This window comes from Papaver somniferum, chromosome 2 (genome assembly GCF_003573695.1).
Source record: "Papaver somniferum cultivar HN1 chromosome 2, ASM357369v1, whole genome shotgun sequence".
In the NCBI taxonomy this organism is placed as follows: domain Eukaryota; kingdom Viridiplantae; phylum Streptophyta; class Magnoliopsida; order Ranunculales; family Papaveraceae; genus Papaver; species Papaver somniferum.
The window spans coordinates 205,801,505-205,945,683 of NC_039359.1; the positions used below are offsets into that span (position 1 = coordinate 205,801,505).

Below are 144,179 nucleotides of genomic sequence, written 5' to 3' on the forward strand. Positions count from 1 at the left end.
GTTTCTCCTATTGCTTCATAATGTGATTAGTGGGATACATATTGTTGGAATTCTGTTGCGTGATTTGTCATATTGTTTTGGAGATTTCCTAGTTGTGGCCGGAGTTTGAGAAAAAGTTGGGATCAACTACTGTTATTGATCCTATTTATGAATCAACTCTTGTTGTTGACCCAATTTTTTAAGGGATCAACTACTGTTATTGATCCTATTATGGATCAACTCTTGTTGTTGACCCAATTTTTTATGGGATCAGCTACTGTTGTTGACCCAACTTTTTATGGGATCAACTACTGTTGTTGATCCGAACTCTTGAATTTGTGGTGCAATGGTAGCATGACTGACTACATGTCAGATGATGCGTGTTCGACTCACGCCAAGTTCACTCCATTTACATGGATCAACTTTTATTGGTGATCCAATTTAGTGGATCAACTACCATTGTTGATCCCCTAAATTGGATCAACTTCTACTGTTGATCCTTTTTTTTTGGATCAACTACCGTTGTTAATCCCCTAAATCAACTTCTATTGTTGGTTTTATTTTTATTTGTATCAACTACTGTTGTTGATACAAAAATATTTGAACCAGTGGCGACGGTGGCGGTGGTGGTGGCGGCGACGGACTAGTGGTGGTGGAGGACTATTGCTGGCGGTGAAGGAGTGGTGGTGGAATATTAGTGGTGGAGGCGGTTGGTAGGTGGTGGTTGTTGAATGTAGTGGTTGTTGAATATTAGTGGTGGTGGCGGTTGGCGGTTGTGGTGGAATGGTAGTTGAATGTTGGTGGTGGTGGTGAAGTCGTAGAGGAAGAAATTTGTTCCATTTTTGAAATAAAGAAAAATATTATATGGGTGAGGGTATTAAGGTAATCTAATTTTAAATGGATAAGGTTATTAAAAAGTATGGACATATTTATTGTTGTATAAGGATATATTTATTGGGTGTCAAAAGTAGGGACATATAAATAATGTACCCCCATCCCAAAACCTAAAGAAGAAGCGCTATGGTGAGTCTAGGCAAGACAAGATTTAGGGTTTCTAGCTGAGTTTGGAGTGGTGAAAGACCAACCACTGAGGGTTTGGCTATGTGGGGCCAAATATTAGGTTTCTGACTGTAGTTGAAACTTCGCACGAACGAGAGCATTTTCTGATACCAGAAGCAGAAGTGTATTTTCTTCTCCAACAGGTAAAAGTTAAGTTCATCTTGAAAGTATCAGTGACGAAATTTCTACTTTTAGTAACTTCTCAAAACATAGCCGAACACAAACAAAAAACAATAAGTTAGTTTGGATGTAAAATTTTAGGATGACTTTTAAAAGTAAAAAACCTTTTCCGAGATTTTTTTTTTTTTGCTTCTGAATTTCTACTTCTGGTGTCCAAACACGTTATAATAGTATGTTAGGATATACATCTAGCAGTAACTTTTCGATTTCTAAAATTCAAAAAACAAGAAGTTAGTTTGGGTATAAAATTTAGAACGACTTTGAAAAGAAAAAACAATTTTTATTAAGCATATGCTTCTGGAATCCAAATGGGCTCTAAAAATATTCCAACTTCAGCCAAAGGAAAACTGATTGTATGCGTAAAAATGGGCCCCATAAAATTATTTTGCGGAAACTTTTCTGTATCAGACGATTTCCGACAGCTTAGGCTTAGCTACATCATGATACATATATGTAGTATCCTAAAGCTTAAACAATGCTACCTAGAACAATGTAAACTAAGACCCATAAAGCACTTCTCAACATGGTTACCTCGTGATGATTTTACTAGCTATCAGGGCGAAGCCAAGGGTGAGTGACCCATAATAACACTTGCTTTTTAGGGTGAGTAACCCTAAAGATGAAGTTCTATGGTGAGTAGGCTAGACAAAATTTAGGGTTTCTAGCTGAGTTTTGACTTTGGAGCGAGGAAAAACCAACTTTATCTATCTGGGTTCAAACATTAGGTTCGGGACTGTAATTAAAAATCCTGACATTTTTAGGAGCGACCACGATAGAATTAGGTCGACTAATAAAACAAAATAGGATCACCCAAACTTAAAATGAAGCCATCTCTTATCTCCTATTTTTCATAATGTTAATTCTACCCTTAACAATCGGTAGTTTGGTTTATATAGAGGAAAATTGTTTTCGTTTTGTAGTCTAAAGGTTTTAGAGTAAATGAAAAAAAAGGAAGGAGAATACCATTTTTTATTAAATGCACAACAAACATGGATGGGTATGAAGAAGAAGAAGGTGAGAAACATCACGAAAAATATCAATATCAAGGTTCAATACTGATTAAAGAGACGATTGAATGCATTCAGCACCATTAACGTCTCAGAATCGGTAGATAATAGAGTACTTTATCTACCGATTATACCTTTATGTTCAAAACGATAAGCACAATCGGTAGTCTTGTGATGTCCATTATCTACCGATTGTTTAATCGGTAGTCTCGTGATGTTCATTATCTACCGATTGTGGTAGTAGCCCAAAATTTAAAATTTTCAAAAACCAGCGGAATTTTACATTTCTTTGTTTTCACAATTGGTAGTTTCGTAATGTTTATTATCTAACGATTGTGGTAGTAGCCATAAATTCAAAATTTTCAAAAACTAGTGGAATTTTGCATTTCTTTATTTTCACAATTGGTAGTTTATTGATGTTAATTGTTTACCGATTTTACAATCGGTAGTTTCATGATGTTCATTATCTATCGATCATGGTAGTTGCCCCATATTCAAAATTTTCAAAAACTAGTGGAATTTTACATCTTTATTTTCACAATCGGTAGTTTCTTGATGTTAATTGTCTACCGATTGTACAATCGGTAGTTTCATGATGTTCATTATCTACCGATTATTGTAGTAGCCTCAAATTCAAAAATTTTAAAAACTAGTGGAATTTTGCATTTCTTTGTTTTCACAATCGGTAGTTTTTTGACGTTAATTGCCTACCGATTGTTCAACCGGTAGTTTCGTGATGTTCATTATCTAACGATTATGGTAGTCGCTCCATATTCAAAATTTTCAAAAACCAATGGAATTCTGAATTTCTCTACTTTCACAACCGATAATTTCGTGATATTTATTATCTATCGATTATGATAGTAGCTCCAAATTTATTTATTTTTCAAAAAAAAAAACAAAGAAAAGAAGAACACAACCATAATCGGTTGAAAAAACTAATACTAAACTACCGCAATTATAAAAGGGCATATAGGTATTTTCTAACTAGTATGACATCCCATAACCACATCTATGGGATGGGAATAAAAAAGTCGTCCCTAATTCTTTGTGGGTCGCCCCTAAAAATGGACTTTTAAAAGTCCGCATGAAAGAGAGCATTTAATACTAGAAACAGAAATGCTTTTGCTTTTACGGAAGTTGGAAGTTAAGTTCATTTTGAAATTTGTGTCACGAAATTTTCGCCTTTTCTACTTTTACGAACTTTTCAAAATATGTCCGACCAAAAGCAAAAAATTAGTTTGGGTGTTATATTTCGGAATGATTTCTAAAAGCAAAATGTAAAATTTCAGAACGAAGTCAGTTTGGGTATAAATTTCGAAAAGAAAAAAAATCATTTGTTGTTTTAATTTTGACTTCTACTTCTGATATCTAAACCGACTCTAACAATATCACCGCTTCAACAAAAAGATCTGATGTGTGAAAGTGGGCCAAAAAAATTATTTGCGGAAACTGCCTTTCCTAAAGCTTAAGCTACGAAGTAAATAAGCCCCATAATAGTTGCTCTTCTCAATATTGGTTACATCCTGATGATTTCACTAGCCACAGAAGATTTCACTAGCATGATTAAGGAGACTAAACTAGAACACTGCTATCATGGTGGGAGTGTCGATCGAAGAAGAAAAACGAAACAGTGTTTCATAATGCATTATACATTCTTTTTTTTGTTAGGAATGTTATTTTTTAGGCATATACATCGTTTTAGTGGTTACATAACCAAATTAGTGGATGCATGAACCAAAATACGACGGTGTAAACTGTTATGCATCCTTTGTGGTGGCTCAATAATTCGTTATGCATCTTTTTTTTGTTAGAATGAAGCAAAAGTATCTCTTTTTCTGAAACGGAGTGAAAGTATCACTTTTCTGAAACAAAGCGAAAGTATCACTTTTCTAAAACAAGGTGAAAATATCACTTTTTCTGAAACGGAACAAAAGTTTTTTTGAAACGAAGTGAAGTGAAAGTATCACTTTTTCTGAAACGGAGCGAAAGTATCACTTTCCAGAAACGGGGAGAAATTTCCTGAAACGGAGTGAAAATAACATTTTTTCTGAAAAGCGTAAAAGTATCATTTTTCTGAAACGAAGGTGAAAGTATTACTTGTTCTGAAATGGAGCGAAAATATCACTTTTTCTGAATGGGGAGAAAGTATCACTTGAAACGGAGCGAAAGTATTACTTTGCGAAAATATCATTTTTCCTGAAACAGATGAAACTATTACTTTTCCTCGTTGCATAATGGTCATGCCCCTAAAAAGTATGATACTTGAAGAGTTATACAATCGGGGATGGACAAGAGTTATACAATCAGAGTAAGGGGGATGGACAATTTTGTCTAGTGAAAATAACACTGCCATTTTTTTATATTGTGCATTTATTTGTGTATTGCTCGAGTGATGCATTATTTATTGGTGACATGACTTGTTTATTCAGCAGACAGAAACGGCATGCAGCCGTGCCATGAGGACAAAGACTGTTGCACGTTATCAATTGAGCAAGGCAGTAAAATGGGATTAAAAAAAAAAAAGGGCAGTAAAATGGGCTTACACTATCTGAGCAATTGAGTGCCGCCAAAGTAGATTCCTGGACATTATGGGCGATAATGAAAATTTGGAAGAAGTTTTAATTGGCCTCAATAAAGCTGTGTCTTATTACAACGGAGGACACAACCGAACCAATTGACGATTATAACTGCAAAAAGAAAATTTTCAAAGAATTATGGTGACAGGTGAAAAGCCACAAATTCGAGGGCCTTGGTAAATATTTGAGTCTATCAATGTTTCTTCTTAGCCGGCTTCAACTGACTTGAGAAATAGAACTCCAGAAGAAGTTGCATATGCTGAAGAAAGTGCACTTACGAAATTGGTGTTTCGGGCAGAGAGCTATGTTTCAATCCTTACTCCAATCCAATATATAATGGCAGGTGCAGGTGCTTCTACCTGGCAAAGTCTTATAGCATTGCTTGAAAGGGGAGCGGAAGCATACTTACAGTACTGCCGTACCCTCCAAAACCTTCAAGCTAACAGTAACACTAACAAGGTTCCATTTCCACACAAGCAGAATTGCATTCCATATTGAGATTTTCCTAAGTCCCTTTTTTCAGCATGTTGCTAACTTTTCATCTCATTTAACAGGAAAAAATCAAATGCAAAGAAATGTTGTAGGCAGTAGATCGAACATTTGCATACAACATACTGCCGCGATAACAGAGGAACCTAAGGCTCCACATATATACTAAAAATGAGTCTCTAGCATATCACTGACCAAAGAAGAAACAAAAGTAAAATCCACATTTGTTCTGCTAATTCAACAATTCAATTCTTGAGTTACTAAAATGTAAAACAATGTAATCTTACACAACACTTCTTTCTCGTATTTCACTGTCAACTCGTAGCAGGCAACGAAATTCCTTCTGGAGATTCTTAACAGTCACAAGTCAGTAGTCACTGATCAGAACAACAAAGGAACTCCGCACCTTTCCTCCCGGCTTTCCCAGGCAGCTTCCTGCAATTGGATAGTTATGGATAGTGCATTTAGTGCAATTAAATTTCCTTGTGGTGGTGTGGTGGTGGTGAAAAGCTCAGTAAAGATAATGATGATCCTAAGATGAGGAAAAAGTAATGTGCTTGTTTCTTGTTGTAAGAATGTGCTTGATTAAGGAAACAGCTGCAAATCCTTAACTCACCAACTGAATTATCTTGGTGGATGCATATTGAGGTGGTGAGTTGAGGATTTGCAGTTGTTTCCTTCATCTTCTTAACAGCCAGCCGATCATCGTAAGGGATTTTCCAATTCCTACACTGACAGTTGCAGGCCGTTCAAGAAATTGGATACCATAAGTTGAACAAGCGATTCGATACCACTTGAATAGCTGTACATGTTCATGGTAAATCTGTTTCTGGAAAACTCAAAGGCATACATCTGAAAATGGAATATGAAAACGTTTTTCATGTAGACCTTCCAATTTCATGGAGTTCTTTAAATCAGTAGCAAACAGCTCACGAACCGTGTCTCTGCAGATCCAAAAGTCGTGATATTATAAATATATGCATCCAATAATTACAGAAACCAATTGAGAACAACCAAGCAGAAATTGAATTTGAAACTGAATCTAATTTTGGAATCAAAAAACTAATTAAGGGTTTGAGATTCAATGGCAAAAAAAAAACTCAACCAATAATTACAGAACCAATTAGACCGCTAAGCAGAACAATTTGAAACTGAATCTAATTTTGGAATGGAAATAATCGATCAGAAATTCAGAAATTTAAATCAGAAATAATCACAACAAAAAAAAACTAAGACTAGGACTAAGAAAATGAAATGGATGATGAGACTTACTTGTGAGAGTAAATACCATCATGCTCTGAGAAAGGTCATTGGTGAATGAATCCCATGGAGGTTCCCACACAAAACCAAGATTCAATTCAAACACCGTTTGATAACTTGCTTGTTTGCAGTAAATGAATTAAGAGAAAGAAAATGGATTACAGAATCAGAGAAGTTTAATGGTAGGCGAAACTGGAACTTGCGGAACAGAGATGGAAACTGCTGGGTTTAGCGGAGGAGACACTCCCTTGTTTCATTTTATAGTTAGGTCAATCATTCTAAACAGTGAACCCTAGTGCATAACCTATTCAAGCCCTCAGCCCTGTGTTTCAAGAGCCCGTTGAGGCCAATTTCTACAGATGGAACCAATTTGCCTTTAGTCAAGTGGACGGGTAAACGGGCTTGTCGGCTATGGGAAAAGTAGTTGAGTGGTTGAGTTTTTATCGAGCGATAGAGGCTGAGCCGGGTAAAAAAGTCTAATTCGCTGGTGAAAAAGACGGTTCCGCCAGCGGCCAAGATTATGTTGTTCGGGACGGTCTCTATCGCTAACCGCTAGTTTCCAAATTTTCTGAATATGTTCTCTTCCACTCTACATAAACTAGCTTTTTTTTTTAGTTTGTTCAGAAATTCTACACGGCTCCTTCTATAAAATAAGAAGGGAAACTTATTTAAAGAATCACGAAGATTTTTCAAAGGAAACAAAAAGTTGGCCAATCATCACGTAATCCTTCAAGAAAATGAATTGGATTCAGAATTGAGGGCAAAAATTCGCTAATATTAAACAAGTGGTTGGTAAATTTATACCATCTGATCATATATCTCAAATTAAAGTGCGAGATCACTACACCAAATTAAAAAATTGGCAGTCAAAAATGCACGAACTGTATGGGTACCTTCATGAAATTGTCAAATAACGGGTTTAAAAATATCCTTGTGGCAATTCTATTTCATACATTATAAAAATCATATGACTCGGTATTCAAATAATATTATAACATTGGTACAGATACATTCAAGTAATTTTACTGTAGATACGTTCTATTTCAAGGATTTCAAATGCGATAAGTTTGTTTCTTCGTTACTTCAATTTTTGGAGTTAATTTTATATTTGGTATGCATTTTAAAGCAAAATTTGAATTATGAATATGTTGTTTGCACGAGTTACATGGTTAAATTTGTACTTTAACTCTTATGGGAATATTATGTGAGGGAGATATGGCTCTACTTAACCAAGTGAAGTGGTTGTCAGGTTAAAGTTGGAAACAACGTCTTCAATTATACAATGATGAAAGTTTGTTACACCCCTCGACCATGGCCGACGATATTGCCCACCTTTTGGATATCCTCATGGGTAGGTGGATTTGTTCCTGGGGCTTTTTGAGGACTCCGAAAGGCCTCGTCAACATGGAGAATCCGAAGCATACCTTATTAGCCCAGGCTCTGGACGTTCCTAAGCAATATGGTACTTTTCACTCACTCCCCCAACAAAGCCACTCATGGTTCTGATACCAAGTTTGTAACATCCCATCGATCACGACCGACGATATTTCCCACCCTTTGGAGATCCACATGGGTAGGTGGGTTTTGTTCCTGAGGTTTCTTTAAGACCCCAAAAAGCCACGTCAACATGGAGAACCCCAAACATAACTTATTAGCCCAGGCTCTAAACGCTTCCTAAGCAATGTGGTACAGGTACTCCAACTTTATAGAAAAATTGAAACTCGGTGGACTATACGTGTCTGGATTTAATAATTTTTTACGATGTTATGCACTCCGAACGATAAAGAGCCGAAACTATTTATAACCAAATCATGTTAATAAGCTTAAAAGATTGTTTGTATTATGGGGACTCGACAAGATTTTTTGCCTTTCCAACCTTCTCCGAAAACCCTATCTGATACACTTATCTCAATCAAAAAAATTTATCCTCATCATTTATTCCACCATTCATTCACTGGAAAATATTGAGTATAATTTCACAGGGGAGGCTATTACAATCCATTAGCTTCTGAATGTCTCGATCGGATGTCCCATTTAAAGGGATATAAGTTATGCTGATGTGGAATGGCAGGTCATGTGCAACGATTATACATCCACTACACCATTTTAAGGGATTAGCAATGGACCTTGGCTGAAGTTTGACTTGGGCGAACAAACTTGTCAAGTGTTCCCGACCACACACGCACTTCGCACGCTTGGACACAGAGCAGTTGTTATTCGCAACCGATACATGATGTTACAAAATTAACAACCGAAATATGTCGTTACGGAAAATTACCAACCGAAATTAGCAACAGAAAATTAACAACGGCACTAGTGTTGTTGTTAATTTGAGTTGTTGATCCCTTAAAATGGTGCAGTGATCGTCGGCTTCGAGAGGTGTGCCCTGGTTACCATCTAGCTCAACAATTACAGTCTACCCACTTGGATACATCTCAAACAAATGGAGGATTAATATTATGTTGTTTGGATTCAGTCCAATCGTTCCCGCTTCTGCTCATGGAACTAGTCATTGTCACTCTTTCCAAGGATTTGTAAGGAAGACTTAAGTAGCACAAGAAGTTAACCTTAAATCAGCTCGACAACAAACTATATGATTGAAACCCCAACTCATGCATAGCATTTCAACCATATATATGATAATGTTTATTGTGCGTCGCCATCTCTAATTACACTTAATCAAGGTTATGAATATGGATAATGTACTTTTACTCATGCAGGTATCTATGAGTTATTAAAAAAAATTATTCATACGTTCAGGGATGGAACCATTTTGATCAACAAGCGTAGATTAGATTAGTTTTATTTTTCACCATCTGAACTATTATTTCCTTCCACATATTATATTCTAATTAATGAAAGCTTTTTAGAATTAAAGTTCAAATGCAGATCAATTATGTTTTATTTACATTTTCTATAGTTAGTCATTTACATTTAATTGAAGCAAACTGGGAAACTTGGAGTAATTGATTTTAGTATTTAGATCAAAGTAAAAGAAACAACTATTGTATTACATGGCATAATTTAGTTTATAACACAGCATTACATTGATTTACTTAATAAATATTGAATCTTGCAGTGTTTTCCTTGAAGATTTCATCGCATTCTTCCCGACTAAATTTTATGTCGTTGGCTTCAAAAATATTGAAAACAAGAAAATTATTGAATACGGATGAATAATAAGTTAGCATTGTTGGTGCAAAAATGATCACTCCAACAATCTTCGAGATGCGGGAAAGTTGATCCAATCGCTACCGTTGATGAAAAATCTCCAAAGAATTGATCAAAAGAGGTGGGGGTACCTGCAAAAACACTCCGATGCTAAAATCAGCGGATGTTCTATGCAAGTGTATTATGATGAAAAGAATAGAATTCTGTACCTTTTGATTTGAGATTTTGCCTCTATATATAGGCAGAAAATAGATGTAGCGTTAGGGTTTTGATAGTTATCCAAATAACCTCCCTCATCTGTATAAATCCAAAATAACAACCAGATTCATGATAAATTCTAATATTTATCATAATCTTCATATATCCCAAATAATTATTATGTTGAAAAATAATTATAACTACTTAAGATAAATATCCTCTTTTATCAGGATTTATCTTAAATAATATTTAATAATTATCTATAATAATTATTCCATGAAAATCTTAACCTCTTTTATCAAGATCTTTTAACCCATGGAGTTGTGGGTTTCCATAACAAACCCACCGGTTTCCATAATAAACCAAATTCAGGCTTCCATAATAAGCCTTGTGGGTTTCCATAAAAAACCCACCGGTTTCCATAATAAACCAAATCCAGGCTTCCATAATAAGCCTTGTAGGTTTCCATAACAGACCCACCGGTTTCCATAATAAACCAAATCCAGGCTTCTATAATAAGTCTTGTGGGTTTCCATAAAAAACCCACCGGTTTCCATAATAAACCAAAATCCCAGGCTTCCATAATAAGCGTTGTGGGTTTCCATAACAAACCCACCGGTTTCCATAATAAACCGGATTTAGGCTTCCATTATAAGCCTCATGTGATACGCACGTACGCTATTTTAATAGGGTACAAACATCGCCCCCTCTTAATTCTCAACTTGTTGATGGATTAAGAAAATCAAAAGGGGAACTAACCTTCGCGGCTCGCTTTATGTTATTTATCCGATAACCTTTCTTGGCCTTGGCCAGCTTGTTCTGCGGATTAAGAAAATCAAAAGAAGAACTAACCTTCGCGGCTTGTTCAAATTCGTCATATGATGTTTATTCAATAACCTTTCGTGGCCTTGGCCAGCTTGTTGTGTGGATTTTCCCCAAAGTTGGCTTAATAATTCGAAGCACCAAAAATGTACTCAATCTCATAAGCCATTGTTCTTTAATCACCAAACACGTTCAAAGTACCAACAACGTACTTAAAACTCCATATAGTATTATCCAAACGCCAAACAGATCAGCATGTTATGTTCTCTTGCTCTTCCATTAGCTAACATATGACCTAAGTGTTGGTCTTATAAATCTTCTCTAATCTCATTTCCCACCCTTATGGTGAATGAAGCATTTCCTTGGTTTTTCTCTTTGATAGAAAAACGCTCCAATTTATCTCTTTAATAGAAAAATTATCAGGATCAAATTAATAATTCAACTTCGACTTTGAGAACATACCTCACTTGAATGCAGGTTTCTCCCGTAATTTGCTAGGAACATTTTTTGCCCACTTGTTCCCATACTGGCATAGAACTTGCCGACTCAATGCTCGTGTGTCCGTGAATAATATACGACAATCTCTGGTCTACGGGTTGACTGTCTCTAGCTTTTCGTCGTACATTTCCTTTCTTTCGCTCCACCTCCTTTACTAAACGCTTTTCGTTTTGTTTTTCTCTTTATTAGAAAGACATTGCAGCTATTTCCTTGATAAGCAAAACACTTTGTTTTTCTCTTTATTAGAAAAACATTGCAAGCATTTCCTCCGCATGTGTTCTTCAACATTTTTCCTTTGCTCCTTTCGCTCCATTATAGCTTCAGCTTAATTATACTGTAATACTTTGTTTTCTCCTTTCTCTTTACTAGAAAGACATCGCAACAATTTCCTTCATAAGCAAAATACTTCGCCTTTGTCTTTCTCTTTTATAGAAAGACATTGCGTATATTTCCTTCATAATTAAAATACTTCTCCTTTGATAACTAAAATATCTCGCCCTTGTCTTCCTCTTTATTAGAAAAGCATTGCATGTATTTCTTTAATAAAAACATGCAAAAAGTTCTCATTTGTGATTATAAATTCGCTTTTATAATGTAACAACTAGTGAGGACATACCTCCTCGGGCGTTCGTTCCTTCCATCTTATTCGCCCCCAGTACTTGACATGATACTGAAAAAGATGTCTTCTATTATTCGACTTCTTTAAACAAGTTGGTTTTGATTGCATGCTAGGCATCACTTTAGCCGCCCCCAATATCTGAAGAGATATTCTCGAATAGAAAAGACTCCCCCTTGTGAAGCACGAACTAGATCTATTATATGCGCTCCTCACTTTCTAGATGGATCTGGGCTTATGGTATCTTTTCTGTTTCCATCTTATTTCGGGGTTCATCGTGATTTTTCCTTTTGAAATCGCCTCAAAATGTTATCTTGGTGTGGCGTGTCCCTCGGTTCCGGACACTTTCGCCGCACATGAAAAATTTGATTTGTTTGCTTATCTTCAATTGATTATGTTGCTGACGAACCTCGAGCAATAAATCTAAAGAACTTTGAATTCGATCATGTTTCTATGCACGAACCTCGAACTACGGTCATATTTCTGATTTTCATCTTTTTTCCTTAACTACTAGCTGGCACAGTTGGTTAAGGTCGCATGCATGGCAACTTCGCTGGATGATGACCTGGTAGGACTATGCGCCGACGCTGATGTGGCATCCATGCAAAAACCACAAGTTGCTGAAGTGGTAGTAGTCGATGATGTGGCACATAGATCAAACACCAAACACGCAGCGCTTAGCATGGCCTCATGCTGTACTTTTATCTCATTAAAGTCCCACATGCTAGTCTTGTAAACTTTTGAACATTACATTGTTACTTTAAGCTGGCACCATGCTTACGGCAGAGACGGACCCTTCTATGACGCATTGTTCGTCTTCCCTTGTATAATGCTTGGCTCAATATGTAGGCTGTAGCATTTGGATTTCTGCGACTGTTTGCTTCCATAAGTACGTTTCGTACTCTATTCAAAAGCGTCACCTCCATAATCTCCACGAATTTGAATTCGTATAAGATTTCAAAAACTCGGCATCTTGTCAAACTCCTGCAGTTTCCCAAGTTCATATTCGTCCATAGTTGGATTTATTCGGAATTCTAACAGTCATTTGGTGCTACAACCCCTCGTAATGAGTTCATAAACCCAAATTACATAGACCATCCAAAATATGCAGACCGTACACGTTGGTTCATGACCTTAATTAGTGTCTTCACCTTTCTTTGACGACCGGATTGAGATAGCACTTGCGCCTGGATTTTGAGGTCACGTGAAATGATGCCATCTCTTCGCTGTGAGCAACACCGTTCGACTCTTCTTCTCCATAGGAACCAAATTACCGTTCTTAGTCACTGACCATCGTAGCGTATTAAGAGTCCAACTCCGCGTAAAATTATGGAGTCGATTCCTTGTGAAATTAAGAAACTAGTTCCTATTGATATCAACTTTTGTTTTCCTATGATTACTCAAGAAGTTATTTTACGTCGTGTTCTCGAAGCTGGCAGAAGTTCGATCCCTGTAAGAGTTAAGAGTTTGCTTCTGCAATCGTCGTTTCAGCCTTGCTAACTTCGTACGGTGAGTGCTGCTTTGCTCCTTTTCACGCCTAGACTTCTTTGAGTGACAATCATTGTTGCGATCGACCCTCTGCCTATGCTTCACATGATTTGTTCCTTCATGTCTATCCCTCTCGGCTGCATAGTAGTGATCATTATTGATGTCATATCAACCATTATATACATCATCACGGTGATCTCGGCTCTGGTATTCGTCCCTGACGTCCTCTTTTCTTCTTTCGTTGCTTTGGCTATGTCGACGACGACGATCGTCATGAAGTTCACTCCATCTGTGTGCATTACCAAACTCTCGATGTCGGTATGATCTCTCGCTGCTTGAACGAGGGATAGCAGATTTTTCGATTTCCTTTCTTTTCTCTAACACAACCTTAAGTCGTTTGTTCTCTCTTTCAAGCTCTTGCAAACGCTCCCTTACTGTTAGGTCGATAGGTGTTACGTGAGGTCTGCTAACCTGTGTAACCCATGGGTCATCGACTCGAGCTGCTGGTGGTATATTAGCTTGCATAGCTGATGGTTTTTCAAATGATGTTGTAGTTGTGGTAAAAACTGGGTTCTTTTCAGACTTGTGAAGAAAACAATTTTTAGATTTAAATTAAACAAGCAAATAAAAAGAGTTGTTCAAAGTTATAGAGAAAAACACCAAGACTTGGATTCCACCATTGACCCATTATTTGATAAATTCTAATAATTAATATTCATGCAATTTTTCTTTTAGAGTGATTCTAATTTTATGCCTTTTGTAGATTTTTGAAGTAATAAATGTAAACACCAAGCATGAAACATCAAAAGTCTTAAACTAAGCATGCTCCATCAAAACGAATCACAATTATTCAATAAAAATCAATTATCCAATATAAATTCCATGCAAATAATCATGTAAAAATATTGCAAATAAATAATAAAGTTAGAATTATACCAATAAATATGAAACAATGGCTTCCTCCGTCGCCTTGGCTAAGGGATTTAGCTCCTCATATCAAAAACTTGATCAAAATGGCTTAATAGATGTTTTTATTGATGATATGGTGTTTAATAGAATTTTTGCAACGATGTATAAATGTTACAGCGTCACTGTTACAATGTTCGAATAAGACTGCCTGTAAACGATACTTCTGAACTGCAGCAAAATAACGACACAGTTGTTCTGTTGTAGGTACTATTGAAGAACGACGCTCCAGAAGCGTCTGTTCTTCGTTCTTCGTCTTCCTCCTTGAACAGCAGCAGCAACAACAACAACAATCAATGGTATCTTCCTCGTTTCGGCTCTGAACTCTCTCCTATTTCTCTCTAAACTTTTCTTTGATGTAAACCAACACTTATATAGCCCAACAGATTCATAAATCTCGACTAAATATGCGATTATTCTTTTTCTTCTTCTCATGCAGTTGAAACGATAATCGCTTTTGTTGAGCTTTTTCACGTGTTGTTAGCTATAAAATAGCTACCAAACTCTTCCATAATCTTGAATAGGACCATGTACATGTTAATCCAGCGTCAAAGTCCTCCAGAAATCTCTCAAAAATATTCTAAAAACCCAACAGAGAACACGTACTCTGTTTTCCCTTTCTTTGCTTCTCACGGGTATTCCAGCCCAATTTTCCGGGTCCAATTGATTGTACTGGGCTTGTAATGTCTTCTAGAGTTCATACAAACCAATTTCGGCCATTGAATCTCTTTGAAACTTCCCTAATTCACGTCCAAATTCAACAACGTGTTTGCCAAGTGTTCCGGCCATTTTTGATAATTTGAATTTTGAAGAGGGGGTGCCCCTATCCAGAGTGTGGGTGCCAAAATCGCTTCCTTTGGATGCCTTTATCAACTTTTAGAGACGATTTTTCCAAAAAAATTTATTGGCCAAAAATACCTACACACACATAAAACACCATAATAAGTACAAAAATGGGCACTGTCAATATATAGAATCGGGACAAATTAGACACAAAAATGTGTCTATCAAATACGCCCAAACTTATTATTTGCTAGTCCCGAGCAAATCAAAACTACAAAATAAAATCCTAACTCACTGTCGCAGGCATCGTCGATTGCATTTAGCGTATGCAATAAGCCTTTAAACCCCTAGGTGGCCCTAGTGGCCGAGTTATAGTCTCGGGAGGGCTTACCAGAGATATACCCACAAAATCTGTACTCCAGACCTTAGCTATCTACGCAGAACCTTGGAAGGCACTAAAGAATCTCCTTAGTTGGCATACTTATTGACTACAGGAAGAAGTACCCTGATGCGAAATTCCAATTGTTGTACACGAGTTTGCACTCAAGCATACTAAAATCCATATAAAGTGACAGAGCTCTACTCAGATAGTTGCACTATGGACATCATATTCGAAGTCAAAGATAATCACATGGATAGATCAAGAAGATGGATGTAGAAAAACATATATGGTTTTGATGTTTACTAAGTGAACGGCGTTTCCCATATCTGTCTGAAGGCCTCCGCCAAAATGAACCTATCCTAATGGATTGAGATACTAGTCTGACTAATATCAACACACTGGCATATACAAGGGTACCAGTGGTCGATAACCTAACTCTAGGTCAACACAACTGGCATATACAAGGGTACCAGTGGTCGACTTTATTGAATTTATTCCTTTTGGTCAAATGGTCTGGTCTCAGTTTCTTTCTTTCTTTCTTTTTTCAACTTTTTTTTTTCAACTTTTTTTTTTTGGATCTTTTTTTTTTTTTGGGTATCTCAATCACTCTAATTCACCCTAGCATTGGTAACAACTTGAATCGTGAGCCCCACCTAATCACTTAGAGTAACATAGTTTAAAAACAAAATAAAATAAAAATAGAAGTGAAAAGGACTCAACGAGATATGGTGAAACTATCATGTTATTTCTAACACCTGAGCTCTGTGCTTTTATGAATAGACTCTTCTAGATGTTTCCATCTAATCAGATTGGTTCCTCAACTCCTACAACCAAAATGCTTCCATCCACTTAGGTTGGTTAGTGCTATCCTTAATATGCATAAATTTCTAGGCTCTGGAGTTTATTTATTACAACTTAAAACTAACAAAAAGTTTCTTCCCCACCCCCAAACTTAAATCTAACATTGTCCTCAATGTTCTAAAGATGAAATTAAAAGCATGAACGAGGACAAACTATTACCACTGGAGGGAAAAGAAACAAGGAAGGATATTAACGTATCACATGAACGCGGGAGCCTCCCAGTAACTGCTAAATTTATAGTCATTAGCTAGACATCAAATACCTCTAAAAGAATTGTCACTTTACAAAGTCGTATACCAATAGTCGAAACAATTGTGGGTCCATAAGACCAAATAGAACTGCCATGAATAGGAGACAAATGCTCAAGATCAGAAAAATGAGCAGATAGATCACAACCTGATCTAAAGTTTCTCGCAAGACAACTGGATTTATCTGAGGTGCCCACTTGGGCTTCATATGAGTGTCTCGGCAAACATATTCATCCGAAAAACGGGTCTTTAACATATGGATTTTCTCCTGGACAGTATCAGGAGGATCGGGTTGTGGAGTCTGAATAGACTCGGGGAATACCTCACTAGGCTTGAGTCCCAAGTTAGGGACTTCCAATGGGGATACTTGACGATCACAAGAATCATTACTACCCCCAAACTTAGGGTTTACACTACTCTCAGACGAACCTTTAATTATTGCTTGGATTTCCGGATCTTCCCAATCCTTAAAATGCTCAAGAGATTCTTCTAGTTCTCTACCCCCAAACTTAGAATTTTGGGTGCCTCTACATAGACTAGTCACAATATTCCTAATTTCTAGACCATCGGGTTCTTGAAAAAGGTCAATTGCTTTCTCTAAGTTATAATCAGGTTGTTCATCCTCTACTTGCTTCATAGCTACTATGGTCCACTCTAAAACTTCCTTATTTTCTTGAAGCACGGTCTCTGGCCTATTCTCCTGATCACTATCCAAATCGGATGCTACAATCACAGGAAAAGACTTGGGTGGGCCTAAAAATGTATAATTAGGCTCCAACTCAAGAGGCTCTTTTAAACAAGGTATTAAGGTAGACTCGGAAGCTAGTAATGGTTCAAACCTATAATTCCATATATCAATATCTAACACAGGAATGGAATCTAACAGAGCATTTACTTGTTCAATGTTACTACCATCGTCGAAATCCAGGCTAAAATGGGATAGACAACTCTCTAACGGATCTTTCGATACGATGTTTGGTAATGACTCCTGAATTAAGGTTCCTATCATGTTTACCTCTTCTATGCTCGATTCATCTAGCTCGGAGGGTAGCTTACTAATATTAAAAATGTTCATCTCAATAGTCATATTACCAAAAGACAAATTCATTATACCATTTCGACAATTAATGATCGCATTGGATGTAGCTAAAAACGGGAGACCTAAAATCACTGGTATTTGGTTCTCTGGGTCAGGGACAGGTTGGGTATCTAGGATAACAAAATCCACCGGATATATAAACTTGTCGACCTCTATGAGAACATCCTCGATCACACCAGGAGGAATTTTAACGGACCTATCAGCTAACTGAAGTGTCATCTGGGTAGGTTTCATCTCACCAAGTCCTAGCTTAAGGTACACATGGTATGGCATTAAGTTCACACTGGCTCCTAAGTCAAGCAACGCTTTCTCAACACGGTACTTACCTATTGTACAAGCAATGGTAGGGGACCCTGGGTCTTTATACTTAGGAGTAGTGGTATTCTGAATAATAGAACTCACATGACTAGCTATGAAGGCTTTCTTCTGGACACTGAGCTTACGCTTTCGCGTACACAAGTCCTTAAGGAACTTGGCATAAGAGGGAATCTGCCTAATTGCATCTAATAATGGAAGGTTGATATTAACCTGCTTAAAAACCTCCAATATATCATTAAAGTTGGACTCCCTCTTAGTCGGAACTAGCAGCTGGGGAAACGGGGCTCTGGGAACAAAGCCGGGCTCAACAGGACCCTCATTGGTCTCTTTAGAGACTCTATCAGTCTCTTCATTCTCTGGCTCAGCAGGGTGAACTACATCATGTTCACTATCAGGCATGGCAACCTTGTTGTCAACCTTCTTTCCACTCCTCAGGGTTGTGACAGCATTCACATGATTGTACGATTTCTCTCCTTTGGGGTTAGGATCAGTATGACTAGGGAACCTTCCATTTTCTCTCTCACTTATAAACTTAGCTATTTGTCCTACTTGAAGTTCTAATTTGGCAAGACTCTGGGAATTATTCTTCAACTCTTGCCTAGTTTCTTGTTGAAATCTAAGGTGGTTCTTTGATAGCATGTCATGGTTATTACTAACATAGTGAGCTTCCTTAAGGTAGAGATCTTTTTCTCGAAGTGTTCTGAAACTGGGTTTGACCTGAAGAGTTCTTAAAAGCAAAACCTGGGGGAGGCTGAGAATTGCTAGACTGGCCTTGACTCTGGCCCTTAGACCAAGAGAAATTAGGATGGTTTCTCCAACCAGGGTTGTAGGTTTCTGAGTATGGGTCAAACTTCTGACGGTTCTCAAACCTAGCGTTGTTATAGACAGCATGGGCTTGTTCTTCACTAACCTGACCTTCCAAAAATGAATTATCGGGCTCTATTCCACAACTAGAGACTTGAGAGGCTCTATTAGGTTCAACAAGGGACCTATTTTTAGTCTGACCCATTTCCAAAGCTTCTAACCTTTTGGACAAAGCAGCAAACTTAGCATCTGACGCAAAACTCGTATCTACCATATTGGTGATACTTATATTGACCAAGAGTCTTTTAGGGGGTTCAACACAAGATTCCCACTGTTGGGATTTTTCAGCGATAGCTCCTAAGAAGGTAAAAGCATCATCAGCATTTTTACTAGTGAACTCACCAGCGCACATAGACTCAACCATGATTTTGGTCGAATAGTCTAAACCATCATAAATAATCTGTACGAGTTTCATATTATCAAATCCATGGTGAGGACACTGAGATAGGAGATCATTGAATCGCTCTAAAAACCTATAAAGAGACTCTCGCTCTTGTTGCACACTAGCACTAATTTTCTGCCTAACAGCTGCAGTTTTATGCTTAGGGTAGAACTTCATATAGAAGGCAGCGATAAGTTCCTGCCATGTTTCTATGGATTCAGATGGTAGGTTGTTCAGCCAGGTCTTGGCTTTGTCTCTCAAAGAAAAGGGAAACATCTTAAGTTTCTAGACTTCATCGGTAAGGTCCTTTATTCTAATTTTCCCGAAGATTTCCTCAAAGTCCCTAATATGGAAATAAGGGTTCTCATCATCTTTTTCTAAGAATATAGGAATCATCCGAAGAATACTAGGTTTTATCTCGAAATTAGCCGTAGTGGCTGGCAATTTAATGCACGAAGCTCGGTTGGTCCTAGTTGGGAACATTTAATCTTTCAAAGTTGTCATCGCTGGCACAACAGAAATATTACGGGTACTTTCCTCACGAAGAGACAGATTCTCTAAACTGAAGTTTCCAAAAACGGGGCTCTCAAAAGAAGAGTCTTCGATCTCCCCGCTTCCACAAGAAGATCTTTTAGGCTCGTCACTAATCAAACGGCCAAAATTATCTCTTTTCCAAGCACGCTCTGTAAAGGAATCGAGCGCTCTTGGCATACAAAAACAAAAATCCTAAGGAAGGGAGGTTCTAAGCAAACACACAGCAGGCCGACTCCACCAAATCAAACCTAAAAAATCTAGCAAACAACAAGCATGATGGATCCACTTAGATTGTTTCTAGACCAGCTTCTATCTCTCGAAGGGGAATTCGTTACAGTTTAAGCAAGCCCCTCTGGAATCAATCCGAATCAAAGTAAGTTGAATTGAGGCGAGGGAAGCTCAGTGGAGCTTTGATACCCAAGGCCTCACCGCTATCACAAGGCGGCGCAGTCACACATTCAACTCACAGAAACCATTATGAACTTCGAGATTGCTTAAAAGGTAACCAATATCCTTCGGAAAATTTTCCTAACAAGCTCGATACCCTATAGGTCTATTTCTAATCATATTTTAAAGCTTGGGTTCGCGTTAGGTTTCGTTTTCCTAAGGCGGGCAAGAAGGGAGCGGTGATGAAATCCGAACCCTTATCTTGTATTGGCCAGGCCTTGCCCTTTCTAATAATAATAAAACTAAATCCTAAAAAAAAAATTCTTCTTTTTGTCTTCTCTTTATGCTTTAAGCTTTTTTTTTTCTCCAAGTCCTTAGTGTTCACTTCAAACCTGTAAATCAAAGACAAAAAGAAACATAAAAAGGAACAAATAAAAATAAACAAAAAAATAAAAATAAATAATAAATCTAAAAAAAATGCTACCTAAACACAAATCCGCGTCGGCAGCGCCAAAAATTTGATGGTTTTTCAAATGATGTTGTAGTTGTGGTAAAAACTGGGTTCTTTTCAGACTTGTGAAGAAAACAATTTTTAGATTTAAATTAAACAAGCAAATAAAAAGAGTTGTTCAAAGTTATAGAGAAAAACACCAAGACTTGGATTCCACCATTGACCCATTAGTTGATAAATTCTAATAATTAATATTCATGCAATTTTTCTTTTAGAGTGATTCTAATTTTATGCCTTTTGTAGATTTTTGAAGTAATAAATGTAAACACCAAGCATGAAACATCAAAAAGTCTTAAACTAAGCATGCTCCATCAAAACGAATCACAATTATTCAATAAAAATCAATTATCCAATATAAATTCCATGCAAATAATCATGTAAAAATATTGCAAATAAATAATAAAGTTAGAATTATACCAATAAATATGAAACAATGGCTTCCTCCGTCGCCTTGGCTAAGGGGTTTAGCTCCTCATATCAAAAACTTGATCAAAATGGCTTAATAGATGTTTTTATTGATGATATGGTGTTTAACAGAATTTTTGCAACGCTGTATAAATGTTACAGCGTCACTGTTACAATGTTCGAATAAGACTGCCTGTAAACGATACTTCTGAACTGCAGAAAAATAACGACACAGTTGTTCTGCTGTAGGTACTATTGAAGAACGACGCTCCAGAAGCGTCTGTTCTTCGTTCTTCGTCTTCCTCCTTGAACAGCAGCAGCAACAACAAAAATCAATGGTATCTTCCTCGTTTCGGCTCTGAACTCTCTCCTATTTCTCTCTAAACTTTTCTTTGATGTAAACCAACACTTATATATCCCAACAGATTCATAAATCTCGACTAAATATGCGATTATTCTTTTTCTTCTTCTCATGCAGTTGAAACGATAATCGCTTCTGTTGAGCTTTTTCACATGCTGTTAGTTATAAAAGAGCTACCAAACTCTTTCATAATCTTGAATAGGACCATGTACATGTTAATCCAGCGTCAAAGTCCTCCAGAAATCTCTCAAAAATATTCTAAAAACCCAACAGAGAACACATACTCTGTTTTCCCTTTCTTTGCTTCTCACGGGTATTCCAGCCCAATTTTCCGGGTCCAATTGATTGTATTGGGCTTGTAATGTCTTCTAGAGTTCATACAAACCAATTTCGGCCATTGAATCTCTTTGAAACTACCCGAATTCACGTCCAAATTCAACAGCGTGTTTGCCAAGTTTTCCCGCCATTTTTGATAATTTGAATTTTGAAGAGGGGGTGCCCCTATCCAGAGTGTGGGTGCCAAAATCGCTTCCTTTGGATGCCTTTATCAACTTTTAGAGCCGATTTTTCCAAAAATGTTTATTGGCCAAAAATACCTACACACACATAAAACACCATAATAAGTACAAAAATGGGCACTGCCAATATATAGAATCGGGACAAATTAGACACAAAAATGTGTCTATCAATAGCTGGTGAGACATTAACTTGAGAAGCTGACCGAACGTTACCTGGTTCTGCCGACAGATCGTCAACTCGAGAGCGTACTCCTATGTTAACGAGGTCGGCCTGTCGTCGTTCATGGATAATGTTCTTGAAAACCTTCTCGATGATGGAAGCTTCAGCTGATGGTTGGAGATGGTGACCTGCGCATCGAAACGTTGTTCTCTCTGAACCTTGAAAGATCCCTCAAACCGAGATCGAGATGTTGTTGCCGATGACGACATCGAGGTTTCTCTTCCATCCAGTTCGTCGTAATCTCCTTGGACAACAGCACTTCTCAATGTTCGAGGGTTTGCTTGTTGATTCATCAAACTTCCGGTGGGTACATCTACATCCATCTCAGGTTGATTTATTCCTGATGCATCCATACGCCTCTCTTTTCTTTTAACAACTTTGGCAGAACTTTCTGCGACTTTTTTGGATCTTCCCACAACTTTCTAAAAACGTTCAGAATCCTTCAGTAACTTTCTGAAAGTGTTCAGAAGCTCCTGCAACTCTATGAACTGTGTTCTGCAACTTACTGCTACGTCATTGGAACTTCCTGTAACTTTCTGGTACGTCGTTAGTCTTCCTGTAACTTTCTGGAAATTCTGAAAAGGTTGTGAAACCTTCTGTGACCTCCGTAAAGGTTGTGAAACCTTCTGTAACATCTAAAAAGGTTGTGAAACCTTCTGTAACATCTAAAAAGGTTGTGAAACCTTCTGTAACTTTTTTTCACAATGATTTTGAAACCCTAGTTTCGAAAATCGTTTGAGAACGGCTTCTATCAAATGGGGAGCACGATCTTTTCTTCGTATCCCCTTGGTCGGCGCCAAAAGATGTTGGTGCAAAAATGATCACTCCAACAATCTTCGAGATGCGGGAAAGTTGATCCAATCGCTACCATTGATGAAAAATCTCCAAAGAATTGATCAAAAGAGGGGGGGTACCTGCAAAAACACTCTGATGCTAAAATCAGCGGATGTTCTATGCAAGTGTATTATGGTGAAAAGAATAGAATTTTGTACCTTTTGACTTGAGATTTTGTCTCTATATATAGGCAGAAAATAGATGTAGCTTTAGGATTTTGATAGTTATCCAAATAACCTCCCTCATCTGTATAAATCCCAAATAACAACCAGATTCATGATAAATTCTAATATTTATCATAATCTTCACTTATCCCAAATAATTATTATCTTGAATAATAATTATAACTACTTAAGATAAATATCCTCTTTTATCAGGATTTATCTTAAATAATATTTAATAATTATCTATAATAATTATTCCATGAAAATCTTAACCTCTTTTATTAAGATCTTTTAACCCATGGAGTTGTGGGTTTCCATAACAAACCCACCGGTTTCCATAATAAACCAAATTCAGGCTTCCTTAATAAGCCTTGTGGGTTTCCATAAAAAACACACCGGTTTCCATAATAAACCAAATCCAGGATTCCATAATAAGCCTTGTGAGTTTCCATAACAAACCCACCGGTTTCCATAATAAACCAAATCCAGGCTTCCATAATAAGCCTTGTGGGTTTCCATAACAAACCCACCAGTTTCCATAATAAACCAACCCCAGGCTTCCATAATAAGCGTTGTGGGTTTCCATAACAAACCCATCGGTTTCCATAGTAAACTGGATTTAGGCTTCCATTATAAGCCTCATGTGATACGCACGTACGCTATTTTAATAGGGGTACAAACAAGCATGATTAAGTAAAACTGGATTGTTTAGAATGATTAAAAAAAGTTATTAAGATACTTACTTGTTCTTCAATGGACAATCCAGAATGAGCTTAGTTAACCGTGTTGTTGCATTTTCATTATCGACTAAAGCCACAAAGCTTTGAAACACACTAGTTGTCCCAATAATTGCGATTTTTTTAATCGTTCCCTCCATCAATAGTGTTGAGAAAGATTATGTCGTTGGACACTCTCTCAAATCTTTTATTAATCTTTGAAATATTGATTTTCGATTACAGACTCACACACTCTCTCTGTGTTTGTTTATAGACATTTTAAACTCGACCTGCTATTGTCGGTTACAACGTACATATAACTTGCTACTGTCAGTTACAATTGGCAGGCCAGGAAATGTGTATAAAATTAAGCGCAATAAAATGGTGGCCTACAGTAATACCGCAAGTGCACGGTCGTCGGTTGTAGCTCGTGCAAGTACGGGTCGATCCACAGAGATCGGGTGTGTTTCGGAAGTGTTTTAGCTAATTGGGTTCCTAGATTTGCTTTGGGCTTAGAAGCCCTTTGGAAGTGTTGGGCTTAATGTACTATTGGGTTTGAATGCCCTTTGAATGGATTGGGCTTAGTGGGTTTGTTAAACATAAAATGAACTGAGCCTGGGCTCAGTTATATTTAAAGTGCAAATGGGCTTTGGTTCTTTGTTTAAGCTTTGGGCTCAATCTCACCTGAACAGTGAAATGGCCTTTTACAGTAATTGGGCTTGGTATTTGAGAGTTGGGCTTTGTTTCAGTGAGCTGATTTGAGCTTTGGGCTCAGCAGTTCAACTATGAGTTGGGCTTAACAGAGAACTAGGCTTTGGCCTTGACTATGAATTTGACTTGGGGCCTTACTGAACTGGGCTTTGATTTTGGTCTTACAGTTGGGCTCAGATTGTGCTCTGGGCTTTTGGAAGTGAGCTGTGGAGAGCAAAGCAATCAGCAGCAATGCAACAGCCCAGAAGTGGATTGGCAGCGGCAGCTGCAGAGAGGCAAGAAGCAGTGCAGCAGGCACCAGCAGCAGCAACCTGGTAGAGTAACAGGCACCAGCAGCAGCACACACAAGAAGAAGTGGCAGCAGCACAGAAAATGCACAGTAGTGCAGTAACAACAGAGCTGCAGCAGCAGCTGCAGCTGCTCAAGCAGTGAACAAAAAGCAAAGCAGGGGTGCAACAAGAGTTGCAGGGCAGGAAGGAACAATCAAGGCAAAAGCAAAACAAAGCAAGAACAAAGCTAAACTAAACAGTTGAAGAATGAATTGTGGTTGAGAATGAAGTAGATTATGGATGGGAACTAGGGGTTGAATTCACTCTAATTTTTACTGTGTATTCTCCTATAGAAAGTTAAACACAACTATGGTATTATTTCCAAAGCACTAATTGTCTTTCTACAGCACAACTAGTCAAGGGATTATGAATTCAGCTTGAGTTGCAGCTTATCAGCAGCTCATGAACCTAACTACAAAGCATACTTGGCATACATTGTGAAAGTGAGGTGATGATGAGCTAAGTTCAAGTTTTTCCTAAACTTGTTTAGCCTTCTAGAGCAATATATTCAGTGTACTACACAATAAGACATTAGAGATTCATCAAGTCCCTAGCATGGTGGTTTAGAACATGACAAACATCATAACAGTGAGTAACAATGAATAGAAAGTCTAACATGAACACACACAAACAAACATTGAACTGAAATTAACATGTGAACACAAACATCTAACACACTAACAGGATGCAAATACAATTATAACAAGAACACAAGCATTACAGGAATATCACACATTTAGACATTAACAGTGCAATTTGACATTGGAATTAACCTAACCCAAATTGGGTGGAAACTTGGCTAGTCCAAGAACAGTTTTCTCTCTACACATCAGTTCCTATTTATAGTTTACAACAAAAAATACAAACCCTAATTCGAAACCCTAAAATTTTGGGGAAAATCAAATTCTCTCACCAATTTTCTGAATTAAGCTCGACCCATGCCTCCTCTAGTCCTAGATGCTCTTCCTCTGCTCCTATTGTCCCCTAATTTCGAGTTATTTTACTCACCCCAAAACCTAGGGTTTCAGAGGTTGTGAGATGAAGAAAATAACTAGGCTAGGGATATGGGGGTGTTGTCGGTATGGAGATAGTAGTGGCAGTGATGGAACTGGTGGTGGTGACGGAAGTGACAGCGGCAGAGAGGGGAGGTGGTGGAGTTGCAGAGCTCTGCAATTTTTTTGGGAAGAAGGGGAAGAAGAGCTCGATGGGATTAGGATTAGGGGTTGTTTGGTTGGGAATAGGGTATGTGTTGCTATGGTGTGAGGCGAAGACCTCAAGTTTAGATGTTGGCGAATCTGAGATGTTGGATCATTGGTTCTGAGTGGAATCGAACGGATAGATGGAAGGATGTGTGAAGCGACCGTCGGATTCTGAGGTGCAACGAAGTTAACGGCACTAGATGGAGTTAGGTACTGTAGTGTAAGGCGGAATCATCAGATTTTGATGATTTATGAAGGAGCGACCGTCGGATGCTCCTGAGAACTGATCTGATGGCTGAGAACGGAGGCGCTTTTGTGTGTAGAAAATGAGGTTGTGCGCACCATTCTTCGCGGCTTCCTTGCTTAATTCCTCCCGGCTTTTCACTACTTTTCTGCTCTTTTTGCTCCGCACTTCATCCAGATTTTATTTGTTACCTAAGAATGCAAAATTAAGTAAGAAAAATATTTATTCTTGAAAACAATGAAAATACAGAATATGGGATAAAATGTAGAATTAATGCACAAAAGATGAGTTAAATGCCAACAAAAATATATATAAATATGCACTATTTAGCACTCATCAAATACCCCCAAACCTGAATTTTACTTGTCCTCAAGTAAAACAAGACTAAGGAAATCCTAACTATACCACTGTCGCTGGTCTCTCGAATGCATTTAGCGTATGCACTAAGCCTTTTAAACCACTAAGTGTCCCTAGTGGACGAGTTGAAGTCTCGTGAAGGTTTGCTTAGAACGTACCTACAAAGTTCTAGGTCAAAATATAAGCTCATATTCCATCAAACGTGACATGTGCAAAACAGTTTAGCTCACAGCAAAATGGAGATGTCAATCTAGCTATCGAAGGCACAATCCTAGCACTGATAACAAAAAAAGACATGTGATAAGAGTGTAAAGTGTATCTACACATGTGTAAAGAAAGATCTGAAGTCATGACTACTAATCACCAAGAGATAGTTTCTCAGGCTAAGAACTGAGGTCGAAATCTAGCTAGCTGTCCGGACTTTACGAGAATTGTGAATGAGTTGGAGGTATTTCACAATTACTCGCGTTGTACATCAATGGCATACACCCTCCTTGCTTATTACAAAGAAACAACAAAATGACTATTTACATGACTCTTATTTACATTGACTACTCTCTTTTTATTTTTGGAACAAGAGAGAATGGAATTGATAAATACTTGATTTTTTTTGTATTTTTCTGATATATATATATATTTTTTTTTTTATTTTTTTTTTTGCACAAGAACTTGAAATTGATTTTTACATATGGTAGCTCTTTTGATACATAACAAAAAGAAACAAAAAATTACATGACACTTTGCAAGAGGTAGCCCTTTTTGATGCACCCAGTTAAATTCGATGGTTGTCTTTCTTAATGTAACCTCCACCTTCTATCCCAACCAACCAAAGAACAAGCTAGTCAAGTTTCGTTCAGTATTCTAAAGTGATTGGCAATCGTGACTTCCTATCAAACACCTTGAAGATCGAGGCCATACATGTATTGGTAGATCGTGCGCGTGCAAATTTCTTATCACTATGTGAATTGTGCTAGAATCAGGGTGCCTAAATATCTAGACTAAGACTCCTAATAATTACATATTTGCACAAGAGTCAACATTTCAAGGTAAACGAGCTCCATTTTTATGTTTTTATCATTTTTCTAATTTTTTTTGGAATTTTTCAATTTTTTCAAAAAGATGGAGTTTTGTTTTCAATTATGGCATATTATCGTGGTATCTACTCTATCGTGTTTTCTATACCCCCAAACCTGAACTAAACATTGTCCTCAATGTTTAAAAATATGGAAAGAATTAGAATGCAACATATGGAAAGGGACATGCTGAGTAGAGTAAAAGGAGAGAATACCCGATTTCGGCGAAAGCAGAATTAAAACTCCGTTATTCAAGGCAAAAATCCAACATATTTCAGCCGAGATCATATTGGATTAGCAAAATATATACAAAAGGAACAAAAGGGTTTTTTTTTAAAAATTTTATCTACTGGATTATATACAAAAAATATTCACCATACACTAACAATCTAAAGAGTTGAGGATCAACCCAAAAGACAAAGTGTAAAGGTTTCAACAGCTTCACACAATAATAACAGGAAAGAAACACAAGTGAAACTGTGAAACAAAATGAGCTACCCCCAAACCTGGATTTTACAGAAGATATAGTTTTGAAAACAAAATCGCGCAGTTTCGGGGGTTCATCATGCACAAGGTCTAGCTCAAAATGAACTGTGCTAGGGACGGGCAAACATGCTAATTCCAACTGTGGTTCCTCAGATGTATTATACTTAGAAGCAAAATAGTCCAAGAGGACTTGGGAAGCACACAGTTCCAAACCTAGGTTGGGCATTCTCAGAGAAATTGGTTTTATAATATTGGTACAAACCAAATCTAGGTTGGGTGGAAGGCCATCAGATTGTGACTTAGGTAGAAGAATAGGCATATCATTATCAATCAAATCAAATCTTCTAACTCATCTCACATGTCACATCATGCTCACAATCATCACTCACATTGGCAAGTTCACACTTAGAATCATCAACATCATCAACAAATTTTTCTCATGCATCGGCAATCAGGAGAAATATCACAATGTGACCTAGGTAGAGAATCAGACACATCAAATATATTTCATGCATATTAGTGTCTACAGAAGATTCAACTATTCCATGTCATGCTCATCTTCACAGAATAATTGTACGAATCCCATGTCAATATCAAAATATGAATTACCATGAGTATCAGAAAAAACAACATTCATGAAGGTCGAGGGCGAGAAGCCATATGTTATTGAACCAACAGGTTCCACAATATTTTCATGTTCTTCTAACACATCATCATAATCATCATAATCATCATCATGGTAGCATGCATATTGGTCCTCATTAAAAGTGGTGGTGTCGTTAGTCGATTCATGTTCCTCTAAATTAGGTTCATATTCAACATCATTTACATGAAGGGACTAGACCTTCCTTAGGGCCAACTACATTTCCTCATGAATTTCCTCCTTTTGTAGGTGAAGCAAAATCTGATCTAAATATGCCTGAATTCGTGATGTAGATCTATCGAAGTTTTGCTCACTAAGTCTGAAAGCTTCTGTGGTGGAGTCTAAATTCATGGGAGTACAAAATTCTTCATGTTCAAATTGTGGTGATTGGTACATGTGTGCATGGTCATTAGGGTTTATAAAAGATTGATCGCAACCCTCAAAGGATTGATTATGGTCCCAATGACTACCATTCTCACAATTTATGGGCGTTTCATACATTGGATTTTCTCTAGATTGCCTAAAATTATGCAAAATATGACAATTCTCAACAGGGTGGTCTAAACTACCACATGCGGACATGCATAGATTTCAGGTTGCCTAAGAAAATTAGATGTGACAGATTCCTCATGTGATTGCATTTCTAAAGCTGCGATTCGAGCTTCTAATTGATCCATCAGAGATGATTGTGTGAGTGAGGCACTAGCAAAATGTTCATTTTCACGTTGCGATAAATGATGCATGTATGAATAGTCATTAGGGTTCATGTATTGCGGCTCGGGACTTTGAAAATGTCCATAATAATTCCTATAACTATTGACATCATGGTCTGTGGGAGGTTCATAACGTGAAGTTTGTCCATACGCAAGTTCTCTAAGGGATTCGTTGTATTCCCCAACAGTAGAAAAAGATCTATACATGATTGGGCTCTAAGCTCAAAATTTGGTTTTTAAGGGATTGGACTTTTTGGAAAAATTTGGTTTTGTTGGGAAAAATTTGGCTTTGGCGGGAGCCATTTGGTTTTAATGGGAAAAAGAAAAATTTTGGTTTTTAATGTGGAGCAGAATAAAATTTGGTTTTTAAAATCTGGGAGCAAGTAAATTTTTTTTTTTTTTTTTTTTTTTTTTTTTTTAAAGTAAAAGTAAAATTTGGTTTTTGAATGGGAGCAAGCCCACTGTGCAAGCCTCTAAGGAAATGGAAGGAAGGCTGCGGCCCACAATCGGTTATCAGCTCAGCTGGGTTTAAACCCAGAGTCCAAAATACAAGTCCAATGGAAAAATTTAAACAAGCCCACACAAAATAAATACAAGCCCACAAATTAAACAACAAGCCCACAAATAAATTATTACAAACCCAAAATAGAAAAATAAAAAGCCCAAAAAATTGGGTTAATTATTACAAGCCCACAAATAAAAAATTGGAAGCCCACAGGTTGGGTTCTCTCAATTGAATGGGTTTAGGCTTACCTTTTTAGCACAGCCCAGCTGTTCTGATATTGTTGCAAAAACCCAGTTGGGTTTTGGTTCTTTTCCTTAGTGGCGTCCCAGCAGAGGAAGAACAGGTTCAGAACAGCAGGTCCAACAGCAAATGAAGTGAAGCAGATGCAGATGCAAATGCTATGCAGTGAAATGCAAAATAGCTAAAAAACACAGATAAAACACAGCACCAATCCCCGGCAGCGGCGCCAAAAACTTGGCAGGCCAGGAAATGTGTATAAAATTAAGCGCAATAAAATGGTGGCCTACAGTAATACCGCAAGTGCACGGTCGTCGGTTGTAGCTCGTGCAAGTACGGGTCGATCCACAGAGATCGGGTGTGTTTCGGAAGTGTTTTAGCTAATTGGGTTCCTAGATTTGCTTTGGGCTTAGAAGCCCTTTGGAAGTGTTGGGCTTAATGTACTATTGGGTTTGAATGCCCTTTGAATGGATTGGGCTTAGTGGGTTTGTTAAACATAAAATGAACTGAGCCTGGGCTCAGTTATATTTAAAGTGCAAATGGGCTTTGGTTCTTTGTTTAAGCTTTGGGCTCAATCTCACCTGAACAGTGAAATGGCCTTTTACAGTAATTGGGCTTGGTATTTGAGAGTTGGGCTTTGTTTCAGTGAGCTGATTTGAGCTTTGGGCTCAGCAGTTCAACTATGAGTTGGGCTTAACAGAGAACTAGGCTTTGGCCTTGACTATGAATTTGACTTGGGGCCTTACTGAACTGGGCTTTGATTTTGGTCTTACAGTTGGGCTCAGATTGTGCTCTGGGCTTTTGGAAGTGAGCTGTGGAGAGCAAAGCAATCAGCAGCAATGCAACAGCCCAGAGAAGTGGATTGGCAGCGGCAGCTGCAGAGAGGCAAGAAGCAGTGCAGCAGGCACCAGCAGCAGCAACCTGGTAGAGTAACAGGCACCAGCAGCAGCACACCAGAAGAAGTGGCAGCAGCACAGAAAATGCACAGCAGTGCAGTAACAACAGAGCTGCAGCAGCAGCTGCAGCTGCTCAAGCAGTGAACAAAAAGCAAAGCAGGGGTGCAACAGAGTTGCAGGGCAGGGGGGAACAATCAAGGTAAAAGCAAAACAAAGCAAGAACAAAGCTAAACTAAACAGTTGAAGAATGAATTGTGGTTGAGAATGAAGTAGATTATGGATGGGAACTAGGGGTTGAATTCACTCTAATTTTTACTGTGTATTCTCCTATAGAAAGTTAAACACAACTATGGTATTATTTCCAAAGCACTAATTGTCTTTCTACAGCACAACTAGTCAAGGGATTATGAATTCAGCTTGAGTTGCAGCTTATCAGCAGCTCATGAACCTAACTACAAAGCATACTTGGCATACATTGTGAAAGTGAGGTGATGATGAGCTAAGTTCAAGTTTTTCCTAAACTTGTTTAGCCTTCTAGAGCAATATATTCAGTGTACTACACAATAAGACATTAGAGATTCATCAAGTCCCTAGCATGGTGGTTTAGAACATGACAAACATCATAACAGTGAGTAACAATGAATAGAAAGTCTAACATGAACACACACAAACAAACATTGAACTGAAATTAACATGTGAACACAAACATCTAACACACTAACAGGATGCAAATACAATTATAACAAGAACACAAGCATTACAGGAATATCACACATTTAGACATTAACAGTGCAATTTGACATTGGAATTAACCTAACCCAAATTGGGTGGAAACTTGGCTAGTCCAAGAACAGTTTTCTCTCTACACATCAGTTCCTATTTATAGTTTACAACAAAAAATACAAACCCTAATTCGAAACCCTAAAATTTTGGGGAAAATCAAATTCTCTCACCAATTTTCTGAATTAAGCTCGACCCATGCCTCCTCTAGTCCTAGATGCTCTTCCTCTGCTCCTATTGTCCCCTAATTTCGAGTTATTTTACTCACCCCAAAACCTAGGGTTTCAGAGGTTGTGAGATGAAGAAAATAACTAGGCTAGGGATATGGGGGTGTTGTCGGTATGGAGATAGTAGTGGCAGTGATGGAACTGGTGGTGGTGACGGAAGTGACAGCGGCAGAGAGGGGAGGTGGTGGAGTTGCAGAGCTCTGCAATTTTTTTGGGGGAAGAAGGGGAAGAAGAGCTCGATGGGATTAGGATTAGGGGTTGTTTGGTTGGGAATAGGGTATGTGTTGCTATGGTGTGAGGCGAAGACCTCAAGTTTAGATGTTGGCGAATCTGAGATGTTGGATCATTGGTTCTGAGTGGAATCGAACGGATAGATGGAAGGATGTGTGAAGCGACCGTCGGATTCTGAGGTGCAACGAAGTTAACGGCACTAGATGGAGTTAGGTACTGTAGTGTAAGGCGGAATCATCAGATTTTGATGATTTATGAAGGAGCGACCGTCGGATGCTCCTGAGAACTGATCTGATGGCTGAGAACGGAGGCGCTTTTGTGTGTAGAAAATGAGGTTGTGCGCACCATTCTTCGCGGCTTCCTTGCTTAATTCCTCCCGGCTTTTCACTACTTTTCTGCTCTTTTTGCTCCGCACTTCATCCAGATTTTATTTGTTACCTAAGAATGCAAAATTAAGTAAGAAAAATATTTATTCTTGAAAACAATGAAAATACAGAATATGGGATAAAATGTAGAATTAATGCACAAAAGATGAGTTAAATGCCAACAAAAATATATATAAATATGCACTATTTAGCACTCATCAACAATACAGTGTGCATTTCACATGCTTACACAACTCAAGACTCATAACACTCTGTGAAGATAATCTTCACAGGACTATATGCTAACACCCCCCCCCCCCCCCCCCCCCCGCAAGACCAGAGTCTATGCAGGTGCAGAGACACTGAGCTTGAACCTGAGAAGATAAAAACGCTTTGTAGGTAAACCCTTGGTGAGAATATCTGCAATTTGTTCTTTGGTGGATAAAAATCTGACCTCCAAGGACTTGGCTGCAACTAGTTCTCTGACATAGTGAAATTCTATTTCAATGTGCTTCATTCTGTTATGGAAAATGGGATTTGCTTTTAAGTAAGTAGCACCCATATTTCAATGTGCTCCATTCTGTTATCACGCCAAAGCACTGGCCTTGTGGTACACTGAAATTGGAGTTCAAAGAGGAGAGATTGAACCCAAACAATTTTTGAAGTGGCATCAGCTAGAGCCCTATATTCTGCCTCTGTACTAGATCTTCACACTGTTTTCTGCTTTCTAGAATACCGGGATATTAAGTTAGGTCCCAAAAATATGGCCATTCCACTGGTAGATCTTCCGTCATATGTATCTCCATCCCAATCAGCATCAGAGTATGCTTGGAGTTGTAGAGAAGAAGACTTTCTAAACTGCAGACCAAAAGACAAGGTACCTTGGAGATATCTGAGAATTCTCTTCACAGCACACCAATGAGCTTCTGTAGGAGCATGCATATACTGACAAGATTTTTTAACAGCAAAGGCTATGTCAGGTCTTGTAATTCTAGCATATTGAAGAGCTCCAACAGTGCTTCTATACAAAACGGCATCTTCAAATAAAGGAGAGTGCTCAGCTGGTTGAGGTTTTGAATAAGGTGTGTCACTAGGCTTGCAAACACTCATCTTAGTTTTAGAGAGTAAATTAGAGATGTACTGAGTTTGACTAAGATGAATACCATCTGAAGTATGAGTATGTTGAATGCCCAAGAAGAAATGAAGCTCCCCCAAATCCTTGATAGCAAATTCATTGTTCATGGATGTAATCAAAGAATGAATAGTAAAAGGACAATTGACAGTGATCAAGATATCATCCACATAGATAAGAATATAGATTGTGGTTGAAGCAGTGACTCTGTAAAATAATGAAGTGTCACTCTTTGAGGATTGAAAACCACTTTGAAGCAAGAATTTTCTTAGCCTTTCAAACCAAGCTCTAGGTGCTTGTTTGAGGACATAAAGAGCCTTTTGAAGTTTGCAGACATGATGAGGAAACACAGTGTCAGAGTAACCTGGAAGTTGTAACACGAAAACATCTTCAGATGAATGGACATGCAAAAAAGCATTCTTTACATCCAATTGTCTAACTTTCCATCTTTGATAAAGATCTATAGAAAGAATTGTTCTCACTGTAGTAGGCTTCACAACTGGACTAAAAGTATCCTAATAGTCAATGCCTTATACTTGATTGTAACCCTTAGCTACTAGTCTAGCTTTGTATCTCTCAATAGATCCATATGCATTTCTTTTGATTCTGAATATCCATTTACACCCAATAACATTGTATGCATCAGCTGAAGAAACTAACCTCCAAGTGTCATTTTGAATTAAGGAATTGATTTCTTCATCCATAGCTAGCAGCTCTCCATTTTGGATCTTTACAGGCTTTAGTATAGCAAGTAGGAACTGTGATATCCTTACATACAGATTGTACTTCATATGTATATACTTTAGGTTTAAAGATACCATGTTTACCTCTCATTTGCATAGGATGAGCATTAGCTGTAAATGAAGGAGGTGATGCAGTTAATGGAGGTAACTTTGTGAAGATATTCTTCTCAGAACTGACTGGAACAGTTACTTCATTAGAAATAGTTGGTGCTGAGGTAGTAACTTGTGAAGGTACAATGGACATACTAGATAAAGTTGCAGATGTAGAGTCTTGAGATTGAAACAGATTGGCATAAGGGAATGCAATCTCATCAAAGACAACATCTCTGAAAGTATGATCTTGTTTGTTTGTAGATTTAAGCATCTATATCCCTTGTGTAAACTACTATAACCTAGAAAAACACATTTCACAGATCTTGGTTGTAGTTTATGATTATTAAAGGGTCTTAGGCAGGGATAACATGCACACCCAAATGTTTTTAGGAACTTATAATCTGGTTTTAACTGAAACGAACATTCTAAAGGAGAGACATTGTGTAAGACTGAAGTGGGAAGTCTATTGATAAGAAAATTAGCAGTTCAAATGCATATGACCAGTAAGATAATGGCAATGAAGCATGAGATAAGAGTGTTAAACCAGTTTCCACTATGTGCCTATGTTTTCTATGTGTTGTACCATTTTGAGCATGAGCATGAGGACATGACACTCTGTGACCAATTCCACATGAATCCAAGTAGGTTGACACATTTCTATATTCTCTACCCCAGTCTGATTGAATAAATTTAATGCTTCTTGATAATAATTTCTCAATATGAGACTTAAATTTGATAAATGTAAAAAGAACTTCAGACTTGTATGCCAAAGATAGATCCATGTAAACCTACTAAAAGAGACTATGAATGACACATAATAATTGTAGCCATTTATTGAACATAAAGGAGATACCCATACATCAGTGTGAATAAGATCTAAAGGACCATAATCTTTGTCATTAGACATTTTTTGAGTAGGGCAGAGCATGACTCTTAGCTAACTGACAATCATGACATATAGTAGTAGACAGATGATCACTAATAACCTCATCAACAGAAGACAACACATGCTTCAAAGTTTGATATGCAGGATGTCCCAATTTGTTATGCCAACTGGAGAGAGTAGAAGTACTGGATGCAAAGGCTTGTTTAAGTTGAGCTGCTGTGAACTCCAGATGATAAAGTCCATCTTTAACAGGACCATGAAGGAGCACCTTGTGAGTAACCATATCCTTCACAAAGAATTCATCATGATAGAATTCAAAGAAACAGTTATTTTTTTTGGTAAATTGATGCACTAATATTAAATTCTTAGTTATTGAAGGTACATGAAGCACATTTGACATAACAAACTTTGTAGAGCCATTTTGAAAATTAGAAGAACCAATATGAGTTATGTGCAAACCTGAGCCATTTCCTACACGCACTTGATCAGTTCCCTGGTACTCAGAGTGTAAGTTGAGATTAGACAAATCAGAAGTAAGATGATGTGTAGCACCAGAGTCTGGAATCCAACTAGAATGAGAAGTAGAAGCACCAGAAAAGGATGTAGAAGCACCATAATGTGAAGTAGAAGGATCATCATTATAAAATGCAAAGGCTTCAGGTTATGGACACCAGAATTCCCCATAATCATCACCAAAGTAGTCATAAGAAGTATTGTAAGCTTGAGCCATATAATTGTCAGATGGTGCATATCTGTAGTGACAAGTTGGAGGCAAATGTCCAGGTTTCTTGCATATTTGACAATCAGTAGATGGATTGAATCTCATAGCAAGTGGATAAAAATTTGTTGGTGGAGGTGGCATTCTTCCTCTAAATCTACCACCTCTATTGCCTCTAAAATTACCAGATCTATTGGATGTGCCTCTAGAGGGATATGAGTTCCATTGAGGTGATGCAGGAGTATAATTGTGAGGGTAATCATATGACTGATTGTAGTGATTAACAGTAGAAGTATGAGAACTTTTGAAGTGATTGGCAAATGCAGAAGTAGAGTTAACCTGATGTTGTTGAGAGACATTAGCAGAAGCAGCAGTGAGATCAACATTAGATTCAACATTCATTCGTGATTCCTCTGAGAGTAGTAATCTGAGCAGCTCTGAAGAAGTGATTAGGTTCTCATTCTTGAGTTGTTGAGTGCAGATTGATGTTTTGAAGGAGTTAAACTCAGCAGGTAAGCCTTGGAGAATATGAAGAACAAGATCTTCATCAGTAATTGGTCGGTTAATCTGTGAAAGCTGATGAGCAATAGATCGTGCTCTGTTGAAGTATGTTAACATCGAATCAGTACTCTTCTTCAGAGTAATGAGATCATATTTCAATTGCATTAATCTCGATTTGATAGTAGAATTATAATTATGTTCTAATCGAGTCCAAACTTCATGAGAATAGGTGCAATCAACCACCTGAGAGTGAATTTCTTCAGTACAGGCTATGAATAACCAAGAGAGAATAGCTTGATGTTGATTCACCCAGTATGTATACACAGAATTACGAACAAAATCATTATTTGGATCTGAATCTTCGAAACCAGAAGCTTCAATGACTTTGAGATCTTCAGCAGATGTACGCCTGTAATACTTCGAAGGACAGACAAATGATCTATCAACAAATCTGAATAGATCATAGCTTCGAAGAAGTGGAACAATTTGAGATTTCCAGAGATTATAATTGGTGTTGGATAATTTTGATGGTGATTTAAAAGTTAGAGAAACATGTTTTGTTGATTCTGTCATGGTGATAATGAATGAAAGAAGAAGATAGATATTTTGAGAAAATTAGGGTTAATAACAGGTATCTAATCTTTCATTAATCTTTGAAATGTTGATTTTCGATTACAGACTCACACACACTCTATGTGTGTGTTTATAGACATTTTAAACTCGGCCTGCTACTGTCGGTTACAACGTACATATTACCTGCTACTGTCAGTTACAATATAGTGTGCATTTCACACGCTTACACAACTCAAGACTCATAACACTCTGTGAAGATATTCTTCTCAGAAATCTGTGAAGATAATCTTCCAGGACTATATGCTAACATATAGCAACTAACACCCAAACTTGTAAAAGACCAACATCTTCTTTTCGAGTGAAGCGAGACACCGTTTATTGATGTTAATGAAATACGACGATTAAAAATGAAATTATAATAAGAAATACTGGTTGGATGATGTTGCGAAAATTAAAGAAGTTGAAGTTGAAATTCCACATATATATATATATGATCAATTTTCAACAATTGGATGATAGAGTCATTGGGAGGCTTAGATAGAACCAAGCCACCTACTTTCAGCCGCTAGCAATAAAAAACGAACCGAGCTCGGTTCCGTCCATTTTTCCAATCAGGCCATTCCGCGGTGGCCTAAAATTGGCAAATTGGATTATTTGCCCCCACTTCCATGAGAATTTTCCCATTGGTATTAGTGGATGTAGTCGATCTTGACGAGTTTCACGGTCTTGGTCCGATCCGATATCCGAAGGCCTTTTGTCCCAGAACAAGTCCAGGGTAGGCCAGAGACGGAATGAAATCCATCTCATGAAAGTAAGGCAGATTTTACACCGGCTTTCCAGCCTCGACACAACCTGCACTAGGCAGGAACAAATTCTTGGCACTTTCGGCGCCACAATCTTATTGGTACAAAGGATGAAGTAAACGCAACTTCAATGGAATTACGTATTCATGACTATAAAAGCTGTATACTAACATCCCTGTTCAGGCTGTAGGAGGATTCCCGCCTTCACAATCCTGTTAATTGCAGAGCAGCAGCTAGGTCTACAAGGAAGTTGTGAGCATTACGTTCATGCATAACTTCCATACCAAGGTTTGCACGGTTGATAATATCGTCCCAAGAGTTCATTACACGACCTTGGCTGTCAACTACAGATTGGTTAAAATTGAAACCAGCCCCACCCTCTTCACAATCTGCTAGGACGATTTCACATGTTCGCTGGTTAAAGGGTGAATCCTCATTCCAAGTTTATAAATATTACTTCAGTCCAATTAAGTTCATAAACCTTACCTCTTTTACGTGGATCGCCGCTCTCCACTTTCGTCTATCCAACGCAAGTTCCTCCGATAGATTTCGCTTGCTCATGTCCCACTTCACCACCTCGTCCCATGTCAGTTTTGGTCGGCCTTTGCGCTTCATCCTTCCTTCAGCATGCATGATGCATCATGCGCGAATCGGTGCATCAGGCGGCCTTCGCTGGAGATAGCCAAACCAGCACAGTCAATGTAGGGTGAGCATCTCCTCGATTGGTGTTATCTCAAGTTTCTTGCATACATATTCATTCCTGATTCGATCGTGCCTCGTATACCCGCATGACCACCTCAGCATACAAATCTATGTTGCATGAAGCTCTCTGATGTGAGTTAATGACCACCTCAGCATACGCATGTCTGTCTCACTGTCTTGGTCGGTTATGGAGAAACTCGCTGAAACAACTTAGTGAGTCATAATAAAAATTGAATATCAAGCCTAGGAGGGACGAGTTCACGTTAGTCTAAAATCCTCCATATCTTCAACAGTTGCTTGATTAAGTGGTATAAAATATATAAAATTGGTCAATTAACCCAATAACGACAATTCTGGGTGAAAAAAACATGTAAAATTTGATACTTTTTAAATGGACGAGAATGTAAAAATAGCCGGGATGTAAACAGTTTCATACTACTCATTTTCAAATACTTTTTCTTATTTTTAATTTATATCAGGATGCATCCTGTTTCACCCTCGCTATTGTTTAAGTTTAAGCCATGATGAATCCAGATTCATTCTTGCTATTTTTTTGATGTCCATTTCACCCATACTAATTTTTACTCGTTCATTAGGAAACAACAATTTCCAAGTAGGGTGAGCATCTCCTCGATTGGTGTTATCCCAAGTTTCTTGCATACATATTCATTCCTGATTCGATCGTGCCTCGTATACCCGCATGACCACCTCAGCATACACATCTATGTTGCATGAAGCTCTCTGATGTGAGTTAGTGACCACCTCAGCATACGCATTTCTGTCTCACAGTCTTGTCGGGCATGGAGAAACTCGCTGAAACAAGCTAGTGAGTCATAATGAAAATTGAATATCAAGCCTAAGAGGGATGAGTTCACGTTAGTCTAAAATCCTCGATATCTTCAACAGTTGCTTGATTAAGTGGTATAAAATATATAAAATTGGTCAATTAACCTAATAACGACAATTCCTGGGTGAAAAGGACATATAAATGGACGAGAATGTAAAAACAGTCAGGATGTAAACAGTTTCATCCTACCCACTTTCAAATACTTTTTCTTATTTTTAATTTACATCAGGATGCATCTTGTTTCACCCTCGCTATTTTTTAAGTTTAAGCCAGGATGAATCCAGGTTCATTCTTGTTATTTTTTTGGTGTCCATTTCACCCATATTAATTTTTACTCGTTCATTATAACCATGTTTTAAAAATATTTGGGCAACTGACCCAATTTCTCAAAAAAATATGAAAACAAAGACTCCCAATCCAGACAGACGCGATCAAGATCTGCACTGCGTGGGTGGCTGGAGCGAAAAAAATTACAGTGGGCATGGGAAATGCAAGCATTCTTTTTCCGATAGTAAATAATTATTGTTTTGGTAGGGCTTTACATTTGACAAATAGATCTATACGAAGGGTAAAACACCCTTTGGATACGTAAGTAGTCATTCAAGCTGTTCTTCGTCTGCATTTTGAATCCATTTGTTGAATAGCTCTTTCCAGTCTGAAACAGTTTCCTCCCCATTGGCAACCTAATAACGTAAATCGGATAATAAGCTCAGGATTTGAGTATGCAAGAACAAGAATCGCTGCAAAATCAGTTTTTATGTAACCTGGTTTATTCAATTTTGACAACTCCATTTTCAAACAACATAGACTTGCGATGTCCACATTTTTTTTTTCCTTGAATGGTTATGTTTCCAAATGCACATAACGAAAGCGAAAAACCATCCAGAATTTTGATGAGATGTTATTACCTCAACAACTAGACCTCTCTTTGGGACAGCATTGAGTGCTTCCACACAAATGAATGCAGCATCTTCTTTGCTTAGTTTTCCTTGTGCTGCACTTCCCTAGCAACACATAAAACAGAAAATCACCACAGAATCTTCACTTTTTTAGAAGCAATAGAGGATTGCTAGCCGCGACGCATGTGAATTATAGTTTTACCTCTTTAAAGTTAAAACCTTGTTGGCCTCCTTGGGTATCTTGCAACAAACCAGCTCTGATAATGGTGTAAGGAATCTTATTCGAAGAATTCATCACCATGGACTCATTTTTCTCCGCTAATTTCTTTGCACTGCTTTGAATAAGAGCTTGTATTCCATCGCTACCTCTATAAACAGCCAACTGCACATCTTATTAAATCTCCATTACATAAACTTAAGATTTCATAATTGTTTAATTAGAGAGAGACCTGAGACAATAGAACTATATGCTCTACTCCTTCCAAGCTTTCGATATCGGGGACGAAAATTTCCTGCAGTAGTATTACTTTTCTATTTTAGATACGGCACACGGAAAATGTGGCTGGTTAAAAAGATTAACGATGATGTGATCAGAGTCTGTGGCATACACTGGATGGGCATATAATTGAACGGACGCCTTTCAGAGTCTTCTTAAGAAATGGTGGATCATTTACATCTCCGGCTATTGACTTTGCATTAAACAAACCAATTAAAACGACATACGTAAGCATCCACGTTGAGTAGATTCATCAGTTGTATATTGACACATTACAAATTTTAGCAGTGTCACCTCAACATAAGTGCCAAATGCTTCAATAGCTGCTCTTTTATCTTTCACTATTGCTTTCACTCGAGCTCGAGCCACAATCAACGATAGTATTACCATCTATTTACATAAGCCAGCAGACTATATAATAAGCAAAACGTAATAATTAAGCACATAGCATGTGTAGTTTTGGCGTACATAATAATAGCATATTGTGCTCAAATGTAGAAACAATATACGAAAAGCTTACCTGACCGATCTCACTATCGCCATCCGTTACTAACACAACATCTCTTACTTGTTCTACTTCTGCACTCCAGAAACATAAACTAGATGCATGAACAAAAAAAATCAAAAACTTCACCCGAAAAATGTAAATCAAGCTAATACAACTAATCAAATTTAACAAAAACACTCCTTACCTTGAGAATCATCATCTTCACCATCCTCAACATCTCCTCCTCCATCCTTTGGTAATTTTTCAGCACCATACCACTTCCTTAACTTTGGCCCCCCTACATCAAAAAAGAAATCCAAATTTGAATGTAAACACAATTATGAAATGTTCCTGCCAGAACTTAGTTATGAAATTGGACATATTGAATAGTATTTGAACCTTCAATATAGTCAAGAATTTGATCCATGAAACCATTCCTCTTCTTAGAAGCATAACAAATGAAAGAAGCAGACTTGTCAAGTTTGATCACATTATAAACGTGCCTACAACGTCTGATATTAGACTTCTTCGATGATTTGTTATATGGATTGAACAAAGAAGAAGAAGAAGAATAGATTTGTAGTGATGATGAAGCTGCCATTGTTAAGTATCTACAGAGAACTGAAATAGGTGTTTTCTTTTCATATCCAACTTTTTTTTCCAACACACACACGGACATTTGGGATAAGGAGATTTATGTTATTTCAACCCCACAAAATCTGAGGGCCTAAAGGGCTAAGTATTATCTTCTTACCACCCTCCATCAATGTTAAGAAAGAGCTCAATGAAGTAAGACAGGAAATGACAGTCACCAGGCATGAGCGTTACCTGAATGTGGCAAGGGACAATTTTTCACCCAAGGTTAGAACTTAAAGCTAGACAAACGATAATTTAAATTCTGATTGATGTCGTTGTAGTATAGTGATAAAGTTGTTAAGTGATAATACCAGCGACCATAAGTTTGAAATACGTCATCATCAAATTATTCTCTACCAATCAAAAAAATGAATAAATACTAAATTATGTATCCGTCTGTTTAAACCATGGACTTACTCATTTTTTATAAGTGGGTGGTTTTTACGTGGTTCAAACAGGCGGTAAATTTCAAAGTGGTCATGAAGATGATTGTCTTGAGCAGGCATTTGGTGAGTATTGCCGTATTGGTGATTCTGGTGGTGGTGATGACATTTATATGTGATATAAGGGCTCGAGGCATGCGGTAAAAGACTACTAGCAGTCATCTAAAAGCACATATACAAATCTTAATTATGAGATGGTTTATTACTCCATTTGATGTGATGATATAAACGTACGCTCAAATATATTTTAGACTACCACTAGAACAGGTAGTGTATTTTCCACTAATTAACACATAGCTAGTTTACTAAGGGAAATGACATGGAAAAATACACTGAGTTTTTAGTGTATTTTCCACTTAAGTTTCTATCATACATTAAATTAACAGATTTACAGTACTATCAGCTAGGATTTTAATTTGGTTTTCAGTTTCATTTTTACAACATTTTTTGTATATAAATACTGGCATAAGCAACATAATCTTTATAGCAAACTCGAAAACATTTCGATCTTAATACACCAAAATCTCAGAGAAAGAGAGACATCCATGGCTGCAAAGTTTAGTATTAAAACTACACCATCATTCTTCCTAGTTCTAAGTTTAACTGTGATCCTATTTTTTACTTTGTCATGCTTTTCTTCTGATCCCGACCCGCTACAAGACTTTTGTGTCGCTGACTTGAACGCCACCACAATTCTGAATGGGTTTCCATGCAAACCGGTGTATCAAGTTACATCAGATGATTTCCTCTATAGTGGCTTGGTGAATGAAGCAAGCACAGTGAATCCCATGGGTGTTGCAGCGAGTTTCGCTGATGTTAAAAACTTCCCTGGGTTAAATACCCTTGGACTTTCGATGGCCCGAGGCGAATTGGCACCTGGTGCATATTTTCCGGTTCATGTACATCCTCGAGCAACTGAACTTAATTTTGTCATGAAAGGGGAACTTCTTTTTGGGTTCATAAGTACTGGTAATGTTTTGTACTCAAAGGTTGTGAAAGCTGGAGAGTTGTTTGTTGTTCCTAGAGGACTTGTGCACTTTGTAAAGAACAATGGACCGGGGAAGGCTGTCGTGGTAGCTGCTTTCAATAGTCAACTGGCCGGAGTTGCACTAATTCCAAATAACCTCTTTGGTTCTAACCCAACAATTCCTAATGGTATTTTAGCTCAGAATTTCCAAGTTGATGAGAACGTCATCGTTACCATAAAGTCTAAGTTTGCCAACTAAACTGGAAATCTTAATGTGGTTCTTTTGTATCCGTAAGTGTAAAAGTTTATAATAAGGGACTGACTCATCGTCCCCTTGCTCAATTAAGTTTCCTAATTTTCATAAGTTTACTATTGTATGCATGGTGCGCTGAATTTTTCACAACCTTATTAATCATACGGTCGTCGTCTAAAATTTTGGGTCATTCAATTTCCTCAAACGATAAACAAATTACTCCCTCCGTCCCTAATTAGATGACCTGGTTGTAGTTTGCACAATTTTTAAGACAAGGATGTTAGTAAAACTTAGAAATGATTTATCTCTTAAACTATATCACGGTTTTTTGTAAATTTTATACTGTTGAAAAGCATTTTAAAACACCTACGTAACGAATATAAACATAACTATCAAATTATATATATTTTTTATAGTAACAAAAATGGGTCATCTATTTATGGGACAAAACTTAAAACCAAGTAGATCATCTAATTAGGGACGGAGGGAGTATTAATTAACATTGAACATGTCATGTATTCGGATGATCACTTGGTAACATTGAATCAAAGAAAACGAATATGAGGCTAGAGATGGATGGGAAAATAATGGAAAGCGGAAAAAACTTAATAGATCATCTAATGTAACCACTGATTTTCCAACCAAAAAAGAAAATTTATATAAATACGCAAGTATTTTTTGAACGCGCAATCGGGTAGAGGCAAAATAATTGGAGGATATGAAATATTATCCCCATCCTTAGAATCATGCTAAGAGGTGTTTCTAGGGGCAAAAGTACTAAATTACCCTTTTAAGAAAATAAAAACCTAAATCTATTCTTCTCATGCTCCTTCCCTTTCAACTTCTCTTCTTCTCTGCCAACTCTTTTCTTTGAAAACGATTTTTTTTCTCCATCATCGATTTCAACACGGTTTTATCATTGCTTCTAAAATTTCTTTGGCGATTAATCGATTTTATAAACATATCTCTTGGAAAGAAACATAATCATCGATAATTGTTGTTTTAAAAGTACTAATTTAGGTTAGAATCAAAAATTGTAACTGAAAATTTTCGGTTTCAGTTAACGTCGATATTGTATTCATAACGTTGGTTTTGCGTGCCGGCATAGTTGTAGTATGAACATCATGTCGTTTTACTATGTCGGCACAGTTTTTAGTATGAATACCATGTCGGTAGTCATGTTGCAGTTTCCGGAATCTTGCATGTACTTATGTCGGTACGCTTGGTAATCAACTTTTTATGCGAAATTGCCAGCATGCTCGATGAAAATCTATAAATGCCGATAGCGAAGTAAAAAAAAACTCATATTTCTGGGAAATTTGCATCATGTGCCCGCATAGCAAGTTAAGCAATGTATCATGCCGTCACTACCGGCACGCTCGATACGAACATTTTGTACCAATGGTGTACTTGAGGAGAACTATGTATATATAAAATGTCGACTACAATTTCTAGTTTAGAAAATATTGTGTGTCGGTATGGTGAAAGTATGAATGCCATGCCGATTAGGTCCCTGACGGCATGGTATTCATATACTTTTACCATGCCGACACTGAGTTTTTTCAGGTGTAACAACGACGAATTGAATGAAAAAAAAAAACAAATTTCAATACATTAATACATATATATGAGAATTTGGAGCACTTATATATTTCGCTTGTATATTTTCCTTAGGTGGTTCTTCACCTAAATCTTCATGATCATAATTAAATATCTTTATTTAATGTTGTTGCATCGATAAATTCAATGATAATGATATATACTAATCATTATCAAACCAATCTATTAACTTAACTAAACATGATTAAAGTATGATTATTGAGGGGTAAATTAGGAATTACATAAAATATATGGATAGGGGGTTCTTGTGAATTACTATCTAACTCCCTATTTTGTCTTATTTATTTCCTCCAATTATTTTGCATATACCCAATTGCGCGCTCTATTTCTTGTTCTTAGGTTTTTTTTTTTTTTTAAAGCATGAAATTTATATCACACATGGGTATGTGGTAACCATAGAGTGATTTAGTTAATGTGGCTAAGAAATATGTGATTGCCTTTTCCCGTATTGTTGTTGAGAAGTTTTCTGATATTTATTTTCATCCGCCGCAAAATTTGCCAGTCTGTCTGATGCTTGGCTACCTTCTCTATAATAATTATGCTGAATATTGCAATATGGAATTTGGCTTATTCTCGGTTTTATTTTAGCAACCATTCATTGTTGAGTGTCGTGGTGGTTCAGTCGAGGAATTTATAAGGTGGTGTTTAGATTCTGTCTTAAAGAATACTTTTGGTCGTTGATCTCGTTGTTGTTCAGGTCTCTATTAACGTGGCCCCAAGTTTCGATTATTATTATTGTAGTTATTCCCAGCGGTTTTGCAAAAGTTATCACCGTTCTTCCGTTCGAGTCCTTGCAAATGAAACCTGCGCCAGAAAATCCAAGATATCCCCTGGCCTCCCCATCCATGTTAAATTTTATCCAATCTGTATAGGGGATATATCAACCTACTGATATGGTTTTTGTTGTTCTGATGTTACTTGTTGGGGCATTGGTAGGTGGGTCTCCAGGAATAATCATGGTGAGCAATGCTTCGCCTATTCAAGCTCCAGTTGTTGTTTTAAGGCTCTCACTAAGATGTCTTCAAACTTTACGTTGTTGAAGAAATATAAGCTCGTTTTTGGTTGTCCATAGAGACCCTAAGAAAAAAAGTAGGTGGAAATGGATGATTGAGGGGCATATCTTTGCAGGATTTGTGAAACGGTTGTTTACAGATTTAAAAAGATCCAAGAAGTATCGTTGTTGTTTGCATTGAAAAAAGGCGAGTTAGAAGGTTGTTTCATGCAGTTACCATAACTGGGTAGTAAATAAATGAGTGTTCGACAGATTCTGGAGCAGTCGTGTATCGTAGGCAAAGGTTGGAGTTGGTGATATGAATGCGGTGTAGGATAGTGATGGTCGGTAGCCTTCACTGATTGCTTTCTACAAGAAAAGATGGATTTTGGGTGGACATGTAAGGTCTACAAGAACTTGGTGATTGGTAGGTGGTTTGATTGAGATTTATTATCCCTTTGATTTAGGCAATTTGTATCCCGAAGAAGTGGTGTATTTTTCAGATTTCGAATGCCGACAAATGATCATAGCTATCCGGGGAGTTGTCTTGGGGTAGGTGGATACTTACGATTCGTGGGACTGCAAGGGAGGAATGGTTTCTAGTTTATCATCTCTCCAATTATGAGTAAGAGGGTCTGTAACATCAGCAATTGTTTGGAGAGGGTAACATTGGGTTGGTTCAAGTTTTAAATATGGTATCCAAGTAGCTTGGTATTAGAGCATTGCTTGGTCAAACCCACAAGTTTTTTATCTCAAACTTGTTTTCAATATTAGGTGATCAAAACTATATCTTAATTTTTAGTCTACTAAGTTAAGTTTCGGATAGTATAGAATTGTAGTTGAGTATCAAAGATCACCCTTGAAGACTAAAGATCGAAGAAGACATTTGGAGAACTTCTGTATCAGGTATGTGAATACTTAACCATTCCATTTTACTCATTATACCATCATTCTATCTATTGAGACTATGTCGTATGACTTATAGTACAATCATAAAGAAGATGTTTCGTGTCAAGCTTGTCTTCTGAAAAATTTCGAAATATGATTGACAATTAGATGTTCAAAGATATTTAACAATATTAGTTCTACGAATTAGTTTGTGGATCAATTTAAAATTGCCCATGCAAATGATTATAAGAGAGAAATATGAACTTACTGAAATTTCTACTCAGGATAGGTTGGCGAACCAGTTCACAAACCGCAATTTCAGTTAGGAACAGTTCACCAACCCGATTGGCGATTCTTAGTGAAATGAATTTTAGATGTTGGATAAATATGATAGAAGTTAGCGAACCAGGTTCACAAACCGTGATCAATTGAGTTCGATAGTCTAGTAGGGTTGGAAAACTCGGTTCACGAAACGTAGCACCCTGACTCGTGAACAAGCCCTACGGTAGGAAAACCATTGTACCAACTGTCCTGACAATATTTAACAGATGCTTAAAGACTTATTATTTTAGTATGTTTAGCATTACTAGAACTCTCTTAAACACTTCTAAGACTTCATTGATTACTTAAACACTTATGTGTTTGTATCATGATTAATTTTTTAGGTGTTTAATGAACATCAAATAACTTCTAGTACTTTGGATGACTTGCCAAACTGAACAGTCATCACAAACGGTTCGGTAACCGAACTTATGTGTATATCCTTCTACCGTATTTTGAAGACCTAAATTGTGTGGTTGATTCTCAAGTTATCTTAGCTTAAATTCTAATCCAACCCTGGTGTTTGAAGACTATAAATAGAGCATATTTGAAAACTGGGAAAATCAATCCCTGCCACTTTGTGTCCTAATTGATTCTAAAGTCGTGACTTTTCAGGTCTACGACTAAAAGACTTCGCTTTGGGGATTCGTGAAGACAGGTTTGACTATCTTTACCTTGATAGTTTGTGAATCCTGATCTGTTATCGAGGTTTTAGTAATCTCTTTCAAGAAAGATAGATGGTATCACAAAGTTCTCTTCGTCTCAGATTTTGTAAATCCTCAAGATAAATATCTAAAGACTAATCTTAGTTGATCTTTCGACGATTGTCCTTGAGAGGTGGTTAAGAATCTATTCTGTTATTTAGGAGTTGTAAGTTCCGGATTTGTGAGGATTGGTAGATTTTCTATTACAAACATATTTCCACACCTTGATCTTTGCATTGATCTAAACGGAAATTAAATAATCTTATCTTTTAGAGGAAGATTGGTATCAAAAGTCTTCACTTTGGCTGAAGAAAATCTTAGGCTATAAAAGACGTCAGCTAAGGGACTCAAGTGCGTAAAACCTTGTGAGGTTCAAGATACGTAAGGATCGTGACTGAAACTAATCTCTTAGAGGGTGGTTCGGTATCAACTATATTCCAGTCTGAAGCCTGATAGTAGTCTAGTGTCTGTAGCGGCTTAATACAGTGTGGTGTTCGATATGGACGAGGTCCCGGGGTTTTTCTGATATTGCGGTTTCCTCGTTAACAAATTTTTTGTGTGTGTGCTTTTTGCTTTACACATATTTTGATTGTTAAAAATACTAGATACGTTCATACCCCTACCAAAACGAAAAAGTTGGGTGTATTTTGTATCTCATGTGTTTTCACTTGGGTGGGGGTTTTAAGCTATTTCTGGTGCAATGAAATATGAGTTGTTAGAAGAGAGGTACGAGGGAATCCATTTGTTCGCACAGTAGGCTGGCGGAGGAGGGAATGTCTGTGACATGTTGGAAGATACGCGTTGCAATTAATTTAACGTATATACACTAAAACACCCGATTTTACTTTTTAATTCTAGAGTCGTGACTTTCCAAGTCTACGACTAAAAGTCTTCGCTTTGGGGATTCGTGAAGATAGGTTCAACTATATTTAGCTTGATAGTTCGTGAATCCTGATCTTGCTTTTATGTTATCGAGTTTTTAGTAATCTCTTTCAAGAAAGATATATGGTAATCACAAAGTTCTCTTTGTCTCAGACTTTGTAATTCCTCAAGATAGATATCTAAAGACTGATCTTAGTTGATCTTTCGACGATTGTCCTTGAGAGGTGGTTAAGAATCTAGGATGCTCTTTAGGAGTCGTAAGTTCCGGATTTGTGAGGTTTGATAACTTGTCTATTACAAACAGATTTCCACACCTTGATCTTTGATCTAAACGGAAATTAGATAAGCTTACCTTTTAGAGGCAGATTGGTATCAAAAGTCTTCACTTCGGCTGAAGAAAGTCTTAGGCTGTAAAAGACGTCAGCTAAGGGAATCAAGTGCGTAAAACCTTGTGAGGTTCAAGAGATGTAAGGATCGTGACTGAAACTAAATCGCTTAGAGGGTGGATTCGTCATCAACTATATTCCAGTCTGAAGTCTGATAGTAGGCTAGTGTCTGTAGCAGCTTTATACAGTGCATGTGGTGTTCAATATGGACGAGGTCCCGGGTTTTTTTTCTGATATTTCGGTTTCCTCGTTAACAAAATTATTGTGTGTGTTCTTTTTACTTTTCCGCATATTTTGATTGTTAAAAGTACTACATACGTTCATACCCCTACCAAAACGAAAAAGTGGTGTATTTTGTATCGCATGTGTTTTCACTTGGGTATGGTTTTTTAAGCCATTTCTGGTGCAGTGAAATATGATTTGTTAGAATATAGGTATGAGGGAATCCATTTGTTCCTATAGTGGGCTGGCAGAAGAAGGAATGTGTGTGACATATTGGAAGATACGTTGATTTTTAAAACATTTCTCTTTATAAAGGTTTGTGCAAATGGAGTCAGGTTGGTTATGCAGATTCCAGACTCTTTTCATAAGCAAGGTTTTGTTATGATTGATGTTTATCCCTGTACATAATCCTCTTTCATCTATTGATTTGGTTAATTTGTCCCAACCTAAAGGATGAACAGAGGAATCATATCCCCAAAAATGATAAACGGTTTATACAGTCAGTCTGTTTGTCAATATGGGTAGGGAAAGATGAATTTTCTTAATGGGGTTGGATTTAAGTGCAAAGGAGGCTTTAATGAGTACTAACCTCCCTACATGCGTAATGTATTTTGTCATCCATCCCTTTTCCTTTCTCGCAAACCGTTGAAAAAGAAGGGTAAAGATATGACGTAAGGTTCTTCGTTTTTTGAAGTGTACCCCTAGATAAAGATATTCCACCTCATGTTGTTCCAGTCTCGGATGGTGAACGATTATAGATTTTGAAGCGTTAATCACCAATCCCACTAAAGATCCGCATGATTTTAATATGTTATTGAGATACATTATACTTTCTCTAAATCCTGGTAAGTGATGAGGAGGTCATCCGCTTAAATAAGATGCAAAACAGGTGGGGCTTTTGAGATATGCAAGGACCTCCTTAAGATTTTTAGCTTCTAAGTTACCCAAATTTATTGATAACATTTACGTACAGATTATGAAGATATAAGAAGATAATGGACCTCGTTGCCTATTACCTCCTCAACTACACTTTTCTTATCCTAGTCCGAGACTTGCTAATAAGCTAGAAATCAAGACTTTATAGTTTTGATCACTAACATTGAAAAACATGCTTGATATAACAACGCATGCGAGTTCGACCGAGCTATGCTCTAACATAATTATAGGAAGAGATTATTAACTCCTTAAGCCGCATACATATGTAGTGTGCATAGTTAAGGATAACTGGCTATTTCAAACAACAAAGAGATTATGATAACAATTAATTGACGTGAAGAAAAAACAAATCTTAATATTAAGTAAGGATCATGCGAACTGTGAAGCTTATTAGTCATGAACGCGGAATGCCAAAATCATAGTTCTAACACGATTGAAAACTACATTCAGTCATCATTAAAAATAAATGTAATATACTTTAAACAAAAATCATAGTAAATTATGTAAATTATTGAGAATTTTAATCCAATCAACTCCACTATATTTTATGAGAAATGAAATCAATCACTTCGGATCAAGAAATTACACGGTTATGTAATCTAACTCTCATTTCAACATTGAAACATTCTCAGAGGGCGATAGTTGGGGTGTTATAGCCATGCGACGTGTCGCTAATGTTGATTGAGTGGGTAACTACGGTGATATAAAGCATGATGTAATCCACAAATATGGTTAGGAATTCCAATTTAGTAAAACTTATATTGTTGAATCCCTAGTTCAATTTATCATAAGCTTTCAGGATATCTAATTTAAGATCTACTTATGGGTTCTTGGTACGGGCAGATATTCTGATATGGCGGAATAGCTCCCCAGCAACTGCTCTCTTATCGTCGATTGATCTTTGGAGTACAAAAGCACTCTGATAAAGGCTTATCAAAAATGGTAATAGAGGTCGCATTCGGCTGAACCAGATACTGGATATGATTTTATAAGTGATATTGTAGAGCATGATTGGTCTGATGGCTTTGATCGATGGTCCACTTTTGGTATTAGGGAAATTTTTGCATGATTCATGAGAGGGTGAACATTTAAAGAGTTTTAAAAAATACAAACCACTGATATTAACTTAGTATGAGAGGTTTCCCGGAAGACCTTAAAAATTTGCTAGTGACAATAACACATTGCTGGGTAGTCAATCTAGGAGTGGTTTCCTTGGATAGATTATCATTTATTGTTGTGTTTGGCGTCATGTATTAGTCGGTGTTACTGAAAACTGATTTCATCCTCCTTATCACTGATCCAGTTGTCTTGTTGGTCTTATAACTGCTGAAATAGTGAAATGTGTTATGTTTTCATGAATGTTTTTTTTTCTTTTTTTTCTTTTTTTTTTTTATATGAAGGGAAATTTTATAAAAGCTAAGAAGAAGAAGATACATTGTTTAGATTACATAACTTAAGGATCCACAAATCCTTTCTAGACTTATCCCAGTACCTAGAGTTAATATAAATATTCTTGTATCTATTTAGGATTCTAGCTAAATTATCCGCAAAAAAATTACAATTCCTTTTAATAAAAACGAAAGAAGAACTAGCAAGAAATTGGTCATAATCCAAGGCTTGCTGCAAAACTGCTTTAGACCTCCATTCGACCGCAAAATTTTTCTTCATCTTCATATTGTTTATATCATTTTTATTGTCATTGAGGAAGATTATTCTTTCATATCTGCATCCTTGCATCCACTTAATAGCTTCTCTACAGGCTCTGGATTCAGCTTCTTCTGAGCTAGAGAACCAACCTAAGCCTCCTGTAAAGTAAACAATGCGATCCGAGTTATTAGTTTTAACAACTCCATAGGAAATTTTTTTTATAGTGTTCTGGAAAGCATCATCAAAGTAGATATAAGAGATATCCCGCAACAAATCATAATTAGCTAAGGAACAGTTAGGATGAGGTTTATCACAAGTACTGGCACCACTCTTCTTAACAGCTGAACATTTCTTGTTTTTAGTATAATTTAGTAAGTCTCTCTTGATGAATTCAATTAGATCCATAGGATTAACTTTGAAATTATCAAATACAACTTTGCAGTGATACTTCTAAATATACCAGAGAATATAAGCAAAGAAATCCTCATTGATGTTGTCTTTTAACCAGGAAACACACCACTCTTTGAAATTCAAATTTGCAGCAGCATAAAAGACTCATGAAAGTGAGAGACCTCTCCAAATGGCTTCCTAAAAGACATATTCAGTAAATAGATGATTGATAGTTTCTCGAGTATTGCAACTACATGAAGAACATATGATGTCAATTGAGGTGTATATTCCAAGGCTCTCTCTAACTGGTAGTCAGTCACTTAGAGCTTTCCAAAGAAAAATTTTAACTCTGGGAATTACATTAAGGTGTTATATACCTACCCACTCTACTTTACAATTTACATGGTTCTTGTTGTATAGATAGTTATAAGCAGACTTAACTGCAACCGAACCATCTTTGGTTCCAATCCATCTCCTAACATCCTTCTTTTCAATTTATTACAAGGCTCAAGCATTCTTATTTCTTCTATATCACTCTTTTCAAACAGGTTGTTGATTATGTTGAAATTCCAGTTTCCCCTATTATATATTATATATCAATTATATCTGAAACTTTCATAACTATATTAGCTTCAATACTATTTTTTTTAGTTTCGGGGTTTTTCCACTTGGAAGCCATTTTTCTGTCCAGATCTGTATATCCCTTCCATTTCCTAGCTCTAAAAAATGACTTTCTCTAATGATATCTAAGCCTTTACAGATATTAGTCCAAACCCAAAATTTCACTTTTTTCTTCTTATAGTAAAGAGGTTCATTTTTAGGAAAGTACTTATGTTTTAGAACTATGCACCACAAATGGTCTGGGTTCTCTAGGAGTCTCCAGGCTAACCTAGTTACAAAGCCAAGTTGTACTTATAAGGATTTTTTATACCTAAACCACCATCAGCCTTACTGATACACATAGAGTCCCATGCCTTGAGATAGATGCCTCTATTACATTTGTTTTTTTGCCACCAGAAATCTCTTTGCAGAGAATCAATTTGGTCTAGAGTTTTATTAGGAATTAAGAAGCACATCATCTGGTACATAGGCATAGCACTAGCAACAGAGCAAATTATAGTAGTTCTACCAGCTTGTGATACAAATTTTGCTTTCCATCCTTGAACCCTACTATAAACTTTATCAAGAAGGTTTTGATAGTTGAAACTTTTTGATCTATTAAAGAATAAAGGAGTTCCTAGATAAGTATCATTTTTTTTATTCTACCTACCTTAAGAATTCTGACTAGCAATTTACAATGTTTATTTTCGATTATGGTAATTAATAACCTGACCCGAAGAATCACTAATTTTTTTTAGCACTTCAAGTAATTTCTTGGTTGCGCTATACTAGTAGTGGTAAACATAAAAGAGTCGTCAGTAAAGAAAAGATGGGTAATCGAATGACAATCTTTCGTAAATTTAATACCCGTAATTTTACCAGTCAACTCAGCATAGTTCAGTAATCTAGATAAAGCTTCCATACAAATGCTAAAAATGTAGGGGGCATGGGATCCCCCTGTCTGATTCCTCTAGTGGGAGAGAAAGTTTCTCCAGGAGAACCATTCACGATGACTGAATAAGAGACGGAGAAAATGCAATAAAAAATGAGATCACAGAAATCTTCAGAGAAACCTAGTTGCCTAAAAACCAATAAAATGAAGTCTCATTCTGGCCTATCGAAAGCTTTTGAACGGTCTAGTTTTAGAGCCATATGACCATTTTTCCATTTGCTAGTCTTCATAGTATGAAGGATCTCATGGGCAACAACTATATTGTCAGTGATCTGCCTTCCTGGAATAAACGTTGATGATTCTGATAAATCAAATTACCTAGTAATGGTTTTAATCTGTTAGCAATAATTTTAGAAATTATTTTATAGAGAGCATTACTTAAACTAATGGGTCGAAAGTCACCTGGGTTTTTTGGGCTTTTAATTTTTGGGATTAAAGATATAAAAGTATGGTTTATCAGTTTATTAAAAGTTTTTTCTTTAAAAACTTTTTGAATCCAGTTAACAATATCCTCTTTTAATAAGTCCCAATGTTGTTGGTAAAAACCTTGAGGAAATCCATCGGCGCCAGGAACCCCCAGGCATTCATCATAAAAAGTGCTTCTTTTATTTCGTCTTCACTTGGTATTTCACTTAGGTTCACGCTATCAGTCTCAGTAATAGTTGGTTTTAGGATTTCCTTAAAAATTGGATCATCATTCCCACTAGTTTGAGCTATATTGTTAAAGTGGTTAGTTAACAAAGATCTTAATTGACTTTGTCCTTCTATCAATAAACTTGTACTATCTCTAAGGGCATATATGTTATTAATCCTCTTTTTATCAGAAGCATTCTAATAAAATTGTATTATTGTCATTTTCATTGACCCATTTATCTTTTACATATTGGCTCCAGTATATTTTTTTTTATTTCATACCATGAACTAAGATCATCCTGAAGTTGTTTTGTCCTAAATTTAGTCTCTAAACTGTAAGGCTTCTTATTTTCTTCTTCAATAGTAGATAGAATTGTAGTTATATTTCTAAATATATTTCCAAAATCATTCTTATTCCAAGATCTAAGGTCATATTCTACATGTTTACGCATTCCCAACAAATTATTTTGTTTTCTTTACTTTTCGTGATGGAATTATTTTCGATGAATGGTTGCTTTTAGGGGTGAGCATGGGCCGGTATGTACCGATTTTCACCTCATCCGCATCCAATCCAATACATTACAGATTTCAAAAATTTGGCATCCGCATCCAATCCAACATCCAACGAATTTGTATCCAATGGATGCACAGATGGACGGATTGGATACGGATGATCCAATGGATTTGTTTTAATCAAAATTAATAATTAGATCTGTTTTATTTTTTTGATTAGAAAATATTTCACCTTTCCCCAAAAACAATTGAAACCCTAAAACCACCGTCAAACGCTTGAAACCCTAAAACCACCGTCGGAAAATAGCTTCCCCACTTCATTTTTCACCACCACCACCATCACCTCGATGGGTTAGAGTGGGGGGTGAGGTGTTTCCTTTTCTTTTCTCCTTTTTCCATTGGGTATTTTTCCTCGCTGGGTTTGTTTCTCATAAGGGGAAATTAGGGGAAGACCCCAAAAAAAATAATATTCTCGTTCTCAGGCCCACAATTAATTTTGTATACCGTGACACTCATAATTATATGAAATTATTATATGAATCAATACATAACTGGTTATGCATACTATCTTTTCAGGCATAACTCGTTATGCATACTATCTTTTTCAGGGGTATAATTGGCAGCGCAACTTGGACATAACATATCTAAAAGTCCGCACCTTAGAATTTTACAAATTTTATATCGTTGGAAATCTTTTTAAAAAAGCTACGCAACGAGTACAAACAAGAATATCAAAAAAAAAATTTTAACGAAAAAATCGGAGGTGATCCTCATTTTAGGGAAATTTTTTGAAAACTTGATACTTAACCATTATGCAGTCACCAAAAACGATGCATAACACATTCTGCAGACGCATAACGAATTATGCAACCATTTTTTTGACTGCATAACAAGTTATGTATCTGGATAACAAAGTTATGCATCTATAACAAGTTATGTAACCATTGTTTTGGTTGATTTTAGCCGTACATATAAAAAATTGATGCATAATGCAGTATGCATCCACATTTACGGATGCATATCAGGTTATGCATCTATTTTCTCGATGCATAATGCATTATGTAGCCATATTTTCGGACGCATAACAAGTTATGCAGGTTTTCTGGACTGCATAATAAGTCATGCAACAAATTTTGTAGATGCATAACAGGTTATGCATCCATTTTCACGAATGCATAACATGTTATGCAGACAGTTTCTCGACTGAATGACATGTTATGCAGTCATAACCACATCATCATCTTCTTTCATGTTTCATTAACTCCCACGCAAACCATTATCTTTCAGTTATTCGGGGGCTCTTGGTCAAAATCATGTATTTACACCATCATCTTCTTTCATGTATTTACACCATCATCTGCAATTAAACCTGCATAACAGGTTATGCAGGTTTTCTGGACTACATAACAAGTTATACAACAAATTTTGTAGATGCATAACAGGTTATGCATCCATTTTCATACAGTAAGCTAAGTTGTTAATGTGCTTATTTTATTTGAAACTTGGCCACGACAGAGCAAAACAAATCATTAATCTATGCAATTACACACATGAGCTCTTGAATTCCTCCCGGCTCCCACCACGCCACATCATTAGCTAGCCAGTGCATGAGGAGTAGAGCATAGTACTTATGGATGACATATGTGGTTCATGTAATGCTGATGTCAACATGTGGACAGACATCATGCCACATCACGCCTCTTAAAATGAAATGATCCGAGGGATAAGTGTGTACAGAATATCCCTACGGCCTTTAATTCACAACTCAAAACGTTGATATTGAAGGAACATAATGAATAAAATGTATATAATGCCCGTCATCATCTGCTCTAGCAAGAAAGGTAATGACTGAATCCGCTGTTTTAATTTATATCTGCTCAAACAAAAATTACTGCTCTAGTTCCATACGTTTCAGTGTTAAGCTTAGTTCCTCTCATTTTAGTTCTGACAGTATACCATTAAATACCCTGAAACAGTAGCTTAGTTCTTCTTGAACAATGTCTCACAAAAGAACTGAAAAGACTAGCAGGAGAAAGTAGTAGTCACCCAAAACCAAAACCTACAAAGTGTTGTATATAATTACTGCACCTGATCCAGAAGACACAAATAATAATTTGGTATAGGAAACCTGGTTCCGTGACTTCCGTCTAGTTCCATGTTTACTTGTGAAGTCTGTGAGCGTAGTCTTCTTGATTCCTTCAGATTTTGTTCTCTTGGATGCAAGTTAACAATCAATTGCTTAATTTTTTTTCATGGGTTTTGTTTGAATTTCAATGTGCTTTGCTTAATTGAATTGGTTGATTGATTGATTGATTTTTCAATTCATATTGTTGGGACTTCAAAGGATTTCTCAAAGAATAAGAGGTCAGCTCCAGCTACATCAGATTCAGAAGAATCATACACTAGCAGTTGCACTCACAGTCATCAACAACATCATCATCACCAGCAGGCTGAGAAGATCAAAATCCACTTTACACCATCAACACCACCGCCAACAATGGTAAACTACAGAACTACAAAAAGAAGAAAAGGAATTTAGAGTTGATGGATTCTTCTGAATCTGATTTTGATGGACAATTTGGTTTTGGTTTGGATTATGAAATTATTAGATACAGAAAAGAGGAGATTAAACTGTTAAAAAACGCAAACAAAATTCTTAAAATTCTGGGTTTAGGAATAATTTTGATCGAAGAAATGGGTGCGCGCCTGAGCTTTTTTGTCGGTGGGTTTCACAGTGTGCAAAATCTGAAAAATGGGTATGGCTGTAGTTTTCACTTCTCATAAACACAGGTTTTTTTTTTTTATTTCTTTTCATCGTACCTCCCTTCTCTCTGTGAGTTGTTTTAACTGCACGTTTTCTCCCTAAACCCTCAGTTTGCTGCTCCTGTGTTGCCTGAGAACCCTTTGTTATTTGGTTGGTGCTCTCTCTGTCAGTATTTGGGATTCTGGTGTGCTTACTGTTTGATGTTGTGACTGAATGACATCCACTAGCAAAGGTGTGTTTCTGTGTCCCTTCAAAGATTTTCATGGATGTCCAGATGGGGAGAATGGAGGTAAGGGTTTTGCTTGCCTAATCCCTCATTTGAAGAGACTTCATCATCTATGTAACAAGGATAGGAAAGATGCTCTGCAACAAGATATTCAGTGCGATGTAGACGTTTTTGCTGGATTGGAAAATACACTGAAAACTTTGAAGCAATGGTTTTGTTTTGACTGCATGACCATCCAGGCTTGGAGTAGAGCATGTAAACATGAAGGGGACACTGAGTTACGTCCTGTAACTTGCGAAGGAGAAGCAGCTGAAGTGATTGTTGGTATCTCTCGTCCTTGCCAGCAGGTAAGTGCGTTTCATGTTGATGAATTTGAACTTAATGTGGAGACCCTGGATGAAGTTTTCAGGGCTCCAATTCGCACTGTGAATAGTATACCAAGGGGTTGCAGATTAGCTTTTTCACATACCTTGAAAGCGACGCTTCATAAGGTGGCGACAGAACCCAAGTCTATTATGAACTGGGTTAAACTTCTGCTACTCCCTCGACTGACGTTGGGGTTTTCCGTCCTAAAGGAAAATCAGAAAGCAAGTCTGGTAATCGCAAAATGCTGCAGCAAAAACAGATCCTAAAAGCCTTGAAAATCTGGGGGGAATCTGGTGGGATACATATGCTTGTAAGGGAAGCTTTGAAGCTGCCTGGGACAAGATGTGCTGTGAATTTGGAGGATGATACGGACAAAAAAAGAGACATGCTAAGTACCAATGTCACGACCTGCCTACGTAAGGTCGCAGATGGACATTTTACTACTGCTGTGAAGGCTATTAGTTCATCAGGGGTGGCGCCAAACAACACAGAGACAAAAAAAAGCTCTTGAGGACAAACACCCGACTATACCTCCTCCGCGGAAACCTTCTATCCCACTTCATGAGACGCCCTTAGTAGCAGAGGCAGGGACCATTCTTAGATGTATTAAATCTTTCCCTAAGGGTACATCGTGTGGCAAGGATGACCTTCGTGCACAACACCTTTTGGATGCTTTTTGTGGGGAGGGGTCGGCTGTTGCTGCAGATTTAGTCGTGGCTATAACATTGGTTGTTAATTTTTGGATTTGTGGGAGATGTCCACTCAAGCTTGCAGAGTTCATTGCATCATCTCCTTTAACACCCCTTCTTAAGCCAGACAACAACATTTGTCCCATCGCTGTTGGGACGATTTGGCGTCGTCTAGTATCCAAAGTGGCTATGAAAGGGGTAGGCAAGGACATGGCTGAATACCTACAGGACTATCAGTTCGGGGTAGGTGTTTCTGGGGGGCGCAGAGGAAATCCTTCATGTTGTGAACAGGTTTGTATCCAAACACCACATGAATGATAAGCTTACTATGTTAACAGTGGACTTCACAAATGCTTTTAGCCTTGTTGACCGCACGACTATGCTTCTTGAGGTGCGTAATTCATGCCCGTCCATATCACCATGGGTTGAATACTTATATGGGCAGCCCGCTAGACTGTATGTGGGGGATTACTACATCTTTTCCTCGGCGGGGGTACAACAGGGTGACCCATTGGGGCCGTTATTATTTGCTCTAGTGCTCCACCGGCTTGTGAGAAAAATAAACGTGGAATGTACATTATCTCTACAGGCTTGGTACCTCGACGATGGCACTATTATTGGTGACACAGCATAAGTAGCGAAAGCTCTTATGATTGTTCAGACGAAAGGGCCAGCATTAGGGCTTATTTTGAACAATAAGAAAACGGAAATTTTCTGGCCTTCTTGTGATGGACGTAAGGTAAGAGATGGGATGTTCTCTGCTGAAATTTCAAGACCAAAAAATGGTGTTAAATTATTGGGAGGAGCAGTCAGCTTAGATGATGTGTTTTTGAAGGGCCTTGCCATCAAGAGAGCAGAGAAAGCAGTCGAACTAATGCAGGTTTTATCCAAGCTTCGCGATCCTCAGTGTGAATTACTACTCTTACGTGCATGTATGGGTATTTCCAAGTTGCTTTTTGATCTTCGTATTTGCCAGCCAGAATTTATTATGGAGACAGTGGACATTTTTGATAATGGCTTGAGAGAGGTGATTGAGGGCATAGTGGTTTGTGGGGGTCCGTTTTTTTGGGATTTACAATGGAGGTTATCTACATTGCCAATTAGATACGGAGGTTTGGGCATATATACTGCTAGAGAGGAGTCCCAATATGCCTTCCTAGCATTACATGTTCAAATTTGGGGGTTGCAGGATCATATATTAAGGAGTGGGGAGGTGGAAGACATGGATGACAACTTCAACAAAGCTTTGATGACGTTACAGGAAACTCTCCCTGATTTTGACTTTAGCAGTTTTACCAGCAAATACACTGCCCCCCAAAACCCAGAGTACTTTGGCGTCTGCTCTTTTTGGTAAAGTAGTTAAAGACATGGATAAGGTTTACGAGTTGTTAGGTAGACAAAAAGCAGTTTTAGGTTGTCTGCAAGCCGGCATGCTCAGGATTTCCTACTCGCTATTCCAATTGAGGGCCTTGGGCAGAAGATGTCACCTGTGGAGTACCGTACTATCCTTAAATACAGATTGATGATTCCTTTATACCCATCAGACACTCGGTGTCCTGCTTGTATCACTGGGTGTTTGGACGCTTATGGGTAATATGCAATTCATTGTAAGGTGGATCCTGGTTTTAAACATAGACATGATCACGTGAGGGACATTTTATTTGATACACTGTGGAGAGCCGGTATTTCTGCAAAGAAAGAAGCGTCTGTCAACTTTTTGACTGATCTACTCGAGGGGAGATCGACGCTCAGGCCAGCAGATGTTTTAATTTTTGGGTGGGCTAACGGAAAACATGCAGGTGTGGATCTTACTGGGGTTTCCCCGTTAGTAGGAATCAGACATGGTGCGTTTACAGTCGGGCAAGCGGCGTTGAGGGCTGCCTCAGGTAAGATAGCAAAACATGAGAAAGCATGTCTTGATAATGGGCATGCCTTTATTCCTTTTGCTTTTGATACTTTTGGTTTTTTAGCTCCAGAGGCGGTTGGACTCCTCAAAAGAGTCCAGAAAGTCATGCACAGTAATGTCATGACTCCTGGTTCGAGGGAGTTTGTTTTCCATAGATTAGGATTTGCAATTCAAAAAGAACTTGCGGCGCAGCTTGTTGCGCGTTTGCCTAGTTCGTCGATGTAATGACAATATTGTGTTTATAAAAATATGATTTTATAATAAAGAAAATAAATCCACACAAATGACTCCTTATAAGACCTACTTATCTTATATATGTACACAAATACAAAATGTCATGTACAACACCCTAAGCAAAAGACCTTAAGAATTCCTAAATGATTCATAGCATTTTTATGGAACTATATAAATGCCCTTAATTGAATGGATATGGATGTCCAACGGGTTTTCATGATTGCATCCGGAGCCCATCCGTAATCCATTGGATTTCAAAAATTCTATCCGCATCCAACACATTAACGAACGGTCCGGACATCCATCCCCAAAAAAACGGTTGGTCCCAGTTAAATCCGCGGATTACGAGTAAAATGCTCACCCCTACTAGTGAATGCCCAAACATCTTTGTAGTTGCCCGGAAAACACGGTTCTATTTCAACCCAACAAAATCCCAGGGCCTATCAAAGGCCTTCCTAATAACATTCTAACAGTGGGCAAAAGCCCATTAAGTATCCACCTAAATTAGGGTTTCCTCTAGAATTTTTTATCCCGTCCGTTCACCTAAATAAGCAAATCTCAGCCATCCAGTCATAACCTCATTCTACTTCCTTAAAACCAAACCATTTCACTCTCAAACCTCCTCTCCACAGCCAAAACTAGGGTTTTTCAATCGACAAAGAAGAAAAGGAGAAAAGCTTAGATTCATTTTTCTTAATCTCTACAACTTATCATGGCGACACAGATGAGTAAGAAGCGAAAGGTAAATCACTGTTTCTGTATTTCAATTTTTTCTGATTTTTTGGTGAATTTTTTGATTCTGAAATCGATTGTTTTGGTTATGATTTTGATTTACAGTTTGTTGCTGATGGAGTTTTCTTCGCCGAGTTGAACGAAGTATTGACAAGAGAACTAGCTGAAGATGGTTACTCTGGTGTTGAAGTTAGGGTTACACCTATGAGGACTGAAATCATCATCAGAGCTACCAGAACTCAAAATGTTCTTGGTATGAAAACAACTCGTTAACTATTAATTTTAGAATTTTAGTTGTATTTTGGTCTAGATCTGATGAAATTAGGGATTTGATTGTTTGGTTTTTTGGATTTTTGTAGGTGAGAAGGGAAGGAGGATTAGAGAATTGACCTCTGTTGTACAGAAGAGGTTTAAGTTCCCAGAGAACAGCGTTGAGCTATATGCTGAGAAGGTTAACAACAGAGGTTTATGTGCTATTGCTCAAGCTGAGTCTCTCAGATACAAGCTTCTTGGTGGGCTTGCTGTTCGTAGGTGTGTGTTTATGCTAATTACATCTGTTAACATGAAATTACTGTGTTGGTATGATTTAATTATGGACGTATGTTTTATAATAATTGCTAATTACATCCATTTACATGTTGACATGAATTTGATTTAATTACAGTGTTTTTTCAAATCTTTGTATGTTTGTATATGTGTGTATAGTTAAGAGTGGTCTGTGCACAATTAAGCCGATGCTCCGGAAAAATAATGAGGGAAGCATGGTACTGTGTACAGAAATCAATCTTGGTACTAATGTCTGCTTGCTCTGATGCCTCGTGGCTCTGATTTTGCGGGCCTGGAAACATGCCCACATTTTTCTCTATCTGAATATTGATAATATCATCTTAGTGATCTGTATGCATGGTTTCTACAATAATAGATGGTGAAAAGAGTTAGTTTTCTTAAGAAGCTGTTGCTTGGTCTAATATTTGAATATGGAGAGAGTGAACGCACTGCCTGTTTATAATTGAAGCACAGTTGCTCTTTCTACCCTGCCATCTATTAAGTACTATGCACATCCAGTCTGTCATCTATAAAGCAAATAGGTATACTTGGTGCCAAATTTGTGTCGGAAGATGACTACATGAATCATGCTTTTCCAAGCTATTTAGCTCATGATGCCTTAGTTTCATGTTTGTCAGCTCGGGTAGCCACATTCCCTCTATATCTGCTTACCTTGTATCATTTTCGACTATCAGAATGTTCTGCGGCCATTTTGTGCAGTAATTTCAGTTTCTTGTTGGCAGAGCCTGGTTTTTGCCTTCATGATTAATGTTCTTGTATTTTATAAATCTATTGAAGGGTTCTGACTTCTGATTTATGAATTATCAAATCTCATTATATATCGCTAATGGAATTTCCGTGCTTAGGGCCTGCTATGGTGTTTTGAGATTCGTCATGGAAAGTGGTGCCAAGGGTTGCGAGGTACAATCTGCTGCTATTCTTTTATGCATTCCAGACTTTTACCCTCTTTTCTGCTTGATTTGGTACTAAACTTCAGTTTGTAATTGTTATACAGGTTATTGTGAGTGGAAAGCTTAGGGCAGCTCGTGCCAAGTCAATGAAGTTCAAGGATGGATACATGATTTCTTCTGGTCAGCCTGTTAATGAGTACATTGACTCAGCTGTTAGACACGTTCTTCTTAGACAGGTCAGTTTGTACGCCTCAGCTGTTACTCTCTTAACTCATTATGATTCCTCTGTTTATTTATTTTGAACATGATAGTTGTGGTTTGGTTTAACTGTTGAGTGTCACGTGCAAATGAGGAAATTATATTTGTAAATGGGTAATTTGCGTCTGAATATTCATTGATGTTAACACCTTGGAGATCTGATGCCCTGAGTAAATCTCTTCTTTGTTTATTTGTTATTGTATTACTTCATTTTGGTTCGAAGTATTCAAGAGAATGAGGTGATGATTAGGTAATTTCCCTATTGGTTTGATCGCCTAAATGATGGCTTAAATGTATTAGCTCTAGCTGATCATTCTCTATACTTTTAACGTGGTCTTTTGTTTTGAATAAAACTTATGGTATGTGTTAACTGTTGATTTTGAAGGCAAATGAGGAAATTTTATATGTAAATGGGTAATTTGCGTCTGAATAATTCATTGATGTTAAACACCTTTGAGATCTGATGCCTTGAATCTCTTCTTTGTTTGTTATTGTTTTCTCCTGCTTTTGTTTGTTTCATTTGGTTCAGAGTTTTATAGTGGAGAGTTTGAGGTGATGATTAGGTAATTCCCTATTGGTTTGATTGCCGACATGATGGCTTATATGTATTAGCTCTAGCTGATCATTCTCTCCATACTTTCTTTACTTTTTATGGTGTCTTTGTTTTACTGTTGATTTTCAAGGCAAATGAGGAAATTTTATATATGTAAATGGGTAATTTGCGTCTGAATATTTCATTGATGTTAACACCTTGGAGATCTGATGCCCTGAATCTCTGCCTTGTTTGTTTTCTCCTGCTTTTGTTTATTTGGTTAAAAGAGTTCGATAGTGGAGAGTATGAGATGATGATTAGGTAATTTCCCTATTTGTTTGATCGTCGAAATGATGGCATAAATGTATTAGCTCTATCTGATCATTCTCTCCCTTCTAACTCAGCAACCCTATGTCTATTTTTCTGTTTTACTTCCTGTTTTAACTTTTTTTCCTGCAAGTTTTATAGTATTTCCTTTGATTGTGGGCTTCTTTCATGTTTTAATCTCATCTATTTTTCGTTGAGCAGGGTGTTCTTGGTATCAAGGTCAAGATCATGTTGGATTGGGATCCTAAAGGAAAGAATGGTCCAATGACCCCATTACCTGATGTTGTTACCATCCACCAACCTAAGGATGAAGAAGACTTTGTTAGGCCTTCAATGATGGCTCCTACCGATATTGAAATGCCACCTCAAATGGTAGTTCCACCACAAATGATAGTAGCTTAAAATGGATGTGGTTTCTAGTTTGTAGTAATTTTTGAGCTCTGTAATTTGCTGAGGATTTCGAATGATAATACTTTTCCAGTTTATGTTGGTTTCTTATTGGCGAGTAGTAGAAGACTGAGAACTGTTTTCAAGTTTAGAAAGATAATTTTGTTTATTCTTTATCTTTTTGTTAGATACTGTACCTTACCTTTTCAATACTTGATCAGTTGATCATTATCTACTTAACTTTCTAGCACCAAGGAAACTCTTTGTTTCTTGTTTATATTTCTTTCCATAGATCTGCAAAATCGGGCTGTGTAAACCTTGTAGATTGACTTGTAATGTTGGCATCTTTGTCTTGGTTTTCCTCCTAGTTGAAGATTTTGGTTGAATGTTGTCTTTGTGGGGCTTTCTGTTACCCATTTTTCTTTTGTAGCCTCTAGAAAGTGGTTCTAAAGCAAGTTGTGCTTGTGATGTGAAGAATGGAAATATCTATCATTGGCTGCAGTTTTTTCCATGTAAATGTACATGGTCGTTTTAGGAAAAGCTTTTCAATGTATAAAAATGCTAGGTAGGAAGAGGAAACGGAGAATGCCTTAAAAACTGATCAGGCAGAGACCATGGAGTTTAGGATTTTTACCATTTTTGCATTTGTTTTCTTTCTTTTTATTAGTATTACCGGGAAATACCCAAATGTGATGGTCTGAAGATGCAGACTCATATTAGATGGTCTTCCAAGAATTTTTCCGAAACTTCCCAAGAATGAATGATGGGTCTGCCGCTGTTTTCACTTGTACAGAAATCTCTGTAACATCTGCATTGAATTGCGAAAATGCATACATCCCCCAGATTTCTCTGTAACATCTGCATTGGAATTTGGAAGTAAAACATTTCAGTTTTAAAAGTTCTGTCATATTGAATCAGCTGTTTACTGTAAAGTTTTGTTGGTTACATGCAATCCTGACCTACCCTGTATACTGGTGCACATTAGAAAAGCATCACACCATCAATGGGAACACTATTTATTGCAACAGTTGAACCAGAGTGAGGCTGTGAAAAGAAAGCAGTCACACTCGAGTGCATTTGGTCAGTTCATGAAAAATGCAACAAATTCTTTTGCATTCGGATCAAGACATTGTTAGCGAGATCTAAAGTTTGGTTTGAGTTTTGAATTAACAGAATGACCCCATTGAATTGTAAGAGTAAGATATATTATTGACAAAATGCTAGCTGTGCATGGCACTAGCAACAACAACAACCAAAAAACTTTCCCTAACTTCATCTGCTGTTGCCGGAAACCTTCCATATAACTACTGCGTCCGCCGTTGCCCTGTAGATAGAATTCCAAGCTACGGTTCTGCTACATCGTACCACCTAATTATCCAAAGGGGTCGTCAGTTCATTAAGACTTGGTAATCTGAACAAAAGTTACCATGTCATGAAGAAAGATGTCAAGTATATTACCTGATTCAAGAAGATCTAATCTATGAGGATTCTTCACCATTTGAAACACCAACTGACTCCTCAGGATATGAAACATTAGCTGCCTGGACAATGTAAACCTAGAATAGAAAGGAACGGTAAATAAAACAGATGGTAACAACAATTTGAAGAATTTGAAATACAGCTTAATGTAGATTCCTGCAGAAGTACCACAGATAAGCTAGCTTACTAAATTTTGTAATTCTGAGTACTAATAGGATATGAATTAGAGAGCACCAATTCAATCTTCATGGCTATAGCTATAAGCAGAATATGAAGAGAGCCGCAGTCATTTGGTAGCACTTGCCAAAAGGTAGATACGAGCTACGATTTTAAAAACAAACGAGCAAACACTACCAGCCTGATTCACCAGCAGATCAACAAGTGCCACTTTCAGTGTTGAACTATAACACTAAAAACCCAGCACATGAATCAAAATAATCCAGCTAATTTGGTCTTATCTACAGGGCATACTGATAGGAATATCAGAACCATGATAATTGTCTTCCACATAGTTACTGTCTCCAACAACCAACTAGATCGAAGTTCTATAGCAAAAGTATACTCAGAACAGCATCGATACATCATACTAGGAGTTGAGAGATCTGAATGCCTTGTGGAGCCTGGCAACTCAGCCTATCCAAATTGGAAAACTTCGACCGCATCTTCTACTTTTCTTCTTCTATCACACTCACACTGTGTCAATTTCAAATCTAGTCAAAACCCAACTCCCCAATACTGCCAGAACTTCGAAAACACATTTAATCTCCTCAATTGATTAGTGCAGAATAAGGAAAACAACATTACATCTCCTTTCATTGGTTTCTCGGTGGACCTCAGCTTGAATCATTTGCATGTTTTAGCTTTGTTTTAATCATCGAAAATATCTCTCATCTGAACTCACTAATTGCTGGAACACATCTATAGCCACGACAAGATTTGGAGAGGATCATTTCTTCGTAATTTTTACAAGCAATTCCTCACTGCTCCATAATCGAGATTAAATGCAATCCAGTCAAGAATCAAAAGGTGTTAAAATCAGTGGAAAGGTTTAATGATTCTAATCACAATAATTTCAAATCAGAATCAATAATCAAATTAATTTAAGAACCCTAAACAGGTTTTTATTTTACATTACAATTTGATTTGTGTGAATGTTTGACTAAGATTTTCCTGAATTTGAAGGGAAACGTACTCGACTCATTTACAACAGTGATGAGATTGAAGGAGAGGAAGATATTTCGGTTTCCCGAGTAAACAACGCTTGAAGGAGTTTCCTGTACCTGAAGGCAAGCATATGCGATTGTATGTACTTGATTGGATTCATTAAGAATCAAGGTAGAACCGACTAACTTGGAAGAATTGTATACTTGTTATATTCTTGATGTTATACTGAAGATGTTGTTTCTGTTGTTGGTTCGGTTCTATATCCTGCGTATTAGGTGTTTGATTTTATTCTCTAAAGAAAATCTTAGGATGGATTTCTAGTTATATGCTTAACTATAATTAACACTGTTGAGTAAATAACTAATCATTTCAATATTTAATTAATTTTTGTAACGGTCAAGACGTCAACGAAGGTCTTGTGTCCCAAACTCTAATTTTAAAAAATTGGTTCCAAACACAAATCCGGTCACTTTTTGGTGACCCAAAGTCAAAATATCCCTTTAGTTTTATAATGAGATTCTCTCATTCCGATTAATCACAGCCGTTCAATATTCAATCTATATGTGAACCAAGATAACACTAACCCGGTTCATTTTCAAGAGATTTTCACTCACACATGTTTTGCTGCATGAATTGTAAAGGGGGTAATGGTTACCCCCATTATAATTCATACAAATTTTTGTGAAGGGACAAATTTCAATAAGAGAAACAAAACATCTGAAGTGATAACAAGATTTAAGTTCTTGATTTCGTCTCACATGTTTCTTCATGAATTTCCTCTTCGTCTCTGAGGATCCCCTCTTGCCTTCTTCAATTTTCATCTCTAAAACCAAATCTCAGACGTTTCTTTACATAACTTTTAAACAAAAACCTATTCGCTTCTTGTATTTTCATATCCAAAACACATAACATAATCTCTTTAATTTTTTTATTCTTTCGTTTCAAAACAAAACATTCCAGATAATCTCTCATGATTTTTCCATGTAATTCTCTTTGTTTGTTTTATGAGATGTAAGAAAAAAAATCCTAGAACTATCTCATACAACAACACAAAAACATAAATTTTCGCTCGAGGTGGACATACCCGTGGTCGAGGCCATGTTCGTACTCATGAATTTTTAACATCTTGAATTTGTTTGAATTTATGACTTTATCATAGTATTTGGTTATGGATTTTTTTGAACATTTCATTTGTTTTAAGTTATAGATACTAATTAAGCGTGAATGGATGTATTTGAGTGTTTCAGATTATCTATTTATTCCAAAAACAAAGTAAAATAAACATGTTTCAGAAGAGCTTACTGCTGAGTTTGGAGTAACTAACCCTAGCCGTAAGTGACTCTAAAATTTTAAAATTTCAGAATTTTCTTGTTGTAGCTAGGTCGATACCTAACAAACCCCTATAGTAAATATAGTAAGTGACTCTAAAAACTTAAAATTTTAGAGTTTTCTTTCTACGATTAGGTCGAAATAACTCAGCTACAATATACTCTGAAACTCAAAAATTTCGGAGATTGTTCCACGACTAGGTTGTACCTAAAAAACCCAACCATGAGTTAATCTGAAATTCCGTAATATCATAGTATTTGATTGACATATATGAATTTAGTATTTTTCAATTGATAAAGTACAGTCGACTCTATTTCTGTCCACCTTGAACTGTGCTATGACAACATCCGCTAATCAAACATGGTTTTTCACTTTGGCCCCTCCGTAGACTGGATTTTTTTAGGATCATGGTTCTAGAGGCAAGCGGTTTCGTTGAATTGGTCCTCAGAGTTTTAACAATCTAATTAGGTTATTCTTTAATGGAGTATGGTATTAGATAGAATGAAACCCCACAGTTCGACTTTGAGAGCCCCATCACAACCAACCTCATCCCTCGACTTCCTACTGCCTTGCAGTACTACAATATTATGTAGAAATGGGTAAAAAAACATTATGTGTCGTTATTCTTATAAATTTAATTTTAAGTCATACTTTAATATCTTTCTCTAATGTTATATGCAATGGGAAGATTTTCCTATAGCTAGACATATTTGTAAGTTGTATGCCGATTTCCTATTGCTAGAATTATTTGTAACTTATTTTTTGAAAAATCAAACAAACTTTTAGAGCATGATGAAGGTTATAATTTCTTAATCCAAAATCAGAACTCCAACTTCAATCAACAGAGAAACTGATGTTTATAATATAGTAAGGCATTTAATTTTAAGGTGTTTTTAATACAATAATTGTTTACATTATCTTTCACATTCTCAAAAGAATATTATGCGTTTTAATATGTTTTGTATACATGAAACAATGAAGGTAGTCAGTTTGTTTGGTACCCAACTTTTAAAATACTAATTAAGTGTATATGGATCCATAATTGACTGTCAAGTCAAGTCGTTGACTAAACTGTTATTAACGAATTCATTTTTTTACTTATCACATATTTTCATTGGAATTTATCGTGTATGTATGATCCCTAATAACGATTTTAATATTATTGGACATCGGGGAAGCAAAGTTTACTTTCCTAACTATTAGAAAAGTTGGTTCAACAATGAGTTGGTTGTTTAGATATGATTTAAATGTACATACATTATCAAATGAATAAGTTGGAAGATTACATTTGGACGACGAAGATTATGGAAGAATGACAACTTGATCGGAGAATAACTAGTACTAGAAAGACTGGATAGAGTTTGTGCCAGCATAGACTGGTCTAATAATTTTAACAATGTTGATGTTTATCATTTAACTACTCTTGGTAGTGACCACTGCCTTATTATGCTTGTTACCTTTAGAATTGATAACTCAACTAAAAAACCTTTTAGAGGCATGGTTCAATTATTCCACTTGATTTGCATTGATAAAAGATAAATTGGGTTGTAATTTTTCAGGCTCTTATGCTTTTAGGTTCACTAGAAATCTTCTACACACTAAATATATGCTTAGACTGAAACTACAATCATTTTGGCAATATTAGTACCTAGATTTCTAGGATTCAGGCCCAACTTGCTGTTATAACTAGAAATAGGAGTAATCAAAACTCTATTCAAGTTAGAGAGTTAACTGAAATGCTCAAATTTTGGTATGTAAACACAGTTAGTGGGGTTCATTTGTCTTTAGGGAACACAATGAAAATTAGACAGTAACACAGAAACTCGGTTTAAAAGGTTGTAATACACACTTTGCAAAAGCAATAATGATATTTCATGTGCACAAAGCATCAAGTCACCCTTCACAATACCATGATTGTAAGGTTAGAAATCATGAAAAGTTAAATTTTATCCTAAGTTTAGTCCTAAACCTGCATTAAAGCATTGTGACATGTCTCTACGAAATGTGATGGGAAAAAATATTACTGAACAAAAATTATACAAATCAAAATGCACCGCGTTATGAGAAGAAATGGATATTTATGGTGAGCACCATCCTTAATCAGAGTGAACATGCACCAACATAACATATGCTTGTTAACCTAATCTGTAACCTTACAATTCCTACATCTTATACCTAAAATAAAGAAACAAGTTCAAAAGTGATACCTACCCAACAAGGAATTATTGTCAAATAAACCAACCCATGTTAGAAAGGACAAAAACTAACAGAAACCAAGTCTTAGTTACTACTAAAATGCAGGAAAACACTGACTTCTGACTTCCTCTTATCTTATTATTATACAAATATAAAGAAAAGAGCTCTTTTGGTAGGAGACCCCCTAAATTACTTATATGTACTCATTTTTTACATATTTACGGAAATATCATTGTTTAAAAAATATATCAAGAATTTAAAGAACTTAATATCTTTCAAAATATACACCGGATTTTGAAGTAACAATAATGAATCAAATGATGAATAACAAGTGTTTGATTATACCTTCTTATTGAATCACTAGAGAACAAAAATATTTACTCGGTAGAGAGAGAAAACAAGCCGTTGTGACGGAGTTTGAAATATATCAGAAGAAGAGAAAAATGTGGCAAGAGCTATCCAAGGAAATCATACTTCAGTGAAATGAACAACACATAATATTATTAGAGGTATTCTATTTCTGTTATCAACGTTTGAGTATTGGAAGTGTAGTTATATTCATAGAGATGTTAATGATTTAGCAGACTCTTTGGCTAAATTTGCAAAAACTCTAGTAGATTCTTTAGATTGGTATAATTGTTGGCCTGATTGGATCAATATTATGATCCTCAATGACCAAACAAGGTTGTGGTTCCTTAAATATCAATAAAATCTAAGATCTCTTATCAAAAAAAAAAAACGCTTATTAAATATTATTTCACATATTGTTGTTTGTTTCCAAAAGTATTATCACCAAAAGAAACATGTCTATTTAATAAAACTTATGCTTTGAAAGACAAATCGTATTTCTATATTAATTATCATATATTGTCTTTATAGTGTTTTAGAGGGGATGTGATAATATTTTTTCCAGAAGCTTTAGGCATAATTTAAGATTGATTGATGGCTAGATATGATTTCAATAGGGATTAAATGAGGATAGATCGGTATCTAGAGTTTCTACAGAGTAAAATGAAGAGATTACTTACTGTCAATATTTAAATGAGAAGAAAATTATCTTAGATTTTGGTATGTAGATCAAACTTAAGATGAGCCATTGACATCATAATAAAGTAACATTGATTATCAATAATAAAAAACTGAAGTCGGAGATAAATAAGATTAAATAGACTACATACCAAAATCCTAATTGAATAGACAAATATTAATGTTGTTTGGCACCAACGGTCTATGTTTACGAATGAAACCCCGTACATACGATGAATTATTATTATGATCTTCAGATATTTCTAAGATGGTTTTACATTTAAACTGAACTCTTATTTATAGAGTTAGTTAAACATAAACCTAAGAGATAATGCAGTATCTCATATCTTGTTTGACTATGTATATTATTTATCTAGAAATCTTGTTATATATTTATTTAGATAATCATTGAGTTTGCAATATCACTTTCTGTGCACATGCATTGACAGTTAATCTTTTCTATTCATCTTTACGGTTACCACGGCTTACGACACGTCCGCCTTGGTAATTTATACAAGTACATATTATTCAATTAGATTCTAGGCGAACAAATAGCAGTGCACTTCCCTATTTGTCATCAAATTTGTTTTCCTCCATTTAGAATCGATAATAAACCCAACATCAAAGCCGTTGGAGTATTGTTATAACTGGCCAAGATGAACGAGTTGTAGATACTGTTTTTGAAGATTCAACAAGGGTTGAAGATATCATGCTTCATGAAATGAAAGCATTTTTTTTTTTGAAGCTTAAAGCAGATCCATGCCAAGCTTCTCATTTATTTCGGATTGTCGAAATGCAGTTAGTATTTTGAACAATGCAAACCGTCCAAGCGTTATTAATGATAACATGTATGGCCCAACAGCTTTTGGTCTTTCTATATACATCAAGGCTTTCGATAATACTCATTTTACCAATCCAATGATATCAGATCAAGCCTGTCTACAGATGAAAGCAGTTATATTGCCATCCACCTATCAAAATAAAAAACAAGTGAAGCCATAGAAACTCATTCTCCTTATGCGAATGATCTAACAAATATTATAAGGTTCTTTGAGTAAATAAATTCAATTGACAATGGTTGCATTAGATACTTTTGAGGAAACAAATTTAATCGACAGTGGTTGCAGAGTCATGTTTGTTCACAACTTGTTTTAGTATATTCATTATTAGGCATTTGTAGGTTGATTTAGTATTTTAATAATTATTATTAGTAATTTCTTATATGACTTTCTTTTTAGTTTGGCTCCGGGCTCATCTAATTAGTGAAGACTATTATATTTGTTTTTATTTTTCTCCTGGATTGTCTTTTCTTATTTGAATAATGAAACCTATCATGGATTGAGGAAAAAGAAAAAAAAAAAATCGAGATCAAATCCAAACTGGATCATGATAAAACACAAAATTAAGTCAAGATTCAAGCATTCAGAGTGAATCAAGATCAAACACAAAAGTTGAACCAAGATCAAAGATTTAAATTGAACAAGATCAAACATAAAAGAAGAATCTTCATTTTCATTTTACTTGAGGAAAGTTTAAAAACAAAAAGAGATTTATAGAATAGGGTTTCTCTCAATTCAATATATTGAATAAAATCCATTAAGTCTAGAACAAGGGTAAAAAATAGAATAGAGCGATGTATCTAGCTAATCAATAGAAAAAAAAAGACTTTTATATAAGTAAGATGTTGAAAGATTAAAATCGGTAAAAATTTGGATGTTCTAAGATTTTTTTGAATAGAAAAATGGATTATATACTTTGGCTTTGGCAAGATTGATTAAGCTTTTTCATTTGTGCCTGATTTAATTTCAATTAATGTTCTTAACTTACTTTTTTTTTAATTATTGATTAAACTCATTTACTAAATGAAAAAAATTAACTAATGTAATAAGCAAGAGGTTTGACTCCCATAAGTAATGGCTTGTTTGGATCATGTCATTTCCCAAGTCGATGGCGAAAAAAATAAATGTAGTGAGAGTTGAGAGAAAGAAGACACTTTATGAAAAGGAAACAAAATAAGTTTTTGTAAATTTTTTTTTGGTCTCCTTTTACTTTCCAACCAGTTCCCTCTTTAGTTATTAGTCAATGTTCATAAAAAATCAACAAGCAACACTAAAACCATGCCATTATAGCAAAAATGCAGGGCATGGGTATATACATTATAGGAGAGTTAGCAATGCGAAATTTTTAGGAAAGAAAAATTTCAAAAAGAGTGGCAAAGAACCCATAAAACTAGATACCAATGCGAAAGTTGTTTCAACATTCCAAAAGTACTTAACAGATTTATCCAATACATGTTGAAAGCTAATCAAATACCGACAAGATCCCCATTTGGTCCTATTTCGCATGAATTTCAGAATGGTACACCAGTTTTTTCATTAGAAACAACTTTAACCCCACCTAATAATGGATCTCCAACTATAATTAGGAACATCGCAATTTTAACCTCGACATTCATAGCAATACTAAAAGAAGAAAAAGAGGGAGTAAAAGATATCAAAGTAGAAAGAAGATAAGCTCAAAAAGCAGTATCTGGTTCAATAACTCAGCTTAATTATGCTGAGACATGGAGAATGTATAAAGACCCTCAAGCTCGTCAACACTTTAGACCGGTCAAGAGACGATTTCACCATTATGACTCGACTAATTAATATGGATTTTAACTGAAATGAATTAATCTAACAACGATCTACATACGAAACTAGTATCATTAGATAGATCTCGAAAAGTTATGTGAAATGGTCTACTCGAACGCGTCATTCAGACACCGAATGAAGATGATATTATTGAATTTGTATGAAGGGTAAAATAGTCATTTTAATGATGGACTTTATGGCAGCCCTTATCTGAGCTGTTGGGTGCCTCAGTATTTTGGTCGGCCATATCCCCAGATCGTGAAAATAACTCTCGTATTTTCCTTCTTCATTCTTATTCTTCTTTAAGATTTTATGCAAACTCAAATGAAAATCATATTAGTTTACCAACGCCAATGCTTAACAAAATATAGTATGTGGATTCAATAAGATTAAATAAAATCAAGTACATTAATCCTTGTGTGAATGTAAAATCATATTTAGGAAAAAATAAGACTTAGTGTACCAACTGGATTATTAACAAACCAAAAACGATAATAATAAAGATAGTGAAATAGTGACACTGCTGATAATAGTATTTTAATAATTATGTTAATAACAAATTTAAGGTAGATAATATTTGGAAAATTTACATATTGTATAACATTAAAATTGAAATATCAGGTATTATAGATTTAAGTGAAATCAAATTTAGATTAGTTATATGGATAAATACATAACAAATATGAAATTACATCAAATTAATAAATTATTAAATATTAGACTAAAAATTTTAGCGCGGAGAACTTAGTCATATCTATCGGTTAGAATACAAATTATTAGTTGAACCTAGAGCTACAAAATTGTAGATTTTAGTTGTAGAAAACCAAATAGGCTTGTGTTTCATTTCTTGTTGCTTCGAACTTGTAAAGACCCTCAAGCTCGTCAAGCTATTTGACTGGTCTAGCGATAGTCAAAAGACGTTTTAGCCGATAATAACTCAATTAGTTTAACACGAACATTAATTAATAGAAATTAATCTAACAACGATCTAGATACAAAATTAGTATCATTGAATAGTCTCGAAAAGTTTTGCATATTGGACTACTCGCAGGCGTCATTCGGATACTGGGTGAAGAAGATTTATCGATTTGTTTTCGGAGGGTAAAATAGTAAGTTTGGATGTTACCCTTGTGGATGCACGTGTCCACCATATCTCTAGCAATCGAGAGGATAACTCTCATTCTGTTTCTGTTCTTCTTCTCTCGTTCTCTTTCTTTCTTTCTTCTTCTTCTTCTTCTGTAACTGATTTCGAGAATCAGTTCATGGTTCTGAGTTGATATACAGACGACAAAGATTGAAGGTTAACTGATGGTGGTAGTTTTGGATGATGAGGTGAAATAAAACTCAACAGAAAAAGTGAAACAAAGAATTATAATTAGGGTTTTAGATTTCGTTTTAAGATTCTTGGAATTGATTAGTATAATGAGATCATGTTGTATGAAGATCGAACAGTTTGGAGTTTAGTTAGAGTTTTGAAGTTGATTCAGTGGAGAATCATTGTGGAGATTTGAATTAGGGTTTCAGTAGAGTCGCAGAAGTAAATTCGAAGATGATAAATATACTCTAGAAGATCAATTGAAGACGGGTTTGGTGTTAATTTATCAGTTGTAGCTGTTGTTGATGAATAATCGATGAATTAGGGTTCCTCTGTAAATCAAATATGGTGATGAAGGTTGTTGGGTGTTTGTAGTTTTGAGATGATTGTTCAATTGAGGCAAAGGAAGAAATAATTTGACCTCAGATGCCTGAGAAACATTGATTTGAGGTAATTGCTCTTATTGGTAATAATCAATTCAAGTTCTTTATTGAGTTTATGAGTTTCTTAATGAATTCAGAATTGACATGGAATTGTTGGTGGTTGTGGATATGAGCTGTATGAGATGTTGCAAGGAGTGTGTGGTTTTGATTATAGTGGTAATCTGAGGTAGATGTTGAGTGAGATGATGTTGTGATGCTGGTCTTTAACTGAATTGTGGAGGAATAGTGTTAGTTTTGCCAAGATGATAGTGATATTACTTAGAAACTAGAATGGTTGATGTTGTCGTAATGGGATATTCTGAGTTAAAACAGAATGAAGACAGTTTGAGCTGAAATGGATGTGAAATGAATGTTGGTTGTAATTCAGTGAAGAAGTGGTATCGGTAGACACTCGTCTAATGTTGCAGGAGATAGTACTGAATCGAAGATTGATGAGCTTTGGTGGTTTATTGTGATGAATGGAATAAACAGTTTGATAGAGTTATCGGTGTTGTGTTTGTAAGGAAGTTAAGAAGCGAAAGAGGAGTAAAGGTGGAGAAGATAATGATGTTTGATCTGTGACAGGTGAAATATTAGTGGTAATGTTTGTGTAATGTGTTGGTTTAGGTGACTACATGATCTTGGAATTGGCAGTGCCATTGACATGAATGTATGTACATATAAATTGAGAGGATGAGCAAAAGATGAGATTGGTATTGCAACTGTGAATGCAACATAAATGTGTAATGGGATTGCAGGTTGATGTAATGTTATAGTTGAGGGTGTTCATGGTCGGTTTGGAATTAGTAAAGGAACCGAGTTTGATTCAGTTTGGTAGCTGTGTAGTTGAAGCATTGAACTGAGATATGACTTGAGTTACGTTGAAGTAGCTCATTTCTTAGCGGCAGCTGCGTGGATTTTGAAGTTTCAAGTGTACTTCAGTAAAGAAAAATGGTCTTTCAGCTGAGGGTGTTGCTTTTAGTGGTGGATGAATATTTTTGTTGATGTTGCTTAGAGTTGGACTTGTAGTTAGCAATTGCTGAGAAAGCTTGGAACTGCTAGTGATGCAGGTAGGCTTAAAATTACAATTGTATTGGATTGTTGAATTCTATTTGAATAAATGAACTGTTTAGTAGTTGTATAACTTCTGTTCTTGAGTATTAGGCTTGTTAGCCATCCTAGTCAGATTATCTGACTGATTATGTTCTTAGCTGACTTGACCTAGTACTTATGACTCTGTCAATCTGACTGAGTTAACTCACTGAGTTTCCCTATCTTGACCTGAGTTGGGTCGTTGACCGATTCTTGGTTGACTGATTTGACCATTGGCCCTGGACTCTGACTTAACAGGGACTGTTAGTTGACACTTTGACCGTTAGTGACCGCTAGTTAACAAATTAGATCAAGCTTTATATTAATGGGTCAATTAGTGGACTTGGGCTTAAAACTAATTACCCTATGTTGATGAATTGGACCTTTGTGGTCTGGATTAGCATTTTGTTCTTTCTACAAAGTTGTAGATATTCATAAGACCGAGCTAAGGGACTGCAGAACCAATCCAATTCAATTAGTAAACCTTAACTATGCTAAAGATAGATAAATAAAAGATGTAGAGCCTAGAATTATTAGGAAGACTTGTATGATTCTTGTGTGAGCCTTTTGGATAGATTCTTAGACTTCTTGTGTGATTAACAGTCTATATTAACGACGATCGATTCAAAGGATGAACCAGTGGATCGTGGATCTCGAGGTAGGCGTGGCTTGTCATCAAAAGAGGTGGGAATACATTTGACTCTTTTGTAACAATTGTTGTTTCTTTTACAAAAATCTTTGTTTAATAAACTCATGCATTGCTAGTTTATGCATTCCATATTTTGTTTAAATTACTTTATGATGGTTCTGTTGATTCTGTTAATCTTTCCACGATTTGGAAAGGACCTGTAATGTTTTGTTGTCAATATGAATTGTCTTGGGAAATGAGAATTTCCACGTATGGTATATAGGATACGCTCCTTCACATTTATATCTACATGAATTCAGCTTTTATTGCTTAGAGTGGGTCATCATAGTCTTGGTGATATCAATAGGTAATGAGTGTGGTTAGCACGAATATTATACATTGTTTGAAGAAGGAGTTTGTCCATATACATGTTTGTTTATTTCAGTGACTTGGTCACTTTTTAATGTCTGGGAAAACATTATTGTTTTCCAAATCTTGCCATGATTACTTGAAAGTTAAATGTTATTCCTACTGGGCACCCCTTTTAGGGATGATGGGCTCACCCATTCCCACTTTCAGTTTCAGAGACAGATCAGAGTTGCGCATCGAAAGCTTCAAGGAGTTGAGTCCGTTTGTTAGATTACTTCTGTTATTTTTATTATGTTGTATGTTCTATTTGCAAACAAAATGACTATTGTATATGTATCATTTGAAAGAAGTTCATATATATATATATATATATCTGAGCGGGGATAGTTTTAGGTTAAGTTTTATAGCAGATTTCCTAATTGAATGTTTAAGTAAATGATTTAGATTCTTAGTGCTTCTTTATTTAGTTAATCTCTTGGATTAGTCAGCTGCTAGCTTTTGGGGCGCTACAGTGTTGGTATCAGAGCTCACTATTAGATCTTATATGGGAAATAATAGGAATACCCATTGCCAGTTAGTGAAATAGATTAGTTTGGAATGGGTAGGGTTTGTGAGATAAATCTTAATCACTAAAAGCTATCAACAATTAAAAGATTTATTTGATTGATTGAGTTGTTTGTTTGGTTGTTTTTTTATTTATTGAAGTAAATTTTTTAGGGTATACCGATAACTTATGTTAATAAGGATTAGAAAATAACTAATTTGAAAATTATGAACACGTAATAATCTAATATCAGAAAGATAGTGAGATTAGCATTATTGATAGATCCTGAAAGACACATAGAAAATTATTGAATACCTTGACTTATACATGGGGTCAACAATTTATAATCACCTAAATGTTAACAATATTGTTGGGACTTAATAATATTTGTAAGAGTAGTTAGAATAATAGTTCAACCATCAATGTTAATAATAAAAATATTGGTATAGTAATTATAGATGACAATAATAGTAATAGTAATTTTAATAAAGTAATGATTAGCATTCTTCAATTATTATCATATTGAACTTAACTAAAATTTCAATAAAGAATAATAATTATTAACGCTTATCTACGATTAAATTTTGTAAATTAAACTAATGACAAATTAGGAATAGATGTTTTGCGTTTAAACTAGACGGTTAATATAATACTTATCAGGCGTTAGACGTAAAGGGTTAGAATAAAATGTATAAAATAAAAAGACTCAACTTGTTAGTAACCTTGTACCGAAATTATCTTTAATTTAACAAATTACTCGGTGAATCTTTAAAATGAAACAAATATACGCGAAGTAGTAATAATAGCATACAGATACTTAGTGTAATATTAGAATTAAAAGAAAATAAATTTGTATACTAATAAGATACTTCACATTAGTGGTATAACCTAAAGATTATTAGGATATATTATAATTTTGTGTAGACTCAAATTTAAATCATATTAAATTACCAACGCCAATATTTAATAAGATATAATATACGGATTCAATATGAGTAAATAAAATCTAGTATATCAATCTTTACGTGAACGTAGAATTATATTTAGAAGATTAAGGCTTAATGCACCAACTGCACTATCAACTTAAGAATAGTGAAAATAATAATACCGTTGATAATAGTATTTGAATAATTAGGCTAGTAGGAAATTTATAGTAGATAATATTTGAAAAATTTATATATGGTATTATATTAAAGTTAAAATATCAAATATTATAAATTGTCGTGAATCGAATTTGGATTACTTATAATGATAAAATAAATAAATAATAATAACGGTAAATAAATTGTGATGATTAAATTGCTTAAAATGATGTTAACTATTTATATATTTTACGAAGTAAATCTATCAGACTTACACCAGTTACGATAAAAGTTTAGAGACTAATTAATCTTAATAAATTGATACTTAGTTAATCCAGCACCGGGGAATAGTGAAGGTTGTGTTTTCTCTGTTTGTAGGAAGACATTGTTGGGATTGACCAACCTTGATAAGGCAACTGCATTCAGAGATGACTGATCATAGAAGCTTGGTATAATTCTTTAGGAAATTGATAGATATAATTTCACTAAGAAAGATTTGTAAGATTCTTCCTTGTAATTGGAGACACATATTTATAAAATAGCAATTAGTGTAAAAAGCTTAGAGACTAAATTTATAAGTTTCCGTTATAGAAATTAGTATCAGAAACTTAGACTTCCCTATTTGATAGAACTAGTCTAATGAACCTAGAGCCACAAATTTTAGTTGTAGAAAGCCATATAGGTTTGTGCTTTGTTTCATGTCGTTTTGCGCTTAGACAGGAGATAATGTTATCTCTATAAGGTGGGGAGTTTTTGAAGACCGAAGGATGATTTGATTTTTGAGGACGAAAATATATAAGGTGGGGAGAATGTAAAGACCCTCAAGCTCGTCAACGCTATTTGATTGGTCTAGCGATAGTCAAGAGACGTTTTAGCCGATAATAACTCGATTAGTTTAACACGAACGTTAATTAATAAAAATAAATCTAACAACGATCTAGATACGAAATTAGTATCACTGAATAGTCTCGAAAATTTTTGCATATACTACTCACAGGCGTCATTCGGATACTGGGTGAAGAAGATTCATCGATTTGTTTTCGGAGGGTAAAATAGTAAGTTTGGATGTTACCCTTGTGGATGCACGTGTCAACCTTATCTCTAGCAATCTAGAGGATAACTCTCATTCTGTTTTTGTTTTTCTTCGTTTCTTCTTTCTCCTTCTCTTTCTTTCTTTCTTTCTTCTTCTTCTTCTGTAAGTGATTTCGGGAATCAATTCATGATTCTGAGTTGATATACAGACGGAAAACATCGAAGGTTAACTGATGGTGGTAGTTTTGGATGATGAGGTGAAATCAAACTCAACAGAAAAAGTGAAACAGAGAATTATAATTAGGGTTTTAGATTTCATTTTGAGATTCTTGGAATTGATTAGTAAAATGAGTTCGTGTTGTATGAAGATCGAACGGGTTGGAGTTTAATTAGAGTTTTGAAGTTGATTCGGTGGAGAATCATTGTGGAGATTTGAATTAGGGTTTCAGTAGAGTCGCAGAAGTAAATTCGAAGATGATATTGATACTCTTGAAGATCAATTGAAGATGGGTTTTGTGTTAATTTATCAATTGTAGTTGTTGTTGATGAAAAATCGATGAATTAGGGTTCCTATGTAAATCAAAGATGGTGATGAAGGTTTTTGGGTGTTTGTAGTTTTGAGATGATTGTTCAATTGAGGCAAAGGAAGAAATAATTTGACCTCAGATGCCTGAGCAACATTGATTTGAGGAAATTGCTCTTATTAGTAATAATCAATTCAAGTTCTTTATTGAGTTTATGAGTTTCTTAATGAATTCAGAATTGACATGGAATTGTTGGTGGTTGTGGATATGAGATGTTGCAGGGAGTGTGTGGTTTTGATTGTAGTGATAATCTGAGGTAGATGTTGAGTGAGGTGATATTGTGATGTTGGTGTTTAACTGAATTGTGGAGGAGTAGTGTTAGTTGTGTCAAGATGATAGTGATATTACTTAGAAACTAGAATGGTTGATGTTGTAGTAATGGGATGTTCTGAGTTAAAACAGAATGAAGACAGTTTGAGCTGAAATGGATGTGAAATGAATGTTGGTTGTAATTCAGTGAAGAAGTGGTATCGGTAGAAACTCGTCTAATGTTGCAGGTGATAGTACTAAATCGAAGATTGTTGAGCTTTGGTGGTTTATTGGGATGAATGGAATAGACAGTTTGATAGAGTTATTGGTGTTGTGTTTGTAAGGAAGTTATGAAGCGAAAGAGAAGTAAAGGTGGAGAAGATAATGATGTTGATCTGTGACAGGTGAAAGATTAGTGGTAATGTTTGTGTAATGGGTTGGTTTAGGTGATTACATGATCTTGGAATTGGCAGTGCCATTGAAATGAATGTATGTACATATAAATTGAGAGGATGAGCAGAAGATGAGATTGGTATTGCAGCTGTGAATGCAACATAAATGTGTAATGGGATTGCAGGTTGATGTAATGTTATAGTTGAGGGTGTTCATGGTCGGTTTGGAATTAGTAAAGGAACCGAGTTTGATTCAGTTTGGTAGCTGTGTAGTTGAAGCATTGAACTGAGATACGACTTGAGTTAAGTTGAAGTAGCTCATTTCTTAGCGGCAGCTGTGTGGATTTTGGAGTTGCAAGTGTACTTCAGTAAAGAAGAATGGTCTTTCAGCTGAGGGTGTTGTGTTTAGTGGTGGATGAATATTTTTGTTGATGTTGCTTAGAGTTGGACTTGTAGTTAGCAATTGCTGAGAAAGCTTGGAACTGCTAGTGATGCAGGTAGGCTTAAAATTACAGTTGTATTGAATTGTTGAATTCTATTTGAATAAATGAATTGTTTAGTAGTTGTATAACTTCGGTTCTTGAGTATTAGGCTTGTTAGCCATCCTAGTCAGATTATCTGACTGATTATGTTCTTAGCTGACTTGACCTAGTACTTATGACTCTGTCAATCTGACTGAGTTAACTCACTGAGTTTCCATATCTTGACCTGAGTTGAGTTGTTGACCGATTCCTGGTTGACTGATTTGACCATTGGCCCTGGACTTTGACTTAACGTGGATTGTTAGTTAACACTTTGACCGTTAGTGACCGTTAGTTGACAAATTAGATCAAGCTTTAGATTAATGGGTCAATTAGTGGACTTGGGCTTAAGACTAATTACCATATGTTGATGAATTGGACCTTTGTGGTCTGGATTAGCATTTTTTTCTTTCTACAAAGTTGTAGATATTCATAAGACCGAGCTAAGGGACTGTAGAACCAATCCAATTCAATTAGTAAACCTTATCTATGCTAAAGATAGATAAATAAAAGATGTAGAGCCTAGAATTATTAGGAAGACTTGTATGATTCTTGTGTGAGCCTTTTGGATAGATTCTTAGACTTCTTGTGTGATTAACAGTCTATATTAACGACGATCGATTCAAAGGATGAACCAGTGGATCGTGGATCTCGAGGTAGGCGTGGCTTGTCATCAAAAGAGGTGGGAATACATTTGACTCTTTTGTAACCATTGTTGTTTCTTTTACAAAAATCTTTGTTTAATAAACTCATGCATTGCTAGTTTATGCATTCCATATTTTGTTTAAATTACTTTATGATGGTTCTGTTGATTCTGTTAATCTTTCCACGATTTGGAAAGGACCTGTAATGTTTTGTTGTCAATATGAATTGTCTTGGGAAATGAGAATTTCCACGTATGGTATATAGGATACGCTCCTTCACATTTATATCTACATGAATTCAGCTTTTATTGCTTAGAGTGGGTCATCATAGTCTTGGTGATATCAATAGGTAATGAGTGTGGTTAGCACGAATATTATACATTGTTTGAAGAAGGAGTTTGTCCATATACATGTTTGTTTATTTCAGTGACTTGGTCACTTTTTAATGTCTGGGAAAACATTATTGTTTTCCAAATCTTGCCATGATTACTTGAAAGTTAAATGTTATTCCTACTGGGCACCCCTTTTAGGGATGATGGGCTCACCCATTCCCACTTTCAGTTTCAGAGACAGATCAGAGTTGCGCAGCGAAAGCTTCAAGGAGTTGAGTCCGTTTGTTAGATTACTTCTGTTATTTTTATTATGTATGTTCTATTTGCAAACAAAATGACTATTGTATATGTATCATTTGAAAGAAGTTCATATATATATATATATCTGAGCGGGGCTATTTTTAGGTTAAGTTTTATAGCAGATTTCTTAATTGAATGTTTAAGTAAATGATTTAGATTCTTAGTGCTTCTTTATTTAGTTAATCTCTTGGATTAGTCAGCTGCTAGCTTTTGGGGCGCTACAGTGTTGGTATCAGAGCTCACTATTAGATCTTATATGGGAAATAATAGGAATACCCATTGCCAGTTAGTGAAATAGATTAGTTTGGAATGGGTAGGGTTTGTGAGATAAATCTTAATCACTAAAAGCTATCAACAATTAAAAGATTTATTTGATTGATTGAGTTGTTTGTTTGGTTGCTTTTTTATTTATTGAAGTAAATTTTTTAGGGTATACCGATAACTTATGTTAACAAGGATTAGAAAATAACTAATTTGAAAATTATGAACACGTAATAATCTAATATCAGAAAGATAGTGAGATTAACATTATTGATAGATCCTGAAAGACACATAGAAAATTATTGAATACCTTGACTTATACATGGGGTCAACAATTTATAATCACCTAAATGTTAACAATATTGTTGGGGCTTAATAATATTTGTAAGAGTAGTTAGAATAATAGTTCAACCATCAATGTTAATAATAAAAATATTGGTATAGTAATTATAGATGACAATAATAGTAATAGTAATTTTAATAAAGTAATGATTAGCATTCTTCAATTATTATCATATTGAACTTAACTAAAATTTCAATAAAGAATAATAATTATTAACGCTTATCTACGTTTAAATTTTGTAAATTAAACTAATGACAAATTAGGAATAGATGTTTTGCGTTTAAACTAGACGGTTAATATAATACTTATCAGGCGTTAGACGTAAAGGGTTAGAATAAAATGTATAAAATAAAAAGACTCAACTTGTTAGTAACCTTGTACCGAAATTATCTTTAATTTAACAAATTACTCGGTGAATCTTTAAAATGAAACAAATATACGCGAAGTAGTAATAATAGCATACAGATACTTAGTGTAATATTAGAATTAAAAGAAAATAAATTTGTATACTAATAAGATACTTCACATTAGTGGTATAACCTAAAGATTATTAGGATATATTATAATTTTGTGTAGACTCAAATTTAAATCATATTAAATAACCAACGCCAATATTTAATAAGATATAATATACGGATTCAATATGAGTAAATAAAATCTAGTATATCAATCTTTACGTGAACGTAGAATTATATTTAGAAGATTAAGGCTTAATGCACCAACTGCACTATCAACTTAAGAATAGTGAAAATAATAATACCGTTGATAATAGTATTTGAATAATTAGGCTAGTAGGAAATTTATAGTAGATAATATTTGAAAAATTTATATATGGTATTATATTAAAGTTAAAATATCAAATATTATAAATTGTCGTGAATCGAATTTGGATTACTTATAATGATAAAATAAATAATAATAATAACGGTAAATAAATTGTGATGATTAAATTGCTTAAAATGATGTTAACTATTTATATATTTACGAAGTAAATCTATCACTTACACCAGTTACGATAAAAGTTTAGAGACTAATTAATCTAATAAATTGATACTTAGTTAATCCAGCACCGGGGAATAGTGAAGGTTGTGTTTTCTCTGTTTGTAGGAAGACATTGTTGGGATTGACCAACCTTGATAAGGCAACTGCATTCAGAGATGACTGATCATAGAAGCTTGGTATAATTCTTTAGGAAATTGATAGATATAATTTCACTAAGAAAGATTTGTAAGATTCTTCCTTGTAATTGGAGACACATATTTATAAAATAGCAATTAGTGTAAAAAGCTTAGAGACTAAATTTATAAGTTTCCGTTATAGAAATTAGTATCAGAAACTTAGACTTCCCTATTTGATAGAACTAGTCTAATGAACCTAGAGCCACAAATTTTAGTTGTAGAAAGCCATATAGGTTTGTGCTTTGTTTCATGTCGTTTTGCGCTTAGACAGGAGATAATGTTATCTCTATAAGGTGGGGAGTTTTTGAAGACCGAAGGATGATTTGATTTTTGAGGACGAAAATATATAAGGTGGGGAGAATGTAAAGACCCTCAAGCTCGTCAACGCTATTTGATTGGTCTAGCGATAGTCAAGAGACGTTTTAGCCGATAATAACTCGATTAGTTTAACACGAACGTTAATTAATAAAAATAAATCTAACAACGATCTAGATACGAAATTAGTATCACTGAATAGTCTCGAAAATTTTTGCATATACTACTCACAGGCGTCATTCGGATACTGGGTGAAGAAGATTCATCGATTTGTTTTCGGAGGGTAAAATAGTAAGTTTGGATGTTACCCTTGTGGATGCACGTGTCAACCTTATCTCTAGCAATCTAGAGGATAACTCTCATTCTGTTTTTGTTTTTCTTCGTTTCTTCTTTCTCCTTCTCTTTCTTTCTTTCTTTCTTCTTCTTCTTCTGTAAGTGATTTCGGGAATCAATTCATGATTCTGAGTTGATATACAGACGGAAAACATCGAAGGTTAACTGATGGTGGTAGTTTTGGATGATGAGGTGAAATCAAACTCAACAGAAAAAGTGAAACAGAGAATTATAATTAGGGTTTTAGATTTCATTTTGAGATTCTTGGAATTGATTAGAAAATGAGTTCGTGTTGTATGAAGATCGAACGGGTTGGAGTTTAATTAGAGTTTTGAAGTTGATTCGGTGGAGAATCATTGTGGAGATTTGAATTAGGGTTTCAGTAGAGTCGCGCAGAAGTAAATTCGAAGATGATATTGATACTCTTGAAGATCAATTGAAGATGGGTTTTGTGTTAATTTATCAATTGTAGTTGTGTGATGAAAATCGATGAATTAGGGTTCCTATGTAAATCAAAGATGGTGATGAAGGTTTTTGGGTTTGTAGTTTTGAGATGATTGTTCAATTGAGGCACAGGAAGAAAGAAATAATTTGACCTCAGATGCCTGAGCAACATTGATTTGAGGAAATTGCTCTTATTAGTAATAATCAATTAAGTTATATTGAGTTTATGAGTTTTTTCTTAATGAATTCAGAATTGACATGGAATTGTTGGTGGTTGTGGATATGAGATGTTGCAGGGAGTGTGTGGTTTTGATTGTAGTGAATCTGAGGTAGAGTTGAGTGAGGTGATATGTGATTGTTGGTTTAACTGAATTGTGGAGGAGTGTAGTGTTAGTTGTGTCAAGATGATAGTGATATTACTTAGAAACTAGAATGGTTGATGTTGTAGTAATGGGATGTTCTGAGTTTAAAAGAATGAAGACAGTTTGAGCTGAAAGATGGATGTGAATGAATGTTGGTTGTAATTCAGTGAAGAAGTGGTATCTCGGTAGATAGACTCGTCTAATGTTGCAGGTGTGATAGTACTAAATCGAAGATTGTTGAGCTTTGGTGGTTTTATTGGGATGAATGGAATAGACAGTTTGATAGAGTTATGGTGTTGTGGTTTGTAAGGAATTATGAAGCGAAAGAGAAGTAAAGGTGGAGAAGATAATGATGTTGATCTGTGACAGGTGAAAGATTAGTGGTAATGTGTGTTGTAATGGGTTGGTTTAGGTGATTACATGATTGGAATTGGCAGTGCCATTGAAATGAATGTATGTACATATAAATGAGAGGATGAGCAGAAGATGAGATTGGTTATTGCAGCTGTGAATGCAACATAAATGGTAATGGGATTGCAGGTTGATGTAATGTTTATTGAGGGTGTTCATGGTCGGTTTGGAATTAGTAAAGGAACCGAGTTTGATTCAGTTTGGTAGCTGTGTAGTTGAAGCATTGAACTGAGATACGACTTGGTAATTGTTGAAGTAAGTAGTCATTTCTTCGTACGGCAGCTGTGTGGTTTGGAAGTTTGCAAGTGTACTTCAGTAAAGAAGAATGGTCTTTCAGCTGAGGGGGTTTGTGTTTAGTGGTGGATGAATATTTTTGTTGATGTTGCTTAGAGTTGGACTTGTAGTTAGCAATTGCTGAGAAAGCTTGGAACTGCTAGTGATGCAGGTAGGCTTAAAATTACAGTTGTATTGAATTGTTGAATTCTATTTGAATAAATGAATTGTTTAGTAGTTGTATAACTTCGGTTCTTGAGTATTAGGCTTGTTAGCCATCCTAGTCAGATTATCTGACTGATTATGTTCTTAGCTGACTTGACCTAGTACTTATGACTCTGTCAATCTGACTGAGTTAACTCACTGAGTTTCCATATCTTGACCTGAGTTGAGTTGTTGACCGATTCCTGGTTGACTGATTTGACCATTGGCCCTGGACTTTGACTTAACGTGGATTGTTAGTTAACTTTGACCGTTAGTGACCGTTAGTTGACAAATTAGATCAAGCTTTAGATTAATGGGTCAATTAGTGGACTTGGGCTTAAGACTAATTACCATATGTTGATGAATTGGACCTTTGTGGTCTGGATTAGCATTTTTTCTTTCTACAAAGTTGTAGATATTCATAAGACCGAGCTAAGGGACTGTAGAACCAATCCAATTCAATTAGTAAACCTTATCTATGCTAAAGATAGATAAATAAAAGATGTAGAGCCTAGAATTATTAGGAAGACTTGTATGATTCTTGTGTGAGCCTTTTGGATAGATTCTTAGACTTCTTGTGTGATTAACAGTCTATATTAACGACGATCGATTCAAAGGATGAACCAGTGGATCGTGGATCTCGAGGTAGGCGTGGCTTGTCATCAAAAGAGGTGGGAATACATTTGACTCTTTTGTAACCATTGTTGTTTCTTTTACAAAAATCTTTGTTTAATAAACTCATGCATTGCTAGTTTATGCATTCCATATTTTGTTTAAATTACTTTATGATGGTTCTGTTGATTCTGTTAATCTTTCCACGATTTGGAAAGGACCTGTAATGTTTTGTTGTCAATATGAATTGTCTTGGGAAATGAGAATTTCCACGTATGGTATATAGGATACGCTCCTTCACATTTATATCTACATGAATTCAGCTTTTATTGCTTAGAGTGGGTCATCATAGTCTTGGTGATATCAATAGGTAATGAGTGTGGTTAGCACGAATATTATACATTGTTTGAAGAAGGAGTTTGTCCATATACATGTTTGTTTATTTCAGTGACTTGGTCACTTTTTAATGTCTGGGAAAACATTATTGTTTTCCAAATCTTGCCATGATTACTTAAAAGTTAAATGTTATTCCTACTGGGCACCCCTTTTAGGGATGATGTGCTCATCCATTGCCACTTTCAGTTTCAGAGACATATCATAGTTGCGCAGCGAAAGCTTCGAGGAGTTGAGTCCGTTTGTTAGATTACTTCGGTTATGTTTATTATGTTGTATGTTCTATTTGCAAAGAAAATGACTATTGTATATGTATCATTTGAAAGAAGTTCTTGTATATATATATATATATATATATTTCTGGGCAGGGCTAGTTTTGGGTTAAGTTTTATAGAAGATTTCTTAATTGAATTTTTAATTAAATGATTTAGATTCTTAGTGCCTCTTTATTTAGTTAATCTCTTGAATTAGTCAGCTGCTAGCTTTGGGGGCGCTACAGAATTCATCTAAAATGAGTTGATTTTCGTGCGTTTGTAATTATGAGCAGTACTTGCACTTAGTCGAGAGATAGTATTTCTCTATAAGGTGGGGAGTTTTGAAGACTAGAAGGATGAATCGATTTTCGAGGACGAAAAATTATAAGGTGGGGAGAATGTAAAGACCCTCAAGCTCGTCAACGCTATTAGACCGGTGAAGAGACGATTTAGCCGTTATGACTCGACTAATTAATATCGATTTTAACTAAAAATAATTAATCTACCAACGATCTAGATATGAAACTAGTATCATTAGATAGATCTCGAAAAGTTATGCGAAATGGTCTACTCAAACGCGTCATTCAGACACCGGATGAAGATGATATCATTGAATTTGTATGAAGGGTAAAATAGTCATTTTAATGATGGACTTTATGGAAGCCCTTATCCGAGTTGTTGGGTGCCTCAGTATTTTGGTCGGCCTTATCCCCAGACCGTGAAGGTAACTCTCATATTTTCCTTCTTCTTCATTCTTATTCTTCTTTCTTCTTCTCTCTTTTTCTTCTTCTTCTGCTCTTCGCCTCTGGCGATTCTCTGAGATTTCTGAGGATGTGAGGTCACGAGAATTAGACAAGTTATCTGAGATGGTGGTTGGTGGTGGTGATTGATGTTTACTGATTTGGGGAAAAGAATGGGTTGATGTTGTTATAATCAGACTTAGGGTTCTTGAGTCGATTTGGGAAATTATGAGGAATTAAGTAGTCTGATATTTGTTATGAGTTGTTAATAAATGTTGAAGGATGGGTGGTTATTAATTTGGTGACGTGAAGTAGTTCTGAAGATGAATCAAGAGTTATGGTTTCTCAGAGATTGAATTAGGGTTTGTGATAAAAACTAAGGAAGATGAAATTGAAGGTTTTGAGGGCTCATTGAAGATGTGTTTGTTTCGAATTAAGAGTTAAGGATTGATTTTGAAGCTGAGATCGATTAGAGCTCATGACTGAAGCTGTTAACAAAATTGGGGTTTGATTATATGAGGGTGATGAAATTATTATGAGTTTTGAATTGGTTGGTGTTGGAGCAGAATTTATCTGAAGTAATTGATCTTCTCTGTGATTTTGTTAAGTTATTCATTTCAAATTGTTGAATTTATAGAATGGTTGTTAAGATAAGAATTGAAATGATTATGAAGAGGGTGTTATGGAACTGTGGTACGTGGTCTAAGGCAGTGGCTGCTCTGGTGGTGGTGTTGTGTTGCTGATGGTACTGAGTTAGTGATGCCGAGGTTAGTAATGTAGAGTTGAAGTTGCAGGGGATATGAGTGATGGGGATGTATGAATTGTTGATAATGATTATAGCGTGGCAGGTGGAGTGTACAAGAATATGAGGTTGTTGAAATTACAACAATAGAGGTTGTAATGAACTGTATGAGGTAATGGAGGTTGTTTGGAATTACAATTAAATGTGATGTTGATTATGTTGGCTCTGAAGTGTGGATAGAAGCTGGTGGCAGTTGAGAATGGTTGAATTACTAGTGATGATAAGTTGAACAGAAGGGTGATGTAATGGTAGTGTTGTCTATGTATTTGAAGATGTAGGGTATTGTGAGTTAGTCTGGAGGTGAACTGTAATGGGTGCATATGAGGATTGTGTTGGATATGAGTGTATGAGTTGATGATGGTAAACTGAACTCAGTGGTTGATGTTTAGAGGAATAGGTTAAGTCGAATCTTGTAACGAAAGCTTAAAGCTGCAGTTGCAGAGAGTTTATAATTGTATCTGAAATTTGTAGTTTATTTAAGATCGAGTGATTTGGTGGTGTAACGTTATCAAGGAGATGAGAATGTAAGAAACTATAGCTTAAGTGAAACTAAAATAGAATTGTTGTATGTTAGTCATCCTAGTCAGATGTATGACTAGTTTGTTAATCTGATTGAGTTGAACCAGTTGACCGATTTAGACCTTGACCAGTTGACTAGTCTGACTGTTGACCATATTTTAACTTGATATCTGACTCTGGACTTGACCTGACCTTTAACTGACGTTGACCTCTTTGACCGTTAGTGACCGTTAGTTAGTTTTGACTATGGACTTGGGCTTAAAATCCCATATTCTTCAATTGGTGAACTGGACTCTTTATGGTCTGATTTGACCTTTTGTTCCTTCTACAAAGTTGTAGATATTCATGAGACTTAGCTAGTGGGTTATAGAACCAACCTATTTGAATTAGTAAACCTTATATATGCTAAAGATAGAGAATGAAAAGGGGTAGAATCATAAATGGGCTTAGAATCATTAGATAGAATGTATAATTCTTGTGTGAGCCATTGTGGCTAGATTCTTAGAGTTCTCGTGTGATTAACAGTTAGTTATTAACAACGATCGATTCAAAGGATGAACCAGTGGATCGTGGATCTTGAGGTAGCCGTGGCTTGTCATCAAAACATGTGGGAATTTACATTTAACTCTTTTGTGATTATAGTTCTTTTATTTTACAAAAGTTATGTTTAGCAAATTCATGCATTGTCTGATTGTGTACTCCATGCATTGTTTTATTTTAATTTCTGAAAGTACTGTAGATTATTTTAATCTTTCCATTTCTTGGAAAGGAGTTGTAATGCTTTGTTTGTCTTTATGAATGTTTGAGAAATAAGAATTTCCATCTGAATGCTTGAGAAATAGGAATTCCCATCCGTGGTACAGTAGAAACTCTATAAATTAATGTTGTTGGGACCACCAGAATTTATTAATTAAGCGAGATATTAATTAACCGATAAATTAGTACTTTATTAACTTATAGGTAAATTTAACTTAGATCTACAAATAATATAAGTTTAGATAGTTCGGATGAACATTTAGGCGGTGATATTACTCAAGAATTGCAAAATTTGATCGAGAAGTTGGGTTATCACAATTCAGTGAATGTCAAGATGTCCTGAATATCTAAAAGAAAATGAAGTTACGCAATTGTTGACTGATGAAGAAATAATTGAGAGCGTTATAGGAACTGATAAAGATAGGAAAAAAGATGATGAAAATTCCACAAAAGACCCCCCTTCACGAAACGAGGTTATTAAACGATAATCACATTAAATAATTTTTCGCCGGGATATGAGAAACAACACTAAAAATTCTTATGATGATAAGAAAATTAGTTCATGCGATATTGATTTTAACAAAAAACTGAAGACAATTGATTCATTTTTCAATAAATATTTATAAAACATTAGTGCATTCTACATATAGTGGATTATTAATTTATATTTCATATGGGGTCTACATAGGTAATCAAAAATGTATTAGTTTATAATTTTAGCGAATTATTAATTTGGTACATTGTTCCCGACTCGGGGTCGGCAAAAAATATTATTTAAGAGAGTTTATTAAATAATCGAGTATTAAATAATGGAGTTTCTGATGTATATATGATACACTCCTTCATTAATATCTACTTACTTTCGAGCTTTTATGCTTATTAGGTGTGTAAGGAATTGGTCGACATCAATATATGTTGTTAGGTGTGTAAGGAATTGGTCGACACCAATATTATAAATTGTTTGAAGAAGGAGTTAGTTCCATATACTTGATTGTTTATCTCTGTAAGTTGGTTGTATTTTAGTGTTTTGGGAAACATGAATTATTTTCCAAATCATTCCAATGATTACTTGAAAGTTATATGTTATTTCTACTGGGCACCCCTTTTAGGGATGATGTGCTCACCCATTCTCACTTTCAGTTTCAGAGACAGATTAGAGTTGCGCAGCGGAAGCTTCGAGGAGTCGAGTCTGTTAGTTGGTTAACTTCGACTATGTTTATTATGTTGTAGATTCTATTTGTAAACCAAATGACTATTGTATATGTATCATTTGATAGGATTTCTTGCATATATATATATTTCAGAGCGGGATTGGTTTTTATGTTAAGTTTTGTAGCAGATTTCTTAATTGAATGCTTAAGTATATGATTTGGATCCATAGTGCCTCTTTATTTAGTTAATCTCTTGGATTAGTCAGCTGTTAGATTTGGGGGCGCTACAGAATGATCGTTAGGCAGACTAGCTAGATCAACAGGGCGAGGCTTGGTGATAAGGAAACTTTGAAAAAGTTGTCTTTAACGAGAACAACATTTCATGGATTTTAACATGGACAAAAATATTTTCATGAACACTTCAATAAGTGAAAATGCGGGGGTAACAAAATACACCACCAACTTTTTCTTAGGCAACCTGTATGAACTAAACTCAAATATAATTCCGAGAGTTACAAATTAATGAATCTCAATCAGGAATTATATCACGAGTTTAAATCTCTTTATCTCACAATCAATATGTAAACGGAAACAAGTCCGTGAACCTGATTATACCGTGAGAGTACTTGGACGATTCCAAAGATCAATATCCAAGATCAATCAAGTCGTATCCAACAATTAAGATGGACATATCTACTTTGATTGATTTTACATAAAACATGTGATATTTCAATTATATAAATAAACAATATAATGCGGAAAAAAAATAACACAGACACCAGAAATTTTGTTATCGAGGAAACTGTAAATGCAGAAAAACCCCGGGACCTAGTCCAGATTTGAACACCAAACTGTATTAAGCCGCTACAGAGTCTAGCCTACTATCAATAATTCAGTTTGGAATGAAGTTGAGACCGAATCCACAGTCACAGTAGTTCAGTAACAGTCGCACTCCTTACACCATTTGAATCTCTCAAGACTCCAAGCAATTGATTCCATTAGATGACATCCTTTACATCCTAAGAGTTTCTTCAACTCAATTGAATACTTTAAACCAATATGCCTCCCACATAAAAGCTTATATGTGATTTTCGTTCTGATCGTTAGATCAAGGTGAGATCGGAAATCCGTCTGCAGTAGACTAGGTCTAGCAAACCTCAATATCCGGTACTTACGACTCCCGAAGAGTAGCCTAAATTTTTTTTACCTCACAAGTAAAACCTACTCTGATTTCAATAGAAAATCGTTATAGAGGAATATACCCGTGGAATCACAAAGTCTGAGACGAAGAACTTTGCAATTTATATCTATCTTGCCTGATCTGAGTGAGACTTAACAATCAGTATCAAGATCGGGGTACACGAACTATCAAAATAAAAATAGTCGGACCTGGCTTCACGAATCCCTAAGTGAAATCTTTTTCGTCGCTAAACCTAAAAAGGTTTAAAGGATAAGATGACTCTAGTTTACAACTAGGACACACAAGAAAAGAGTAAGAGATTCAAAAATTCCAGTTGCTTGAGGTTTTCTTTTTGTAGACTTTCAAGATCAAAGGTTGCTTTAGATTTAAGCTAAGGTATCTCTGGAATTAAGCAATCAAAATCCACCGTTAAATGAATCTTTGACTTGAGATAAACACAACAAAATATACACTCTGGTTAGGATGAACCATAAACGAACCGTGTATAAGGACTTGTTCATGAAAGGTTAGCCGAAACTAGCTATTCGAACTATAATCTTAGCCATTTTCATATAACACTTTTATACTTTAATCTTGAGTCACAAGCATAGGTTATAATGTGACCAAATATGTTTATATGTATTTTTAGAGAGTTGTTCAAATGTCGATTATCTCATAGAAATAATTCTGATGCATCTAAAAATATTCGACTGGGTAAGTACATGTACTGGAACGTGTACTTACTTCCAGTTTGTGAGTTTTTTTTGTCATGGTACGTATACGGGTATGTGTGCCTTTAAGACAAAAATAGTTTAGGAGTCTATAAATGTTTTTGGTATCCATACTAGGTATGTGTACCTTCCTGATTTCACGAGTCAACGGATCTTTTTGGTATCCATACCGGGTATGTGTACCAAAGCTTTTGTCGAGCTATAACTATGCCGGTACGTGTACTGGGTACATGTACCGCGGCTCCGGACCTATTACAGTTATGCCAGTACGTGAACTGGTATGTGTACTGTCCTGTATCCAGATTTACAATAGTTCTATATCTCTCTAATAATCGATTTAAAACATTCCCGAATAACATCAATGAAACTTATATCATTGTTCCAGGAATTTTTCAAATGATTAACTTGAATCATGATTTAAGTCATAAACAATATTTCTTAACCAAAAAATTCATCAAGTTTTGAACAAATGTTCTAAGCTTAGTCATTCATATTTCGAGAATAATTAACAAGATAAACTTGGGTCGAAATTTCTGTTGTGCATGTAAAGTCCACTTAGTCATGCGAATTAGTCCCATAAGTAGAAAGGTGAAAACTTAAATAATAGGTTGGTTCAGACTTCACTTACCTTTTGTCGATGAAATTCTCCAATTGTTTTTGATCTGCACCTTCAAACGGTAGAACCGAGTGATGTCTGGTACTCATCCACACACTTCTATCCTAATCCGAGATTTGACTAAATATATACTAGAAATTAAGATATAATTTTGATCAACTAAATTTGAGAACAAGCTTGAGATGTCAACACTTGTGAGTTCGACCGAGCAATGCTCTAACAATAAGGAATCCACGACAACGTTTGCCATGGGAAGGAAAGCGGATAAGGTGGAACAACAATTGAGTGAACAACATACCCTACAACTTTCCTAGTATGAGGATGACGATTCCTCTGATGAAGCAGAAAAAGAGGAATACCACCTTGATTAAATGGCTCTGCTTCAATGTAGTAGCTAAGTTTTATTTGAGTTTGAAAACTAAATATACCAGCTAATTTTAATTTAAATGCAATAATTTAATTTTAATTTAAATGTAATATCTAGTTTTAACATAATTCTTGTGCAAATTAAATGTATTTGCTTTTAACTTATCACTTAATTTGAATAGTCCCATTTTGTTGAGTCTTCTTTCGAATTACGTTAACTTATTAAAATATATAAACGATGGCGAACTTCCATTTGAAAACTTCAAATGCGCATTCAATATCCTCTCTCAAATCCATTTGTTGCATGTTAGTATATTACTTACCTTTTAGTCGGTTTGACTCTAGGACTGAACTAAAGTAGACCATTGTGGATAGATTCTCTCATCTAGGTAATACCCCTAAGTGTAGTTATGACCGTTGATGATGAAATTACAGTGTGGCTCGAGCCCATGTTTAAGATTTTCAAACAATAGTGATTTATGCAAAATATTAATTTTCAAACCCAGAAGTCTAGAAAAAGCATACCAAGTCCGTCAATCATATATAAGCAGCCGAAGATTCCAAAACCACCACCGGTCTTGGGTAATGACCCCTTATACCCGACAAAGCTTAACAATACTCCTTTGAGTTAAGTTTTAAAAATCTTAATCAGAATACACACGATTCGTCATTAAAATAATCATGTATGATCTTGTCGTGGTAAAAATGTCGCTCTTACCGCGTTCTTTTTCTAGTGAAAACTTGTTACCACTCTAAAGACTTAAGTATTATCCCTGAATATAATTGCATCATAAAGTTTTGTCGCCTTATAGCCTTATATGACTCTTCATCCAACTGTTACGAATCTCTAAATACATTTCTTGTTCTCTTTCATTTAAGGTTTCATCCATTTACATATCCTCTTCAGAAGATTCAAAATCAGGATTCATCGTTGAAAACAAATTAAATTAATTGAAATCGAAAGAAAATTGATATGTATACAGAAAGTTGTGATCTTATGGGAGAGAATTGTGGGTAATTTAATGAGGAGATAAATAAATAGTCTTTGAAGCTAACCGTTGGTGGGAAAACTAGCCTTTGGTGGCTGAACCGACACTGTTCGGCAAATTTTTTGAGCTGATGGCTTAAGTTGTACCAATCGACCCAGTTTTGTTGTGCATCTCTGGTGTCGCTGCAGATTAAGTTTTCCCATAGAGAAAAAGCGCGTTTGTTCATCCACGTGGTTAAGCAAATTGTTTTATTTAGAAATTCCCATAAGAAATGCCCTTAACTCTCATCTTATCTACAATAGACCTCTATATATTGTGCGCGGTGTCGCTTTTTCGATCTCAAGAACTGAACGAAATTATGCTAACTTGCATAAGTTTCCATAACATGGTCTTCATAGAGGAAACAGGCGCTATCTATAATAGACCTCTATATATTGTGCGCGGTGTCGCTTTTTCGATCTCAAGAACTGAACGAAATTATGCTAACTTGCATAAGTTTTCATAACATTGTCGTCATAGAGGAAACATGCGTAATCATAATCGGACTAGTTATAAAGAAGAAAATTTGAGATGTTAATATGTAGCCGTTGGGCGAACTACCTAACGCTTTGTGACAGGTACTACATCCCTGACATCTTAACTTCAACCGCAGTTGAATTTGAGCCGCACGACTTAATAAGAAATATGCATCTCTTACTCTGCCGCGGTGGGCAAACCTTCTCCCATCTATTTTTCATGTTTGTTGAGTTCACCGTGTGAAATTAACAACTCTCTGATTCGCCGAACTGCCGTGACATATTTGGTGTGTGCCAATGCCAAAACTTCAATTTCCAACACCCATATGGGCCTATATAAGAAAGGTAATTTTTGTAGAGCAGTGAAATGTGAAATCCCATATCCAAGCCCAATTATAAATCGGGCTGATTTTGTGAGGTATGGGTTTTATCGTAGGTATAAATTTATCTCTTTCAGCCAACTCCCACTTCTTTATCATCTCTCCTCTTCTCAACAGCAGCAGCAGTTTTTAGGGTTTACAAAGACGAGAAGCTAAGTCGCTCTCGTCTTCTTTCCACTCACAGATCTTCAATCATGGCGACTCAAATGAGTAAGAAACGAAAGGTAAATCCTCCTCCTTCAATCCCTGTTTCCGTATCATTTTTATTTCTGATTTTTTTCCTGATTTTTTAGGGATTTTTTAGAGGTTTGAATCGATTGTGTTGATTATGATTTACAGTTCGTTGCTGATGGAGTGTTCTTCGCTGAGTTGAACGAAGTATTGACAAGAGAACTAGCTGAAGATGGTTACTCTGGTGTTGAAGTTAGGGTTACACCTATGAGAACTGAAATCATCATCAGAGCCACCAGAACTCAAAATGTTCTTGGTATGAAAACAACTCTTTAACTCTTAATCTTAGAATTTTAGTTGTATTTTGGTATAGATCTGATGAAATTAGGGATTTGATGATTGTTTTGGATTTTTGGATTTGCAGGTGAGAAGGGAAGGAGGATTAGAGAATTGACCTCTGTTGTACAGAAGAGGTTTAAGTTCCCTGAGAACAGCGTTGAGCTTTACGCTGAGAAAGTTAACAACAGAGGTTTATGTGCTATTGCTCAAGCTGAGTCTCTCAGATACAAGCTTCTTGGAGGGCTTGCTGTTCGTAGGTGTGTGTATTCATATATTTTGGCAAATGACCTTAATTACCATGTGTATATGAATTTGATTTGTTGTGAATAAGTGGGTAAATAGGTATGGTTTTGATTCTAGTCTCGTGTTCATAATGCTTGCTAATTACATCCATTTACATGTTAATATGAATCTGATTTTTTGTGTGAATAAGTGGGCGATTGGTAGATTTAAGTCCCGTGTTCATAATGTTTGCTAATTACATCCATTTACATGTTAATATGAATTTGATTTTTTGTGTGAAATAAGTGGGTAGTTGGTATCGTTTTGATTTAAGTCTCGTGTTCACTTGGTTGTGGTTTCACATGTCTGGGTGATTGCGATGTGGCTGCATGTTTTTGTGGAATATGCATGTGTCTGTGTATGTATTGTTAGAAATCTGTGCACAATTAAGCCGATGCTCCAGAAAATAATGAGGGAAGCATGGTACTGTGTACGGAAATTGATAATGGTACTAATGTCTGCTTGCTCTGATGCTTCTGGCTCTGATTTTGCGGGCCTGGAAACGTACCTACATCATTCATTTTTGCTATCTGAATTATGATTATGAATGAGTTGTATTTCTGATCTGTATGATTGCTGTAGACACATGATAGGGTTTCCATGATGTATATGTCACAATACTATGCACTTCTGTATGTCATCTATAAAGCAAATAGGTAAAAATGGTACCAACTTTGTGTCGGAAGATGACTACATGGATTATGCTTTTCCAAGCTATTTAGTTCATGATGCCTTTATTTCATGTTTGTAAGCTCGGGTAGCCACATTCCTTCCTACATCTGCTTATATGGTTCATAGACTTCCAATACTCAAACACTTTGATCTTGTCGTGTGTCATCTGTAATGCAAATAGGTTCGGTGACTACTTTGTTGGAAGATGACTAAATGAAAAATGCTTTTACAAGTATATTCATCATCATGTTGCTTTGTAAATATTTTTTCTGAAGATGCTTGATTATGAATCATATAAGCTATTTCTCTATTGCTAATGGAATAATTTCTGTGCTTAGGGCCTGCTATGGTGTTTTGAGATTCGTCATGGAAAGTGGCGCCAAGGGTTGCGAGGTTCAATCTGCTGCTATTCTTTCATGCACTCCTGTCTTTTACCCTCTATTCTGCTTGATTTGGTATTTAACTTCAAGTTTGTAATTGTTATACAGGTTATTGTGAGTGGAAAGCTTAGGGCAGCTCGTGCAAAGTCAATGAAGTTCAAGGATGGATACATGATTTCTTCTGGTCAGCCTGTTAACGAGTACATTGACTCAGCCGTTAGACACGTCCTTCTTAGACAGGTCAGTTTGTACACCTCATCTGTTACTCTCTTATAACTCTTTATGATTCCTCTGTTTATTTATTTTGAACATGATAATTATGGATTGTTTTCACTGTTGAGTGTCACGGGCAAATGAGGAAATTTTATTTGTAAATGGGTAATTTGCGTCTGAATATTCATTGATGTTAACACCTTGGAGTTCTGATGCCCTGAATAAATCTCTACTTTGTTTATTTGTTATTAGTTTTTTTTTCATTTTGGTTATAAGTATTCGAGAGAATGAGGTGATGATTAGGTAATTTCCCTATTGGTTTGATCGTCGAAATGATGGCTTAAATGTATTAGCTCTAGCTGATCATTCTCTATACTTAAATGCGGTCTTTTGTTTCGAATGAAACTTATGGTATGTGGTAACTGTTGATTTTCAAGGCACATGAGGAAATTTTATATGTAAATGGGTAATTTGCGTCTGAATAATTCATTAATTCATTGATGTTAACACCTTGGAGACCTGGTGCCTCGAATCTCTTCTTTGTTTGTTGTTATTGTTTTCTCCTGCTTTTGTTTGTTTCGTTTGGGTTAAGAGTTTTATAGTGGAGAATATGAGGTGATGATTAAGTAATTTCCCTATTGGTTTGATTGCCGAAATGATGGCATAAATGTATTAGCTCTGGCTGATCATTCTCTCCATACTTTCTTTCTGTTGTCTTTCATTAGAATGGAACATTTGGTTTGTTCTGTTTGTTCTAGTTGTTGACTTTCAAGGGCAAATGAGGAAAATTTATATGTGAATGGGTAATTTGCGTCTGAAGTTTCATTGATGTTAACACCTTGGAGATCTGATGCCCTGAATCTCTTCCTTGTTTACTTTTTTTTATCGTTTTCTCTTCCTCAAGTAATTTCCCTATTGGTGTGATTGTCGAAATGATGCCATAAATGCAGCTCTATCTGATCATTCTCTCCGTTCTCACTAAAAAACAGTTTTACATTTTTTTTTATACGCAGAGTTAGATATTTCCTTAGTTTCTGGGAATTCCTTTCATCTTCTAACTTCAATTCATCTGTTATTTGTTGAGCAGGGTGTTCTTGGTATCAAGGTCAAGATCATGTTGGATTGGGATCCTAAAGGAAAGAATGGTCCAATGACTCCATTGCCCGATGTTGTTACTATCCACCAACCCAAGGATGAAGAAGACTTTGTCAGGCCTTCAATGATGGCTCCTACCGAAATTGACATGCCACCACCTCAAATGGAAGTTCCCCCACAAATGATAGTAGCTTGAATTGGATGTGGTTTCTAGATTATGGTCATTTTTGAGTTCTGTAATTTCTCAGAAGAGGATTTTGAATGATATTACTTTTTAAGTTTATGTGGGTTTTGCTTTTGTTAAGTAGTAGAAAACTACAGAGAAGTCTAATCAAGTTTATTGAGATACTTTAACATTTCAATACATGTCCACTTGATCCTTAGCTTTGAAACACCAAAAAGGCAACTCTTCGCTTTTTTGTTTTTCTTTTCCTTGGTGATAAATCTTGTTCCCAAATCTCCAGTTCTGCAAAATTGTCATGGGAATTTACCATTGTGGATGTAGTGTTTTGTTCTACTCATCCAAGCTGTACAGCTGAAGTTCATAGTCCTAGGGGTAAAACAAGAAACGATATCTTAATCCAAGATATTTGAGATTTCAAAATGCTTCATATCGCATCTTCAAAATGCTTGTGCACATCTCCAGAATTTTTATGTGAATTGTAGTAGGATTTGCAATAAATCCTAAATCCTCCCACGTATGGTCACAGTATAACGATGCAATATTATAGGGCCTGAGCCTTGAAGACCTAGATTTTCACATGCAGAATTTCATTTTATAGGGCTCGAGCCTTGAAGACCTAGATTTTCAGATTTGCAATATTCGCTGGACTCTTTTATAGTGTTCAAGTTGGCTACGACTTGCGTAGAAGCTTCCGCCTAAAAAACTAGTTTTAAGTTGGCCATGTCTTACATAGAAGCTTCTGCCTAAAAACAAGCTTTTGTGTATCATTGAAACTCTAAAGATTTGGAGTTTGTTTCTGAATCCAACTAAAATCAAGAATCCTAGTTTGATTCAAACACTACAAAATCATCACTATAAATAGAGCCGCATGCATCTTTCCAATATGCACAAAAATTGCCGGTGAGTCGGAACATGGAGAATCCATTAATCTCTGCCAATTATCCTATTACCCTAAAGGTATGCTCTACTATAATACAATCATGTATATACTTGTTTTTTTGCCAGATGATATTATGTTGTATTAATCTTCTCTTATTATATGAATGCAGTTTGAAGATATTGGATACAAGATTAAGATCCAAGGAGGTGGTGGTAAAAAACAAGTCAAAGAGAAAACAGTCTTGAATGGAATCACAGGTGCAGTAGATCCAGGTGAGATCTTAGCCATATTAGGTCCTTCCGGATGTGGGAAAACAACCCTCCTAACTGCATTAGGAGGTAGGCTTGGTGGAGACCTAACCGGTAGGATCACATACAATGGGAATCCCTTTTCCAATAACATGAATCGAAGAACAGGGTTCGTTACCCAAGATGATCACTTCCATGCTCACCTTACAGTAACAGAAACACTCGTATTTACGGCAAGTTTAAGATTACCTAATTCACTTACTCAAGAACAAAAAGTTGCGCATGCTGAGGCAGTTATAGCGCAACTTGGTCTAACCAAGTGCAAGAACAACGTCATGGGAGGACCAGGACTCCGAGGTGTTTCCGGGGGTGAAAGGAAGAGAGTTAGTATAGGGGAAGAGATGCTGATCAACCCGAGCCTTTTGTTTCTCGACGAGCCTACGTCAGGTCTTGATTCGACGTCCGCTCAGCAGGTTGTGTCTGTGTTGTGTGATTTTGCTAAAGGCGGACGAACTGTTTTGATGTCAATTCACCAACCTTCAAGTCGAGTGTTTTACATGTTTCATAAGATTTTACTCTTGTCAGATGGTAATATTGTGTATTTCGGCAAGGGAGAAACAACCATGGATTATTTCGCCAGCATTGGTTACACTCCGTCCGTCGCCATGAATCCTGCTGAGTTCCTCTTGGATCTTGCCAATGGTTAGTATTACAAATTTAACTTTACAAGCTATGTTGTCTGAGGCGCTAGGCGCCCAGGTAACACATTTTTGCGCCTTGGGCATTTTATTAGCTAGGCGCCCCCTTCCCGACTAATGCGCCTTGGGCGCTTAGGTGAGCCTAGCTCGCCTTTTACACCATAGTGAATCATATTTTTTTTTTTTTCTTTTACCAGTTACCAAATAACTGATGTTCTACGTTTATGAATATGTAGGAGTCCATATAGATGAGGACAAAAGTGGAATGCCAATGAAACAAGAGCTCATCTCTCTTTACCAAACCAACATTGGTAACAGCCTGAAGTTGGAGGCGCAACAGGATATCATCAATAAGAAAGACGGCGAGCTTTCAATTGCTGATAACGGTTTTGGTCGATGGAACACAACTTGGGGGCAACAGTTTATGGTGTTGGTTAAAAGGGATCTTAAAGAGAGGAAGCACGAATCCTTTAGCCGTCTTAAAATTACTCAAATTCTGGTTGGTGCTATATTTATTGGACTTACTTGGTGGCGAACCCCTATTTCTCACTTACAAGACCAGATTAGTCTCCTATACTACTTCTCCCTGTTTTGGAGCTTGTTGCCGGTGTTCAGTTCAATAAACACATTTCCTCAAGAACGACTGATGCTTACAAAAGAACGTTCGTCAAGCATGTACAGGCTTTTAGCCTACTTCGTCGCAAGAACAACAACCGAGCTTCCTATTGAGTTAGCCTTACCAACCATGTTCACAATCATAACCTATTTTATGGGAGGGTTGAAGGGAACAGCTTCCAACTTCTTCAAAACACTATTTTCTCTCCTATACAGCGTGTTGGTTTCTCAGGGTATGGGGCTTGCCATTGGTGCCGCAATTATGGATCTGAGATCTGCAATAACATTCGCATCAATTTTGGTACAGATGTTCCTATTAGTCGGTGGGTTCTATAGACAAAATATTCCTGCATTCCTATCATGGTTTAAGTACATCTCCAACAACTATTACACATTCAGACTGTTGTTGGCGTCACAATATGAGAGTGATGAATTGTATCTATGTGCACCAGACACAAGTTGTAAGGTAGGAGATTTTCCTATGATACAGCAAATGGGACTGGGAAATGTAGGCGTCTCTATTGGTGCTTTGGCAGTAATGCTTGTAGGGTACAGAGTTATAGCTTATGTTGCCCTGATGAGACTCGGAAGGAGACGCAAGATAAAGAGTCAGTGATTTTTGGGAGGTTTGCCTCGTTATGCCCCCTCTTTCTTTTTCTTTTTTTGATAGAAGTTTATGTCCTCTTAATTCTTTATTACATGCATATTCAAAGTAATAGAGTTTGATTTAGAATGAATCTACGTGTTCTATGTGATTTTTACTTGTTCACTACTCGTGGAGATGTCTTTGCCCCGTCTGTACAATATTTAACATATTGACACCAAAAATATACAATTCATAGACAAAAAAGAAGAAGAAGAGGTTGAGATTGAATGGTCTAAAATGATGAATATGACTTACCACTGGTGCAAATGTGCAACAAAAAGTATCAACTACGTAGGGCATGGATACATAAATATCATTAGTTTTAGCTTTAGCGATTTTCGGAATGTCATCCAGCTGAGTGTTGTTTGCAACCCTTGGGTCCGTAGTGTTGGGAGCTTCGTCCAACAATCTTTCGGCACAAGTAGCAATAATGCTTCTGGCAAAACCAGCAGAATATGTAGTTGTTATTCTCAACCTGTTTCATTTGCAACAAAATAATTATATTACTGTAGCTCTTATCAGTCAAACAATTTGCAACTGGAAAAAGAGTTAGTTTCGCCCACCTTTGTATTCATATGACAGCACATTGGACATGAGTGAGGAAGGTTTGCTGGATTTTGAGCTCGTATCTGATTTAGTATCTGCCGCTGACGCTCCAGATGCTGTTGTGCTGCCTGCCCATTGATAAGCAATTTCCTGCCCTGATTGGCCCGTCCAAATCATACCCAACATTTGACACAAGCTAGTTATCCTAATAGCATCCAACCACTGAACAGAGATGGTAAAAAATGGAGCAGAATGGCTAGGATATGCCTTGGGTAGTAAGCATGTTAACACGATTGGGGGAAGATACTGAACTTTGAAGGAGTAGAGGAATCCGTTCGAATTATCATCAGCTATTGCCATTGCTTCACTGCCTATTCCTCCAAATTCGACTTCTCCACAATTTGAGTCAATCTTAGTAGACACTACAAATTTATCAGAAACTTCAATATGTATATTTATCAGCCAAAAAGGAAAAGAAAAAAACTTCAATTATTTAAAAAATAAGATTGTTTATGGGTTGCTGTGCAATGCTGATTCAACTGAGTACTTGCATAACCTGGAAAGACCGTAAGCCGTCTTTTCTGTCAAGTACAATGACATTCTCACCACATATAGCCTCCATTGCTAGTATCTGCACGCAAAGAACAACCTTGACATGAGAAGAGGAAACTTGTTTTGTAGAATTAAAAGAAGGAAGTCATAATCCTTAGTTAATTCGGAATGCACTGATAAATTCTGGTTCCACTGCACGCACATTGGCAATATGACATGAAAGAAACTAAATATTCAGAGTTATAAATATTTACCTCCTCTTCCTGCAACTTATCATTAACTTTAAGTTGTTCTTCTGACAGTTTGTGTTCTTGGGATGCCAATTTAATATCTTTTAACCGATTACGAATATCATCGACTTCATCTTTAGAATTCTCACCTTCTTGCACTTCCTCCTCTTCCTCCTGTTCAGATTCTGTTTTATCATCGATTGTAACCTGTTTGGGTTTATTCATGGTAAATTTAGCGACAGAAAAAAGAAAAAGAAAAACGAGGAAGAAAGAAATACTTAATAAGGGCAAGCACCGAGGATCCCCTTGAAACCACCTCCTTATAAATAAGGCTTTTTATAGCAACGGAACTTTCACCAACTTCTCAAATTTGTGATGACCAATTTTTTTTTTTTCTCAAATTTGTTTTTATTTTTTTTAATTAATTAAGACCAAAAAATAGAACAGATGAGCTAGGCCTGACCTCAAAAGAAGAAAGAAGCAGATAAAAATAAAAGTGTAAACATTGTTTCATAGCTATACTTGGTCATCCATGGTCTCATGAAAGTGAATTATAACCATCCTTAACAATGGTCACTCTAATCTAAACCAAGGAGTTGATTAGTCCATTTACTAGAAAACACTCGAGGAGGATCATGGTATCATACGTCTTTTTCACTTCCAAGAATTTATTTGCATGTTTAAACTTATTGGTTGCACCAATAAACCCGACGTCGTGATTCTTACCCAATGTGGCATTCCTCCATACTTGTTCTACTTGTGGTATTCTTGCGATTTTTATGCTTGTTTTCTTACACCATTTGTTCTACTTCCTCTAGTATATCCTTGAAAAATCTAGGCGCGGGAGTCTTCTTGTGTACTTAGGTAAGTATCTGAACCCTTTATGTATCTCATTAGCATCCCATTATCAATCTCTAAACCGCAAAAAGCTTGGGGTACTAGGTCTCTAAGTTATATTAGAGGCATTCATGTCTATGTTTTTATTTTGCGACATTTTTTTATTGTAGTTTACTACTGAGTTCAGGCTCGTTCTGGGGCAAAGCCAGACTATGATTCTGGCCAACAGCAACTGCGTAACTTGTTTATGCTGCAACACAGGTGCAACTGCTTAAGTTAATTCTTTTGTACATCATGCTGATGAAACTAATCTTTCATCACTCCCCAACGTCATTTATAAACATGTGGAATAACATGTCCAAATACATCACAACCGAAACGCATGAAATAATACAAATGTTTTATTTCTAAAACAAGCGGCTTATAATACATCACAAGAATTTTGAAGAGGTTGCTCATGATATAGTCGAATAATGGCATATGAATTAAGATTCCACCATTTTGATTTGTGTTCTTCATTAAGATCGAAATGCCCTGAAAGGGAGTAATATGCGCACAATATTGTTATATGATGATTGCATCCAGTATCCATTGTTTTCTATATGCTTTTTAGTTTTTACTTGTTTCATTACTAGTGACAAGATTAGCCCGTCTGTACAACCCTACTCACGATAAACCATGATAGCATCATGTATTCTCCAGTCAGTACGAATTGGTCATGTACGATAACATTTTGACACCATGAAAATAAAATTCGTAGACAGAAAAGGAGGTTGAGATTGAATGAATTGAATGGTCTAAAATGCTGAATAAGCATACCTTACCTTTTATGCCTAGCGCAAAATCATATGAACTATCAAAAAGTATCAGCTACTTGGGGAATGGTTACATAAATATCTTGATACCGACACAATTAAGTTTAGCTTTGGCTCTTTCCGAATTTCATCCAGCTGAGTGTTGTTTGCACCCCTTGGGTCCGTAGTGCTGGGAACTCCGTATAACAATCTTTCGGCACAACTAGCAGTAATGCTTTTGGCAAGACGAGCAGAATATGTGGTTGTTATTATCAACCTGTTTCATTTGCAACAAAATAATTACTATTTGATAGGACCTTTAATAAGGAATTTCACGCCACACACTCATTAATAATTGGATTCTCTAATATATATCAGTCAAACTATTTGCAAATGGCAAATGAGTTCGTTTTGCTCACCTTAGCATTCATATGACGGCACATGGACATGAGTGAGCATGGTTTGATGGATTTTTAACTAGTATCTGCCACTGCCGCACCTGATACTCCTGATACAACTGTACTGCCCGTCGTTGTTTCATCACGGCTTCCCGCCGACGCTCCTGATGCAACTTTTCTTCCTGTCGCTCCATACGAACAAAGACTTCACGGCCGTGAAGGCCACAAATGCAGAGATAATTACCTATCTCAATTTTCTTGCCACAACCGTAACAAAACACCTGCTCACATTTCGAGCAACGCATACGGTTACAACCTGCAGTTCGGAAGATTGGCGCCGAGCACTTAGGGCATTCCTTAGTATTGCGCATTATTTCCCCTTCATTTAAATACTGACTTATCATGTCTAGCTCTTTACGTTGTTGTTTAGTCATTTGTAGAGTTTTAATTACGGGCTGACGATTCTGCGCAAGCAATAACTAAATATATCAGATCTTTCCATAACTTTGAAAAATCAAGCAACTTAGAATAAGTAGACATTTTCTGGATAAGATATGTCATATATGTTACCTGCAAGACCTTAAGCTTCTCTTCTGATGTCTTACACTTTACCCCAACATGAAGTCGATCTCTACAGAGACTACAGAAGGTAAATAAGCACTTGGGACATTGGGCAAAGTGGTCCTCGTCCTCAAAACAAGCCATTTCACATCTAGGGCAGTAGACTAAATCAGACATTGTATCAAGTGTCTTATGAAACAATAGAGACTCCCATTGTTCAAATTTTTCATCCCCAAGCAAGCTTTTAACCAGACCAGGTGGAACTAGTTCCCTGCATTTAATTTGCGGACACATTATTGTCGCAAAGGATAACCTTTGCGCGCATGGTTGAATATGTCTCCATGCAATTGCGACAGAAGAAATGCTTATACGGCAACTATAGGTGAATGAAATCATAGTTAAAAAAAATAAATATCTTAATCAGATCAAGGATGGAAATTACAGCTAAAATACAGAAGCAGGGGAAAAGAAAGAGGATGGTAAAATGAAGAAAGAAGAAGATGAAAGAATTGATATAAGAAAAATTTACTTATATCTACGCAACAGAGGCAACAATATTGTTTAAATTAAGAAAGGAAATGTTTCTTACTTCATTATTGTGCGAAGATGATGCATTGTGCGACGTTATGGCCTTCTTATCAGCCTGAAATTAGAAGAGTAGGAAAGTAAGAAATAGAAAAAAGCAAGGTTATGCAAAATTAGGAAAGATATGCGAAGATATCTTCTTATTCTCATTATCAGATAAGACAAATTTCCAAGGTTGATAAGCTGAAAGATTCGCAGGAAGGGGAAGATCAGAACCATCTGCAGCTCTTCCAGATACATAAGGACCAACTAAAATGACAGGGCAATTAAGCCAGCATGAATCATTAGATCTGCGAGCAGTACTATTAGACTTATCATTCCAATCAACATCTCGCATAATTTTCTGATCTTCGGTGATACCATCTTTCCATCTTAAGCGAATGGCCCATTTTGTTGATCCATTATTCATTATCGCAACATAGTAATTTTTGAAAAAATTATCAACAGTATACTCTGAAGCGTTGATGGCTTTATCACGGTACGATACATTTCGTACTTCGTAAGAATAAGAGGTTCCTAATCTGGCTGCGCGACGAGAGTATTCTAAAGCTATCCTAATAGCATCACCACTCAATTGAAATATGCCTCTTGCGAATCGTTCATCAGATAGAATTTCATAGAATAAAGGAATTTCCGGATTATACAATGGGATGGGAAGATTATTCAGAAGTTGTCCTAATGAAATAATGATCTTTTGATTAGACCACTGTTCAGAATTTATTAACTCAAGATTGAGTTTGGATGAATAATCAGAATGGGAAGGAATAGAAAGTGAAAAGCCTCTTGTGACAAATTCTCTTTTCAACCTGGTGAATTCAGTTTCCATCTTTTTACCAGCTGGAGCCATTATAAGAATGGGAATGAGGGATATATAGGTGAATGAAATAACAGTTAAAAATAAAATAAATATATCTTAATCAGATCACATATGGAAATTACAGCTAAAATACAGAAGCAGGGGAAAAGAAAGAGATGGTAAAAAGAAGAAAAAAGAAGATGAAAGAATTGATATAAGCAAAATTTACTCTCGTTTTTCGAGATTTTATCTCATTAATGCGAAGAATGAATGGATAGGAATAAACGGCTATAAGGACGTGTCAGATAACGAGTGGATAAAAAGACACGCGTAAGTAAGGAAAGCTCAAATTCTGGAAATGTGTCGGCAGATCGGAATATGAAAGGTTGAGCATGTGCGATATTATTAGATGGAGATTCTTCATATCGCTCACTTTATAAAGGGAACGAAATGAGAAGAGGCAAAATGTAGGAGTGAAATATCGCACATTCATTATGTATGCGAAGTAAAGTTCATCTACCTTAAGCGAAGACCATCACACATGTTAAAATTAGGATGACATGTTTAATGATGTCGGCATAGTCACAAGTAAAGTGTGATGATCTGTGCGAAGGTGTAAAGTGTGCGAAGTTGAGTGAATATACATGAGCGTTTGTAACGCACAGTGATTCCGAAAATAGGGGATCTATTAGCTGTCATCCACTATGTTGTACTCTATATAAGGGGAAGGAATCTGTGTATTGAGAAGAGGAGTATTAGACAAGAAACTAAGAGAGAGAAAGTTTATTTGGAGAGCAAGTGACGTCATTGTATTATCTTGTAACCATTGAGAGAACTTAATAATTAATAAAAAAATTCCATTATGATTACTTAGAATCTTGTCTAAATTCATATGGGATGTGGTTGTAGGATTTCCCGCAACTACAACAACTTTACGAACTTGGTGCCTGTTAAAAGGAGCGGATTATGATACACTCAAATAGTAAAGGAGTAAAGTTGTGCATGAAAAACCAGAAAACGGATAACAAATTTGCAATACCTGCATATTCACTTAAACAAATGCTGCATTCATGTAGGTTTTGAAAGAATTTCTCATTGCATTTGTCGTCATTATAGTTTAGTATTGAAGGTATATCCACATCTGGAGAGATACTTGTTGAAATTGCACGTCTATCTCCAGCATTATCAGCCTTTTCCAATGAATCAAGAAGTATTCCGTTATCAAACTCTAAGTAGGAGAGAGATGAATTATGTAGCCAATCCACCCATTGATAAACAATTTCCTGCCCTGATTGACCAGCCCAAATCGTATCCAACATTTGACACAAGCTAGATATCCTGATTGCAACCAACCACTGAACGGAGATGGTAAAAAACGGAGCAGAATGGCTTGGATATGCCTTGGGTAGTAAACATGTTAAGACGATTGGTGGAAGATACAGAATTTTGAATGAGTAAACGAATCGTTCGAATCATCACCTCTTACCATTGCTTCACTGCTTATTCCGCCAAATTCGACTTCTCCACAATATGAGTCAATCTTAGTAGACATTACAAATTTATTAGAAACTTCAAGATGTATATTTATCTGCAAGAAAAAAAACTTCAGTTATTTAGAAAATAAGATTGTTTAATGGGGATGCTCTGCAACGCTGATTAAATTAGGTACTTGCATAACCTGGAAAGACCGTAAGCCGTCTTCTCTCTCAAGTACAATGACATCTTCACCATATATAGCCTGCATTGCTTGTATCTGCATGCAAACAACAACCCTGACATGATAAGTGGAAACTTGCTTTACAGAATTATAAGAAGGAAGTCATAATCCTTAGTTAATTCATTGATGTAATTGGCAAATATGACATTAAAGATGTAGTTGCAGGAAATCTTACGACCACACTCTTATGAATTTAGACAAGATTCTAAGTAATCATCATGAAATTCTTTTACACAAAATTGATTAAAAAGACCAAAATAAACAATTCCTGGGTGAAAAGGACATTTAGATTTTGATATTGTTTAAATGGACAAAAATGTAAAAATAGCCGGGATGTAAACAGTTTCATTCTACCAATTTTCAAATACTTTTTCTTATTTTTAATTTACATCAGGATGCATCCAGTTTCATCATTGCTATTTTTTAAGTTTAAGTCAGGATGAATCTAGTTTCATCCTTGCTATTTTTTTGGTGTCCATTTCACCCATAATAATTTTTACTCGTCCATTTGAACCATGTTTTAAAAATATTTGGACAAATGACCCATTTTCCGATTCTTTTATTATTTACCAAGTTCTCTAATTGGTTACAAGATGATACAATGACTTTACTTGCTCTCCAAATAAACTTTCTCTCTCTTAATTTCTTATCTAACACTCACCTTAGAGATCCCTCCTTTACACAGATTTCTTCCTCTTATATAGGATACTACATAGTGGATGAAAGCTAATAGATCCCTTATTTTCGGAATCACTCTGCGTTACAATCGCTCATGTACATTCACTCAATCTCGCACACTTTACATATTTGCACAGTTCATCACACTTTACTCGTGACTATGCTGACATCATTAAATACGTCATCCTAATTTTTAACATGTGCGATTATCTTCGCCTACCTTAGATGACCTTTGCCTCGCACACATAATGAATGTGCGATATTTCACTCCTACATTTTGCCTCTTCTCATTTCACTCTTTTTATAAAGTGAGCGATATGAGAAATTTTCAATCCAACTTATTGCACATATTTATTTCTTCATATTTTGTTTTACCGACATTCTTCCGTAATTTCAGCCTTTCTTTCTGCACGTGTTGATTCTTCTGCCTTTTACCGATACGACCCATTTCTAACCGGTCATTTTTCTTCTCTATTTATGGATTTTCCTCGAGAAATAACTTCTTTATTTCTTTAATTTTGTTTATATCTCTTTTTCCTCGAGACCTTTACTCCCTTGATTCATCTGCTACCGCTGCTACTGTTTTATCTCCATTATCTTCATGGATCCAAATTCAAGGTCTGTACATTCTATCAAAATCATTCTCTTTTTATTCTGTTGATTATAATTGCTAATCATAATTGTTAATATCGATCATGATTGATGATCTTATGATTGATTTATCTCCTTTACTGTCTTATGATTGATTTATCTCCCTTACTGTTTGCAAAAAAAGTTCTTCTTCAAGCGGCCTCAAAATGACTGTTTCCAACCCTAAATCTTCTTTAGATATCAAGGACAAAGAATCTCTCAAGAGGAAGACTTCGCACAACAAAGAAGTAAGAAATATTCTTGTTTTTATCAAACAATATTGTTGCCTCTATTTCTTATCTGCGTTGTTTTTACAGGATTCCGATTGTGAGATGGGTGGAGGAAAAGGATCGAAACCTACGAGAGTTCGCAAGCCCACAGCTCTCAAATAAATTTTTCCATTCCTGAATTTGGTGTCACAGAGATCATTCCTCCATCTCCAATTCAAACTAATATTTTTTCTTCTCATGCGAATGTCTCTGTTACTCTTGATGAAATTTTTTCTCCCGAAGAGAAAATCGTTACTAATCAAGGTTTACAGAGTACCCCCGCTCCCGCTTCTACAGTTGCTCCGGATGTTATTCAAACTGTTTCAACCTTTTTTAACTCCCCTTTGCCCATTAGCACCGATACCACTCAAAGTAATTTAGATATTCCCAGCTCTGCGAATGTTACTACTTCCTCTCCTTATATTTCTGTTTCCCCTTCTTCATCTCCCTCTTTCTTATTAGAATCCCTTTCTCTTGATAAGGAAGCTCTGAACAGTGTAAAGTTTGCTACTCAAACTTTACTCGACATTATCAACTCTGCTCAGTCATCCACCAGTGATCCTCACAAGGTTCGCGTATGTTCTGCTTTAAGTAAACTTCTCTGCGAGTTTCCTTCTAATAAAGCTACAAGAGAAGAAATCCATTCTCAAATTGATCCAAATTTCCATACTGCTCTAGATGTCTTGGTAAGTACCTCTTGCATATGCTCTTTTGGTTATAATATTCTTATCATCTGTCCTTACTTTCTTTCTTCCTTAGGAGTCTCATCGTCGAATGATTTTGGCTGAAGGGCGTTTTAAATCTAGTTGTTCTCAACTAGAACTTTCACACAAGAACACCCTTTTAGAAAAGGAAGTTATAGGATGAAAGGAGAGCTCCAAGTTGCAATCCTTGATTCTGAAGGTCTTCGCAACCAGAATCAAAAACTCAGAGGTATTCTTCTTTTTATTTATTGCTTCTCGTAGCATATTTCTTCGCTTATATCCACCTTTTAAACTTCTCCATGCATTTATTAAGATTTAAACCAGAAGCGAGTTGCAGAGAGATTCACCTTCTAATTCCTCGCTGAAGATATTCGTGCGAATAATGAGATGTTGCAGACTCAACTAGATCAATTAAATAATCAACATTCATATTCGCTTGACCAGATTAACAATCTAGATTGTGAAAATAGTCATCTTAATCAAGAGATTTAAGTGTTAATTACTCAGATTTCCCACATGTATAAATTGTTATATAGTGCTGATTTAAGACATCAATCCTTATCAGAAGAAACCCATACTCTTTCTTTGGAGAAACACTCTTTTCTAAAGAAAGAAGCAATGTTCTCGCATCAGTATTTAATTCTCCATAAAGTAAATGATGATCTAGAAAAAGACCTTCGTTCACTAGAAGTTCAGTATGAAGCATCATTCAAAGAATTAAGTACCCAGAACGAGAAAATCATCCAAAGTAAAATAAACTTGACTGTGAAGATGAACCAGCTTCAAGAACAATATGATCAACTGAATCATTCTCATGATGACCTTAAGAAAACGAATAACTCCCTCTATGCTGATAAGAGAAAGATTCGATCTCGTCTCAATGGTTTAGTTGATGACGATATCGATAAAGATATGGAAAGCATGAAGAATAACACTCTTTCCTTTTCTAAATTCTACAAAGGTAGTCAGCCTGAGTTGATAGCCTTAGTCTTTTTATTTATTTCTTTGTAATTTTTGCTCTCAAATTATGATTCCATATTGATTTTTGCAGAGTCCGAAAATTTGAATCAATTCACTATATCTCAGTTGAGATCTGAGCTGGATAAAATTCGTAAAGACCGCGCGAACATGGAGATTGCTTACACAAATCTTGAAGTTTCTCTTACTGCTTCTCAAGACCGTGCGCGAATACGGTTCGCATATCTTCAAAATTTCGCAGAAATCAATGCCAGAAATATTGAAAAAGAAGTTATTCGCAAAGCTCATGTAAATGATCAGACTTTAGTTTATCAAATCCTTCTGAGCAACTCTCTTTCTCCAATAACTGTTCCTCCTCTCAATATAAGCGAAGGCGATAAGTATCCAGAACCAGATAGTGACTATGAATTTGTAAGCGATGATGAGAAAGATCACGAAGATGACGTTGATGTTTCTGTATCAGAGGATCAACTTGAGAAGAACAAATCTGGCAATGTTGATTCTATTGGTAAGACTACTGTCGAAGCTAAGGACCCAAATCCAAGTCACAAGATTGATGCTGAAGAGTCTTGAACATGATGTTTCCTCCAACAATGCTTAGTCTTCGTACTCCTTAATTATCCGAATTCCCCTCTTATGTTTTGATACATTTTGAACTTGTTTCTTAATCAAGGGAGATAATATCTTTTTATTTTAACTCTCCTACTTGCCTCTTATTATAAGTCTTGTAAGAAACAAGTGTACGAATTTTATGGATCTTTTACTATCCCTGCAAAAAAACATTAGTTTTCATATATCTTTTCTCATAAGGTCTTATGTTGCCTTCCTAAGTAAAGGTTTTATCTTTTCTTAATTTATCTTTTATTTTTTTGCGACGAGATCGCAGGCGGTCGCTACACCTAAATGTAAGGACCCTTTGATCTCGCCTTATCATATTCTTGTATTATTGCCTCTTCAGGTTTTTCTCGTGCGTAAATATGATAATCCTTAATACTCTCTTGAATAAAAAGCCTCATGACATTTACGTCTTTTTGACACAATTCAGCTCCCTAATGGAGGGTGTCGTCCTTATATTCCCCCTGGTTGCCCCTTCAAGGAAGCTTACCTCTACCGGGTAAAGGTTGGCTCCTCCCATCCGGTAATGCAACAACCAGTTGATTTTGCAGTCTCTTATCCCTTTACCGATAAGGTTTATGGTTACGAGATCACACCCTAAGTGGGGTTTCTTCGGACCGAGTGCATCATAGTCAGGACTTGTCAAGAATGGTAAGGTAGGCTCCAACGCCCCCCGCACTCTTGACTCAACCGTGTACCTCGGCGCCCTGATCGAGTTTCTGCACTCCTTAGGAGAGACTTTCTCACCTTGGTCTTCCAATCTAAGGTGATGAACTTAGACTGAAAATTTAAGTCACCTCTTATGGATGGGCTTTTTCATTTTTTCTCACCCCAAATCTCCATGACTCAAGTTCCAGTGTCAATGTTGCTTTCCCTTGAGTCATGCTTATCAGGTTTTCCCCAAATGTGACGTGCGATAGGTATTACTTATTCCCTCTTGCATTTATGCGAACTAGGCCGCACGCCACAGTTGGATGCCTCTCTTCTGTGGTTATATATTCTGCTGCCTTATATTAAGGTTTTATTAGAAGGACTTATATTTGCCTTTTTCTGATTTGAGAACGAATGGTATCTCCAAACTTGTTTATTGAATTGAATGTTACATCCATGTTTAAAAAATAAGAACTCACATTCTTGACTTCGCATTATTGTACCTGTGCAATTTATATCGCATATCTTTATGGATAATATTTCTTCAAATATAACCTATTCCAAGGACGATCTAATTTTCGTCCTACATTTCTTCCTTCAGGATCTCCCAACTCATAAGCTCCATTCCCAACTATTCTTTTTATTATATATGGTCCGTCCCACTTCTTTTCCAACTTCCCATCACCTCCACTCTGATAAACTGGTATTTCTCGCAACACTAATTCTCCTAGTTGAAATTCTCTTACTTTAACCCGCTTATTGTATTCTCGAGCTAATCTTCTTTGATAATTTTCCATATGCTGCAAAGCGACCTCTCTAGATTCTTCCAGATCATCAAGTTTTGTTAAAATTAAATCCGCACTTAGATTCTTCTCCCAAGCTTCTCTCTTTGTAGTAGGGATAATGACTTCTGTTGGTAACACTGCTTCTACCCCATATGTTAAACAGAAAGGGGACATTCTTGTCGCTTCCCTCCTTGTTGTTCTATATGCCCATACCACATTATGTACTTGTTCGCACCAACCTTTATTATGCCCTTCCAACTTCTTCTTTAATGTGTCTGCGATCGTTTTGTTAGTGGCCTCTACTTGTCCATTACTCTGCGGATAGAGGGGGGTAGACTTTCCACTTTGAATTTTGAACGCATTGAATAACATCTCTATATTCTTACCCTCAAACTGTTTCCCATTGTCAGATACTAACTGTGCAGGGATGCCAAATCTGCATATGATATTTTAAAAAATAAACGTGAATATGTCTTTATCACGAATATGCTGAACTGCTTTCACTTCTGCCCACTTTGTGAAATAATCTGTTGCAACAATTAGGTATCTTTTTTGCCCCTTTCCTGGTATAAACGGACCAACAATGTCAATTCCCCATTTTCCGAACGGCCATGCGTTTGCTGACGCGTTTAGCATTGCTCCTGGTGCGTGTATTTTCTTCCCATGACGTTGACATTCTTCACATCGTCTTGATACTTGCTTTGCATCTTCGTGCATGTAAGGCCAATAATATCCTTGTATCTTCGCTCTGTATGTGAGTGATCTTCCACCACTATGGTTTCCATCATCACCATAATGTAATTCCTTTGAGATTTCCATTCCTTCTTTTCGCGTGAGACATCTAAGCGAAGGTCCGAGAAATGATCTTCTATACAGAATACCATCCCTTAATTCTTAATTCGTCGCTCGACTTTTTAACTTGTGTTCTTCTAATCCTTTTCTAGGTAACTCTCCATTGTCTAGGTATAAATGAAGCTCAATTCTCCAATCTTTGTCTTCATTCATTTGGTCTTCTTCCTTGTCTTCTACTATCATCACATCTGCTTCGGTTTCATCTTCTTTCTTTATTGATGGTAAATAGAGTGTTTGTATCTTTATATCTCGTGCAATTGGATATATTAACATGAAAGGTATGAAAGCCAATGCGTCTGCAAGCCTGTTATCTTTTCTGCCTATATGTCTCCAGCTTATGTTTGGAATTCGCTCTGCTAATTCCATTACTAATTTCTTGTATATCTGTAAAGATGGTTCATTTGTACAATATTTCCTTCTATCTGTCGAATTACTAATTGGGAGTCACTAGTTATTCGCGCTTCCTTTATCTCCATTTCAATTGCTAACTTTAATGCATGCACAATTGCTTCATATTCGGTTTCGTTGTTTATCGATGCGAACTCCAACCTGAAAGAATAAACCATTCGCGCTCCTTCCGGTGAAATAAAGACAACACCTATACCATTTCCTTCTCCATTAGACGATCCATCCACTAGTATCTCCCATCTGTTTGAATTTCGATCTGTCAATAAATATTTAGGATTTCCACGTTCCTCATCCACGTCCATCATATTTTCTACATACTCATCTTCCTCTAATGGAAATTCGGCCAGAAACTCTGCGATGATTTGTGACTTTAGTGAAGATAATACTTCAAAACCGATTTCAAAATTTGCCAATTGTGCATTCCATCTTTCAATTCTCCCTGATCTTTTTGAGTTTTTCATCGCAGGCTCAATTGGTACTTTTGTTAATACCTTAATCTTATGAGCCTGAAAATAAATGCGAAGTTTAAAGGACGCATACACGAGTGCGAGAATTAATTTTTCAATCTTTGTTTTTCTCTGCAGAATTATACGTTTTACTTATATAGTATATTGGCTTTTCTACCCCTTGATCCGAACGTAATAAGACCGCGCTTAATGCATACGGTGTTGATGCCAAATATATCAGCAGTTCTTCTCCTGGCTTTGCCTTTTGCATAATAGATAAATTCATTAAGTAATTTTTGATGCTTTGTAATGCCTTATGACATTCCTCTGTCCACTCAAATTTTGTTCCCTTCTTTAATATGTTGAAAAAGTGTTTACATTTGTCCGAAGAACGTGAAATAAATCTTCCCATTGAAGCTATTAATCCATTTAACTTTTGAACATCCTTCACCGTTGCTGGAAGTGGCATATCTCTAATCTCTTGTACCTTGTCTGGATCAACTTCTATTCCCTTCTTAGAGACTATATAACCTAAAAATTTTCCTGATGATACTCCGAAAACACATTTTTCTGGATTCACCTTGATATTGAATTTTCGGATATGCCCAAAGATTTCTCTCAAATCATCAACATGATCTTCCGCCTCTTTGCTCTTTACTAACATGTCATAGACATATACCTCTACTCTTTTATGTATCCATTTCTCAAACACTTTTTCTACCATTCGCTGATACGTCGCACCCGCATTCTTCAATCCAAACGACATTTTTGTATAACAGTATAATCCTCTGGGTGGGAAAAAAGCAGTATGTTCTTGATCTTCTTCAGCCAAAGGAATTTGATTATAACCTTTATACCCATCTAACAATGAGATTCTACCATTTCCTGAAGCCGATTCAACCATTTGTGGAATATCTGGTAAAGGATAACTGTCCTTCGGACATGCTTTATTTAAATCACCAAAGTCTATGCAAATTCTTATCCCCTTGTTTTTCTTTGGCACCACCATCATGTTTGCTATCCATTCTGGATATTTTGTTGGTCTTATAATCCCTGCCTCTAACATTTTTTGTAACTCTGTTTCTATTTGAGGATGATATGTTGTTGCGATCTTTCGTATTCTTTGCTTAAATGGCTTTGCATGCTTTTTAATATCCAATTTATGGAATGCAACAAACGGATCTATCCCTGGCATTTCTTCCATACACCATGCGAAGATATCATTATATTCGCGCAAGATGTTTATTGTTTTTTCTTCTTCCTCTTTATCCATCTTGGTTCCTATTTTCAGTATTTTTGGTTCTTCTTCTGTACCAACTGAAAAAGCGGGGGTTTAACAACACCATCCAATATTTCGCTTAGCAATCTGTATGGACTAACTCCGAACTGCTTTGCTAGAGAATCAAGTAGACAGTCAGACTCAATCTAGACTAAAGTATCTCAAGGAGTCAATATATCTCACTTGTTTATATTTACTCAAACTAAAACAATAGCGAGTCTTTAATCAAACACAAGGAATAACTTGGACGGTACCAAAGACCAATATCCAAGGATCAATCAATATCAATCAACAACCAAAGGTTGGATTTCCAATTGACGATATTAACGCACAACCTGTATTATTTCAATTATATAAAATATAATGCGGAAAAAAATAACACAAATACCAGAAGTTTTGTTAACGAGGAAACCGCAAATGCAGAAAAACCCCGGGACCTAGTCCAGATTGAATACACACTGTATTAAGCCTCTACAAACAATAGCCTACTCCAAGCTAACTTCAGACTGGCCTATAGTTGAACCCCAACCAGTCTCCCACTAATTCAAGGTACAGTTGTACTCCTACGCCTCTGATCCCAGCAGGATACTGCGCACTTGATTCCCTTAGCTGTTCTCACCCACAACCAAGAGTTGCTGCAACCCAAAATCACAGACTTGATAATAAACAAATCTGTCTCACACAGAAAAGTCTATCAAAGGATAAATCTGTCTCCCACAGATAAACCCTAGGTTTTGTTCCGTATTAAGATATAAAATCAAGGTGAACAGAAACCAATTGATAATCCGGTCTTATATTCCCGAAGAACAACCTAGATTAATCAATCACCTCTCTACAATCCTTCCTGACTACACAGGCGGTTTGTCGAGGAATCACAAACAGTGAGACGAAGATGTTTGTGACTTCTTTATCTTGCCTATCAGAGAACTCTCACGATCTCAAGCCAATCAAAGATTGTCCTCGTACGATAGAAGATGCAAGATCGGATCATGATAAGAGATTTTTCGTGGTTGTAGTAATGAAGGTTCGAACTCTAAGACTTGTGAAAGTGAAGGATTTTTAGATTTATAAAAATTATATATACAAAAATATTAACAATGGTGCAAGAGGTACTGGGGTTTAGGATTCCACCGAATTCATTTCTTAAGGTTCAAATAATGATTCTTTTAACAATTATAGCTCAGTAAATATATAAAATATATTGACTCTTATTTTTGCCAAGATAAATTCTCCAAATATTAGATGTAAATGTTAAGCATGAGGCATCAAATCATCTAAGCTAAGCATGCCGCATCAAATCAAATGACAACTAATTTTTTCAAATCATAATTTCAATTAAAACTAGTGCAAAAGTCATGAGAAGAATTAAATATAATTACCCAAGTGTGAAATAAGGCTTCCTCCATCACCCCAGTGTTGGGGTTTAGCTCCTCATATTAATCATAATCTCAAAATACATGTATTAAGCTCAAAAAGTTGATTAAAGGGAGTAAAACAAGTGAACAGAAAAATTGCAACAGAAATAACTGTTGCAAAGGCGCTGTTCACCGTTACAAAAGGAAGAACGATAAAAAGATAAACTGTCGTTGTAGCTTTTAAGACCCACACTACGACCCCCGAGCCGCTGTCGCTGTCACTGTTGAAGAACGACTGCTCTGGCTGGTCCGTTCTTCGTGTTCTTCAGGCGTGTTAATGGCAGCAGCAGCAGCAGGTAACTTCTCTGCAACTCCTCCTGCGCCTCTCTGCTCGCCTCCAAACCTCCCCAAACACTCGACAACCATTCTAGTAGACCCAAAGATCATATTTATACTCAAAGACACGCTGAAATCCCTCGCCATAACTCCAAATAATTCGTCTTTACTCGGCAGTGAATAACATTATTTTTGAATATTTTCTTACCAGATTTAGAATTTCACACGTAAACTTCGATCCTGCACGCTCTAGTAAGCCTTATACATGCCTCATAAGTCATCCAACTCCTCCAAAACACTTCCATGCACAACCAAAACACACAAAACACCGTGTACAGGTCGTGTTCACTCCGTGTAGCTCTGTTTTGAGCTCGAGAATTAAATCGATATTTCCAGCCAATTCCGATCAAATTCGACACCCGAACTATCTTCCTTAGGCTAAATCACATCTTTCTGCCAAAATTCAGCCATTTAATCGACCTACAACTACTTCATTTCTTCGATCGAAAATTCTCCTGAACTGTGAACATTTTCCCGCCAATTTTCAAATTGTTGAAGAAGGTGCCCCTTATCCTGGACTGGGGTGCGAATAGCAGATGCCTTGGGGGTGACCTGGGGGTGCCCCTTAGTAATTAGGTTACCCCTTATCCAAACTTGGGAGTCCGAATAACACGTGTCCTCCGGGTGCCAAAATCAACTTTTCGAGCCGAATTTTCTTAAAATATTTATTTCCAAAAAAATACCTACAAATACATAAAATAACAAAATTAGTACAAAATCGAGTGCCAACAATATATAGTATTGAGAACAAAATAGACACATAAATGTGTCTATCAAATACCCCCAAACTTATTATTTGCTAGTCCTCGAGCAAATTTTATTCTTGAAAAGTGACCGAGTTAGTCTCGGGTGGGTTTATCAGAGGTGTACCCACAAAAACCAATACTCCAGACCCTAACTATCTACGAAAAATCTTGGAAAGCACTAAAGAACCTCCTTGGTTGGCATACTTATTAATTACAGGAGGAAGTACCCTGACGCGAAATTCCAATTGCTGTATACGAGTTTGCACTCAAGCATACTAAAATTCATATAAGTGACAGAGCTCTACTAAGATAGTTTCACGATGGACATCATACTCGGAGTCAGACTAATCACATGAAAAGATTAAGAAGATGGAAAGAAAAATGTAGATGGTTGAAAAGCGAACGGTGTTTCCCATATCTGTCTGAAGGCCTCTGCCAAGGTGAACCTAACCTAAATGACTGAGATACCGGTCTGACTAATATTAACACACTGGCATATACAAGGGAACCAGTGGTCAATAACTTAAATCTAGATCAACAAACTGGCAAATACAAGGGAACCAGCAGTTGACTACACATAACAATAACCATTTTTTTTTTTTTTTTTTTTAACTTAACGGCATGAATAGATCTTTTGGATCCAAGCGCATGCTTCTTGTCAGCAGATTACACGATAGTTCCCACGGGTCCTGCATTCCACGCTTGCTTAGGCGACGGAAACAGGGAGAACACACGCATATTGCTATCCAAGTGTTAATACTTATTCCGATTGGTCTAACTGGTCCGGTCTTTTTTCTTTTTTTTTTTTGGAAAAGGTAACTCAGTCACTCTATTTCACCCTAGCAAAGGTAACAACTTGAATCGTGTGCCCCACCAAATCACTTGAAACAAAAGAAAACTAAAAATAGAAAGTGAAAAGGACTCGACAAGATATGGCGAAACTATCATGTTATTTCTAACACCTGAGCTCTGTGCTTTTATGAATAGACTCTATAGATGTTTCCATCTAGTCAGATTGGTTCCTCAACTCCTAAAACAAAAATGTTTCCATCCACTTAGATTGGTTAGTGCTATCCTTAATAGGCGTAAATTTCTAGGCACTGGAGTTTATTTATTATGCAACTAAAAAGTTTCTCCCATACCCCCAAACTTAAATCTAACATTGTCCTCAATGTTCTAAAGATGAAACTAAAAGCATGAACAAGGAGAAACTGTTACCACTTGAAGCAAAAGAGATAAGGAAGGATATTACCGTGTCGCAAGAATATTGGGTTACCTCCCAAGAAGTGCTAAGTTTAAAGTCTTCAGCCAGACGTAGGAAAGGTTTAGTCAACTCGAACCATATAACAATAGCCGGAATAACTGTGGGTCTTTAAAACCAAAAAGAGCTGACAAAAGGAAACTGCAATGAACCAAGAAAATGAACAAGACTAGCGTGCCCTTACCTAGTTTCTGGATAACTATCGCTAATTGCGGTTCAGGTTCAGGTTCTATGAAGGGGTCTAAATAGACAATTTTCCTCGGATGCATTTCCTCATAGGTAGGATCCAAATTATTAGGTCCTAGAGTCTGGAAAAACTCAGATAAGAACCTGGAGTCACAAAATAACCTAAATAATTTAGGATCCTCTAAGTCAATTAGGTATGACTTACAAAGTTGACCACAGTCAGAGTAGTGGTCATTCTGAAGCAAATGTGTCGATTCTAATTTCCTAAAGTACTTAGGCTTAGTCTCAGAACTTAATAAGTGACACATTTGAAATCTATACGTTCCCACAATTGGAAGAAAACTATTTGGTGGGAAAACAAAGTCAATCTGGGTATCATAGCATGGGCAAACCACATCAACCAGAGGATGGGTTTCTAACGACTGAACCTTTTTCAGGACATCATTAGGTTCGGGAAAACGAGTATGAAGGTAATCTTGTAAAATTGTCGAGGCAGAGATATCAAGTCCTAAGTGAAGGGACTCTCTGAGAGTTAAAGGTAAGGCACTATGAAGGTGATAATCACCCCCAAACTTAGAGTTTTTAGTGTCTCTAGATAGACTAGTTACAATCTCCCTAATTTCTGGATCATTAGATTCTTGAAAATGGTCAATTGATTCTTCTAATTTATTATCAGGTAGTGCATCTTTACTCATCTCTACGAGTCTATGTTCTTCATTCAAGATTATTGTTTCTAAGTCGGTAGACTCTAAAACAGCATTTTCAGAATAAACCCGTTCCTCTAAACCACTATCGGCTTCGTAATCAAAAGGAAATACTACATCGTCTAAAACGGTGGTATTCCTAATCAAATCCTCGTCCTCTTGAATAGGTGAATAATCATAAAAATTATTTGGATTTGAAGTAGAAATAATATAATCACTATAAAGCTCAATTGGATTACTAGATTCCTGATCACTATGCCTACATATTTCAGATTCTTCATCACTACTATCCTCATCATCATAATAATACGAAGATGATTGAACCTTATCTAAAGTAGTGTCTTTTATTCTAACCTCGTCCTCTAGATTGGGCAAATATTCACTATTGATATCAAGGGTAGAATTGGAAACACTATATTGGAAATTAAGACTATCTTGAGCAGTTCTGTTCTGTGCCTCGAATAAAAGCTTTTGAATCGACTCACATGACTTCCTTATGGTATCGTGTATAGAAGGTTCACTCATGGGTACATTTTGTTTATTCATTTCTAACACAAACCTATTTGTATTCTCAGTTAATTGTTTGAGAGACTCTTCTAGAGGAAGAACAGGTTCAGAAGGATCATAATAGGGACTAGTTTTCAATAGTTTGATTGTATCCTCTAGAGACGAAGAACTAGTACTATAATCTTCTTGCTCGTAAGACTGATACACGTGTGGATAGTAATTGGGCTCACCATGGTATGACCCATATCCTTCCAAAGGATGGCGTTCCCAACCACTATTCCCAACATGGTCATAAAAAGGATGATGTCCATATTCAAATTCAGGTCGATACTCATTGAATTGGCTTCTATCATACCAGTTCGACATTCTTAATTGCAAGGGAATTCTACACAACCACAAACAAGGCCGACTCGACTCCACCAAAACAAACCTAAAGATTTCTAGCAAACAAAAAGCATGATGGCTCCACTTAGATTGTTTCTAGACCAGCTTCTATCTTTCGAAAGGGAATTCGTTGTAATTTGAGCACACCCCTCTGGAATCAATCCGAGCTAATGTAAGTTGAATCGAGGCGAGGGAAGCTCAGTGGAGCTTTGATACCCAAGGCCTCACCGCTATCACAAGGCGGCGCAGTCACGCATTCAACTTACAGAAACCATCATGAACTTTGAAGTGTGCTTAAAGAGCAACCAATATTTTTCGAACGAGTTTCCTATTAAGCTCGTTACCCTATCGGTCTCGTTCTATTACAAATTTTAAAGCTTAGGTTCGCGTTAGGTTTCGTTTTCCTAAGGCGGGCAAGAAGGGAACGGTGATGAAATCCGAACCCTTATCTTGTTTAGGCCAGGCCTTGCCCTTTACTAGGAAAATAAAGACAGTCCGGTTCGTCCTCAAACAATTATCACCTTAAGGCAGACAGTAACTCGCTTACAGGAGATTCGCGAGTGTTTCGATGGACTTACCTCCCGTACCAGACGTGCGATGAACCGTTGTCGTCGACTCGGGCCACGACTCCTATGTCGTGTGCGAACCCGAGGGGCCGAGACGATATAGTAATCGTCGTCCTTCCCTGCACACAGTTTATATAATATTTTTTTTTAATAATAATACCCTTCCGTAAGGTTAAAAAAAATAAAGTCCAATTGTTTAAAGTCCAAAGTCCAAAATAAATAAAAACAAATAATTATAGTTTTCCTCACACACTGTAAAAAAAAAAAAATTTAAAAATTTAAAAATTAAATCCTAAAATTGTCCTTTTTTCTTCTCTTTTCGCTTTAAGCTTTTTCCTCTCCAAGTCCTTAGTGCTCCACTTCGAACCTGTAAATCAAAGACAAAAAGACAAAGTAAAAAGGAACAAATAATAATAAGAAAAAAAAATAAACCTAAAAAAAAATAAATCAATCTATATACAAGTCCCCGGCAGCGGCGCCAAAATGATAAGAGATTTTTCGTGGTTGTAGTAATGAAGGTTCGAACTCTAAGACTTGTGAAGGTGAAGGATTTTTAGATTTATAAAAATTATATATACAAAAATATTAACAATGGTGCAAGAGGTACTGGGGTTTAGGATTCCACCGAATTCATTTCTTAAGGTTCAAATAATGATTCTTTTAACAATTATAGCTCAGTAAATATATAAAATATATTGACTCTTATTTTTGCCAAGATAAATTCTCCAAATATTAGATGTAAATGTTAAGCATGAGACATCAAATCATCTAAGCTAAGCATGCCGCATCAAATCAAATGACAACTAATTTTTTCAAATCATAATTTCAATTAAAACTAGTGCAAAAGTCATGAGAAGAATTAAATATAATTACCCAAGTGTGAAATAAGGCTTCCTCCATCACCCCAGTGTTGGGGTTTAGCTCCTCATATTAATCATAATCTCAAAATACATGTATTAAGCTCAAAAAGTTGATTAAAGGGAGTAAAACAAGTGAACAGAAAAATTGCAACAGAAATAACTGTTGCAAAGGCGCTGTTCACCGTTACAAAAGTAAGAACGATAAAAAGATAAACTGTCGTTGTAGCTTTTAAGACCCACACTACGACCCTCGAGCCGCTGTCGCTGTCACTGTTGAAGAACGACTGCTCCGGCAGGTCCGTTCTTCGTGTTCTTCAGGCGTGTTAATGGCAGCAGCAGCAGCAGGTAACTTCTCTGCAACTCCTCCTGCGCCTCTCTGCTCGCCTCCAAACCTCCCCAAACACTCGACAACCATTCTAGTAGACCCAAAGATCATATTTATACTCAAAGACACGCTGAAATCCCTCGCCATAACTCCAAATAATTCGTCTTTACTCGGCAGTGAATAACATTATTTTTGAATATTTTCTTACCAGATTTAGAATTTCACACGTAAACTTCGATCCTGCACGCTCTAGTAAGCCTTATACATGCCTCATAAGTCATCCAACTCCTCCAAAACACTTCCATGCACAACCAAAACACACAAAACACCGTGTACAGGTCGTGTTCACTCCGTGTAGCTCTGTTTTGAGCTCGAGAATTAAATCGATATTTCCAGCCAATTCCGATCAAATTCGACACCCGAACTATCTTCCTTAGGCTAAATCACATCTTTCTGCCAAAATTCAGCCATTTAATCGACCTACAACTACTTCATTTCTTCGATCGAAAATTCTCCTGAACTGTGAACATTTTCCCGCCAATTTTCAAATTGTTGAAGAAGGTGCCCCTTATCCTGGACTGGGGTGCGAATAGCAGATGCCTTGGGGGTGTCCTGGGGGTGCCCCTTAGTAATTAGGTTACCCCTTATCCAAACTTGGGAGTCCGAATAACACGTGTCCTCCGGGTGCCAAAATCAACTTTTCGAGCCGAATTTTCTTAAAATATTTATTTCCAAAAAAATACCTACAAATACATAAAATAACAAAATTAGTACAAAATCGAGTGCCAACAATATATAGTATTGAGAACAAAATAGACACATAAATGTGTCTATCAGATCACACAACTACGATAAAAGTAGTATCGGTCTGGCTTCACAATCCCAATGAAGTCTTTAAGTCGTTAACCTGGTTTTAGAGAAGAAATCCAGAGGTTAAAGGAGAATTGACTCTAGCGAGCGCACTAGTATCATATAGCCTTCAAATCGGGGTTTGCCTTAGTTACAAAGCAATCCATATTCACTGTTAGATGAAAACCTGATTTAGATTCAATCTAATATTTCTCAACCGTTAGATCCAAAACTTAGTTTGTCACACACACACTTGGGTTGACATTTACTGGGTTTGTGAAAACCATTCCCAAACGTGTACGTGTATGTTGGTTCAACATAGTAAACCAAAAGGTTAACCATATGAGCATTTCATATTAATTTTTTTCTTCTTCACAATAACTAGTTCAATTGACTCAAATGAACTAGTTAGAGAGTTGTTCAATTGCTATGAGATCTTATGTAATTACACAAGACACAATTGAAACAAAGATGATTCGATTCGATTGAATCAGCTCATGAACTTTATAGCCGCGGTTTGCATAAAACATTCCTTATTAATTTAAGTTTCATGTTCAGAGCACATCTTTAGATCATAACCTCTTAAGCTTACAAATAAGTTTGCGGACTTAAGACAACCGGTGGATTTTTCCAAACTCAGCAGAAAATCTCGGCAAAGAGACTTTCGCCAGTTCGCGGACTTACACGCAAACAAGTTTTTGGAAAATCCCAGCAGAAATTCTCGGTACAAGAACTTCCTTCAGTTCGCGGACTTGGCAAAGCCAATTCCTCCGGTTTCTCTCAATAAACAAAGTTCGAAAACTTCGGATTAAAGAATACATGGTTATGTAATCTAAACTCTCATTTCAATCATTGAGACATTCTCAGAGGACGTTATATAGCCGTTATTCACAGACCGTTTCGCGTCAGAGAAATTCTCAAAGTAATTGAAACTTTTCATGACTTTCGTCACTAGGTGAAGATAAACTTGATCAAAGCGAAACGCTTTACCAACACATGATTTCGAGATATAGATAGGCGAGATATACTCTGCTCGAAATATCAAATGTGTATGATCTAGTCTATGTAGCATACGACTTTTGTCTCATAAGAAGTAGGAGATAGAAGAGATAGACTTTTGAGTGATAGATAAGTTCAAGTCTCCACATACCTTTTTGTTGATGAAGTTCCACGGTTCCTTGAGTATATCTTCGTCATTATATGATGAATCGCCATGAAGTCCTTGAGCTCAACTACACTTTTCTATCCTAGTCCGAGACTTATCTATGTAGGCTAGAAATCAAGACTCATAGTTTTGATCACAAACATTGACAAACATGCTTGAGATAGCAACGCATGCGAGGTCGACCGAGCTATGCTCTAACAAACTCCCCATTTGTCAATTTTAGTGACAAAACTATTAATACATATGGAATAAAAAAGGATAAACTTTAGTGGCTCCTATTCCATAGTCTAATCTTCAACGTTCCTTGAAATCTTTGTCCTTCCAAGTACTCCAATGATCCCCAAAGGTTGTAAGTTTAGCACCATCGTTGTTGAAGATCCGTAGCTATAACAATGAGAGAAATCGAGATTCTCGATCATTATTATACAATGTCAAAGTATCATTATGTAACATCAAAGTCCAATTGCATCACGAATTTAACAACAATACTATGGTGATATGTATCACTCCTCCTTAGTCAATACTCCATCTCGATCATGGAAACGACTCCCCCTTGCACAATAATCCGAAAACCATATGTATTTGTAGTGTGAACTACATTATTTCTCCCCCTTTTTGTCAATAAAATTGGCAAAGGTAAAAGAACGGGATCATAATGAAATTTCCACAAGAGACATTTCATAGACTAAAAGAAAAAATACATACCAACTTAATTTAGATGCAATCATAAAGCCGAAGCTAAATGCATTCATGAAAGAGTTTTAAGATACAAGATAACTCCTATAAAGTTACACAGCCGCACACCCTGCAAGATATTACCATTAAGCACACTCTCCCATTTGATGTCATTCCCGAAAGAACAACAAGAGCGACCTTAATTTCGAAAGAAAATAAGGATTTTTTAATTGGACACCAAAAACCATGGAAATGATTTTCTATATCCAAAACTCAACCAAATTAATCACAAGTAAAACCATGATTAATTTAATCGGAATACGCAACTAAATCAAACCACAAAAGTGATCAATTTAATTGATTGTGCTCAATATAAGAAAACTCACGGAGCTACGACTAAGATAACCACACGGAGATGACTACCTTAACTGTTCAAATACTCAACATAAGAACTTTTGGAATATATGAAAAACTCAACTAAATTAATTACAAGAGAACCTATAATTAATCTAATTAGAATACACAACCAAACTAATTACCGAAGCAATCAATTTAATTGTCAAAAGATTTTGCTCGACAAAAGAAGACTTTCGGAGCAAATAACTAAATAACCAATCAAGATGATTAATTTAGTTCAAGAATGCTCAACATATAGCATCTCATGGAACAACCAACAAGGCCAATATTAATCGACATAGTTGTAAGGTGATCAACATAAGATACACAATGGATCCTTCACGGTAAAACATAACAAAATGGATCAATGAAGATCAATACCGTGGATAACATACAAGGATCTATTCTATTTTCCATTAATATTTGCATAACGACATAATAGACTTTATCCTTGTCAAACAAAAGATTTCATCCTATTTTCCATCAAATAAATGACTGCATAGGCATAACTTTTGTAATTGTCAAAAGTCCATTCGTCCTTTCATCAATACGAATATCAATTTATGAACGACTGTACTTTTGACACAATATGGGATCTTCAAGTTCACGGACGCAAACAATGCATATCCCATAAACAATTGCAATATCACAAAATCATAAAGATTAATACTGCAATAACAATCTTTGTCGTTAGAAGGTAGAATCAATCTTTTTCACACGGATTTATACCAAGAGTGGTTACCAAAAGCGTATAAAAATATTTCCTTAACAAAGAAGAACATACAAAGTCATTGGCGACTATGCACCATAGTTCACATGAGATGATTGTGAACACTCAAGAATATATAACAATGTGAACTACTACCCATTATCGAACTTCCTTATTTGTGATTCACCAAAATCACTCTTGTAATAGCCACAAAATATCTTAGAATAGGATTTCTCCAAGAATACCACTGCCCAAGTCCAAGAGAATAGAACAAGTGCAACGAAACGGAGCAAACACTAAAAAACAAGAGACATGACAAAGACCAATATTAACTCATCCAAATTCAACAATTCTCATTTCCATTTTGAATGGAATTCAATAAGGAAGAGAATTCAAAAGGAATGAGGTAAATCCGAGTTCGGACGAAGAAGTTACGGCCAAAACAAGTTTACCGAATATCAACGTCAAGTATGCATACGGGTTTGCGAACTTAAACTCCTGGATTTTGATTTTGAATGTTGTTATGCATACTTGGTATGTGTACCATATAGTCCAAACATCTCGAACTATTAGTTTCAAACCTTGATAAAGCGGGGTCTAACAACACCACCCAATATTTCGCTTAGCAATCGGTATGGAATAACTCCGAAATACTTTGCTAGAGAATCAACTAGACAATCAGACTCAATCTAGATAAAAATATCTCAAGGAGTTAATATATCTCTCTTGATTTGATTTTTACTCAAGCTAAAAACAATAGAGAGTCTTTATCAAATACAAGGAATACTTGGACGGTACCAAAGACCAATGTCCAAGGATCAATCAATATCAATCAACAACCAAAGGTTGGATTTCCAATTAATGATCACAAACGCACAACCTATATTATATAAAATATAATGCGGAAAAGAAATAACACAGACACCAGAAATTTTGTTAACGAGGAAACCGCAAATGCAGAAAAACCCCGGGACCTAGTCCAGATTGAATACACACTGTATTAAGCCGCTACAGACACTAGCCTACTGCAAACTAACTTCGGACTGGACTATAGTTGAACCCCAATAAGTCTACCACCGATCCAAGGTACAGTTGTACTCCTACGCTTCTGATCCCAGCAGGATACTACACACTTGATTCCCTTAGCTGATCTCACCCACAACCAAGAGTTGATGCAACCCAAAATCACAGACTTGATAATAAACAAATCTGCCACACACAGAAAAGTCTATCAAAGGATAAATATGTCTCCCACAGATAAACCCTAGGTTTTGTTCCGTCTTTTGATATAAAATCAAGGTGAACAGGAATCAGTTGATAATCCGGTCTTATATTCCCGAAGAACAGCCTAGATTAATCAATCACCTCTCTACAATCCTTTCTGACTACATATGCATATTGTCGGGGAATCACAAATAGTGAGACGAAGATGTTTGTGACTTCTTTATCTTGCCTATCAGAGAACTCTCACGATCTCGAGCCAATCAATCGATTGTACTCGTACGATAGAAGATGCAATATTAGATCACACAACTACGACAAAGTAGTATCGGTATGGATTCATAATCCCAATGAAGTCTTTAAGTCGTTAACCTGATTTTAGAGAAGAAACTTAAAGGTTAATGGAGATCGACTCTAGCGGGCGCACTAGTAGCATACAGTCATGTGGGGATTAAGTTTGCACAATGCTAGATGTCTCCTTTATATATCCTTCAAATCAGGGTTTTGCCTTAGGTACAAAGCAATCCTTATTCACCGTTAGATGAAAACCTGATTTAGATTCAAGCTAATATTTATCAACCGTTAGATCGAAAACTTAGCTTGTCACACACACTTGGGTAGACGTTTACTGGGTTCGTGAAAACCATGCCCAAACGTGTACGTGTATGTCGGTTCAACATAATAACCAAAAGGTTAACCATATGAGCATTTCATATTAACCTTGTTCTTCTTCACCATAACTAGTTCAATTGACTCAAATGAACTAGTTAAAGAGTTGTTCAATTGCTATGAGATCTTATGTAACTACACAAGACAAAGTTGAAACAAAGATAATTCGATTCGATTGAATCGGCTCATGAACATTATAGCCACGGTTTGCATAAAACATTCCTTAGTAATTTAATGTTTCATGTTCAGAGCACATCTTTAGATCATAACCTCTTAAGTTCACAAACAAGTTCGCGGACTTAAGTTAATCGGTTGAGTTTTCCAAACTCAGCAGAAATTCTCGGAAAGAGAACTTTCGCCAGTTCGCGGACTGGGTTCGCGGACTTAGAACACAAACGAGTTTTGGAAAATCCAACAGAAATTCTCGGTCGAGAACTTCCGACAGTTCGCGGACTTGGCAAGCCAATTCCGCAATCCTCCCGATTTCTCTTGATCAACAAAGTTCGAAAACTTCGGTTCAAGGAATACATGGTTATGTAATCTAAACTCTCATTTCAATCATTGAGACATTCTTAGAGGACGTTATGTAGTTGTTATTCTTATTTTAGATTTTCTGGGATTGTAGTAATGAGGTTCAAACTCTCGGACTTGTGAAGATTAAATTTAAAGATTTAATAAAATTATATACAAAATTATTAACAATGGGTGCAAGAGGTAACAAAGACACTGGATTCCACTATTATGCAAAATTGAATGATAAATATTTCAAAACTCTATTCAATTCTTAAGTCATTTTTTATCTTTAATTCACTATCAATCATACAGATTCTCAAAAATTATTTGCAAACCTTAAGTATAGATTATCAAGAGATTAAACCAAGCATAACCTATCAAACTGAATAACAAATAATTAAGACAATCATTCAAACAATTTAAAACTCTGCAAAAACAGCGATTAGGTGAATTATATAATTAAATGAAATAGTTACCCATTTATGTTGCATGAATAGCTTCCTCCATTGCCTTGGTTACGAGGGAATTAGCTCATCATAGTATAAATGCTCTCAAAATAATTTATTATGGCTCAAAAATGGTTTACAAATGAAGAGAAGAAGAGAAAATGGTGTAAACTGTAATCTGCGACGCATAAAAAGCGTCACAGAATGAACGATAAATGAAAAGTGCTGCTGCTGTTTAGACTGTGCTGCGACCCACGGTTGTGCGTCTTAGACGCTGTTCATAAACGACTGTCCTTGCGAGTCCGTTCTTCGTGTTCTTGGTGTTCTTCATCAGCAGCAGCAGCAGCAACAGAGTTTCATCAACTCTTGATTTCTGCTTCTCTGGCCCTCCTATCGACTCCCCAAACTCTCGACCACCTCTATGTAGCACATTAGGAACATATTTATACGTAATTGAACCATTGAATCTCCTCCATTAACTCCAAATAATCTTCATTTACTCGGCCATTGAAGAAAAATATTTCGGAATCTTTTCTTCCCTGAATTATCTCTATACGCGTCTGGAGCTGTAAATGGTGAGTAGATTTTCTTTGTTTATCTCAAACACACTTCAGAATATAGCCAAGCCCCATCCAAACACGAGCAGCACACTTCCAACTCATCAAAACCCCGTGAAATATTTTCCATGCACGCGTCTGCACTGATTTCATCTGATGGATTTTCCAGCCAAATTTGATCGCATCCAACACCCATATCCTTCCTGTCTAGCCTATCAGAAGATACCCAATGAGTTTCAGCCATTGAATCGGCCTGAAACTCCTTCAAAAATCGATTGGCAAATATGCCAGTAAATAACCAAATTTTCCCGCCAATTTTGGAATTTGAATCTGGGAAGAAAACTGGCCTCCCCCTAATCCAGTTCTGGTGTCCCTTTAGCAATTGGGGCTGAAATAGTAATTTTTGGGTGGAAATAGTAATTTTTCTTGGTTCCTCCGGGACATTTCTGTGACGTTTCCAGTGCATTTCTGGGGTTCCTTTAATACTTTATTTCTCTAAAATTTCCTACAAGAACACAAAATAACACAATAAGTACTTAATCGAGTCTAACAATACAGAATATTGAGAACAAAATAGACACATAAATGCGTCTATCATATTCACAGACCGATTCACGTCAGAGCAATTCTCAAAGTGATTGAAACTTTTCATGACTTTCGTCACTAGGTGAAGATAAACTTGATCAAAGCGAAACGCTTTACCAACACACGATTTAGAGATAAAAGATAAGCAACGAATGCTCAGCTCGAAATATCAAATGTGTATGATCTAGTCGGTATAACATACGACTTTTGTCTCATAAGAAGTAGGAGATAGAAGAGATAGACTTTTGAGTGATAGATAAGTTCAAGTCTCCACATACCTTTTTGTTGATGAAGTTCCACGGTTCCTTGTATAGATCTTCGTCGTTGTATGATGAATCTCCATGAATTCCTTGAGCTCAACTACACTTTTCTATCCTAGTCCGAGACTTATCTATGTAGGCTAGAAATCAAGACTTATAGTTTTGATCACTAACATTGACAAACATGCTTGAGATGGCAACGCATGCGAGGTTGACCGATCTATGCTCTAACAATCTCCCCCTTTGTCAATGTTAGTGACAAAACTATTAATACATATGGAATACAAAAAAGATAAACTTCAGTGGCTCCTATTCCATAGTCTAATCTTCAACGTTCCTTGAAATCTTCGTCCTTCCAAGTACTCCAATGATCCCAAAGGTTTTAAGTTTAGCACCATCGTTGTTGAAGATCCGTAGCTATAACAATGAGAGAAATCGAGATTCTCGATCATTATTATACAGTGTCATAGTATTATTATATAACATCAAAGTCCAATTGTATCACGACTTTAACAATAATACTACGGTGATATATATCACTCCCCCTTAGTGAATACTCCATCTCGATCATGGAAACCACTCCCCCTTACACAATGATCCGAAAACCATATGTATTTGTAGTGTGAACTACAATATTTCTCCCCCTTTTTGTCAATAAAATTGGCAAAGGTACAAGAATGGGATCATAATGAAATTTCCAAAAGAGACATTACCAAAAGAAAAATACATACCAACTTAATTTAGATGCAATCTAATAGCCGAATCTAACATCATTCATCAAGGAGTTTTAAGATACAAGATAACCCCTATAAATTCCACAGCCGTACTCCCCGCAAGATGTTACCATTAAGCACAAGTTCAAAAGAACTCTCCCCCATTTGATGTCATTCCCGAGAGAACAACAAGAGCACCCTTAATTTCGAAAGAAAAGAAGGATTTTTTATTGGACACCAAAAACCATAGGAATGATTTTCTATATCCAAAGCTCAATCAAATTAACCACAAGTAAACTCATGATTAATTCAATTGGAATATGCAACTAAATCAAACCACAAAAGTGATCAATTTAATTGAAAGTGCTCAACATAAGTAAACTCACGGAGGTACTACTAAGTCAATCACACGGAGATGACTAACTTAACCGTTCAAATACTCAACATAAGAAAACCTTACGGAATATATGACTACATTAACCAAAGAACATGATAGTATAACCTTTCATAAACTCAACACAAGAACTTGTGGAATATATGAAAACTCAACTAGATTAATTACAAGAGAACCTATAATTAATCTAATTGGAATACAAATAACCAAACTAATCACCGAAGTAATCAATTTATTTATTTTGGGCTCAACATAAAAGAACTTATGGAACCCCGACTAAGTTCATCATAGAATATGACAACCTTAATCGTACATGTACTCGACATAAGAAAGAAAACTTATGGAGTACTAACTAAATAACCAAACTAATTGATTAATTTAGTTCTTAATGCTCGACATATATCATATTATGGAACAACCAACAAAGACAAGGTAAATCGACTTAGTTGTAAGGTGCTCAACATAAGACACACAAAGGAGCCTTCACGGTAAAACATAATAAAATGGATCAATGAAGATCAATACCATGGGTAACATACAAGGATCTATTCTATTTTCCATCATAGCAACATAATAGACTTTATCCTTGTTGAACAAAAGATTTTATCCTATTTTCCATCAAATACAGGACTGCATAGGCATAACTTTTGTATATGTTAAAAGTCCATTCGTCCTTTCATCAATACGAGTACCGATTCATGAACGACTTTACTTTTGACTGCAATATGGTACCTTCAAGTTCACGGACGTAAACAATACATATCCCATAAAAATATTGCAATATTACAAACCATTAAAATACTGCAATAAACATCATCCTCCAAATATTTTTTAGAATTTAATACCAATAAACCTAAAAAATAACATAAGAAGATGAAAACAAAAATAGCTATGTGTAGTCACAATCATCGCTATTCAAAGCACCAGTTATTCTTCCAACTAATCCAAAAATAAGACATCCTAGGCGACAATGCCTTTGAGAAATTCAGCATCATTCCCGAACTCCTTGTTGTCAACAGCCATTGGAACATACGGTTCACGAAGATAGGAGTTTATATCAACGAACTGTCTTGGCTGATTATGTCGTACCAAGGCTCTCTGAATTTCTAAGTAGTTTGACACAAAAGCCTTTATTTCACGAATCTCCTTTCTTACTTCCTTCAACTCATCAAGAACATCGGAAAACTTCTGAGAGTTGGAAGGCACAACCCTAGGATTTCTTGTATTCCTTCTTTTTCTTTTCAGGACTTAGAAACATGAGATTTTTCTTTTTCCGTGATTGAAGATTTAACAATCATGTTGATATCCTTTCCATCTGACATGGTGCTTTAAGAACAGTTATAAACAACTGAATTTGTGTGATTGAATCTCCTAACTCAACAAGCAATCTTATATATGATGTCAAAAAGGAAAAAGGAATGTAGGGTTCGAAACCTATTGACAGGTTCGTACACGCCCAATTCTAAAACCCTATAAAGAGTAGAATTGTCGATAATAACCCTTTATTTTATTTGATAGACAGAAAATAACAAATCCAAGAAAAGAAGGAAAAACTTTACTGAAGCTTGAATCAACACTCAATCTTGTCTCTTTTCGATCAGGCACATGAGACAAGATTTTCCCAACAACACAATCAAGTTGTGTTGCGATGAACAACGATTTGTCCATCTTTTTCCTCAATGGAGGAATCTTCAGACTTCTGTCTATCAAAACGATTAGACCATACTTTCTTTTCAAATGGTCTTACTCTATCCCTGGAAACCAACTTCTTAGACGAAGATAAGATCCTAGATACCTCGGTTGTCTTCTGAGTAAGTTTCAGCTTCCTTGCTAATCGATCTGCTCTTCGTTGAAGTTTGCTGGCGTGCCTTATTTGGTGCTCGTACTTGTAAAACCTTGATAGTTCGTGTCCCTTTATCGAACAAAACGAGCACGTCAAACTTGGATAGTATTCAGGCATCTGAGATGTGCAAGCAGCTAGACATACAACAGATCCTGAAACATTACTGACAGGGTTTCCAGTTAGAGAATCTTCCAGCTTGATTGGGTTTCCTTCTTCTCCGAACCCATTGAGGTTGATATATGTATTGCTACAAGTATCAAAATTGATGTTTTCACCAAGGAGCCCTACACTTGATTTGCTGTCTTCATCGGAATCATAGGTTTCAGACATTTCATCAAGTGTTACAGCTAGACCTTTGTTCCCAGTGTATTTTCTATGATTTGGGATTTCGTTAGCAAAATGGCCAAAACCCTTACACTTAAAGCACTGAGGCATGTACTCGTCAGCATCCCTGTTTTTAGGAGGTACGCGACCGTGAGGTTTGTCTGATGACCTAGGTTTGTCTCTTGAAAACCGTTTACTTCTCTTCAACAGAAGATCCCTAAACTGTCTTGTGATCAAGGATACCGACTTGTCAAGGTCTTCATCTGAAAAATCATTCTCAGACTGATCATCCTCAGAGATATGAACACTTTTACCTTTGGCAAGTAATTTAGTGCTCTGCTGTGCTTTAAAGGCAACATCCTTACCGACTTTGGATGTATGCTCATGGTTAAAGATCTTTAGCTTCCCAACCAAGGTGTTTCTGGAAATATTATTGAGGTTATTCCCCTCAACGATGGCATGCTTCTCAGACTCGTATCTAGATGGCAGCAATCTGAGAATTTTCATCACAATGTCCTTTTCAGGAATAGTCTTACCCAATGCAAAAGATGCATTAACAATTTCAGACACTTTGTGATTAAACTCATCAAATGTTTCTTCATCTTCCATACGAAGGTTCTCCCAATCGGAATTAAGGTTTTGAAGCCTAGCTTCCTTTTCACTGGAGTTTCCTTCAAATACGGTTTCTAAGATATCCCAAGCATCTTTAGACCTAGTGAAATTAGACACATGGTGTTGAAGACTTGGGGCAATGGCATGTATGATAGCATTTAACCCTTCAGAATTCTGCTTTGCAGCAAGAATCTCGGCAGCATTATATTCACCAATATTCTTGGGAACAGTTCCGTCTCCAGCTGCAACAACGGGCGCATCATAACCATTCACCACATATACCCATGATTGAAAATCACGCGATTGAAGAAAACTCGCATAGCAATTTTCCACCATAAGTAATTGGAGCCATCGAAGACTGGTGGTACGTTAATAGAGATAGCACCTCTGTCCATAGAGTCAGATCGCTACAAACACGACTTGTTAGGTCTTAAACGTGTTTGCCTGCTCTGATACCAATTGAAAAAGCGGGGGTCTAACAACACCACCCAATATTTCGCTTAGCAATCTGTATGGACTAACTCCGAAATACTTTGCTAGAGAATCAACTAGACAGTCAGACTCAATCTAGATAAAAGTATCTCAAGGAGTTAATATCTCTCTCTTGATTTGATTTTTACTCAAGCTAAAAAAAAGCGAGTCTTTATCAAATACAAGGAATACTTGGACGGTACCAAAGACCAATGTCCAAGGATCAATCAATCAATCAACAACCAAAGGTTGGATTTCCAATTGATGATCACGAACGCACAACCTGTATTATTTCAATTATATAAAATATAATGCGGAAAAGAAATAACACAGACACCAGAAATTTTGTTAACGAGGAAACCGCAAATGCAGAAAAACCCCGGGACCTAGTCCAGATTGAATACACACTGTATTAAGCGCTACAGACACTAGCCTACTGCAAACTAACTTCGGACTGGACTATAGTTGAACCCCAATCAGTCTCCCACCGATCCAAGGTACAGTTGTACTCCTACGCCTCTGATCCCAGCAGGATACTGCACTTGATTCCCTTAGCTGATCTCACCCACAACCAAGAGTTGTTGCAACCCAAAATCACAGACTTGATAATAAACAGATCTGTCTCACAGAAAAGTCTATCAAAGGATAAATCTGTCTCTCACAGATAAACCCTAGTTTTCGTTCCGTCTTTTGATATAAAATCAAGGTGAACATGAACCAATTGATAATCCGGTCTTATATTCCCGAAGAACAGCCTAGATTAATCAATCACCTCTCTACAATCCTTCCTGACTACACAAGCGGATTGTCGAGGAATCACAAATAGTGAGACGAAGATGTTTGTGACTTCTTTATCTTGCCTATCGGAGAACTCTCACGATTTCAAGCCAATCAATCGATTGTACTCGTACAATAGAAGATGCAAGATCAGATCACACAACTACGATAAAGTAGTATCGGTTTGGCTTCACAATCCCAATGAAGTCTTTAAGTCGTTAACCTGATTTTAGAGAAGAAAATCAAAGGTTAATGGAGATCGACTCTAGCGGGCGCACTAGTAGCACACAGACGTGTGGGGATTAGTTTTGCAGAATGCTAGATGTCTCCTTTATATAGCCTTCAAATCAGGGTTTTGCCTTAGGTACAAAACAATCCTTATTCACCGTTAGATGAAAACCCGATTTAGATTCAAGCTAATATTTCTCAACCGTTAGATCGAAAACTTAGCTTGTCACACACACTTGGGTAGACGTAAACTGGTTTCGTGAAAACCATTCCCAAATGTGTACGTGTATGTTGGTTTAACATAGTAACCAAAAAGGTTAACCATTTGAGCATTTCATATTAAACTTGTTCTTCTTCACCATAACTAGTTCAATTGACTCAAATGAACTAGTTAAAGAGTTTTTCAATTGCTATAAGATCTTATGTAACTGCACAAGACACAATTGAAACAAAGATGATTCGATTCGATTGAATTGGCTCATGAACATTATAGACACGGTTTGCATAAAGCATTCCTTAGAAATTTAATGTTTCATGTTCAGAGCACATCTTTAGATCATAACCTCTTAAGTTCACAAACTAGTTCGCGGACTTAAGTTAATCGGTTGCGTTTTCCAAACTTAGCAGAAATTCTCGGAAAGAGAACTTCCGCTAGTTCGCGGACTGGGTTCGCGGACTTAGCACACAAACGAGTTTTGGAAAATCCAGCAGAAATTCTCGGTCGAGAACTTCCGACAGTTCACGGACTTGGAAAGCCAATTCCCCAATCCTCCCGATTTCTCTTGATCAACAAAGTTAGAAAACTTCGGTTCAAGGAATACATGGTTATGTAATATAAACTCTCATTTCAATCATTGAGACATTCTCAGAGGACGCTATGTAACCGTTATTCACATACCGATTCACGTCAGAGCAATTCTCAAAGTGATTGAAACTTTTCATGACTTTCGTCACTCGGTGGAGATAAACTTGATCAAAGCGAAACGCTTTACCAACACACGATTTCGAGATAAAAGATAAGCAATGAATGCTCAGCTCAAAATATCAAATGTGTATGATCTAGTCTATATAGCATACAACTTTTGTCTCATAATAAGTAGGAGATAGAAGAGATGGACTTTTAAGTGATAGATAAGTTCAAGTCTCCACATACCTTTTTGTTGATGAAGTTCCACGGTTCCTTGTATAGATCTTCGTCGTTGTATGATGAATCGCCATGAAGTCCTTGAGATCAACTAAACTTTTCTATCCTAGTCCGAGACTTAGCTATGTAGGCTAGAAATCAAGACTTATAGTTTTGATCACTAACATTGACAAACATGCTTGAGATAGCAACGCATGCAAGGTTGACCGAGCTATGGTCTAACATAAACATTTAAGAACCTTAAACACATATCAAGTTAGGTAGAAATGAACGATAAGCAAGATTATTATAAGTATTCTAAGAAAATAAAAGTACAAATCTTGCTCAAGTTTATAGACATAAGATGAATCCAATCGCATTTTATCTCCTTACCGAACATAATCCGTGTGCCCTAATTCTTGTGCTTCCCTCACCGTATACAAAGCAGGGCATTCCTTATTTAAAAAATGAATTTATATTAAAAAATATTATTCTTATTATTCTTATTTATTTATTTTTGTTTTTTTTATTATAAGATCCACTGAGGGTGTTTTATTAGCAAGACGACAGAGTGTATATTACAAGTCGATATAAGGCAACCGAGCGACAAGCTGGGCGCCAACACCTTTTTGAATAATAATACCTAGCCTATGGAACAAAGAATTGCCTATTTTGTGATTAACATCGTGACTAACTAGGCAGTTGCTCAACCTCTTAAGAAATAAAACTAAGTCATCTCCCAATTCTCCCATGGTGGAAAAAGCTAGTGCCTGGAAACCGTAACCAAGTGTCATACACTTATGTAAGTATTTTGTACGCTTACGACTCACTGCAGCGATGATGGCTTGGCCCGTAGGAGTGTTACGAGTTCTGGAGGTAGTGAAAGGCGAAATTCCGGTCACATCAAAGCACACATCTTTGCCGTCTTCCCAATTATAGACCATGATATCATCCGGTTTAAGTTCCTTGTCAGAGTTTGAAAGAAACCCTAGAGAGACTTCTTTACGAGAAACAACACCTGGCCCGGAGGAGTGTTACGAGTTCTTCTTCTTCTTCTTATTATTATTATTAAGAATTATTAAGAAAGATAAAAAGTAATTTACATGGGAACGACGGGAACCTAGTAATATATTACTATTAATAATTTTTTTATTATTGGATAAATAGTATTATTACAAGAAACTAGTTGGACGCTTAACAAGCTTAACTCCTACGACGTACTATTACATTAGTTGAACAGGTTGTCGTAGTAGGCCACCATCAAGCTCCAACAACGTATCATTACATTAGTTGAACAGGTTGACGTGCGAGTCTACCAGCGAGCCTCATGAGGAGGATGCCAAGGGAGCCGAAGCAGATTGGGGGTCTGATTATGTCGTAAAGGGGCAAGATAACTTTACCTTCCATGTAAAAGATAAATTTTGAAAAATTCACCTTTTTAGCCAATTAAGAAATAAATAAATATTTTATTAAAATAATAAAAAATTAATAAAGCTGGAGTTTGTGGACCGAATCAGTCATTTGGCC

General features: G+C 36.3%; 6 protein-coding genes, 1 long non-coding RNA gene, 12 other non-coding genes and 1 pseudogene across 19 annotated transcripts; 17 read left to right on the plus strand and 3 right to left on the minus strand.

Moving 5' to 3' along the window:
* Positions 1 to 33,603: 33,603 nt before the first annotated feature.
* LOC113352646 (uncharacterized mitochondrial protein AtMg00810-like) lies at positions 33,604 to 35,134 on the minus strand. The gene is made up of 2 exons (XM_026596444.1): positions 34,855 to 35,134; positions 33,604 to 34,391 (listed from the first exon to the last, which is right to left on the minus strand). The coding sequence occupies exons 1-2, from the start codon at positions 35,132 to 35,134 to the stop codon at positions 33,604 to 33,606; spliced, it is 1,068 nt and encodes a 355-aa protein (XP_026452229.1).
* A 5,112-nt stretch (positions 35,135 to 40,246) lies between these two features.
* LOC113350313 lies at positions 40,247 to 42,444 on the minus strand. Its single transcript, XM_026594432.1, has 9 exons — positions 42,175 to 42,444; positions 41,981 to 42,073; positions 41,809 to 41,867; positions 41,583 to 41,678; positions 41,401 to 41,481; positions 41,242 to 41,304; positions 40,995 to 41,174; positions 40,802 to 40,897; positions 40,247 to 40,576 (listed from the first exon to the last, which is right to left on the minus strand). The coding sequence occupies exons 1-9, from the start codon at positions 42,374 to 42,376 to the stop codon at positions 40,490 to 40,492; spliced, it is 957 nt and encodes a 318-aa protein (XP_026450217.1). The 5' UTR covers positions 42,377 to 42,444; the 3' UTR covers positions 40,247 to 40,489.
* Positions 42,445 to 43,399: 955 nt separating this feature from the next.
* Positions 43,400 to 44,080, plus strand: LOC113352647 (germin-like protein subfamily T member 1). Its single transcript, XM_026596445.1, has one exon. The coding sequence runs from the start codon at positions 43,400 to 43,402 to the stop codon at positions 44,078 to 44,080; it is 681 nt and encodes a 226-aa protein (XP_026452230.1).
* Positions 44,081 to 62,525: 18,445 nt separating this feature from the next.
* LOC113350315 (40S ribosomal protein S3-3-like) lies at positions 62,526 to 65,891 on the plus strand. Its single transcript, XM_026594433.1, has 6 exons — positions 62,526 to 62,686; positions 62,782 to 62,929; positions 63,036 to 63,207; positions 64,089 to 64,143; positions 64,238 to 64,369; positions 65,452 to 65,891. Exons 1-6 carry the CDS (start codon positions 62,657 to 62,659, stop codon positions 65,650 to 65,652), a joined length of 738 nt encoding a protein of 245 aa, XP_026450218.1. The 5' UTR covers positions 62,526 to 62,656; the 3' UTR covers positions 65,653 to 65,891.
* LOC113354865 lies at positions 63,425 to 63,534 on the plus strand. Its single transcript, XR_003362068.1, has one exon. It is a non-coding gene; the product is annotated as a small nucleolar RNA snoR100 (small nucleolar RNA).
* LOC113354824 lies at positions 64,472 to 64,561 on the plus strand. The gene has a single exon (XR_003362036.1). It is a non-coding gene; the product is annotated as a small nucleolar RNA Z101 (small nucleolar RNA).
* LOC113354833 lies at positions 64,624 to 64,707 on the plus strand. The gene has a single exon (XR_003362042.1). It is a non-coding gene; the product is annotated as a small nucleolar RNA Z102/R77 (small nucleolar RNA).
* On the plus strand, positions 64,772 to 64,863 carry LOC113354815. Its single transcript, XR_003362027.1, has one exon. It is a non-coding gene; the product is annotated as a small nucleolar RNA Z101 (small nucleolar RNA).
* LOC113354843 lies at positions 64,937 to 65,019 on the plus strand. Its single transcript, XR_003362052.1, has one exon. It is a non-coding gene; the product is annotated as a small nucleolar RNA Z102/R77 (small nucleolar RNA).
* On the plus strand, positions 65,070 to 65,162 carry LOC113354813. Its single transcript, XR_003362025.1, has one exon. It is a non-coding gene; the product is annotated as a small nucleolar RNA Z101 (small nucleolar RNA).
* Positions 65,227 to 65,310, plus strand: LOC113354835. Its single transcript, XR_003362044.1, has one exon. It is a non-coding gene; the product is annotated as a small nucleolar RNA Z102/R77 (small nucleolar RNA).
* Positions 65,892 to 66,722: 831 nt separating the features above from the next.
* LOC113354431 lies at positions 66,723 to 68,378 on the minus strand. The gene is made up of 2 exons (XR_003361873.1): positions 67,096 to 68,378; positions 66,723 to 67,005 (listed from the first exon to the last, which is right to left on the minus strand). It is a non-coding gene; the product is annotated as an uncharacterized LOC113354431 (long non-coding RNA).
* A 30,793-nt stretch (positions 68,379 to 99,171) lies between these two features.
* Positions 99,172 to 102,651, plus strand: LOC113350316 (40S ribosomal protein S3-2-like). The gene is made up of 6 exons (XM_026594434.1): positions 99,172 to 99,322; positions 99,438 to 99,585; positions 99,694 to 99,865; positions 100,901 to 100,955; positions 101,051 to 101,182; positions 102,243 to 102,651. The coding sequence occupies exons 1-6, from the start codon at positions 99,293 to 99,295 to the stop codon at positions 102,444 to 102,446; spliced, it is 741 nt and encodes a 246-aa protein (XP_026450219.1). The 5' UTR covers positions 99,172 to 99,292; the 3' UTR covers positions 102,447 to 102,651.
* On the plus strand, positions 100,298 to 100,406 carry LOC113354868. Its single transcript, XR_003362071.1, has one exon. It is a non-coding gene; the product is annotated as a small nucleolar RNA snoR100 (small nucleolar RNA).
* LOC113354822 lies at positions 101,287 to 101,376 on the plus strand. Its single transcript, XR_003362034.1, has one exon. It is a non-coding gene; the product is annotated as a small nucleolar RNA Z101 (small nucleolar RNA).
* Positions 101,441 to 101,524, plus strand: LOC113354834. The gene has a single exon (XR_003362043.1). It is a non-coding gene; the product is annotated as a small nucleolar RNA Z102/R77 (small nucleolar RNA).
* Positions 101,588 to 101,686, plus strand: LOC113354825 (annotated as a pseudogene).
* Positions 101,764 to 101,847, plus strand: LOC113354831. The gene has a single exon (XR_003362040.1). It is a non-coding gene; the product is annotated as a small nucleolar RNA Z102/R77 (small nucleolar RNA).
* LOC113354810 lies at positions 101,925 to 102,014 on the plus strand. Its single transcript, XR_003362023.1, has one exon. It is a non-coding gene; the product is annotated as a small nucleolar RNA Z101 (small nucleolar RNA).
* Positions 102,652 to 103,194: 543 nt separating the features above from the next.
* On the plus strand, positions 103,195 to 105,644 carry LOC113350317 (ABC transporter G family member 9-like). The gene is made up of 3 exons (XM_026594435.1): positions 103,195 to 103,391; positions 103,484 to 104,264; positions 104,497 to 105,644. The coding sequence occupies exons 1-3, from the start codon at positions 103,347 to 103,349 to the stop codon at positions 105,489 to 105,491; spliced, it is 1,821 nt and encodes a 606-aa protein (XP_026450220.1). The 5' UTR covers positions 103,195 to 103,346; the 3' UTR covers positions 105,492 to 105,644.
* The last annotated feature ends 38,535 nt before the right edge of the window (positions 105,645 to 144,179 follow it).

Coding starts and splice junctions, on each gene's coding strand:
- LOC113350316 (XM_026594434.1), top strand. CDS start 99,293: ATGGCGACTCAAATGAGTAAGAAACGAAAG. Junction 99,866..100,900: donor GGAGGGCTTGCTGTTCGTAG/GTGTGTGTATTC, acceptor TTCTGTGCTTAG/GGCCTGCTATGGTGTTTTGA. Junction 100,956..101,050: donor GTGGCGCCAAGGGTTGCGAG/GTTCAATCTGCT, acceptor ATTGTTATACAG/GTTATTGTGAGTGGAAAGCT.
- LOC113352647 (XM_026596445.1), top strand. CDS start 43,400: ATGGCTGCAAAGTTTAGTATTAAAACTACACCATCATTCTTCCTAGTT.
- LOC113350313 (XM_026594432.1), bottom strand. CDS start 42,376: ATGGCAGCTTCATCATCACTACAAATCTATTCTTCTTCTTCTTCTTTG. Junction 41,175..41,241: donor ATATAGTTCTATTGTCTCAG/GTCTCTCTCTAA, acceptor TAAGATGTGCAG/TTGGCTGTTTATAGAGGTAG. Junction 40,577..40,801: donor AGAGAGGTCTAGTTGTTGAG/GTAATAACATCT, acceptor TTACGTTATTAG/GTTGCCAATGGGGAGGAAAC.
- LOC113350315 (XM_026594433.1), top strand. CDS start 62,657: ATGGCGACACAGATGAGTAAGAAGCGAAAG. Junction 62,687..62,781: donor AGATGAGTAAGAAGCGAAAG/GTAAATCACTGT, acceptor TTTGATTTACAG/TTTGTTGCTGATGGAGTTTT. Junction 63,208..64,088: donor GGTGGGCTTGCTGTTCGTAG/GTGTGTGTTTAT, acceptor TTCCGTGCTTAG/GGCCTGCTATGGTGTTTTGA.
- LOC113350317 (XM_026594435.1), top strand. CDS start 103,347: ATGGAGAATCCATTAATCTCTGCCAATTATCCTATTACCCTAAAG. Junction 103,392..103,483: donor ATTATCCTATTACCCTAAAG/GTATGCTCTACT, acceptor ATATGAATGCAG/TTTGAAGATATTGGATACAA. Junction 104,265..104,496: donor CCTCTTGGATCTTGCCAATG/GTTAGTATTACA, acceptor ATGAATATGTAG/GAGTCCATATAGATGAGGAC.
- LOC113352646 (XM_026596444.1), bottom strand. CDS start 35,134: ATGCTTAAATCTACAAACAAACAAGATCATACTTTCAGAGATGTTGTC. Junction 34,392..34,854: donor TCATCCTATGCAAATGAGAG/GTAAACATGGTA, acceptor TACAACTTCCAG/GTTACTCTGACACTGTGTTT.